This window comes from Cervus canadensis, chromosome 5, assembly GCF_019320065.1.
Source record: "Cervus canadensis isolate Bull #8, Minnesota chromosome 5, ASM1932006v1, whole genome shotgun sequence".
Lineage (NCBI taxonomy): Eukaryota > Metazoa > Chordata > Mammalia > Artiodactyla > Cervidae > Cervus > Cervus canadensis.
The window spans coordinates 98,844,470-98,982,395 of record NC_057390.1 but is presented as its reverse complement, the minus strand read 5'-3'; the positions used below and the strand labels follow the sequence as shown (position 1 = coordinate 98,982,395).

At 62.1% G+C, this 137,926-nt stretch overlaps 1 protein-coding gene and 3 long non-coding RNA genes across 4 annotated transcripts; 3 read left to right on the top strand and 1 right to left on the bottom strand.

Moving 5' to 3' along the window:
• Positions 1–41,143: 41,143 nt before the first annotated feature.
• On the top strand, positions 41,144–42,797 carry LOC122442363. Its single transcript, XR_006269640.1, has 2 exons — positions 41,144–41,380; positions 42,671–42,797. It is a non-coding gene; the product is annotated as an uncharacterized LOC122442363 (long non-coding RNA).
• A 19,089-nt stretch (positions 42,798–61,886) lies between these two features.
• Positions 61,887–65,024, top strand: LOC122442366. The gene is made up of 3 exons (XR_006269643.1): positions 61,887–62,473; positions 62,670–62,818; positions 63,788–65,024. It is a non-coding gene; the product is annotated as an uncharacterized LOC122442366 (long non-coding RNA).
• A 3,851-nt stretch (positions 65,025–68,875) lies between these two features.
• On the bottom strand, positions 68,876–76,891 carry LOC122442362. The gene is made up of 3 exons (XR_006269639.1): positions 74,267–76,891; positions 69,406–73,706; positions 68,876–68,930 (listed from the first exon to the last, which is right to left on the bottom strand). It is a non-coding gene; the product is annotated as an uncharacterized LOC122442362 (long non-coding RNA).
• A 13,885-nt stretch (positions 76,892–90,776) lies between these two features.
• NOTCH1 (notch receptor 1) lies at positions 90,777–136,227 on the top strand. Its single transcript, XM_043470041.1, has 34 exons — positions 90,777–91,103; positions 92,852–92,933; positions 109,558–109,820; positions 110,299–110,637; positions 112,680–112,802; positions 113,313–113,546; positions 113,848–114,003; positions 114,164–114,349; positions 114,543–114,656; positions 115,344–115,457; positions 115,731–115,964; positions 116,055–116,165; positions 116,616–116,808; positions 118,243–118,388; positions 118,607–118,720; positions 120,439–120,558; positions 121,239–121,391; positions 122,083–122,311; positions 122,933–123,134; positions 123,677–123,830; positions 123,957–124,141; positions 124,573–124,705; positions 124,941–125,198; positions 125,273–125,385; positions 126,295–126,866; positions 127,085–127,480; positions 128,020–128,168; positions 128,926–129,142; positions 129,333–129,420; positions 129,505–129,670; positions 130,235–130,530; positions 131,562–131,709; positions 131,832–131,929; positions 133,114–136,227. The coding sequence occupies exons 1-34, from the start codon at positions 91,043–91,045 to the stop codon at positions 134,581–134,583; spliced, it is 7,617 nt and encodes a 2,538-aa protein (XP_043325976.1). The 5' UTR covers positions 90,777–91,042; the 3' UTR covers positions 134,584–136,227.
• The last annotated feature ends 1,699 nt before the right edge of the window (positions 136,228–137,926 follow it).

Below are 137,926 nucleotides of genomic sequence, written 5' to 3'. Positions count from 1 at the left end.
TCGCAACCCCCAGGAAGAGGCACACAGGTAAGGATGGATTGTTTTTAGCACAGCCTTGGGTTCACGGCAACGCTGGGAGGAAGGTCCGGAGAATTCTCACAGACCCCCCCACCCTCGAGTGCAGCCACCCCCGCCATCCGCACCCCTCGACAATGTGCTCGTTACAGGGGCGAGCTGACACGGACCTCTGCCCGGAGCCCACCGTGCGGCCCACCAGGAACACACACATCTTGGTGTGGTGTGTTCCCTGGGTTTGCACAGGGGTGTCAAGATGTGTGCCCATCACGTGGACTCACATGGGCAGCCTCACGGCCCTAAGCGCCCTCTGAGATGCACATATTTTATGTGGGCGCGTTCATGATTTTGGTGGCTGTAATCCCCATCGCAACGGGCCAAGCGGCCACCCATCCCTTGACGCACCTCCCCCTCTGTGGTCACTGTGGTCACCATGCCCTCGGCTGGCCCCTGCCACCCTGGAAGCACACAGCAGTGCCCAGAGCTCAGCTCGAGGCTTCAGACATGGCATGAGCTGTGAGTGGGTGCATGGCGTCCCTGCCTGGGGCTGAGTGGACCACAGTCCAGAACAAGTACATTTTTGAAGAAGGAGCCCGTTGTGGCTCAGAAAGTAAGCATAGAATTCCCTCCAGCCATCCCCCTCCGAGGCGTGTACACCAAGAAGCTGAGAACAGGCCATGATCATCATTATCCTTCACGATAACGGAAAGCGGGGAACAACCCGGGTGTCCAGCACTGATGAATGGCGGGTGGGTGACACCCGCCATCCGGCCGCTCGGCGGAACAGTGTTCAGCCAACGAGGGATGAAGCAGATGGCATGACCGCACGGATGGGCCTTGGAAGCATGATGCTGAGCGAAGGCCTAGGATAAGAGCGGTGTGATTCCATTTGTAGGAAATGCCCCGCACGGGCACATCTGTTCAGACGGAAACCCAGCGGTGGGGACAGGGGATGGGGATGGTTGGTTAACAGATGCAGAATTTCAGATTGGGAGGGTGAAAAGTCTCTGGGGACAGACAGGCTACACAAACTGTGAACGTGATTCATGCCACCGCGTTGTACACTTAAAAACGGTGAAGATGGCAGAAGCTCTGTTCTATACACGTTGCTGTCATTGTGCTCAGGGGCTCGGTCGTGGCCGACTCTTGGAGACCCCACGGACTGTAGCCCACCAGGCTCCCCTGTCTATGGGATCTTCCGGGCAAGGATACTGGAGTGGGCTGCCATGCCCTCCTCCAGGGGATCTTCCCAACCCGGGGATCGGACCCTAATCTCCCATGTCTCCTGCCTCGGCAGGCAGATTCACTGAACCACCTGGGAAGCCGTAATAGAATTAATAAAATATATCCAAACTCACTGAATTGTACATGTGGAGTGGGTGTGCTGAGTGGTATGTCAACCATATCTCAAGAAAGCCCTTTTAAGAGAAGCAGAGATGCCCCAGATCTGAGTGTTTCCTGAGCAGGTAGCCGAGTTCTGCCCACCAGGCCCTGCTACCAACCCCGCAAGGCAGGGGGTCGCGTCTTAGGGGGCCGCCGGGGAACGCTGGGGAGGCAGCCCCGAGGGGTCCGACTCTCAGTTCTGGAAACAGACACACGGCCCAGCCTTCCCGGTCACCCACTGCCCCCTTACACCGGGGCGCGTGGTCCTCAGCCAAGGGCAGCTTCTGGGCTCCAGGGGGTGGGAGAGGCCCCTGCAGGGGCCCGTGCAGCCCTCCTCAGCTCAGCTCACCAGCTCTCTGTGGGATGGAGACCCCTGAGCGTGCAGGCCCCTGGGGGTGGGGTGATGGCCCCCTCTCTGCCTGCCGTCGGGTCGCTTCAGGACAGGGCTGGTTTGGAGCCAGGCTGAGCCAGGCCCAGGCTTCCCTGGGGCCTCAGGCACAGGAGGGGGTGGTGCCTGCCCCCCAGGGGGCCTGAGCCCGCCCAGGCCCCCGCAGCCGCCCTGGCTGACCGCTCCCCGCTTCCCCACCGCCCAGAGCTGAGCCAGCAGAGCGCAGGGCCTGGAGGGGACCCGGCAGGAAGGAAGCCTGGTCAGCTCAGTTCAGATTCCCGGCTGGTCCTGGGGCCCCTGCCCCCTGGGGGCCTCAAATTCCCCCAGACCCTGGACCACGGAGCCAGGGACCGAGAGGAGGTGGAGGGGAGGGAGGCCATCACCAGGCGCTCAGGCTTCTCACCCTGGCAGGAAGGGCTGACCGGAGCTGGGGACAAAAGGCGGACGTGCAGACAGCCATGTGCGCCCTTATCAGGGTCCGCACTCGCCGGCCCGGCCTGGGCGGAAACGCTCCTCCGAGCCCGCCTTCCTGCCGTGGCCGGGCCCTCTGCAGGCTCAGGGAGGGGGCGGGGGCGGCGGCCCGGGGGGCCACCTGGCCAGGGGTCTGGCCTGCCACTTGAGTACCGCAGCGGCATTATTCACTTAATGTCAAAGTTAGAGTTCTCCGCCTCTGTCAGACGAGGGACTGAGACCCAGAGCAGCAGTGATGGGGTGGGGGGCCGGGCACCCCAGAGCCCTGCATGGCCACTTGCCACCCGCGGTGAGGAGGGCACCGCACGGGCAGGGTGGGACGGACCCGGCGGAGCACGCCCGTCACAGCCCGCATGGACCCTTAGGAGCCGCTCGTTTTAGCTCCTGTGTCAGAAGTGCGTCTTGACGTACAAACGTGGCGATGGCTGTGGGCAGGGAGTGTGGGGGCTCTGTGGGTTTCCTACCAGGAAAGGAAGGCGTGTGGAGGAGGGCGTCCTCTCCCCTCGCCCAACCCTGGGTGGGGGGGGCACGTGTGCTCTGTTTTATAGAAGTGGTCCCACTGCCTGAGTGCCCTCCGTCCACCCCTGCAGTCCCTGCCCCCAGAGCCCAGGCCCCAGCTGCCCTCTGCTGGGCAAGGCTGGGCTGCAGGGAGTCCCCCCGACAACCTCCCCCCTCCAAGCGCAGACTCGGAGGACCCTGGGCGGGCGGGGGTGGGGGCCCCACACCAGCCATGTGGGCGGCCCTTCATGCCCACCCCCTGCCCATCCGTGTGGCCTGAGATTCCGCCTGGGGGCTGCCCCGCTCTGAGGAGGGGGTGGCCAGGGCTCAGGGTGGGCCCTGTGCCGGTGACCGGGCCGGGCAGCTCTCCCAGCAGGGCTCCGACATTTGTTCCACCGCCGGCAAGCCCACGGGACTGGCTCTCCCAGCCCAGGGAGGACACAGGGCAGCAGGGACTCTGGGGAACACAGCCAGCTCTCTGGGGTGGTCAGCACTGGGGGCAAACTGTCCCCCCATATTAACCCCCAAGTTAGGGTGACTCTTTACCCCAGCTACTGAGCCCAAGGTCGGGGGTGAGGACCGCTCTGCCCCTCCCCCCAGCACACCAGCTGGGGCCTCAGTGACCCCAGGCCCGAGGCTCTGCCCTGCAGACTTTGGTCGGGTCCCTCTGGAGCCACAGGCTTCACCTCTGTAAAACGGGCAGGGGTCTCCCCCGCTTACCCCCTGCTTCCCCGGGCTGAGGCCTATCACGCTCAGGGCCTCCACCTCCGTGAACCGTGGTTGGCTTGATCATTCCCGGGTCTCAGTTGAAGAGAAGGAGGCACAGAGAAGGGAGTAGTTCTCAGCCCTGGTACCCAGGGAACCCTTACAAGTCCCCTGGGGGGGCGCCTGCTGACCCCTAGGTCAGGGCCTGGGCAGCGGGGACTTTGAGAACTCCCCCGGGGGGCCAGGGTGAGGCCGGGGTGGGGGCCCCTGTCTTGGGTGGAACAGGCCCTGGGGATGGGGCACCCCGAGAGACAAACTGCCGGGAACAGCCAGGCGGCAGGGTCCTGGGGGCCACCGTCGCCCCCCCCACTGCACCCCGACATTGGTGGCCAGGCTGTCCTGAGGGCGCTGGGTGTAGGAGAGCACCCGGGGCCCCCAGCAGGGCGCCCTTCCTGCGGAGAGCGGGAGGGCTTGGGGGAGCCCCGGGTGCTTCAGCCGCACCCGCTCTGCATCCCTAGCGGGTGCCCGGGCAGATAAACAAGGACGGGCCACTGGGTGTCCCCAGCTGCGTCTCGGGGGACACGTGGAGCCCAGTTCCGGGGCTGAGGTCCCGAGTCTGCTGCAGGATGTGACCTCCGTGTCCGCGCCTGAGATCAGGTGATGGCCAGGCAGGACACTCAGGGGGTCTGGCTGTGAAAGTCCCTCCTGTGGGTCCCGGCTGGAGCCTGTGGCCCGTGGTATGAGAGGCCGAGGCCGCAGAACTGGGCTCCGTGGTCACGCTGGGCCAGGCTGTGCCTGTCTGCCCCGGCCCCGTGGGCAGTCCCGCTGAGCTGCAGGACGGGACGTGCTCTGGGCCACAGGAGGGCCAGCGCTTGTGTCCAGAGCATGTCCACACTTGGCCCTGGCCCAGCCTGGCCGGAGGCCCCACCTCTGCCGACCAACCAGGACAGAGGGGTCCCCGGGGGCCTGGTGCCTTGCCTTCCTCACTGACCCACCCCCCTGGGCTGCTCCGGGGACACCAGGTGCCCTGGGGGCCCCCAGACCCCAGCCGCCTGTCCCCCCCGAGGCCTGGCCTGAGGCCTTGATCCCTGGGACACGTGGCTCCCGCCTCCATGCTCCTGGGGGCTCCCTGGGGGCAGGGGTCATCTCTTGACCCCACTCCGTAGACACAGGGCCCAGTCCTGGGGGCACCGAGGCCTTCGTGGTGAGAGGTCAGCACAGCTGTTGCCCATCCCTGTCCTTTCCAGGCCTGGGGGAAGGGAGTCGGGGGATGCTGGGGGAGCCTCTCAAGACGGCTGGGCCCAGAGGCCTAGGGTCCTCAGCCCCACCGCCCTCCGTCCGTGCAGCCATCCGGCTTGGAGGTGAGCAGGGCCAGGCCCCGTGCTGCTCACCCACTGGCCACCAGGCGGCGCTGTTGGCCGCATGGACCCCGCCAGTTGTCCTGGAAACCCTGGGCGGGGCTCTGGGCGGATCTGAGCCGGCTCACGTGGGCAGGCACCCTCCCCTGACCGCCTGGCCGCTGTCTAGGGTCCCCCGGCTCCTTGTTTTCTCTCGAAGATGCTACAGGTGCAACGGGGTCAGCAGACCAAGCTGTGATGAAGCCGTTCCTTCCGTCCGCCAGAACCCTTGGGCCCCCAGGTTTCACCCCAGAGGCTTCGCCACGGGTCTGCTGCCAGACCCCTGCCGGCTCTCAGGGTCTCTGCCCAGGGTCTCAGCACCTGCGAGGGCCCAGCGGAGCCAGGATCACGGGGCCAGTCCCCAGCGGGGAGTGTGCGTGGGTTCCCAGGACCGCCACCTGGCGCCCGGGCCCTTTGGCGTGGCCCCTCGGAGCCCCCGGCAGCTGTCCTTCTGGTCCCGTTGTGAGGGCTCAGGGTGGTGAGTCCCGGGACCTACGGCCGGCCTGGCCTCCCGGCATAGGAGGAACAGCAGGGCACAGGATGCGTCTGTTTTCTGGGCTCCCCCTGAGGTGCCCGGCGCCCGTGTGTGCTGAACGCCTGGGTGAGGCAGCTGGTTTCCTGGCTTCCCATCTCTGCTCCTGGAGAGGTGATTCCTCACCAGCAGCAGAGGCATACAGCCTGTGGGCGACGAGGCCTGGCTCCCAAAACCCTGGGACCCACGGGGCATTCCTGTGATGATGGGAGAGAGAGGCACCAGGACCACAGCTGAGCTGCAGGCTTAAGGAGAGGCCGGTGCAGGGGGCCGGGTCACAGAGGGCTCCAGCAGGCGGGCATTCGGCAAAGGGGTGGACCCGGGCAGACCCCGTGTGTACGACCACGTCGACCGCGTCTGTTGGATGCAGGTCGTGAATCTCGTTCAGGCTTCTGGAGGCCGGGCCGTCTCTCGGTGTCTACTGGCAGGCAAGGTCATGGAGGCACTCTTATCTCGGCTGCCAGCTTCAGATGGGTCAACGGGCGCCGTGACTCTGGTGGCAGACTTCCGGGTCCCCGGTGTGCGGCTGCGGCTCTGGGTGACGTTCCTCCCTGCGCAGAGCTGAGCTGCTCGGATCCGTGTTTGTCGTAAAATATAGAGGACGTGAGATTTGCCATCCTACCCTTGTTTAAGCGCACAGCTCCGTGGCATTAAGCACATTTACGTTGTGCTTCATGTACACTTCCCTTCAGTTGGTGAAGAATCTGCCTGCAATGCAGGAGACCCAGGTTCGATCCCTGGGTCGGGGAGATCCCCTGGAGAAGGGAATGGCAAGGCTCTCCAGTACTTTCTCCTGGAGAATCCCATGGACACAGGAGTCTAACAGGCTACAGTCCACGGGGTCATGAAGAGTTGGACACAACTGAATGACCAAACAACAGTCCATTAGAATGGCTACGATTCACTCTACACACGCCTTCTCCCCTCTCTCAGCCCTCCACCCACTGTCTGCCTCTGTGGATTTGACTTCTCTAAGGCCCTCGTTGTATGAGTCAGGGTTTTCCAGACAAACAGAATCAATGGGGTGTGTCTTTGTATTTTCGAAGAGGTTTATTATGAGGAATTGACTCACGTGTTTATGGAAGCTGTAAGTCCCAAGGTCGGCAGGATGAGTGAGACTCAGGGGAACCAAGGTTTCATCTGGACTCTGAAGGTAAGAAAAGATCAATATCCTGGTTTGAAGGCGCTCAGGCAGGAAGAATTCCCTCTTATTCTGGGTTGGTCAGTCACTCAGTTGTGTCTGACTCTTTGCGACACAGGAAAGGCAGCACACCAGGCTTCCCGGTCCTTCACCATCCCCCGGAGTTTGCTCAAACCCATGTCCAGAGGGTCAGCCTTTTGTTCTATTCAGACCATCCACTATTGGAAGACGCCTGTCTACATTAGGGAGGGCAATCTGCATTACTCAGTCTACTGATTTAAAGGCTAATCTCAGACAAAGGAAAAAGAACTCTTCACGGGAAAACCCGGAATAACCTTTGACCAAATATCAGGCATGCGTGCCGGTCAAGCAGACACATAAAATTAACCATCACACTCATATCAGTGGAATCCTACAGGTTCTGTCCTTTCACCTGGCATATCTCACTTAGCATGACGTCCTAAGGTTCACCCTTGCAGCCTGTGTTGTCATCTCCTTCCTTTTTGAGGTTGCATGGCGCTGTGTGGTTTGGACACAGCACGTCTTGTTTGCCCTTCCTCCGTCAGTGGACACTTGGGTTGCTTCCACCTTTGGCTACTGTAAATAATGCAACGGTGAACACGAGTGTGCAGACCTCTCTTTGTGTCCCTATGTCCAGTTTTCTGGAGTGTACACTCAGATGAAAGTGCTGCACTCAATATGCCAGCAAATTTGGAAAACTCAGCAGTGACCACAGGTCTGGAAAAGGTCAGTTTTCATTCCAATTCCAAAGAAAGACAATGCCAAAGAATGTTCAAGTGAAAGTGAAAGTCTCTCAATCGTGTCCGACTCTTTGCGACCCCATGGACTATACAGTCCATGGAATTCTCCAGGCCAGAATACTGGAGTGGGTGGCCTTTCCCTTCCCCAGGGGATCTTCCCAACCCAGGGATTGAACCCAGATCTCCTGCATTGCAGGTGGATTCTTTACCAGCTGAGCTACCAGGGAAGCCCCTTCAAACTACCGCACAATTGCACTCATTTCACATGCTAGCAAAGTAATGTTCAAAATTCTCCAAGTTAGGCTTCAACAGTATGTGAACCGAGAACTTCCAGATGTTCAAGCTGGGTTTAGAAAAGGCAGAGGAACCAGAGATCAAATTGCAAACATCTGTTGGATCATAAAAAAAGCAAGAGAATTCCAGAAAAACACCTACTTCTGCTTTATTGACTACGCTAAAGTCTTTGACTGTGTGGATCCCAACTGGGGAAAATACTGAAAAAGATGGGAATACCAGAACAACTTACCTGTCTGCTGAGAAACCTGTATGCAGGTCAAAAAGCAACAGTTAGAACCGGACATGGAACAACAGACTGGCTCCAAGTTGGGAAAGGAATATGTCAAGGCTGTATTTTGTCACCCTGTTTATTTAACTTAAATGCAGAGTACATCAAGCGAAATGCTGGACTAGATGAAGCACAAGCTGGAATCAAGATTGCCGGGAGAAATATCAATAACCTCAGACATGCAGAGACACCACCCTTATGGCAGAAAGCGAAAAGGAGCTAAAGTTCCTCTTGATAAAAGTGAAAGAGGAAAGTGAAAAAGCTGACTTAAAACTCAACATTCAAAAAACAAAGGCCATGGCATCCAGTGCCATCATATCATGGCAAATAGATGGGGAAACAATGGAAACCGTGACAGACTTTATTTTCTTGGGCTTGGCGATCACTGCAGATGGTGACTGCAGCCATGAAATTAAAAGATGCTTGCTCCTTGAAAGAATAGCCATGACCAACCTAAACAGCACATTAAAAAGCAGAGACATTACTTTGCCAACAAAAGTGTGTATAGTCAAAGCTGTGGTTTTTCCGGTAGTAGTATTTAGATGTGAGAGTTGGACCATAAAGAAGGCTGAGCACCGAAAAATTGATGCTTTTGAACTGTGGTGTTGGAAAAGACTCTTGAGAGCCCCTTGGGCTGCAAGGAGATCCAGCCAGTCCATCCTGAAGGAGATCAGTCCTGAATAGTCATTGGAAGGACTGATGCTGAAACCAAAGCTCCAATACTTTGACTGCCTGATGCGAAGAGCTGACTCATTAGAAAAGACCCTGATGCTGCGAAAGATTTAAGGCGGGAGGAGAAGGGGACGACAGAGAATGAGATGGTTGGATGGCATCACCGACTCAATGGACATGAGTTTGAGCAAACTCCAGGAGACGGTGAAGGACAGGGAAGCCTGGCGAGCTGCAGTTCGTGGGGTCGCAAAGTCAGACACACCTGAGCGACTGAACAACCACAGTCAGGTGAGGACCTGCTGGATCAAGTGAATTCAGTGAGTTTTGTCCATTGGATACGCCCACGCGGCCATCATGAAAAACCAGATTTAGGGCATTTCCATTAGGAAAAACTTTCCCTTCCGGCTGTGATGGAGGATTTACCGTCCCACTTGAACAACCAAAAAAACAATGAACAACCAGACAATGAATGAAAGGCTGGCTCTGAAGGCACTGGCCACCAGGTAACGTGGGACAAAGATCCCTGAGAGAAGGGGCAGGTGGGGTGGGCCCCACACCAGCTGCAGCTCACGGTCTTGAGGGAGTTTCCAGGTTGTGGCATGAGAAGAGGGACGCGGTGGTCCTGGTGGATCCTCGGGGTGAGAGTCTGGGGAGGTCAGGTGGCTAGCTGCCGGGATACAGTGTCAGAGAGGGGAGAGCTGCCCAGAGAACACTGACCAGCTGAGATGGTCCCCTGGAGCAGCCGGTGGGAGACTGGCCCGTGCCCGCCTTGGAAGGGGCGTGTGAAGAGCCGTCTGGAAAGGTGAGATGCTACGGTTGACCATCGCACTGCGGGCTCCCATCAGCCAGACCTGTGGACAAGCTCGCCTCTGTGACAGAGAACAGTGAGCCCCAGACTGAGCTGCATGGCAGCACTGACTCGATGGACAAACTCCAGGAGATGGTGAAGGACAAGGAAGCCTGGTGTGCTGCAGTCCACAGGGTCGCAGAGAGTCAGACACGGGTGAGCAACCAGCAACAAAACTTGAGTCCTGCTCTGGAGCCACTTAACAAGTCAAAAAAGCGAAGTTCAAAAGGATCACACTGTTCCCAAGTGATGTCACTGTGTCCTAGAACAAAGCTCTGGAAGATCTGCAGGAACACAAAACATCCAGTACTCGATGAGGCAAAGCTTACAATGACAGGCACGCAAGCAGAAATGACCAGACACGCCAGGAAGCAGGGAACTCGACCCATGAGGAGAGTAACCAGTCCTCCAGGCCTCCCCAGGGTTCACAGAGATGTTATCATGAACCAGCAGAGAAGGACATTAAGAGAGTTATTATAACTGTGTTCTGTATGTGCAAAAGTTAAGTAAAACCACAATGAGATACCAGTATCAGAAAAACAGAAAATAAGTGTCAGTGAAGATGTGCAGAAGGTGGAACCCTTGTGCATTGTTCGTGGGAGTGCAAGATGGTGAAGCCACTGTGGAAAAGGGCTTCCAGGTGGATCAGTGGGAAAGAATCTGCCTGCCAAATGCAGGAGACACAGGCTCGATCCCTGGCTTGGGATGATCCCTTGGAGAAGGAAACGGCAACTCTTCTTGCTGGGAAAATCCAATGGACAGAGGAGCCTGGCGGGTTACAGTCCATGGGGTCATGAAAGAGTCAGACATGACTTAGCGACTAAACAACGACCAACAACTGTGGAAAATAATATGAAGTTTCCTCAAACAAAAATAGAGTTACTCCATGATCCAGCAGTCTCACTGTTAGGTATGTACCCCAAAGGACTGGAAGCAGGGTCTAGAGGAGAGATTTGCACCTCCACATTTATTGCAACATCTTTCAGAGATGCCAAGATGTAGAAGCAACTCAGATATCCACCGAAGGATGAATGGATAAAGAAAATGTTGTTTATCTACACAGTGGAATATTATACATCCTCAAAGAGGAAGGAAATCCTAACAGCTGCCCTCATGAGGGTCGCTGAGCGCACTGTGCCGAGTGAAATAAGCCAGTCACAAAAGGACAGACATTGATTGATTCCATTTACACAGGGGCCCGGAGTAGTCAAACCCCCAGAAACAGGAAAGGGGAGTCAGGGTTTCGCGGGTGCAGAGTTTTCTCCTTGCAGATGAGAAGTTCTGGGTGTGGATGATGCCGATGGCTGCCCAGCAACGGGAAGGCACGTCAGGCCCCTGAAATTTACTCTTAAAAGTGGTTCAGGTGGCGAGTGTGATGTCGCGTGGATTTTTTTTTTTTTTGCTTCAATTGAAAAAAAGAGAGCGAGGAAAAGACAAAGACAAACAGTCCGTAGAGACAGAAAGCAGGACAGTGGAGGCCAGGGGCTGGGGGTGGGCTGGGAGCTCATGTTTAAGGGGAGAGAGCGTGAGTCTGGGGAGAGGAGAAAGTTCCGGAAAGAACAACGGTGACGGTTGTACAACGTTGCGAATGTACTTTTGCCACAGAGCGGTGCACTTAGAAATGGTTAGGGCTGTAAACGTTTTATGTGGATTTTACCACAGTTTTTTTAAAAAATTGTTTTTTAAAGCAGAGGCGAGAAAGGCATTACCTCAGAAAGTTCCCTGGGCCCCCCCTCTCCCCAGCCCGGCCCCAAGACCACTTCCGGATTCCTGTCCCCACGGAGCGCTGTGACGGCGCGTGGACGCCCTGTAGACGGAGTCCGACGGCCCGCTCTCGTCCGCGTCGGCGGCTTCTGGGGCTCCGCAGCCTCTTTTAACATTGTGGATCACACGTTGAATTTTACTATCACAGCCCGTTTAATATAGCTGGAAGTCTGGAATTCTCTCAGGGGTTCCATTACAAATTCTGAAGAAGGGTTGTTGTCTTTTTTAAATTCTTTTTTTAAAATTTAGTTTATCTTAATTGGAGGCTAATTACGATATTGTAGTGGCCTGCACCATACACTGACATGAGTCAGCCACGGGTGTACACGCGTCCGCCATCCTGAACCCCCGCCCGCCTCCCTCCCCTTCCCATCCCTCTGGGTCGTCCCAGTGCCCTGGCCCTGGGTGCCCTGTCTCAGGCATCGAACCTGGACTGGCCATCTGTTTCACATGTGACAATATAGATGTTTCAATGCTGTTCTCTCAAATCATCCCACCCTCGCCTTCTCCCACAGAGTCCAAAAGTCTGTTTTTATCTCTGTGTCTCTTGCTGTCTCGCATATAGGGTCATTGTTACCATCTTTCTGAATTCCATATATATGCGTTAGTATCCTGTATTGTGTTTTTCTTTCTGACTTACTTCACTCTGCAAAATAGGATCCAGGGTCATCCCAAATTCTGAAGAAGGGGTGTTGTACAATTAAGAGGCCGTTACACTTGCTGAAGTTTTCCCTGGTGGCTCAGCTGGTAAAGAACGCGGCTGCCAATGCAGGAGAAGCAGGGGATGTGGCTTCCATCCCTGGGTCGGGAAGATCCCCTGGAGCAGGATGGCAACCCACTCCAGCATTCTTGCCTGGAGCATCCCATGGACAGGGGATACAGTCCACGGGGTCACAAAGAGTCAGACCCAACTGCGTGCACGCACGCCTGCACACAAACTCGGTAAAGAAGAAGCTGATAAACAGATGAATTAGTGGAGGGAAGGAAAGTCCCAGGACAGAGCGTCCCAGGACAGATGGCAGGGCGGGTTCGAGGGAGGAGGTAGATGACCTCGTTCACCCGCTCAACAGCTCCTCGGGCCCCAGCAGGGATCAAAGGGACGAGGACGGTTTCTAAAACTGGATGGGAATCCTGTCCTGAGCGTTTTTAGAAAGTGAGACCACGCCTTGGCACCCACAGTGTTTCCTTTCGATGTTTCCATCTGTAGCATATGCTTTGAGTTATAAGCATGGAGTTTGGATTTTACCAGCCTGCCACGTGCCTGCAGCCCACATTTTAAGCTAAACTTTTAAAGTAAACTTTTGATGTTAGGACAGATTCAGACTTACACAAAACATCAAAGATAGTTCAGAGGGCTGTCATACGCGCCGCACCTATTTCCCTTCTACGAACATCTTACATCCTTAGAGTCACAACATCGACGCAATATTTATCATCAACTAAAAGTCCGAACCTAATTCACATTTCCTTAGCTTTTTCCCTAAGTCCCTTTCCTGTCCCAGGACCACCCCCCACCCCCGCTCCCCGCCCCAAGATGTACCAGACAGTGAGTTGCCACGCCTCCTCGGCTCCTCTGGGCTGTGAGTTTCTCAGACATCCCTGGGTTTTGATCACCTTTGATGGTTTCGAGGAGGACTGGCCAGATTTCACAGAATGTCCCTCTGTGGGGATTTGTCTGATGTCTTCCTCAGGACTAGAGTGATAAGTTTCGGGGAAAGTACTCAGAGGCAGGGTGCCCTTCTCATCACGTTGCATCAGAGGTGTTTGCTGTCAGCATGACGGAAGGCTGAGGATGCAGACCTTGACCACCTGGCTGACGTGTGTCTCCAGGCGTCCTCATTAAAGCTACGTTGCCCACCGTCCCTGCTGTCCCCTGGAAGGAGGTCCGTGTGCTCCTCTAGGGAGATGGGACAGTGCCTCCCCAACACCGGGAGTACCTACACTCCGAGGCTTCCTTGGTGACTCAGCGGTAAAGAATCTGTCTGCCGATGCAAGGGATGCAGCTTCGATGTCTGGTCCGGGAAGATCCTGAATGCCACCAAGCCCATGTGCCACAACTCTTGAGCCTGTGCTCTAGAGCCCAAGGGCCACAACGAGCTGAGCCCACGTGCTGCAACTGCTGAAGCCCGAGCCCCGCAGCAAGAGAAGCCCCCGCAAGGAGAAGCCCACGAACCGCAGCTAGAGCGTGGCCCCCTCTGCCGCAGCTAGAGAAAAGCCCTTGCAGCAGTGAAGACCCAGAGCAGCCGAAAGTAAAATAAATGAATACGATAATTTTTAAAAATTAAAAAAAAAAGAAATTATGCTGTTTCTCAGATTTTCCCAGCAGGGGCTCTTTGGGGTGGCGTCTGTGTATACTGATATGCGTGCCCCCACTGTGGGTTCGTTTTTTTCCGTGGTGTGGGGGGTGGCTGAGCACTTCCTTACTTTCTGGCACCAAAAGCTGCTCCGGACTCATCACCTGTATCTCCCGCCACAGCCCCGGGATCAGCCATTTCTCTAAGATGCTCTGGTTCCTCCAATGGAAGGTGTTAGAAATCAAGGTCTGGGTGCTGCGGTGCTCATGGCTGTTGGCGTGTCATAGCTGCGAGGCGCATCCACAGAGCAAGGAACATAAGTGCATATCGGAACCCAAGTATGTACACCATCGGTAAATATTTCTCTGTGTTACATCTATTTCTGTGTGAAGCTAATCACAAGTTCCTACTGATGACTCCCACTCTAACCCCTCACAAGGACGGTTCTAGCACCTCCCTGAGAGGCCCACTCCAACAGTGACCCCCGGCTCCTTCTGCTTAACTGTGTCATTCCAAAAGGCACATACTGTGGTTCAGAACTGCTGCCCCACGTTCCTGGGAGAACCGCCCTTACCGGTGTGACGTTTTGTTGCCATCCACGTCTGTGTGCCTGCGGTTCCTTTTCAGGGCTGAGTGTGTCCACTCAGCCACAGCCTTAGCGGCTGGGCCCCTCAGCTGCTCATAGACATCTGATTGGCTTCTGCCCTTCGGCTCTTATGAATGGGGCTTGCTGGAACATTCCCGTACCAAGGATGGAACGTTCCCGTTCCAAGGCTGGAACATTCAGCCTTGGTGACTGAGGCACGCAGATTCTAAGACTGGCCCCTGATGAACACACCCCTTCATTTTGAGCAGGTGGGACCTGTGATATGACCCACTGTTACTCCTTAATCAAATCATGTTGTGTGGCTACAGGTGACCATGCGGGGAGAGGGGCTCAGTCACATGGCCCCTTAAAGCAGAGTCTCCCCCAGTGGAGGTGGGGAGAGGGTTGGAGGAGAACGCTGCACTGTTGTCGTACAGAGGGAGGGAGCCTGTGCCAAGGCATGGGGGTGGGCTGCAGGGGCGGAAGGAGAGCCAGCAGGAAACGGGGACTGGATCCGACAACGCCAGGAACTGGATTTGGCCCTGAGCCTCCAGATAAGCCCAGTCAGGCCGACCTGTGATCTCAGCATCACCAGACACGCGCCACAAGAGATCTCTGATCTATATCCCCGTGGCTAATCGGTGGGTGTTCTCTTAAGCCACCAAGTTTGTGGGGATTTGTTATGCGGCCATGGGTAACTGATACAGTGAGGTGTTTTCATTTCTCTCAGGGACAAATACCTGGGAGTCGGATTGCTGGAGTTTAGAAAGAAAGAAAAGAAAGTGAAGCCCCTGAGTTGTATCCGACTCTTTGCAATCCCGTGGACTGTAACCCACCAGGCTCCTCCATCCATGGAATTTTCCAGGCAAGAGTACTGGAGTGGGTTGCCATTTCCTTCTCCAGGAGATCTTCCCGACCCAGGGATTGAGCCCGGGTCTCCCGCATTGCGGGCAGACGCTTTACCGTCTGAGCCACCAGGGAAGAGAAGGCCCTGTAGTTTAGAGCAGAGGGATATTTAACTTAATAAGAAACTCTCCAAGAGTTCCCTGAATGGGCATATAGCTTTATGTCCCTGCTGGCAAAATAAGAGTGTTTCGGTCCTTTGATGTCCTTAATAACGCCCTATGTCATTGGTCTTTGCACCGTTCTTCTTGTTTATTTATTTATTTGCCGTACCGCACTGCATGTGGGAACTTGGTTTCTCAACCAGGGACTGAACCAACGCTCCCTGTGTTGGAAGCATGGAGTCTCAACCACTGGGCCTCCAGGGACGTCCCTGTCATCGGCCTTTGAACAGTAGCCATTCTAATGGGTGGTTGCTGGTTAGTTGCTAAGTGGTGTCTGACTCTTTGTGACCCCATGGACTGTAGCCTGCCAGGCTCCTCTGTCCATGGGATTTTTCCAGGCAAGAATACTGGAGTGGGTTGCCGTTTCCTCATCCAGGGGACCTTCCCAACCCAGGGATTGAACCCACACTTCCTGCATTACAGGAAGATCCTTTACTGCTGAGTCACTGGGGAAGCCTTATCGACTCTAATGGGTGTGTATGGATATCTCCTTGTGATTTTCACCTGCATTTCCCTGATGTCTGCTGATACTGGGCACCTCTCCAGGGTTACCGGTCATTTGTCGGTCTCCTTTAGTGAAATGCCTACCCAACTATTTTGCCTGTTCTAAAAACTTGGTTGTAAAAAGTAAAAATAATAAAAACTTGGTTGTATTTTTATTGTTGGTTGGTTGGTGCTCTTTACATATTTTGAACACAAATCCTTCATCAGAAATTGTAATTGTGAATTTCTTTCCTCCAGCGTGTGAATTATCTATGCATTTTCTTATTGGTGACTTAAAAAAAAATTGAAGTATAGCTGATTTACAGTATCATGTTAGCTTCAGTTGTATAGCAAAGTGATTCAGTTATGTTAACAGTGTCTTTTGATGAGAAGGAAATTTTGATTCTGATGAAAACCAGTTTATCAGTTTTTTTCCTGTATGTTTGGTGTTTTCGTGGCTTGAAAGAAATCTTCTCCTACCCTGAGGTCAGGAAGGTTTTCTCCTATATTTTCTTCCAGAAGGTTCTGGGGTTTATGTTTATGTCCCTGCCCCATCCAGGTTTTATTTTTGTGAAGAACTAAACGTTGAGGTTCAATTTTTTTTCTATGTCATATCCAGTTGTCCCAGGGCCATCTTTTAAAAATATTTCTCTCCCTGTTGAATTGACGTGGCATCTTAGTTGAAAAACCAGTTAGCCATATGTTTGGGAGTCCGTTCCTGGATTCCCGGCTGTTTCCCATTAACCCGTTTGTCTGCCTGTGTTAGCACCTCGCTGTCTTAATTACGACCCTTTCACAGTAAGCCCTTAGAGTGGAAGCCTGCGGCTGCGTCCGTTTCTTCAGATTTCTCTTGGCTCTTCTAGATCCTTTGCAATTCCATTTCAAAGTAGAATCACCTTTTTTCTTTTTCGGCCTTGCTGTGTGGTGTGTGGGACCTCGGCTCCCTGACAGGGGTCAAACCCGTGCCCTCTGCCGCGGAAGCAGAGTCCCACCACTGCACCACCAGGGAGCTCCTTCAGATGAGAGCATCTTGTCAAAAGCTCAAAAAGTCTCTTGAAATTTCGATAGAATTTTCAGTGATTCCACGTTATTTTGGAGAGAACGAGTACCTTAGAAGTGCTGAATTTCCTAGTCTACAAGCACAGTATCTCTCTCCCATGGTTTAGGCCTTCCCTAGTCTCTCTCAGCAAAATTTTTGAGTCTTCTTTCTGAAAAATCTTCTGTGTTTTTAATTATTTTGATTCCTTACCACTTGACTCATTCGTTGATTATTTGATGTTTTTAATGATATTTTTAAAAAATTTATTTCCCAGGAATTCTCTGGCAGTCCAGTGGTCAGAACTCTGCATGGCCTGGGTTCAGTCCCTAACTGGGGAACTAAGACCCTCTAGCCATGCAGAGCGGCCAAAAAAAAAAAAAATTTTTTTTTTCCTCAATGCTTCAGTACTAGCATATAGAAATATGGTTGATTTTTCTGAATTGACCCTTTATCCCTCAACTCTGCTGAATTTACTTAGTAGTTCTAGAAGCTACTTTTGACATTTAAAAGGATTTTCTACCTCTAGGCTCATGGTGTCCTTTTACCCCTATATGCCTTTTATTTGTTTTTCTTGACTTCCTGCTGTGGCTAGGACCTCCAGGACAAGGTTAAATGGAGACAGTAACAGTGGGCATTCTGACTTTATTCCTGCCCTTGGGGGCAGAGTTCAGCTTTTCACCGTTATTCATGACTTTAGCTATCGGTTTTATATAGACATTCACATCAATTTGCTTAAGTTCCATTCCATTCCCACTTTGCAGAGCGTTCCTTTTTATTATCAGCTCAGTCGGTAAAGAATCTGCCTGCAATGCAGGAGACCCAGGTTTGATCCCTGGGTTGGGAAGACCCCCTGGAGAAGGAAATGGCAACCCACTCCAGTATCCTTGCCTGGAAAATCTCATGGACACAGGATCCTGGTGGGCTGCAGTCCATGGGGTCGCAAAGAGTTGGGCATGACTGAGTGACTAACACTTACTCATTAATATTTTGAGAAAGATCTTTATTCGCTTTACACAACAGTAAAAATTATATATTATACATTGCGTGCATGTATGCTCAGTTGCTCAGTCATATCCAGCTCTTTGTGACCTCATGGATTGTAGCCTGCCAGGCTCCTCTGTCCATGGAATTTTCCAGGCAAGAATACTGAAGTGGGTTGCCACTTCCTCCTCCAGGGTTGCTGAGAATCCTTACCATGAATGGCGCTGATTTTGTCAAGTGCTTTGGCTGCATCTATTGAGGTGATCACGTGGATTTCCTTGGTTACTCTGCTAAAACAGTGCATTATGCTGATTGATTTTAGGGTGTTGAGCCAGCCTTGCCTTCCCGGGATAAACTCCCCATGGTTACCGTGTGTTCTCCTCTTTACATTTTGCTTGATTGGATTTACTAATATTTTGTTAAAAGATTTTCATGTTCTTATGAGGGATATTGGTCCATGATTTTTTTTCTTGTGATATTTTGTCTGATTTTGATTTCATAAAGTCAATTTTATGAGGTGGCCTAATAAAATCTTGGAGAAGGAAATGGCAACCCACTCCAGTATTCTTGCCTGGAAGATCTCATGGAGGAAGGAGCCTCGTAGGCTACAGTCCATGGGGTCGCAAAGAGTCGGACACAACTGAGCGACTTCACTTCACTTCACTCATAAAATCTTATTTTCTGGAACAGTCTGTGTAGAAAAATGTTTTCCCCAAATGCTTGGTTGCATTTGCCAATGAAACCATGTGGGCCAGGAACTTTCTTTGTGGCAAAATTTAAATTACAAATGGAATTTCTTGAGTAGATACAGGGCTGTTGTGATGCAGTCACTAAATCATGTCCGACTCTGGGACCCCATGGACTGCAGGACACCAGGCTCTTCTGTCCTCCACTGTCTTCCGGAATTTGTTCAGACTCATGTCCACTGAGTTGGTGATGCTGTCTAAGCATTTCATCCTCTGCCACCCCCTTCTCCTTTGGCCTTCAGTCTTTCCTATTATCAGGGTCTTTTCTAGTGAGTCGACTCTTCAAATCAAGTGGCCCAAGGCTTGGAGTTTCGGCTTCAGCATCAGTCATTTCAATGAATATTCAGGGTTGATTTCCTTTAGGATTGACTGGTTTGATCTGCAGTCCAAGAGACTCTTAAGCGTCTTCTCCAGCACCACAATTCAAAAGCATCAATTCTTCAGTGCTCAGCCTTCTTTATGGTCCAACTCTCACATCCGTACATGACTACTGGAAAAACCAAAACTTTGACTACACAGACCTTTGTCTGCAAAGTGACGTCTCTGCTTTTTAACACGCTGTCTAGGTTTGCCGTAGCTTTCCTTTCAAGGAGCAAGCATCTTTTAATTTCATGACTGCAGTCACCAGTGATTTTGGAGCCCAAGAAAATAAAATCTCTCACTGCTTCCACTTTTTCCCATCTATTTGCCATGAAGTGATGGGACCGGATGCCATGATCTTAGTTTTTTGAATGTTGAGTTTTAAGCCAGCTTTTTCACTCTCTTCTTTCACCCTTATCAAGAGGCTATTTAGTTCTTCTTCACTTTCTGTCATTAGAGTGATATCATCTGCATATCTGAGGTTGTTAATATTCCTCCTGACAATCTTGATTCCAGCTTGTGTTTCATCCAAGGCTATTCTGATTATATATTTCTTGTGCCTGTTTTGATCACTTGTGTCTTTCAAGGAACTTTACCATTTCATCTAAATTGTTTGGTTTTTGATCATCAATTGATAATGTTGAAATATTATTCTTGCAATGTCTTAAAGGTATGACGTGATACCTCCTCTTTCACTCCTGATATTGTTGCCGAAAGTTATGTGTGGGGGGTCTGGCTGCTCGCCACTCAAAAACCAATAAGCGGTCCAGGTTGGTGGAAAGGAAAGTTTGTTTTATTTCAGATGCTGGCAACTGGGGGAGTAGGGTGGCCGACATCTGTTCAAAGGCTGACCCCTGCCCCTGACAAGCAGCGGGTGAGAGCTTTTACAGACAGATTTTTGGTGGGGGGAGGTTACATGCAGAAACAGCACAACCATCTCTAACAGTGATCTTCAGAGTGGTCATCACTGGTCTGGCTAGCATCATCTTGGTTGTTTCAGGTACAGTTAATCTTCAATTCTGGGGTGCACTTGTTCCCATTTCTTTGTGGTCAATTCTCAGAATTGTGGCAGCTCTTATCGTGGGTAGAGTCTGGTCATTATGTAGTTAACTTCTGCACCTGGGATTTTGGTATCTATAAGACAGCTCACAGGATATGGCTCAGAATATTATCTATAGCCCTTGAGAGAGAACTAAAGGTCCTTGACTATGCCTAATGACTACATTATTTATTATTTCGTCTCTTTTAACTGTTTTCCTTTGTTTTAGCATTTCTCACTTATCTGGTCAAACTTATTCTTGGACTAAAGTTTTCCATAGGCCAAAGGCGGGCAGGGGACATGCTGGGTGGTGGGGGCAAGGACCACACGGTCCTGCTCCGTTTCAATACGTGTCATTTGTCTCTTCCTTTCCTTCCCTTTTGTTTTTGTTTTGCTTGCCCCACGAGGCATTCAGGATCTTAGTTCCCTGTGTTCCCTGTAGTGGAAGCATGGAGTCTTAATCCCTGGACCACCAGGGAAGTCCCCCCTTTATTTTTCTTGATCGGATCAACTAGAAATTTATCCACTTTATTGATCTTTTCAAATAACCAGTTTTGGGTTTCACTGATTTTCTCCCTTGTTTGTACGTTTTCTATTTCATCCACGTCTGCTCTTATCTTTATTATTTCTCCCATTTCTTTGGTTAATTTCCTCTTCCAGGGCCTGGCAAGTCTGCCCAGATGCCAGGAAGGGCAGGTCTGTGCTGGGACACGTGTCCTGACTTTGCACCTGGCTTTCTTGGGAGAAAAAGGACTTCCCTGGTGGCTCAGCTGGTAAAGAATCCGCCCGCAATGGGGAGGCCTGGGCTTGATCCCTGGGTTGGGAAGCTCCCCTGGAGAAGGGAAAGGCTACCCACTCCAGTATTCTGGGGTGGAGAATTCCATGTTCTGTGTAGTCCATGGGGTCGCAAAGAGTCGGACACGACTGAGCGACTTTCGCTTCACTCACTTCTCAGGAGAGGGCTCTTGGAGGCCCTTCCTGCTGCACTTGGGAGGGGCCGGGGGACCGTCAGGCCTGCAAGCCCAGGGCTCCGAGTACCAGACCCAGACTACCCCTGGGGATTTGGGGGCAGAGCAAGGGTTCCGTGGGTCGCCAGGTCCTGCCCTCACCCAGGCCGCATGGTCCCCGTCCCCTTCAGCGGCCGAGCGTCCTGCCGGACTCAGAGTCGGTGAATGAACGGGCTTCACGCGGTGCCTCCCGCTGCCACAAGAGGGCGGTGTGCCCTCAGGAACGGCCAGTGTGCGTGCGTGAGTGTGCGTGCGTGTGTGTGTGAGTGTGCGTGCGTGAGTGTGAGTGAGCGTGTGTGAGTGTGTGTGTGCTGGGGGGGGGGGCGGCGGCGCGCCAGCACGAACCCGAGGTCTCACGGGACTTCCCCGAGCCCCCGCATCTAAGCCCGCTCCCCTCCCGAGTCCCCTCCGTCGGTGGCCCGCCAGCCTCCGCGTGGGCCGGCAGGTGGCGCCAGGAGCTTGAGGACCAGCCCCGGGGCAGGAGCGCGGTGGGAGGTGGGGAGGAGGCGCCTCTGCTGGGGGAGCCTGGAGACTGGCCGGCAGGGCTGGAGAGGCTGCCTGCGCGAGCCCCGGGCGACCGCCCGCAGTGCAGGGGGGCGCTTCCAAGCCTCACTGAGGCGGGGGTCCTAGGGGAGGTCGGGGTGGGGCAGGGCCCGGAGCCGGGGGTGACGGGGTGAGCTCGTAAGCTGTGGTGGTTCTGCAGGTTTGGGCAGAGGACCTGGCCTTCCCTGGGGTCCCGGTGGGCAGAGGGCAGCGGTGGGAATCCCTGCCCAGCAGGGGGCAGTGGGGGAGGGCAGCTGGGAGGGGTCTGGGGGCTCCCGCTCAGGAGAGACGCGATCCCCACTCAGCCGGCCAGCCCCTTTGGGCCGCAGGATGGGCTGGAGCTTTGGCCCTGCAGGAGGGCCTGGGGTGGGGGCTGCGCCTGAGGCAGCTGACCCTTCTCCTCCTCTGCTGGGCTGGACCCTCGGAGTGGAATCCCCTCAGGCCTCTGGTCTGTCTCAGCAACGCACACCCCCGCCCGTCCTCTCCCCAGCTGTGGCCTTTCTGCAGTGCCGAGGTGGGCGGGGTGGGGTGTGCCAGGGTGAGACTGGTTCCCCCCCGCCCGCACAAATCAAAGCGGCGGCATATGGTCAGCAGGGCCTCTGTTTGCCGAGAGAGGGCTGGGAGGCTGTGGAGGTCCCATCCCAGGGCCTGTCCTGGCCCAGCCCAGTCTCCAGGGTCCCCCCCGCAGGACACGGGCAATCCCAAAACAGACAGGCTTGAACCAGGCACAGCCCCCACGCCTCCCAGGTCTCTTGAGCACATCCGGGTGGGCACAGAGCCAGCCCCCATCCGTCCGTCTCTACCCACGGCGTGGACCACAGGGGAGGGTCGTAGACACGCGCCCACTGAGAGATGGGGTGGTAGGTCCCCGCTCCCCTCCCCGCCTGTGCCTCCTCCCCCCTCAGGTGCCAGGCTAGGGGGAGGCTGCCCTGGTTTCTCGCCTGCGGATGGTGAGAGGGCGGGGCAGGGCCTCTGTCCCCTGGCAGCCATGCTGGTCAGGGGCTCTCCTGGGGCTCACAGGTCAAGGGGCTGCAGCCTCTAGGCCCGGGCTGTCCTGTCTCAGGGTCCTAGAGGGGCCGCTGGGTGCTGGGCCCCCCGAGCCCCCAGGAGGGTGGCCGGCACTGTCCGGGCCAGCGAAGGGAGGAGGGAAGAGAGAGCAGTAGGTCTCGTGGCCGACTGACCACGAGGGGTGGGGAGAGGGCGGGGAGGCGCTGGCGGGCGGGGGGGACCCCGGGCAGGTGGTCCCAGGCCCTGGAGCTGGGAGGCCGCCGTGGAGAGGGGCAGAGGGAGACCCCACCCCACTCTATTCCCTCCTGGAGGGCGAAGCCCCTCCATCAGGATGACACCCCTTCCCCACAGGTCCTTCGCATGGCCTTCAGGAACCTCCCTGGAGACCATCTGATCTGGGTGGAAGGCTCCAGGTCTCTCCCTCACCAGCAGCCAGCCAGCCCTTTACCAGTGGGGACCCCTGCCTCACCCCCACACCGGCAGCAACATCTCCCCCCTTTCGAGACTGCAGCTTCAGCCCCCCCCATGCCCCCCCCTCACCCCAGCCCACCAGTCCAGCAGCCCCCCACCCCCCCCCTCACCCCAGCCCACCAGTCCAGCAGCCCCCCACCCCCACCCTCACCCCAGCCCACCAGTCCAGCAGCCCCCCACCCCCACCCTCACCCCAGCCCACCAGTCCAGCAGCCCCCCACCCCCACCCTCACCCCAGCCCACCAGTCCAGCAGCCTCTGAAATACAGACTGAATCTTGCCCACACCTGCTTAAACCTCCTGGAGTCCCTCCTGGCGCCCTGAACCAGCCCCAGCCCCACTGAGGTGGGGGCCTCCCCAGAGGCACTGCCTCCCTGGCCTCCGGCTTGGAGGCTGCTGGGCCCCACCCTGGCTCCATCCACCTCCGGGAGCCTGGGCTCTTTCCGCCTCTTCCCCCATCCCCTCCGCTCCGGGCTGGTACCTCCTGTGCCCAGTTCTGGGCTCTGGTGTCACATCTGAGCCGCGTGCCTGACCCCCACAGCCCAGGTCACGTCCCTCCTCTGGGCTCCTGAATTCAGAGGCAGACTCCTCCTTCAGGCCCAGACACCAGGACCCAGGACGCCTTTGGGGGCTCAGGGAAGTATTTTAATGTCTTTTAAAATCAGGAGAAAAACCCTGAATTTTTAAGAAAATGCTTTCATGTATCAATATATCTGTCTCTGCGTGCATGCATGCTAAGTGTTCAGTTGTGTCTGACTCTTTGTGACCCCATGGACTGGAGCCCGCCAGGTTCCTCTGTCCATGGGATTCTCCAGGCAAGGGTACTGGAGTGGGTTGCCATGCCCCCCTCCAGGGTTTGGAAGCCACCGGAGGCCCCGTAAACTGGGTGATGAGGATGACTAAACCCCAATAAACCAGAAAGGAAAAGGGCCCTCCCTGGAAGCAGCCAGGGAGGGAAGGGGTGCCAGCCTGCTGAGCCCGCCGGCCAGCCAGCAGCCCCTTAGGCCTGGGTGGGGGGGTGCCAGCCTTTGGGTGAGGTGGGGTGATGGCCCGACGGGGCCCAGTCTGGAGACTGGGTGTGGGACCCACGAGCACCGCGTTTAGTAGCTGGAAACTGGGGCTCCCAGGGCGCCCACCGCCCAGGCGCATGGAACTTTCGCATTTCTTCACCACCAGGCTGCACCACCTGCTTCGGGCAGAGCCTGGGCACCCCGGGGGGTCCCCGACTTGGGGCTGTGCTGCTCCCAGTCCCACTCCAAGAGGACTTTCCCCCGTCCCAGGTGTGGGCTGGGACAGCGTGGGGGGCGGCCGAGTCCCTCGGTGCGGGGAGGTGGGGGTTGGGGGTTGCCCAGCTGCTTCTCGGGCTTTCCTATGAGAAAAGTCCCCTCCGGCCACACCCTCGTGTGTCGCTATCGTAAGCCAAACTCAGAGCCGGGGAATGTCAACACCGCAGGCACAGCACCTGGCTTGTGGTGCCCGCGGGAGACCCCTCCGCGCTGGGAAGCTCTGTGCTATTTATAACCCCCGGCAGAAGCAGGGCAAATACTGCAGTCCCTCCCCACGGCCCTGCGACCTCCAGCCCGTGTTTGAACTCTCGATGGGCAAACAGGTGGCGATAAGGCGCTGAGATTGGAGCTCGGAATACCCACAGCTTCCTTCCCTCCAAGCTCAGAGTCCCAGCCTCGGACCCTGGGAAGCTCAGGGAACGAGTCGGTGGCTGCAGGGGCCCGAGAGCCCAGGCCCTCCTCCCCTGCCCCCGGGGGCCCAGATCAGGCTCTGACTCCCCAGCTCCGAGGCCCCAGTCTCTCCTCCCACACCACCTCCCACCCCAAAGCTGCCCCACCCCCTCGAAGGCACCCCCAGCCCACAGGAGGGAGTTGTTGTCGGAGTCAGGCTGAGGTCAGGCTCCAGCAAGTGGCCGGACTGAGCTTTGGGTCAGACTGACTCGGATCCCGCGTTTGGGAATCGCTGACCCTGTGTTGCCGGGTTCCTCGTTCACAAAGCGGGGTGGGCGTGTTCCTCCTTCCAGGTGGTGGAGGTGACCTCTGGTAAACACGCTGGAGGTGACATGGGTCCCACCAGGCTGACCAGGCCTCCCGCCTCCACACCAGCCCGCCTTTGCCCCCCGGGTGCCCCCAGGCCGGCACTCAGCTCTCCCTCCCGCCTCCGCTCTCGCTGCTGTCCATTCCTTTGGAGGCAGGACAGGAGGGGACACGATATTCAGCAGAATGGACCGTCCCCTTCCTCATCCTGGTGGCTGGCCTCTGCTAATGCAACCCAGGGAGGTCCCGGTGTGAAGCTGAGGATGCAAAGGGGTGGGCAGAGCTGGGATTTGAGATCAGCAGACGTGAGACTGGTCTGTCTGGAGCAGGTCAGCCCACACCTGCATCAGAAGCCCGTCTGCCTGGGATCAGGGGTCAGTCTGCGCCTGGGTCAGGGCTCCAGTCTATACCCAGCAGTAGAGGTCAGTCTATGACCTGGGTCAGGACTGAGTTTGGTTTGGGGTCAGGGCAAGGTCCGAGGGATGAGACCTGTTACTGGGATCAGAAGCTGGTCTGTGGCTGCCGTCGGGGGGACGTCTGTGGCTGGGTTCGGGGCTCGGGGTGTGACTGCGCCCGGGGCTCAGCCGGCCGGGGCCACGGCTCCATCTCCACGGCCGCGTCTGCCCCCAGGGGCTCGTCTGCTCCCCAGCAGCTGAGCTCTGCTTCCTCTTTGGATCAGACCGGCCTTGGCCGGCACCCAGCCGCTGATTCCCGGGGGAAGAGGCCCTGTTCCCGCCAGTCACATTCCCACGCCTGCCTGGGGGGTTGCCAGAGAGCGGCCGGGTGTCGAGGGGCTGCCTCCCGGGGGACCGGCCTATCACCCTCCCCAGCCTCCGATAGCAGCCCGTGATCACAGGAGGAGCTTGTCCACTGGGGGCCCCTTCCTGAGAGCTAGGTGCCCCATGCCCTCCTTCCTGCCCAGCCAGAGGCCTGCAGGCTAAGGCCAGGCAGGCCCAGTGCCTCCCAGGGCCCAGCATGGCTCGTGAACCAGGGGCCTGCACCCGCCCTGGCTTTGGGTTCACTACTTGACAACAGAACAGAGGAGGGGTCTGTCCAGGTCGCCCCCTCCAGCCTGTCCTATGTCCCACTCTGCTCCCCATCCCCATCCTGCTATGGAGGATCTGAAAGCCCAGGGACGCGTGCAGTCCTGGGTGCCACCCTCCTTGGGGCCCCTGCTAGCCCGCACAGCAGGTGCCCAGAGAAGCCTGTTGTCTTTCAAGCCACAGGCCCATTCTGGGACCTCGTGGGTTGAGGAGACCCGGGGGCCAGCCCGAGCTCAAGTGAGATGGATTTGCTCGGGGGGCAGGGCTTGGCACCTAAGGATTAGCTCCTGAGGGACTGGAGGGAAACCCTCCTCCCTGCTCTCAGCCAGAGAGTGAGCCCCTCCACTTCTGGCCAGAGAGACCCGAGATCTTGTCCTGGGGTTGAGCGAGGTCTGGGAATCGGGGCCACTGGCCTCTGTCCCCCAGCCCACTGGCCTCAGGGGCCCTTAGGAACTTCTGACCTGCTGCCTTGAAGGCACAGCCTCAGCTCTGCAGGGCCCGAAATCCCACAGTGTGGACTTCCTGTTGGAGCCTCCCGGGGGCCCTGGGGTAGCTGTGCCGTCACCCCACTCTGCAGAGGGGGAAAAGTGAGGTCACATGTTGACCTCACCCCGGGCTCCGACAAGGTGCTGAGCGCCATGCGTGCACGCAGGTGTCCTGGCTCACTTTTTTGGATGAGCTGGATACCCCACCTCAAAGTGGGGGAAACGGGACCAGAGAGGGGCAGGGCCTTGGCCCCCGGCCCTGGGTCCCACTCAAAGAAGGGTGGGAACCTGCTTCCCCCTACCCACCCATGCTCTCCGCCCTCCCCGGCGGGGGGTGGGTGCCAAGGTGGGCAGACGGGCTGGGACACGTGCCAGGCGTGGGCTGGGCCTCCTGCAGCTGCTCAGCCGGTGTTGCAACCCGGCGTCCCCCGCTCCAGGCCGTGTCTTGACTTGCAGCGGCCCCTGCCTCCAGGCCCCGAGGAAGGCCTCGCCCACCTTCCTGGGATCGGGGTGACAAGTCCCAGCACGGCAGGGTCTGCTGTGCCAGCTCCGAGCGTGAGAAAACGCTGAGCCGAGGAGGAAGGTGTGGCAGGTGGGGGTGTGGGTGCCAGCTGGTGTCCACCCTGCTGGCGCCCGAGAGGAGGCCAGGCCAGGCCAGCCGGGGCTGCTTCCCTGGCCCTTCCTGGACTGGCCTGGAGGCCACACCCAGCTCCGGCCCCTCCAGCGCGGACCCCCTGCCGCAGCTCCCTCCACCATCGACTCCGCCCCCCCAAGCAGGGCGCAGCTGCACGCAGCTGGAGGCCACGGTTGTCTCCTGCAGGAGGTTCAGCGGCTCAGTCGGGCCATGTGGCCGGCGGGGGTCTGCAGAGGCGGGCTGTCAGAGCGCGTCCCTCCCAGCGGGGTTGCTGAAACCCGAGCTGTGCTGGCCTTTGGGGACAGCTGTGGAGGCCTGAGAGGCTGCTGCTCCCCAGCGTGGAGGAAGACCGGGGAGCCCCCAACCCCAGAGGGCCCTTGAGCCCTCTGGCTTATGGAAGTCTGGTTTCTGGGTCCCTGCTTCACCGGAAAGAAGCAGGGAGGAAGACAGTGGGGGCCCAGAGCCAGGAGGGTGTGGGCGGGTGCCTCCCTGAACCCTGACTCCCAAGGGGGCATGAGCCAGCAGGGGGGCAGCGCTGCTGTCCTCGGAGCCGCCAGCTGCAGTGGGCCTTGCCCGGGCATGTGCCACCCTCGGCTCCCGGAGCTGCCTTGGTGGGAATGGGCTGGAGGAGAATGGACTGCCCAGCGCCGTCAGTGGGCCTGGGACCCCCAGTGAGCCTCCAGAGTCTCCTGGGTTTCAGATGTCCCAAGGGCCCAGCCAGGCCCCACAAAGGCCCATCACGACCCCCTCAAGGCTGGGGGAGATACAGGCTCTTCTCAGGAGCCCTGGGGGTGGCCCTTGAATGCCAGTGCTACTCGGAGTGGGCGGTGGGCGGTGGGCAGCCACAGGAGCAGACATGCAGGAGGGAGGGACACTGAGCTCGCTGGCCCTGGCCCTGGACTGTGCCCCTGACCAGAGGCTCCCCGGGCCCTCTGCTCCCTATCTCCCAGCTCCCCTCTCAGCCCCAGGCCTTGGTCCCCTCCCCAGCAAAACCTGATGCCCAGGCCCCTCCCGCCCTGCTGCCTCCTCCAAACGTCTGTGGGATGCACAGTGACAGAGCCCGCAGACCAGGAGGCCAGGACACGGGGAGGGAAGGATGTCTCAGGGACCAGGAGGTGGCGGCACGGGGTGCCCGACGAGGTGCCGACAGGGACAGCGGAGGCAGCAGGAGCTCGGAGCTCAGGGCAGAGCCGAGACTCAGGCTGAGAGCCACAGGGGGCGGGGAGGGGGCAGAGAAGTCAAGCTTCATCCCTTGGGGTGGGGAGTGGGGAGCGCGTTGCTCCAGGTTTAAGCCAGCTCTTGAGAAGGTTTAGAAAGATGCCTGGTGTAGGCAGGGCCACTGCCCTGATGGCTTCCGGTCGCTTGCACAGTGCCCAACCTGCACACCCATGCAGGGAGACCCTGCCAGCTTCCATGTGGAGAGCAGCTGGAGGGGCCTGAGCCTCATGCAGAGAGGGGATTGCCGCCTCCAGGAGGCTTCTGGTTGCCGGGCCAACCCCCCTCGTCCACTGAACCCACTGTGAGGACCCCGCTCCAGCAGCGCCACCATGGTGAGGAGGCCCACGGCTTGTTTATCCCTTGTCACCGCGGCGCCTTCGCCATCTGCTGCGGAGGAAGGAAGGCCCCTGTCACCAGCCCCACCTGTGGGGGCCACTGCTGGGAACAGGAAGCCAGGGTATCAGGTCACCTGCCCACCTGCCCTGGCCGGCCCCACCCCCAGCACCCAAGAGGAGCAGGGGGGTGGGGGGATGGAGGCTGGGCTTGAGGTTGGAGGGTCCTGGGGTGTCCGGTGCCCCCTCACCAGTCAGACCTGCTGCTTCTCCGCAGCTCTGATCGCTCAGGTCCTGGAGAAGCTCCCCGAGACCGGACATGCCCGCCCAGCACCCAGCACCTCCCCAAGGCGTTCAGTGTCCCTTTCCCACAGGCCGCAAGGAACCCCTTCTCCCAGGAGACAGAGGGGGGCTTCCTGGGACAGCCCTGGCCTAGGGGAGGGGCTCCCCGCCCCTCTCGCAGGGGAGCAGCAAGCATGGCCCAGCCCCAGGATCTGACAAGGGTCCCAGGCAGAGGCCCATGCCCAGGTGGGCACGCTGAGGGGCTGGCTCTGGGTGGACTCGCCCCAGGCTGCCAGAGGGTCAGGGGCTGGCTTCGTCCGCCATCCTGGCCGGCTGGCGGGATGGAGGCCTTTGTGGAGGTCCCGTCTCAGAGCCCCTTTGGCTGGGAGGCAGTGCCCACCGCTGCCCCTTGGAGAACCTGCGGGCAGGACCATAGCTTCTCCACGGGGCCTCAGACTGGCTGCCCGCCACGGAGAGGAGCTGAACGACACAGGCGGCGGGGGCACGTCGGGGCCTGAGCCTGGGATTGGGTTTCTGTGCAGCCCTCACCGCGTGTCGCAAGAGTGGGCAGGAAGACGGGCCCCGGGCGCCGGGTGGGTCCGGGCTGGGGGCCCTGGAAGGACCTTCGCGTGGGAAGAGGGGCTTTGTGTATCCCGTTCTTCCAGGCACTCTCCGCTCTCACGAGCCCCTGGCGCCCCGGGAGGGCGGGGCAGGTGTCTCCTTCCCCTGCCCGGGCCAGGAGTCACGCGCTGGGCCTGGCACGGGGGAGGCCCTGCCTGGGGTGCTGGGCTCCAGCCAACAGGTCCCTGGCAGAGCTGGGCTGCTCTGGGAGCCCCGGGTTGGGGCAGGCACACCCCTTCCATCCTGAAGCCCCCTCCCCAGGGGAGAGCACCCAGCCATGCCCGCAGACGGTGTGGCCTGTCCCGAGAAGAGGGTCCTTGGGGCAGGAAGCTGGGAACATGAGCCCCAGTCTGGGTTCTTGCTCAACATACCTGGGCCCTGGGCCTTCTCTGTAGCGGGACACTCAACTCATCCCCCCGCAGTGAGCGCTGGGCTGAGCTACTCCACCGAGGCCGGGCCGCCTTCCCAAGGGCCCACCTCCCTTTGCTGTGGCCTGGCCTGGCCTGGCGGATCTTCCCTCCCCAGCTGGGAGCTGGCCCCCTGGCCTTATTCCCAGCGTCTATCTCTGCTCTGGGCAATTATCTTGGGCTGGGCGAGGCTGTCCCAGATAGCGGGTACTGGGCGGGCTGGAAACGCTTCAGGCACCCCGCCCCCGTGCCTAGCCTGGGTCTGGTGAGGTCAGGATCTCCGTGGCCCCTGATAACCTGCCTGGCCGGGGGCTCTGGGCTCTGTATCTAGCGTCCTGTTGGGGGAGCCGAGATAACCAGGGTCCAGCAGGCCCCTCCCAAGCCCAGATCTGACCTGCCCTGGGTCTAGGAATCCTGGGGGAGGGACTGCAGGCCCCGTCCCCCTACACTCTAGGGCTGTCCTCTGGGGGGCTGTCGCTGCTGGGGGGCGCCGGGGACATCATAACCCCCGCCTCCTCCTCCCAGCCCTGTGCTGGGCAAAGTTGGGGGGAAGTCCCGCCAGCCAGGAGCTGTGGGAGGAGCCGGCATGAGGTCACCACATTGTCGCTCCTGTGCCCTGCTGGGCCAGCTTCCTGGCACACGCTGGGCCGGGCCAGGCCTGGGCCCGTCTCCTGCCGCCCTGGCCTGGGCCCCCGTGGCTTGCAGGGACCTCTCTCGGCTTCTCCCCTGCACGGTTCCCCCAGAGCCTCCCGGCCCACCTCAGGCTCTCGTCTCAGCAAGGAGCCCTGAGGGCCCTCCCAGACTGAGGGCTCTGGCCTCCTCTCGGGGCTCCCAGCCAGCAAGTAGACCCCACCATAACCCCCGAGTGGACCCCTCATGGCCCCTGTCATCACCCCTGAGTGATGACCTCTTAATGACCTCTTCATGACTCGCTAGTGGACCCCTTCATGGCCCCCATCATGACCTCTGAGTGGACCCCACCATGACCCCCGAGTGGACCCCTTCATGGCCCCGTCATGACCCCTGAGTGGACCCCACCATGACCCCCGAGTGGACCCCTTCATGGCCCCGTCATGACCCTGAGTCATGACCCCCTGAGACCCTTCATGGCCCCGTCATGACCCCCCACCATGACCCCCGAGTGGACCCCTTCATGGGCCCGTCATGACCCCTGAGTGGACCCCACCATGACCCCCGAGTGGACCCCTTCATGGCCCCGTCATGACCCCTGAGTGGACCCCACCATGACCCCCGAGTGGACACCTTCATGGCCCTGTCATGACCCCTGTGCACAGAAAGGGGTTTGCCGCAGGGTGCGCTCGGAGGAGGGTCGGCCAGGATTCAAACCCAGGTCTGTTTTTAAGAGCAGAGCCCGGCTCTGACCGAGGGCCAGGCCTCCTGCTCTGTCCTGGGGGATCGAGGGCCGGAAGGGCAGCACGACAGGGACTAGGCTGGGACGGGTCCCCTGGGACGGAGGACAGTGGCCACTTAAGCCTGGGGGGAGGACGGCCTGTACCCTGGGGACCCCCGGGGAGGAGGCCCTGGAGCCGGGGGGTGGCAAGCCTGGGCCTCCGCGGCCGGAACGGAGGCTGGGATCCTGTGGGCCGGCTCAGGTGGGGTGACCTGTCGTCGTGGCTCGCCCGGGGCCACCAGGACCAGCGGGCTGCCTCCTGCGTGACCCTTGGCCTGCCCATTGCGTGCGGCCACAGGCGGCCGGCTTTCCGGACCCCAGCTTCATTGCACAAGCTCCTGAGGTCGTCGGCACCGAGGACCCGGTTGCACCACCGAGTTCCCAGCCCAGCTTCCTCTTTGCTCTGTTGACGACCTCATGAGTGGCTCTCTGGGCTGGGAGGGTGTGGACCTCTGAGCCCTTGACAAGTCCCAGAAGCTGCCTCCTGGGCTCCTGAAATGGGTGGGGAGTGTGCTGAGCCGGGACCGGCCTTGGTTCTCCCAGGGCTCAGCCTGCAGGTCTCCGGGGCTCGCCGGGGAATCCTGGGACGTGAAGCCTCTTGGATCCACTGTGCAAACGGGAAACAGACCCATATGGAGGGAGCAGAAGCCCTAGAAACTTCTTGTCCATGAGCTCCTCTGCCCTTTTCTAAAAATCGAAGCAAAATGAACCCGATCAGCCAATAGCACAAGCGTCTTCTCCCCTCCTCATAGGGGGAAAACTGGGGTCAAGAGAAGTGTCTAGCCTCCAAGCGCCCCTGAAATTCCTCTTCCTCTTCCAAAAAGTCCTCCCAGGCTACACTGCCTCGACGGGCCCTCAGCCTCCTTAGGCGACGGGGCGTCCTGCCTACCTGCTGCTACGCCCCCCACACTCAGCCGCCCCACGCCCTCCCCGTCCAGCAGGGGCCCTTTCTGGGCTGCTCGGGGACACCGCGTCCTCTTTCTCCGCGGCACTGATGCAGTGTCTCTGAATGTTCGCTGGTCGCCTCCTTTACTTCACCTGCAGGAAGAGTGACGGCTTCCCTCGAGGGGTGAGGATGGGGAGATGGCTCATTTGTGAGCCGTGAGCGCCTCCAGCTCAGGGGGACCCAGGCACCGTGGTCCCCAAACCCTGGGCTCCGAGCCCTCGGGGTGGGCAGGCTGGCCTGCGGCTGAGGCAGAGCAGGTATCACGTGTGGGGATGGGCCTGACCTCAGCCAAAGGGCTCTCGTTGACAAAACAGGCTGTGCGGCTCGGCACAGACAAACCGGCATATGCAGGGGAGGGAAGAAAGGAAAAAACACCGGCGGGCGGGCGGCCTGGAGCCCTGTGCTGGCGGCTGCCCAGTCCCCCGGCTCTGCCTCCCCCCGGTGTGGATCTCACAGAGGCAGAGCCGCCCTGCCTGGACGCTTCACAGCCTGTGGCCTCTCCCCGTCTTACGGCGGGTCCAACACATTCTGTGCTTTCATTGCGTGTCAGTCACTCAGTCGTGTCCGACTCTGCAACCCCATGGACATTAGTCCACCAGGCTCCTCTGCCCATGGGTTCTCTAGGCAAGAACACTGGAGCGGGTAACCATTCCCTTCTCCGGGAGATCTTCCCAATCCAGGGATCGAACCTGAGTCTCCTGCATTGCAGGCAGATTCTTTACCGTCTGAGCCACCAGGAAGCCCCTCTATACGTACTGTTGTTCAGTCACTGAGTTATATGTCCAATTCTTTGCAACCCCATGAACTGCAGCTTGCCAGGTTTCCCTGTCCATCACCATCTCCCAGAGTTTGCTCAGAATTATGTCCGCTGAGTTGGCCTACGTGTAGTGCCGGACAGTAAAGCTGAGTTCACGTTACCTTGTCCTTTAAAAGACTGAAGCCTCGTTCAGGCCGGGCCCTGCTCTGGGCTTCTGCAGAGTAATTAGCCAGGCGGCCGCCAGGGGCCCAGCCGACCCCCGCCCCGCCCCCAGCTTCTCCCCAGCCGCCGTGGGCTCCAGGGACAGGCGGGCTGCCCCACAAGAGCCTCCCTTTGGGCCCGAGCAGGCCCGGGCCTTGTAGCTCCTTTCTCTCATCCCTTTCTCTTGGTTTCGGCTGGTGGGGAGTTTATTGCCCTGAAACACAGGTTCCAGCCCAGGCCTGCCCCTCCCTGCACCTGTCCAGGAGGCCTCCTGCTCACCCTCCCCACCCAGGGCACCCCCGGAGCGGCTGACTGCCGGCGCCCAGGCTCCCGATCGCCCCCAATCCAGCAGCTCCCTCGCAGCTGCTCCAAAACGCGCCTCTTCTCATCCACAGTCTCCTTCACCCTGCAGCAGCTCCACGCTCTGTTCCCAGCCCACGGGCAAGACTCTCAGAGCCAGAGAGGCAGCGATTCACCTGAGGTCCCCTCACTGGGTGGGGCTGCCTCCTCTCGGGGCCCTTCCCCACTCCCTGCCTCCGCAGTGAGGCTCCCAGCAAAGCCTGACAGTCTGTCCCGGCCTCCCCAAAAATCACCTTGACCACCGGCCAGGATCATGACCATGGGCTCGCCCCTGCGGCTGGGTTGTCGGGTACGGGGCCTTCACGCAGCAGACCTGCAGCAGGGCCTGATCCTGTGGGCTGGGAACCCAGCGGGCCCGGCTGCCTCTCCTAGCCATCCCACCTGGAACGCCCCTGTCCCCTCCCTGGGCTCTGGCTTGGCGACCCCCAATCCTGGCACCTTGGGCTCACCATTCCTCGCCCCAAACCTGCCCCTCCCAGCCCAGACAAGCCCTCTGGCCCCAGCATCTGTTGAGGGTCCTTCTGTACCAACTGCCCTTGAGGAGGACTCCATCCCGAAGACCCCTCACCAGTTCCAACCCACAGCCGTGGACCGACGTGTCCACTCTCCACCTCAGGGCCCATCCTTAGCTCAGAGCCACACCCGCACCATTTCTGGCCTGCCCACTCAGGCCTTCATATCTCCTGACCTGTCTGGGCCCCCCCACCCTCCAGGCCCATTGGACCCTAAGGCCGAGATGCACCCCAAGCCCCCACACCCTCCTCCTGCACCCCTGATGTCTCTCAGCACCCCCACCCCCCCACAGCCCCAAGGGTGTCCCCAGACCACACTCTATGGCTGCCTCTTAAAGGGCAATGATGGTGACGAATCCCTGACACCACAGGGCTGGCGGAGGGGGTTGGCAAGCAGGATGGAGTCGAAGCTACTGCAGCAGAGAGGGGTCCCGGAGCCCCCTGGCCTGCGAGCTGGGCCAGGCAGGCCCCACCCCCGCCCAGGTCACCCCACAGGCACAGCGTGTTTTGACAGCTGGGAGGGCCTGGGCCGGCCCCTGACCTGGCCCCGGTTCATTTTTAATTAGTCTTTCTGGAGGCGAACATGGGGAGGAGGCCGAGCAGAGGAAATCACCTCCATCAGGGAGGATAACTCAGCTGGAGGTGGGGGAGCACCCCCCCCACCCCCACCCCCGGGGGGCCATGACCGGGCGGAGGGGGTGGGAGCGGGGAGGAGGGGCTCCGGAGAAGGCTCTGGAATCTGCTGTCCAGCCGGCTGGGATCCAGAACTCCCTCCTCCAAGCTTCCCGAAGATGGGGGGAGGTGGAGCTTCTGTGACCCAAGAAAGAACATGTCACCACCCCCCCACATCCTCCCCACCACCGTCCCCGCTGGCGGGAGAGCGGGGCAGACACATGTGAACAGCTGTGACCCAGCATTTCCTGCTCCTGGCCTGGGGGGCTGGGGGGATGGGGGGCTCCTGGGCTGCACCTCTCCAGCCTCGCTCCCCGGGGCTGGGGCTCTGGAAAGCGGAGGGGGTGGAGTGCTCAGGGGCAGACGCACACAGCCCTCCCCTGGCCCCACCATCGGCCAGGGTGCAGGACACATCCGTGCCTGGGCTGGTAAGGTGGGGGGGATGGGCCTAGAGTCTAGAAGGTGGCTACGCTGGGACAAGTGCTTGGGAACACAAGGCTCCCTGCGGGCTGGGGGCCTCTGTGGGGCGTCGGGGGCTCCCCTTGCTGCAGCTGGGCCAGGTCCCCGGGGAGGGGAGACGTGAGCGCTGTGACCTCTGGCTCCCTGATCTGGGGACGAGGCCGCCAGACCCTCACTCGCGTATGACGTGGAGCCACGCGTGGACTTCTGCCGCCTGCCCTGACTGTGGGGGCAGGACCTGAAGCCGGGTACACATCACCCGCTCCGGACGGAGCCGGCTGGCCCTGCCGTGTCCCCAGGGCCCGAGCCCCAGGCCTCTACCCTTTTCAGGGACCAGCAGGGCGGGTGCAGAGCCTGGGCCCTGCTCACAGCCTGGGGCCAGCCCCCAGAAGGCGAGGAGGCTCATTTTTTGAGGACCCAGAAGGGATCTGTCCTGAAAAGACCCCTCAAATGCCCTCTTCTGCTCCCTGCAGATTCTAGCACCCTGGCAGGAGAGGGGCCTGGAAGCGCGTGGAACAGGGTTCAGGGTCACAGGGCCCGGTCCTAGAGGGCTGCGTGACCTCAAGTCACCGGCTCTTCCTCTCTGGTTCTTTCTGCACTTGGGTCCAAGGCTGTAGTCTGGGCCAGGCGGGTCGGTCGGGGGATTTAAGCTGCCTCCTCTTGGTCTCCGGGGATACACCCTTGGCAGCAGGGACCCCCTGCTCTCCACCTCTGAGGCCCTGGCCCGTCCCCTCCCAATAGATCCCCCCGCCACCCCCGCTTTGTCCGCTGGGACCTCCGTGCCCCCCACGAGCCACTCCCTCTGGGAAGGCCCTTCCTCCCACACATGTTCCAGGCCCACCGACCCTGTCCTCCCCAGAGCGCCTGTCACCCCTCCAGTTCAGTGGGGGTGCTGGCTGCCGACGGGGATCCTGCCCCCTTGAGCCTGGAGCCCCTCAGGTCAGGATGCAGAAGGCACTCGGTCGACACTGAGGTCTTGCGGGAATGGCTTGCTCTGTGGTCCAAACCGAGGCCCAGTGGTCAGCTGGAGGGCTGGACCGGAGGCAGCCACTTCCTGGGCTGGCTGGTGACTCACGGTCCCGTTTCTGGAAAGACTCCCACCCCCTTCCACCCTGACCAGATCCCAGGGCATGGCCCGGCTGCATGGGGGCCAGCTGTGGGGAATGTGGTTGTGATTAGCGGCCGGGGTCTGGGGGGAGGGAAGTGGGGGCCCCCGAGATGCCTGCTGAGACGCCTCCCCCTCCTCAGCCACTGGGCTGGGCTCCCCGAGCTGCCAGGCTGAGGCTGAGCTGCCTGGGCCTCCCCAGCTGTTTTTATCCTGAGGATTACTCACACTGGGGGTTGGGGGACCCCAGGCCCTGCCCTCAGCCTTTCCGATGCCCAGGACCGCCTGTGGGGCCAGCCCTCCCCGGTCCTGTGTCTCAGAGAGGCTGTAACACAGCTGGGCAGGCTCTGGTCAGGCCTGGACCATCCGGAGGAAACAGGCGGCTGCTAAACAGGGTGGGGCGAGAGGCTGGTCCCCACCAGGCTTCCAGGCCACGGTCTAAATGCCATTTGCTCAGCAGGTCCCTGGAAAAACATTCTTCTGGGAGGGCTCGAGAGGGGCCGGCAGAAGCAGGGTGTGGGGGGCAGGCAAGGAGGGCTCTGGGCAGGCCAGGAGCAGGGCCCAGACCTCCTGAACAAACAGCTCTCGTGACCCACGGCAACTGGAGCAGGGCCTGGGCCCCCCTCCCAAGCCCATTTGGCTCCAGCGGCCACCCACCCTTGTCCGCGGCAGGGGACGCAGCCGTGCGCCTTTGTGTGGAGCCGGGCGCCTCGCCTGGCTGGGGACCCTGCGCATGTCTGTCTCAGCAGCGTGATTGGTGTGGAATTCACGTGGCATCCAGTCTGCGCGTTTCAAGTGCAGCATTCAGGGTCTTCAGCGTATTCACAAACACGGACAGCCATCACCCCGGTCAAGTTTAGGACTTCTTCATCTCCTCCAGGAGAAACCCCTCATCAAGTCGGGGTCCCCCACCCGCCACGTGGCCCTCCACCTTAAGGAGCCACTCGGCCTCTTTCTGCCCTCCATGGACTCCTCTGTTCTGGACGTTTCCCGTAAGGGGAAATCATAAGCGATGTGGTCTCTGGGGCTGGCCTCTCGCTGGGCGTGACCTCCCAGGTTCACACAGATTGAGCCGCATCTGTCCTCGGTCCTCTTCATGGCTGAGAGATGGTCCACGGACCGGACGGACCACATGTAGCTTATCCTTCACCTGTTGATGGACACTCGGCTCTTGGCTGCCGTGAGCCTGTGTGTCCAGGCATCGTGTGGACATGCAGTCCTTGCTCCCGGGTACATGTCCCCTAGGAGTGGCTTGGCCAGGCCATCTGGCAACTCTGCGTTTAATCCCTCGAGGAGCTGCCGCCTGATTTCCGAGCAGCTGCCCCATTTCACGTTCCCAGCGTCTAAGGTTCTGATTTCTCCGCCCGCTCGCCAGCCTTCCCCGGATCATCTGGGCTCCTCTCCGGATGTGGACAGCTGAGCTGGCGTCAGGTGTGAGTGTGAGGAGGGCCCAAGATGCAGGCGCACCGGTGTTCACTCAGCGCCCGGGGGCTGGTCCAAGGGGGACTCAGCCCTGGAGGCAGGAAGGCTGAGTCCCCGTTTTCAAGAGCGTGGCTGGGAGAGGCAGCCCGCCTCAAGTAGGGGCCCTCCTGTGGGGGCACAGGCCGCCTGGCCCACCCCCTCCCTGGGCGGTGTCCTCCAGGCTTCTGGCCGAGGCGGGAATGCAGGGAGCACAGGTCTGCTCTCTGTCCCCCAGCCCCACGCTTCTTCTGCCCAGGACCTGGAGCTGGCCGATGGGTCTGCAGCCAGAGAGCCTGGAACAAATAACATCCAGGCATGAGATCCCGGAGGCCCCTGCTGGCCCCCAGAGCTCCCTGGGCACCGTGGCCAGAACATGAGCGGTGCCCAGCCTGGCCCACCACCCCAGCTCACCTCTTCCCGCCCAGGCACCTGTGGACACACACGGGCTGCGGGCCCCGCTCCCCTGCCATCTTCCCCCGCCCTGTGGGAGACCCCTTCCTGCCCCAGCCCCTGGTGGTCCATGGCTTGCCCACTTGCTGCCCCTGGGTGATGCCGGCGGGTGTCGGGAGCACCGGGATGATGGTGCCCAGGCCCCACACGGGGTTCACACGGAGCGGCCCTGCCTGGCTTGACTCGGCTGCGGCCCCGCCCCCATAGGAAATGCCTGTGACCATTTGGGCAGCGCTGTCTGCCCACTTGCTTCCTAGAAACCACTGTCCCTTCCCCGGGGATCCCCAGAGAGGTGGCAAACAGCCAGACGGACACGCCAGGCACCCTGACCTACTGGGTCCCCAGAAGGCACCCGAGGTTGTGTGGAGTCACCCAGCACCAGCCGAGCCTTCTGGCAGGCTCGGGGTGGAATGTCACCCTGGCCCTCAGCTGCCCCTCAGGTTAGGTTTCAACAGCTCCTCGGGCAAGGCTTTGGGAGGAGGCATCTGGCGTGGGGGTACACCTCGGGGTGGGTGGCGCGGGGGAGTTGCAAACCCCAAATGCCATCAGTTCCTCCCAAGGCGAGACTAGAGCCCCCGGGCTCCTGTGTGAGGAGACAGCAGACCCCTGGGGGCGCAGACCGCTGCTCGCCCCTGCCCGGCCCCCCTGTGCTTCCAGGCTTGTCGGCGAGGCCAAAATCACCCCAACTCGGAGCTCTGTGGGGACAGGATGCCCGGGCCACTCGGCTCCCCTGAACCTCACGCAACGCCCGACAGAGCGGACGTGCAGAAGAGCATTGCCGCGTGAAGGGCCGAGACGTCCAGTGTCCAGGGCTAGGCCCCCACCCCACTGTGTCCCCAAGGTAGCTTCCCTGCAGCGGAGCTGGGTGGTCCCTGCGCCGTCACCTCCAAGCCCCGGGGCCAGCACGTGGCTCAGGGGCCCCTGGGTGTTTGCTGGCAGGAGTCCCTGCAGAGAAAGCCCCATAGAGGGGAGAAGGGCCCAAGAACGGGTGGGCGCGGGTGTTTGGGGCCACTGCCTGCAGAGGGCGGAGAACTGGGGGGTGGGGGCTGGGACCAGGCCAGTCTGCAGGGGGAGAGGGTGGCCCTGCCCCCCCAGGACTTGGGGCTCCACAGTAGTGCCGGGGTTGGGATCCGTGCAGGCAAGGAGACCCTGCCCCTCCTCAGGACCCCTCTTCAGGGTGTGGGCACCGTCAGGCCTGCCCAGCACCAGACCTGACTCCGTCTCTGTGCCCACTGCCCACCACTGCCCAAGGGGAGGCCGGTCCACGAATCTTTATGGCCCCCCCAGGAGGAGCCTGTGGGGGGCTGGGAGCCCCAGGGGGGTGGGCGGAGAGACCTGACCACACACACCATTTGCTGAGGCTGCTGCCCAGCTGCGAGGCCTCACCCCCCTGCCCACCCCCCGGGAACTGCCTCGGCCCATTTGGCATTTGTCCCCCTGACCAAGGAGACCGGTGGCTTGTTTTCCCAGGGAGCGGAGACAGAGAACTAGAGAGGGGATGGGGAGAGACTGGGGCGGGCCAGGAGGGGGCCAGCGGGCTGCACCCCCAGCCCCCAGGAGGCTGGCCAGCCGCGGGGAGGGGCAGGGCCAGGCCACACCTGCTCCCTGGCTCAGCTGCCCGGCCCGGGGGAGGGAGGGACAGGTGAGTCAGGAGCAGCCAGGCCCACATGCCAGCAGGCACGGCACAAAGACCCCTTTGAAATCGAGATCAAATGGTCTGGGAAGAGGCAGTGAGTTTCGGGGCCTCTCATGGTATAATGGGGTGGGGCAGGTGAGGTGGGAGGCGCGCTTCAGAGGCCTGAGGGGTCCTGGGAGCTTCCTCCATCCCCCTTTCTTCCTTCCCCATTTCCTCCCTTCCCTCCCCCTTCCTCCCTTCCCTCCTACCTTCCATCCCTCCTTCCTCCCTTCCCTCCCTCCTTTCTCCTTTCCTCCCTCCTCCCTCCTCCCTTCCCTCCTCCCTTCCATCCCTCCCTCCTCCCTTCCATCCCTCCTCCCTCCCTCCTTCCTCCTCCCTCCCTCCCTCCTCCTCCCTCCCTCCTTCCTCCTCCCTCCCTCCTCCCTTCCCTCCTCCCTTCCATCCCTCCCTCCTCCTCCCTCCCTCCTCCCCATCCCTCCCCCTCCTCCTCCTCTCCTCCCTCCCTCCCTCCTCCCTCCCTCCTCCTTCCATCCTCCTCCCTCCTCCTCCTCCCTCCTCCCTTCCCTCCCTCCTCCTCCCTCCGTCCCTCCTCCTCCCTCCCTCCTCCTCCCTCCCTCCCTCCTTCCTTCCTCTTCCCTGCTCCCCTCTGTTTCCCTCCTTCCTGCATAGGAGTCCTCAAGGGAGGAGTATTTCATCTTAACTGAGCCCCCGCTGACTGACCACCTCTGTTGGCACCCCGACCCTGGCCCTGGGGGCCACTAGGCTGGAGGCAGCTGGCACCTCCACACACAGGGCCAGGCCAGCAGGCAGCTCTAGGATGGGCAATGTTGGGAGCAACGGGACTTGGAAACTGCAGGTCGGGTGATGGCTCAGGGCTTGGGGAGGGCTCCTGGGACAGCCTGGGAGTTCGGCCTGGGAGACCTGATCAGTGCAGAGCAGAGAGGAAATCACCTCCCTCATTCTGAACACTCAGCCTCTATCAATACCACCGAGTGGGCCTTCACCCGCTGGTACTCCCCCCACCCCGGCGTGCCACCCCAGGCCCAGCACTGACATCTACTCCCTTGCAGCCCTGTGGGAACCATCCAGCTGCATGGCTGGTGGGGGCCTGGCCCGCGCCCCACCCCCGGGGTAGGGTCTTTAAAGTCCCGGCCTTGCCCACAGGGCCTCCCCAGGTACACACGGCCTCCCTGTCTCATCAGCCGCCCGTTCCAGCTGCTTTGATCCCCAGCCTGGGAACCCGGGCTCTGCCTCCCCCACACCTCCAGGCATCTCTGGGCACCGTGCCCTGAGCCTGGGCCAGGCCTGCCCCTGCCCCTTGACCCCTGCCTCCCTCTCTGGTGCGGCTCTGGCCTGGGGCAGCACTCCCCAGCGCCACCAGCTCAAGGTGGCCACGCGGTCTTAGAGGTGCCATCCTGTGTGTCTCTGGGAAGAGGGTCTGGATGCAGAGCCTGGGGAAGGGGCAGCCCAGGGCAGCGAACTTGGGATGAGCCAGGGCTCAGAAGAGCCCCAGCGGTGGGGGGCCCGCTGCCTGGGACTGGGGCCAGACTCCAGAGAGCAGAGCTTCCAGAGGGTGTGTAGCAGGTGCGGTTGCTTGCCAGTGGGCACGGAGGGCCAGAGAGGGGCTGGAGCTGGAGAAGCACTGGGCGCGGGTGTGGGGAGCAGGCCAGGCTCCCACCCCCACCTCTCTGGGCCGCAGCGTCCCACCCAGCTAGGGCCAGAGGAGATGGGGATGCGGCTGGGCTGGGGTCCTGGGCTGAGTGCCTACCCATTTGCACAGGCTGGCAGTCTGGTGAGCTAGGTTACGGCCCGGAGCCCCCAGGGCTCACGGAAGGATGAGGCGCCCTGGGCTGCACCCCCTCCCCCAGCCGGGACGGATGCTCCCAAGGGACCCCACCCCCAGGAGGAGGGAAGACATGAGGACACCCAGAAACTTTCCCTCCCTGCCCAGAGGCCAACGGCCTTTGAAGTGGGAAGGTTTGGCAGCAGGAGGAGAAGGGCCAGGGTATAATTAGAGACGGAGGTTTCACTCTCTCACACTCGCGGGAAAAGCAGCCGCTGATTCCCAGGACGGAGCCTTGCTCCTCAGACAGGACCCTGGGCAGGGTGTCCGGGCCCCACGGCCGCCCTGGCTTCCATTGTGGAGAGGGCAGGTGGTGGGACCTGCTCCCTGAGGACCACCTACCTGTCTCATGATGGAGAAGGGGACCGGGCAGAGGGGGGAGGGGCTCCTGGCAGCGCTCCCCTCCCTGCTGCTGGGGTCCGCTGAGGGGGTGCTGCCTCCATCTCTCAGCGTCTTACCACCTGGGGCCCAGATCCTGTTTCTAGAACAAAGTGACGGGAACCCCTGGGACTTCAGGCAGGAATCATGGTCAAACCCTGCTGAGTGTCATCCCCAGAAAGCAGGACACTTGGAGGAGACCGGGGCACCAGGGGTGTGCCGGCCCCCTCATCCTGGCCAGGGCACAGCTGCCACCTCCTGCCCTGGGCTGCACCTGGAGCGGTGAGGGCCTGGCCCCCAGCCTCCCCTCCAGACCCTGGTGTGGGGCCAGGGCCGCCTCATGGAGCCCAAGCCCCGCTGTGCCGTGCTCTCTCCGTAGTCTCTCTGCTGGTACTCCCTCCGTACCCTCACCCCATTCTCCCTCCTGGTACTCTCTCCCCATCCTCTCTGCTGCTGTGGCTGGGCCTGTGCCAGGAGGAGGACCCAGACCCTGCCCTCGGGCGTCCTGGGTTGACAAGGAGAAGGGGGCAAAAGGTTGGACTGTTGGCCCATGCATCTGGCCACTCCTGCCTCACCTTCTCCACCTAAACTCTGGCCTTTGGCCACGCTGTGCCCCGACTGGAACATGACTTTGCCTCTTATCTGTCTTTCAGGTCTCAACCTGGATCTCCAATCAGGCCTCCCTGAATCCCCCTGAAGCGAAGGTCCCTTCTTCGCTTGCGTGATCCATACATCCTTATCTCAGTGCTGACTACACTGAGCATAAATCCTAATGTCTAACTCCCTCTCCTACTGGTGTGTGTAATCCGAGGACACAACAGAGCCTGGTGTGAATTTATTTGTCCTCCCATTCTTCCTTCCTTCCATCTATCTATCCATCCAGCCACCCACCCACCTATCCATCCACCCACCCACCATCCATCTATCCACTTATCCATCCACCCATCCACTTATCCATCCACCCATCCACTTATCCATCCATCTATCCACTATCCATCCATCTATCCACTTATCCATCCACCCACCCATCCACTTATCCACCCATCCATCCACTTATCCATCCATCCATCCACTTATCCACCCATCCACTTATCCAGCCATTCACTTATCCATCCATCCATCCACCCACCATCCATCCACCCTCCCATCCATGCATCATCTATCCACTCCTCCCCTCTTCCACTCACTCAGCGCAGGTTCACGGGGCATCTACTCTAGGCCGGGTTGGGCTCTGGGGAGAGGATACAGAGGAGAGAACAGAGACAGCACTGTGGGCGGGACTTTCTCAGGGGCCGTGCGGCAGCCGTTCCCAAAAAGGCCATCTGAGCTGGGTCTCTGCAGGGGCTGGAGAAAGGGCAGGGGAGAGGTTCCCGCCTGTCCCTGCAGCCCGCTCTGGAATGCCGGTCCCGGGCCATTGTTCCAGGGACCCCAGTGCCTGCCAGCAGAGTGTGAGGTCACCTGCAGTACATCATTTCAGGGAATGACCCAACTATGGGCGTGGGAGGGGAAGCACGCCTACACACCCACACGCACACGCATGCACGCACACACACCCCTAATTTCTTGTTCCTCCTCCTTCCCAGACTCAAGAACTGAGTGTCCAGAGCTTCGGGGAGGAGTCCAACCATGCGGCTGGTGACAGTGGCCTTTGGGTCAGGGTGGGGGCAGGGTGAGGGCCGGGGTTGGGCGTCCCGTGCCCTTGAGGGCCCTACGGCTGTGGGTCCCCTTCCTCTGACAGCACCCTCCTTCCTGGCCCTTCAGAAGAGCTGCCAAGAAGAGCGGGCACTACCCCCCAGTGCAAGGGCATGTCGGGCATCCAGAAACACGAGGCCCGCAGTCCATCCAGCCTCAGGCCCCCGGGGGCAGGTGGGGGGCGAGGGGCCCAGCCAGCACGGGTACAGCTCCTGCGGCCCCGCACTAGGGCATCGTCCTGGGGGCGGGCTGCTTCCACCCCTCCTCACTTCCTCGGCCGCCCTGGAATCAGACTGCTGCTTCTCACAGGACGGGGTGGAGGCCTCGCTGGACTGCAGTGATGACCTCCAGGCTCAGGGTCCAGCCTGGACCAGGAGAGAAGGGCCGGACAGAGGGGTGCACAGCACGGGGCACGGCCTCCCTGGGAAGAGGGTGGAGAACGTGTCTGGAAGGCCTTGGTGGGGCCTGTCCTGGCTAAGGTCTAAAGAGGGACAGAAATTTGTCAGGGGAGCCAGGCGGGGTGAAGGGAGGAGGCGGACGCGCAGCTCAGCGGGAGGACCCATCCCGGGTTGGGGGGACGGAGGTCCCGTACGGGCAGCTGGGAGAACCGTGTCCCTGGAGGTCGGAGCAGCACACGGACCCCACGCTGACCCCTGAAGTACCTGCGTCAGCCACCCATGCAGCTGCCCACCAAGGCCCCTCTGTGCCTCTGGACAGCCGTCAGCAGACAGTTGTCCTGCCAGGGGTCCGGCCCTGGGTTCCAAGGACAGATGTGCAGGTGAGGGGTGTGGAACATGACCCCCTTCTCTGACCTCAGCTTCCCCACTGGCCCGATCCCATTACTGCGGCCACACTGTCTCTGGGCAGACACTCCCACCCCCCGACTCCAATCCCCGAGATCCCTCCTGCCTGGGGCACCCCAAGGAGGGGCCGATGCTGGCAGCGGCCAGCACCTGCAAACAGTGGAGCTTAATAAATACTCATTAAATGAATGAATGCAGCCAAATGAACTCAAAGCCAGGCCCACAGTCACCGTTAACTGAGATGCGTCCTGGGGGGTCTCAGCGCAGCCTGGAGGCAGGGCGTCCTGAGCCCACTTCACCCTGGGGGCCCAGCACCTTGCCTGTGGGTGCTCCAGCCAGCCCTCCACCCCATGCCTTGGGTCAGCAGGAGCAGCAAAGCACCGTGTGTCCCTGGGACTCATGGGCCCTGCCCAGACCTCCAGCCTGAGGCATGTAATTCATGCGGGGAGCTGTGCCTGAAGGGACAGGTCCCTGGAACTGGGGAGCCCCCAGCAGGCAGCAGACAGGGGAAGGAGCTGGTAAGTGTGGCCCGGGGTCAGGGCAGCCAGAACCCAGAGATGGAGCCTGGCGGGGGAGCCCAGGAAGGGCAGGGCAGGCCAGGCTTCCCAACAGTGCTGGACCCCCTGTTCCTTCCAGCTCCGGGGGCCTCTCTCAGCCTGTCTGGGGCAGCAGAGCAGCCCAGGCTCAGTCCAGGAGCTCAGCCTGGGGTCTGACTTGCTGGGAAACCCTCAGAACCCTACCCTGGGAAGAAGGGCCTGGCCATGCCCACTGGTGGAAGGTCTTTCCCCGCCGCCTTCTTGCAGGAGGAGATGTTTCCCTGGCCCTTTAGGATGCTAGAGGACATGGTCCTAGGTGTGCAGCTGGGGGAGATGCTGACTTTGGGACAAGGGTGCCTGAATCTCATGAGCCAGGGGCAGCTCTGGGGGGCTCCTGAGCTGGGGAGGGCCTGGGGTGTGAGGCTGGTCGGGTCCTGTGGGCACGGCTTGCACTCTCCCTTCCCAGGACCCACCCAGCTGCTGGTCTGGGGCTCAGGAGAGTCCTGAGTGGTGGGATCAGGGACACACACTTCCTGTCCAGGAGCCACCCTGTCCAGGGCCCCAGCCAGCCACCGGCTCTGACACACACTCCCTCAGGAAATCCTGGCTCCGGGGCGGCCCCCAGCTCAGGGAGGCCGGAGCCCTGGGGGGTGAGCCTGTGGGGAAACGTCCAGTGGTCCGTTGTCCAGCAGGCCCCAGCGCCCCTGCATGGCCCCCCTCCCCGCATGCCCCCATCTGCCCACGGCCCTCCTGATCCTGCCTTCCTGCTTCAGGCCCCTGTTATCTGCAGCATGGGCCCCCCTTCCCGCCCTGGAGTGACCCCCGCCCTGAGCACCCTTCCACAGGACCCCCCAAGCCACACCCTCTGCCTGCACTTCTGAGCCAAGTCTGGGTAACTACAGCCTTGCCCTCCCCCACTGCCCCTTCACATTAAGGGCTCCAGACACCCCACAATCTGATCCTCACCTCCCCAGAGAGCATGAACCTTAGCACAGAACGGCACACCCAGTTTTCAGAGTCAGAGGACGAGACCCCAGGAGACTCGAGCTCAGACCGGGGAGTCCGTGGGTCTCAGGCTGAGTCCTCATCAGGGGAGGAGGTGTCCCCCCCAGCTGACAGGTGGGGAAACTGAGCCCGGGGTGAGAGTCTGGAGATTCGACGGACGTCTGGGTGTGCAGAGCTGGTCTGGCCGGGCCGCGGCTGGCAGCCGGGGAGCCCTCAGCAGGGACTAGAAGCACATAGGTTCCCCGCAGATGGCCCCCACTCCAGCCATGGGGGTCCCCAGGCTGCTGAGAGCCTGAACTCACACAACCATTCCCTGGGCCCTAAGACACCTAACCAGAGGGTTGCCTCCAGCCAGCGGGCCTGCCAGAGCCCACCCAGCCAGGGCTCCGTCCTTCCCACCCACCCACTGCCCTCCAGGGTGGCCAGCCTGGGCAAGAGCCTGGCTCCCGGACTCAAACTCCAGCTCGACCCCCAGTGGTCAGGGGAGACTGGGGTCATGCACGGTGTCCGGCCTCAGCTTCCCCCAACGACTGGCGGAGCCTGGTCCAGACGCCTGTGGGGACAGTGCATGACAGCCCCAGGCAGGAACGGGGGAGCCCTGCAGGCCCGCCATGCAGGCCCCACACCCCGCCTCTCACCAGGTGCTGCCCGAAGGAACCGGGGGGACCACCCAAGCCTCAGTGTCCCCATCTGTAAAGTGGGCGCAGTGCAGGCCTTTCTAGATCGCGAGGGCTGCAGGGACTGCGCCTCCCACCAGAGTCCCTTTCCCATGCTCTCTGTGGCCTGTGCCCTCAGCCCGGGGCCCAAGGGCTTGCTGGGTGTGGGGTCACCAGTGGGAAGGGGCCACAGATTCGTGATGTAGGCCCTCTGACTGCCAGGAACTGGGCGGAGGGGGGCAGTGGAGGTGTACCAGGCCCCTGGTGGGTGGACGCAGGCAGAGAGGCTTTGCTGCAGTGGGGGTGCAGGCGGCAGGCACAGCCTTGGGGGGCTGGGCCCCCTCTCTGTGGTCCTCCAGGCTCTGTGGCCACCACCCTTTCCCCAGGACAGATTCGGGTCGGGGCCCGGGGCTCAGCAGAGCCCGCCGCAGACTGGAGCTTGAATAGCAGCGGTGCTCGCTCGAGGGGAGGGTCAGCACCAGCTCGGGAGCCCACCTGAGGGACCCCGGCCCGCCCCAGGCCGGCTGCCCCACCCCCGCCTCCCCCTGTGGGACCAGGCCGTCCACCAGCGCCGGAGGCCAGCTCGGTTCCCACGTTCCCAGGCTGCAGCGGCAGGTGTCCCTGTCCACCTGGCCCGCCCCTCCCCACCTGCCTCCCCCACACGCTAGGGCCCTAGGGACCTCTCTCCTCCCGCATCCCACCCACAGCCCCAAAATCACCGCCTGGAGACCCCAGACATGGCAGGCCCCGGCGCTGGCGCTCTGCACCCCCGACCCCCACCCCGCCCCCTGCCAGCACGCAGAGTGGACAGAGGAAGTGAGGGCCGTGCAGGGCGCCTGGCCCGGGTCACCTGGCCCCTGCGTCCACCTGGGAGGGCTGACGGGAGCTCCCGGGGCCTCCCCTGCAAGAGAACTGCTTCCGGGAGGAGCTATGTCCCCGCTGCCCTGGTGCCCACCCTAGAGGCAAGCCCAAGATGCTGCAGGATGCCCTGAAGCCCCCGCCTGGCGTGGAGTCCAGGACATCTGGCAAGAGTGGCCTCTCCTGCCACGTCTCCTGGTCCCCTGCTTGGGGGGCTTCCTGGGATTCTCAACAAAGCCTGGGAGCAGGGAGCATGGACGCCCCCCACAACACTGGGCCAAGCGATCAGAGAGTTCCCTACTGACTGGGGCACCCCAAGGCGCTCGAGGCCCAGGCTGGGAGAGGAGGGAATCTGCCCGGGCAGCACTCGACCCGGCGCGGTGATGCCGGGACGGGAGGAGCGCGCGGTGGACGGGGCGGGGCCCGGGGACAGAAGCGCCTCCACACGGAGCCTGCGGCACATTCCCGACACGCACACACTCCCCCGGACACACACAGAGTCCCTGCCCGCCACCCTCAGGCGCCTCCGGCATGGGCGCTCGCGGGGAGGGGCAGCGGGGGCTGGACCCCGGGCCCCACCTCTTACTCGTTCACGGCCAGTCCCCGGGTGCAGACACTGACGGGGGTCGGGGGGTAGAGCTGAGCGCAGCAGGCCGGGCGGGACGGGGCCGCAGGTGAGGGCCCGCAGGGAGGGCACGGAGCTGCCCTCTGGCTTCTCTGCCCCGTTTCCACTCGGCCTGGAGGGCGCAGCGCTCAGGGCGTGTGGGTGGCGGCCCCCAAGCTGAGACGCCAGGGCTCGGGCTGCCCCCAGAGACTTCGCAGAGGCCCTCGGGGCGGGCTCCCCACCCCCCCACACACATAGCCCTGGGGCCTCACAGGGAGCCGGGGTCATGAAGGCTCGGGCATAGCCTTCGGTGGTGAGTAGGGAGACTCAGCTGCCCCAGTGCTCAGCCCTGAGCAGGGTGTGGGGACCCCTGAGTGACGGCACAGCAGGGACACCGGCAGACCCCGGAGGCCGGTGGGCCGCGGAGATCCCCTGAGGCCGAGCTGGGCTCCAGCCCACCAGTTTGCAGCCACGGCAGGGCCCCCAAGCTCTGTGAATCCAGCTGTAAAACAAGGCCCACTGCAGGGTCAGGGCCAAGCTGAGCGCCTTGCATCCCCAGGATGTGACTCACAACACGGCTGGGCGTCTGGGGGACCCACCCCGCCTATGTGCCCTGTCCCTCCCACACGCCCACCCCCGCCGTGCACGTGGACACCTCACATCACAGGCTGTGTCTCCTCTGAGCACTCGGGACTCTGGAGGGGTCCATCCATGTTGGGATGTGAGCAGCGGCTGTGGGTACCCAGGGGCCCTGTCCTGGGCTCTCAGGGCCACAGACAGAGCTGCATAGCCGGGACCCAAGCTGAGCAAGAGCTCAGCAAGGCTGCAAAATCACCTGGAGACAGGCCCCGTCCGAGTTACGAGTTATGAACAGGAAGACGTTGGGCAGCTTGGGGCTGCTCCTTCCCTCGCTGGCCACCATGGCCGCACTGGGGGCCAGCCGTGGGAAGCCGTGGTCAACAGAGGCCCCCCGCCACCCGCTGCCCACCTCACTTGGCCAGCTCCCCTCTGGGCCTTGGCTTCCCGTCCATCATGAGGCAGTGGGGGCCCAGCAGCCAGGCTGCTTCCCCCCACCCCCGAGAGTCTGCTTGGAAGTTTCTGGGCCTAGAAGTGAGGCAGGAGAGGCAGGGAGGGCAGGAGGAGACGATGACTCAGGAAGGCCCAGGTGGGCAGCCCCAGGCCCGGAGGGGGGCTCACACTCTCCCTCTAGCCCACCCTTCCTCTCTGAGCCCACCCCCACAACCGGGAGCCTTGATGACCCCCAATCTCCTGCCAGCTGAACCTCCTCCCCCGTCCCTTCCGAGGGCAAGAGGGACAGTGAGGAGAGCCTGCTGGGGGGCGCAGGGCGGGAGCAGGACCACCCTCCCAACTCAGGGCCTCCCTGCCCCCACAGAGACCCACAGACGCCCCGGGTTCCAGCCTGTTCCAAGACCCCTCTGGCAGAGAGGGTCCTCCACACTTTGACCTGCTCCTCGCTTTCACTGGTGCCGCTGGAGACAGGCTGGAGGTGGTCCCTCTCCGCAGATGCCCCCTGCCCCCTGGCACCCAGTCTGGACTGAGGGCTTTGGGCTGAGGGTGGTCCCGGCCCGTCCAGACTCATCTCCATTCCTGAAAGCACACGTGTTCCCCGGAGCCCTGCAAACCCAGGAGCCCAGCCTCCGGCAGCCCCTGTCCTGGGAGCTTTCTCAGGAGGGGCTTTCTCAGGAGTGCTGGGGGGGTGGGGGGCGGGCAGGCTGACGCTGGGTGGGGCGCAGTCTTGGACGCAGTGGAGACTGAAACTGGGAGTTTCAGGTGCGAGGCTGGGCGAAGGCCAGGCAGGCAGGTGAGCCAGGCGGGCAGGTGAGCTCCGCAGACTGGTCTCCTAATTCCCCCTGGAGGCTCAGCCCCTGATGCCCGCCTGGGTGGCCCAAGCCCCCTTGCTCTGACATCATCCCTTTCCCAGGGCAGGGAGGGCTGGCCAGGGACCCTGGGAGACCCTGGGAGAGCCTGCTGCCGCGGGGGTGGGGCAGCGGCGGGTTCCCTATCTGTAACTAGGGGCAACAGCTGTCTCATCCTGCTGCGGGGTCTCCCAGCCCCTGCTCCCAGCTGTGCCGTCAGCTCCTGGGAACGCCGCTGCTGCCTCCTCCTAGAGGCCCACCAGGACCTGGGGCTGAAGAGGAGTCCACCCCCCACCCCACCCCCCACTCCCAGCCACAAGGAAACACGCCAGCCTGGCTGGGACGCCCGCTTAATCTTTTGCTGAAAAGATAATTTCTTTCTGTACCATTGTCGGGCACTGGTGGGGGGAACAAAGGGGCTTTTGTGACAGCCCCCCTTGGCACGACCCGGCAAGGCCCGGCATTTTCCCTCCAAATGTAAAGCCCTGTAACGGGAAGTTTTTCTCATAACCCTCTCCTTTTCTCAAGTACAGAATCACTTTTGTTGCCGAGGGCCAGCGCATGGCAGCGGGGAGGGCCTGGTTTTTCCTTCTCATCTCTTGCAAAATGCCCTGTGCAAGGGGCCTGGAAGCCGGGGAGCAGAGTGGGGAGCTGCAGCGTGCCCTTTCCCTTCCCCGGGGTGGGGAGGGGGTGAAATGAACACATTCCTCAGGGCTTGAAGCCCATGGGCCTCCAGCACCCACTGCCCAGTCCGTGGGGTTAGGACCATTCCTCCTTACGATCCATCCATCCATCCATCCATCCATCCTGCCTGGCAGAAGAGCCAGAGGGCACAGAGCTGCGACTCCCACCCCCCACCCCCACCCTGCACAACCACCCATCAGCTCTGACCTTTTCTCCCACACATTCACTGCAGCTCTTTGGGAATGCAAAAAATAAGGGGAGGATCACACACAAAAAGGAGATAAAAATCAGCAGTAATTCCTCCTGGCAGGGGCAGTTTCTTAGTATCTGGGGCATGCCCTAGATTGGCTCTGCACACTCATAATAACGCATCTTGCCTCACAAAGTTGGAGGCACCGTTCACTCATTCATCCGTTCATTCATTCATTCCATGAGTGACCCTCAAGCAGCTCAGGGCTCAGAGCTGCCCCCAGACCAGAGGGGCTGTTGCAAACAAGCCGCCCTGGGGCCCGGGCTTCGCCTCCAGAGGGTGAGACAGCCACGGGGTAAACTCACCGGTTTGTCATCCAATCACGCTCTCATCTGACGCTGGATGGTGAGCGCTCACCCGGACCATTGGACATGTTTCTGCAGTGCCCTTGCTAGTCGTGGCACTGGTCTCACGGAAGGCGCTGTTCCCCGGTTTATCAAACGTGCTTTCAGGGCAGCTTGGTTGTAAAGCTGCTGCTTGTGTGCCAGGCGCTTGCTGAGCATGATTTCGGAGGTGCTATTACAAATGCTGCTGAGCAGATGAAGAGACCGAGGGTCAGAGAGGTGCCCGGCCGAGCCCAGCAGGGACAGCACGGGGGCTGTCTGACCTGGCAGCTGATATCCCCTCCCGGCCTCCCGTGGGGCACTCCTCTGACCCTCATCAGAGTCAGCCTTGTCTGGGACACCTCTTTCCCGCCAGGCTCTGAGGGCCTAGCCAGGGGCTGTGGCAGTGGGACTCTGGTACCAGGCATCGTCTCAGGAGCCTCCCACCCCCATGACAGCTCGCCAAGCCATCAACCATCAGACAGAGGAGGAAAGCCCAGCCCAGGAGGGCCGGGCTGGGTCGGGGGGGGTCCTGGCTCCCCTAAAAGAAGCACTGGGATGAACTGGCCCCTCCTGTTTCCACAGCCCGGATCTCCCCACAGATAAAGTGAAGCCGTCTTTGGACTGTTTCCGTGAACGTGACCACTTGGGACCCCACCGAGCTAGAGTCGTAGAGTATAATCGTTCCTCTGTGGCTGGCCGATTTCACTCAGCATGATGTCCTTGTGGTTCATCCACGCTGCCAGCTGCATCAAGATTCAGTTCCTTTTCGGGGCTGAATCGTATTCCAAGGCTAGTGCTGCCCACACTCACTTCCGCTGTTCACCCATCAGGGCAAACTCAGGTTGCTTCCACATTTCAGCTGTTGTGAATAATGCCGCTCTGAACATGGGTGAGCAAATTCCTACTCAAGTCTCTGTTTTCAGTTCTTTTGGGTAAACATCCAGAAGTGGGATTGCTGAATCGTCTGGTAATCCTTTTTTTACATTTTAATTAATTAATTTATTTATTTCTGGTCGTGTTGCGGAGGCTTGCAGGATCTCAATTCCTCAGCTTGAGATCAAACCCGGCCCCGGTAATGAAAGCATGGAGGCCTAGCCACTGGACCACCTGGGACATCCCTCTGTGGTGTTAATAATTCTATGTTTAATGTTTTGAGGAACCATCACACTGTTTTCAAAGCAGCTGCACTATTTTACATCCCACCAGCAGTGCACACAGTTTCCAATTTCCCCACATCCTCATCAAAACTTGTTTTCTGGTGGTTCTGTTTTATATTTATAGTATCATGATAAAATGGACATGAGATGGTACCTCACTGTGGTAACGATCATTTTCCCTGATGATCAGTGGTGTTTAGCATCTTTTCACGTGCTTGCTGGTAAAATGTATATTTCCTTTGGAGAAATGTCTATTTGTGTTCTTGCCCATTTGGAGTCGGACTGTTTGTTTTTGTCGTTTTTGAGTGGTAGGAGTTCTTTTTTTAAAAAGAAAAGCATTCTTTTAATTTATTTGACTGCACTGGGTCTTCGTTGCGGCACGCGGGATCTTCGATTTTCATTGCAGCAGTGGGATCTTTACTCGCAGCACGTGGGATTTAGTCCCCTTAGCAGGGATCAAACCCGGACCCCCTGCGTTGGGATTGAAGAGTCTTAGCCACTGGACCGCCAGGGAAGTCCCTGTAGGAATTTTTAGTGAATCCTGGATATTACTCCTTCTCATGTATATGATTCTGGGCTGCCTCTCCACCGCCTTGATAGCGTCGTTCAAAGCACAGACATTTCATTCTGAGGCATCCAAGTCTCCTGTGCAGCTTCTTTACCCATCGGCGACTGGAAACAGCACTCCCCGGGGAGATCCCGGGGTGAGTGGTCCTTCCCTGAGGTTCTCCTTGGGGCATACCTGGGACCACGTAGCCGGGAAAGCTGCTCTGAGCTCCCCCAGGAGACAGTGCTGGTCACTGGGGAGAGGTGATGAGTGGCCGCCGGGGGTGCACCGTGAATCCAGCCCCCACCCTAGGACAGGGGCGTCACCCGCCCTGGAGGCAGGCGAGGCACCGGACAACGCAGGTCCTTCTGACAGGTGCCTACTCTCGGGGGCCCGGGCACACGCTTCCTCCCAAGACCTCTCATTACAGACGTGGATCCGATGCAGGAGGGAGGCTGGCTTCCAGTCAGTCACTGGCCAAGGGCTGCCCCAGGGCCACTGATAACCTGGCACATTGCTGCTCAAACTTGGGGCTTGGGGGCCAGGATGGGCAGCCCTGGTCACGTCACTCCTTGTCCTGTTCTCAGCACTGTTTGATTCTCCTGGAGCCGCCATTATAAAGGGTCACAGGCCAGGGGCTGCCAACAACAGAAATAGATTCTCCGCATTCTAGCATCTGGTTCCATCACTTTATGCAAATGGAAGGGGCAAATGTGGAAACAGTGACAGTCTTTGTACTCTTGGGCTGCAAAATCACGGCAGACAGTGACTGCAGCCATAAAATTAAAAGATGCCTACTCCTTGGAAGAAAAGCTATGACAAACCTAGACAGTGTATTAAAAAGCAGAGACATCACTTTGGTGACAAAGGTCCATGTAGGCAAAGCTATGGTTTTTCCAGTGGTCATGTATGGATGTGAAATCTGGACCGTAAAGAAGGCTGAGCGCCGAAGAATTGATGCTTTCTGAGGTTCAGGAGAAGACTCTTGAGAGTCCCTTGGACAGCAAGGAGATCAAACCAGTCCATCCTAAAGGAAATCAAGTCTGAATATTCAATGGAAAGATTGATGCTGAAGCTGAAGCTCCAATGCTTTGGCCACTTATGGGAAGAGCTGACTCATTGGAAAAGACCCTGATGCTGGGAAAAAGTGAAGGCGGGAGGAGAGGCGGACGACAGAGGATGAGATGGTTGGATGGCATCACTGACTCAATGGACATGAGTTTGAGTAAACTCCTGGAGTTGGTGACGGACAGGGAGGCCTGGCATGCTGCAGTTGATGGGGTCGCAGAGAGTTGGATGTGACTGGGCAGCAACAGTTCTGGAGGGCGCAGGCCTGCAATCAAGGTGTCCCAGTGCCACGCTGCCTCCGAAGTTTCCAGGGGAGGGTCCTTCCTGCCTCACCTAGCTGCTGGGGGCTCCGGGGTCCCTTGGCTTGTGGTCGTGTCTCTCCAGTCTCTGCTCTGTCTTCACCGGGCTTCTCGTTTGTGACTGGGTCTGTTCCCTCTTCTCTTTGAAGGGCACCTGTCAGTGGGTTCAGCGCCCTCCTCAACCCAGGGTGGTCTCATCTCAAGACCCTTAACTAATTACACCTATTTGGACCATGTGTCCAAATAGGATCCCTTTCTGAAGCTCCTGATCCACATGAACTGGGGCCCCTGCCCAGCCCCCCGCAGGCCCTTGGTACCGCCCGCCCGGCACATTGGGCTTAGCTTCTCCCCCAGCAGTGAGGCCCAGCGATCAGATCTGTGGCCGGAGCCCTCTGGCTGGGCTTGTGGTTGCTTCATCGCTCAGTCGTGTCTGACGTTTTCGCAACCCCACGGACCACAGCCCGCCAGGCTCCTCTGTCCATGGGATTCTCCAGGCAAGAATACTGGAGTGGATAGCCATTTCCTTCTCCAGGGGATCTTCCCCACCCAGGGATCGAAACCATGTCTCCTGCATTGGCAGGCGGGTTCTTTCCCCTGGCTGGGCTTACCCAGTTCTTTTATATACGATGACTCTGGCTTCCTGGAGTCTCCTGGTCCTGGACCGATGGGGTACGGCGGCCTTACAGCTCCAATTTGCTGCGGATGCTCCCTTGCTCTGGGTCCCACTCAAAACTGACTGTGTTCTGAGCCGCCCAACAAATGGGGTGGAGCAGTGCCCAGGGGGGTCTCTGGAGCTGCCTGTTGGACGACCGAGGCAGCCGGGGCAGGTGCAAAGGCGCCATTGTACCACTACCCTCGGAGACCAGCAGTCTTGGAGGGCGGCATCGGTCTCTGCAATCGGTACCACCCACTGGGGGAGAAGCCCCTGAGTCTCTGCCCGGCTTATCAACCACGTGGCACCTCCTGGGACCAGTCAGATTCTCTCAATATCGTCAACACAGCGAGCTTGTAGGATGCTCCGCAGAGAGGCACCACTCCTGACCTCACCTCCACGTTCCGCTGGATGGTCCGGCCACGGGTCACAGTGGTCTCCCGGTGAGCTCCCTCGGGTGCACAGCTGCTCTGGGAAACAGCCAGGCCCTTCCAGGAGGCACTGGCAGAACTGCCTCTGCAAACCTTGCTTTGTCATCACAGGGTCCTTCCTTAAGGGAACCAGCTCCGATTCAAGTGCTGGGCTCCGGGTCTGAAAGCTGGCTCGGGCCCCGGACCTGGGTGAAAATGCTTCTCCCGCAGCAGCTGGCGCCATTCCGGCTCACCTGTCCCCACACCGTGGGACAATCCCCGGGCCAGCTGCCCCCCACGTTCCCATCGGCCTCGCCCCACGGCTGACAGAGACCAGCGCGCCCTGCAACCGTTGCCGCGGGTCCCTGGGGGCTAGACACGCCGGCCGCTGTCCTGGCTCAGCTGCCCTGGGGCAATTCTGCACCCCTGGCCTCTGCCCTCTGACACTCCCCACCACGGAGGCTTCGGGAGCTGGGAGGCGGTTCCTGGAAGCACCCTCTCCCGTCCAGCCGGCCTCCACGGCTCGGCCACCACGGAGCCTCCGCTGCCCTGTGCTTCCTCCTGCGTAGGCCGGGCTGGCCTCTGGGCCCTCTGGGAAGGCAGAGGTGGGCAGAGGGTTCTCTGCGTCCTTCCGATGCTCACACATGCTGCCCCCACCCCTCGGCTAATGTGGGCTGAACCCCAAAACCAGCTCCAGGGTCAAATCCTGACCCACAGCCCAGAACCACCATCAGGACTCTCCCCATGCTGCATGGCCACGGCCCCCGCCCTGACCTGCATCCTTCAGACCCCCAGGGTCCTGTGGGCCCTTCCTCACTAGTCCCCCTGCCCCTGCCCCGCTGGTCACAGCAGCCTGGCCTTGGGAGGGGCCCGGGAGGGAGGGGGAAGGGGAAGGTCCCATGGGGCATCTGCGAGGCGCCCGGGACAGAGGGCTGCAGACCCCTAGAGGAAGGAGTGGCCACTTCTGGGGGTGTCCTCTCCTTGGCCTCCCTCACCCAGGGCCCAGAGTGCCCTCCCACCAGGTCAGAGCCCTGACCCCTCCCGGGGGGCGTGCCTGCCTCCGCTGCAGTCCTGTGGGTCCACCGAGGTCCTGGTGCCCAGCGTCGCCCGCCCCAGCTCTGGCCGCAGGGTAAAGCCAGGGGTCTGGGTGAGCCTCTGCTCCCGTGGGCAGAGGGGAGCTCAGGCTGAAAAACCAGGCCAGACCCAGCCGTGACGTGATCGTCCCCCAGCCCCTGGGGTCTGGGAGGACTGCGGCCGGCCTCCCCTCCCATATCGCCCTGGCAGGAAGGGTACACACCTGTGGCACTAGGCCGGGGCTCTTCAGCCGCCTGGCCGGACAGCACTTGGGTTCCAGAACCCCACCCTGAGCATCCCCTCCGTGGAGCCACCCTGGGGCCAGTGGACCTGCTGCAGCTTTCTCAGGAGCAGACCTGAAGTCCAGGCCGGCTCAATCCTTGGAGGAGCCGGGGAACCACACGAAACACACCCCAGGACTCCCTGGGAGCGGGGGCCGTGTATTGACATCTCCAGCCCCCAAATGCTGTCACTCCTGGGCAAAGTGGATAAGAATATAGGAGCCAGCCGCTGGAAGAGAGGCGACGGAGGCAGAGCACCAGCGGATTGGGGTGGGAGGAGGGAGCATCAGGCGGAGCGAACAGTCAGCGTGGGGGACTGGTGGGGATTCGGGGCAGTGAGGCAATCTAGGAGGACTTTCAGGTGGTGGTGTGGCCAACCCAAGCTTCACCCGGGAGGCTCCTCTATTAAAGACAACATGGGCCTTTGAGGCCCAGCTCCCACTAAATGAGCCTGTTCTTACCTCTTTCAAGGGCACAACCCCATGGGGCCCTACTCTCTGGGCGTGGAAATCTAGCCAGGGTGGCAATGGGACGCCACAGGGGCCACGAACAGCTTCCTCCTTCCCCTCCTCCAACTTCCTCGCATCCTCAGGGGCCCCTCCCCCGGAGGCCTGGCCACAGGGCCCAGTGCTCAGACCGAAGCCTCCTCCAGCTTTGAGCTCCCGGGGAGGCCATGCCGGGTCTCCAGTTTGGAAGGACAGCTGCACCCCAAATCCCAGAGCTACACTTCCACCTGCTCCCTCCCCGCCTTCCTGCCGGGGAGAAGGCAGGCCCCTCACCCTGGACCCCCACATCTGCCGCTTCCCAGCGGTGGTGCCACAGAATCTGCAGGCTCTGCCGGGGCCTCTTCTGCCCCAAGTCCCCCTCCACCGCCGTGAGCTTCTAAGGAGGGATCATGAAACAGCGTCCGAGGCTTAACCCCTGCAGGGCTCCCCTCTGCAGCGGGATCAGAGCTCCCTGGGGCCTGGGTGGTGGGTGGTGTGTCGGGGGAGGCTGTCACTCTCCTGATGCCTTTCTCTCTCGGCTCCCTGGGCCTCACCCCCTCCTCCCTGTTTCTTGGAGGCGCCAAGTACTGGCCCACCACAGGGCCTTTGCACAATCTGCTACCTGGCCAGCTGCTGCGCCCGCACTGACTGTCTGGGCATCCGGGTGGGTGCACGCAGCCGCTCTCCGGTCTGTGTGGTGAGCTCCTGGGAGCAGAGCTGTGCCCACACACAGTAGATCCTCAGGGAGCGAGTGAGCAAGGCAGGGGGGAGGGGCACGATCCACCGTCTCCCACTTGGGGAGGCGCTGGCTCACCTGCCAAGACTCAGAGAGGGCCTTCCATCCACCCAGGGGTCCCAGGACACCCCCGCCAGCTGCAGGGCCTGAGGGTGATGGGGTGGCAGGGGCCCAGTGAGGGGTTGCCCATCCTAGGACCCCTCTTCTTGCCCTGCCCCCTGGGGTGCAGAGGGGCCTTGGGGGGCAGGCCAGACCAGCCAGAGAGGAAATCCTTGTATTTTTGAGGACAAATGGAAACAAACCGCTTCTTGTTTATTTCCTGGTGAATTGTGCCCAGACCAGCAGGCTGGGGGGAGCCGAACCGGAGTTAACTCTTTCTCCTCTGGATTTAATTGTCCCTCCTTCCGGCTGGCGCTCCTCTGAGGCTCCCAGAGCCTGGGGAACCGCTTTCCTGTACTCCAAGGGGGAGGGGAAGGACTGAAACACACACACAAATCAAAGCCTCAGTGATAAATAAGCCCCCCAGCCTGCGGAGTCTGAGAACCCGGAAACGCCCCCGCGTCGGCCCCCGGCTCCGGGGGTGTGGGGCCCGGGGACCTGGGGCATCTGACCGGGAGGAGCCTCGCTAAGCCTGCGGGTAGCTTCAGGGATCCTGGGGTGGGGGGCTCGTCTGCGGCAACTTTTTCCCATTACCTCACCCGGAAGGGCTGAGCCGGAGCAGGCTGAACCGCCCCCCTGGAGCCACTATCAGCCCAGAGCTCCGGACCGGTGTCCTTGCGTCCTCTATCGCCAGGGCTGCGGTGAGCCCAGGGTAGATGCAGACCCAGTGTGCCAAGGGGCCCTGACCCTACTGCCCTGGCACCCCCCTTCCAGGCAGCAGGCTGGCCTGGGGGGCAGACCCTGCAGGGGCTCAGACCCGCATCCTGGCTCAGCTCTGAGCAGTGCGCCCTGCAGGCTCGGATGCAGAAACTCATCAAGGCCAAAGGGCGGACCCAGAGCTGGCGGGCAGGGTTCATGCAGCAGGAGGCAGGTGGCCCCACCGCGAGGAAGGTCACTCTGGGCCCGGCAGGGGCTCTGACCTCCCAGGCCTCCCTACAGCCTGGAGGCTGCACCCAACCAAAGAGGACTCTGATGCTGCTGTGGGAAGGGCCGGGGTGGGGGCAGCCCGCTGGGGAAGGCCTGGGGTGGATGAGCCCCTCACCTCCCACGGTCTGGAGGCGGGGCTTCTGCAGCCCAGGACCCCTCCTTGGCAGAGCCCGGAGAGGTGGTCTCCCGCCCACCTGCCTCTGGCCCCTGGGGCCCAATGGCCCGCCTGCTCCGGTCCCCTACCCCCAACTAGCCAGGCTAGACCCCGCCCCCAGCACGCTGGTTCTCACAGTCCCAGGGCCACTCCCACGCTGCTCCGCAGTTGCCTCCCCTGGCTCCCAGCCCCCGCCCCGCGGCTCACTGGAAATGCCGACCAGATGTTGGGACAGCGGCCTGTGGGGGGTGGTGGGAGGAAGTGGCTGGGGAGGGTCCACCTGGAGAGTAAGCAGGGCCTGGCGGGGCTTGGGCACGTCCAAGAGAAAGGGCCCACGCCACCCCCATTGATCAGACAGGGAGACGAGGACCGGGAGGCCCACGGCTGACCCGCCCAGGCCAGGGGACACAGGCCTCCGTTGGGGTCTCTGCCTCGCTGTGCCTCAGCAGCCCTGGGCCTCCCTGGGGGGGCACTGTGGGGGCTCGTGGGTGCCCGCCTCTGCCCTGGGCCAGCCCCAGCCCAGTGCCACCCTGGCGCCCACCTCCCCAGCGCCTTCAGAGGCCCCGCCCACCGGCGTGCTTCCTGGGCCACGGAGCCAGGTGATAGCCCCACTCTGGCCCCCACACACTGTGCAATGTGTACACACTCTCGTCCACACACGTGTGCACACACTCGACACACACGTGTGTGCACATGTTCACACACTGCAATGTGTGCACGTGCTCAGCAACATGTGTGTGCATGCATGCGCGTCCTCACACGTGTGCACATGGTCATCCACATGCATGTGCACACACTTGTCCTCACACATGAGTGCACATGTACACTCGCAGGCATCCACCCAGCACACACACCTGAGGACAAGCACATGCTCACACGCACACACAAACGTGCACACACAGGAGCACCCACGCAGCCCGTGCTCATGTTCTTGTGCATGTGGTGACACCCTCACACACGGACGGAGCCCTAACACGTGCACACAGGCGTGGGGTACAGCCGGCTCCTCTCTCAGCCACCAGGCCTCACCCAAACCCGTCTGCAAGGCCCTGGGCCCCAGGCAAGGAGCTGGCAGGGTCGCGGCTAGAGGGAACCTGCAGCTGTGTGATGCCCTGTGGGGAGGCAAGGAGATGCCTCCAGGAGGACGGGGCACCTGCCCAGAGGGTCCCTGCGTGGGCAGAGCCAGGATGGCTCCCTGCACGGGGCGGCCAGACCCCCTGTCCCGGGACCTCCCGCTCTTGGCCCACCCCGGGCTCTTGACTCAGCCCATGTGTCACCGGATAAACATTTATTGGATATTTCCTGCCCAGCCCCAGTCCTGAGTGCCTGTCTCCACCATCAGCGCGGGGGCTGAGGGAGGGGGTGAGTGTGCAGGCCGGGTGTGTGGGAAAGTGTGGCGACGCGAACGTGCACCTGTGCGGGGAGCCGGCCCCTCGGCCCTGGAGGGAGCGCTGCCCTGTGCTGGCCCCCTTCCCGTCCGCGGGGCGGGGGGGCTGGGTTGGAGGCTGGCCCTGGCTGCCCCCTAGGCCGTGGGGTCTGGCCCTGTGGTCCTCCCAGCGTCTGGCTCCGCTGCTCCGGGGTCTGCGCCTTTCCGCAGTGCCCAGGCCTTGCCTCTGGGTCTATGCCCGAGTCGACCCCTGGAGCACTGCCTGCTGTCTCGGTTTATGGGACCCCCCCCTCGCTCACCCTGCTGGCCTCAGCCCCCGCCTCAGGCGTCTCTGCAGAGCCCTCACAGGGCTGCCCCTCCTGAGGGCGGGTTCCCAGGGGCCCACGGGCCCGACTCGCAGTGAGCGCTCTGCAGACACGTGGAGGGTGAATGAATGAATGAACGCATGAGCCTCTGCTTGGCTGGGACGAGCAAGAGGAAGCATGAAGGCTGCTAGGGGCCCAGGAGGAGCCCCACCCAGCCCTCCTCCTTCTCACCACCCTGTCCCGGGGTCCCATCCTGCAGGTGCCAAGACCGAGGCTCGGAGAACTAGAGGTAGTCATCCCTCGTTGCTGAGGTCCAAACCTTCGACTCCTGGGGTGGGGGCAGCATCCCTGTTGGCTGGTTCCAGAAGGGACTGCGGGCAGAGGGGCAGGGGCCGGGTGACAGGGAAGTGAGTCAGGCCCCCGCGTCCAGGCTGACCCTCGCTGGCTGTGTGCCCTTCAGCGTGTTGCTGGCCCTCAGTGTCCCCTCCCGTAACCACCTGAGGGGCAGCCCCCAGACTGGGAGCAGGGTGAGGAGCCCTGGCTCCCCGGCCACACTTGCTCGTGACCCCGTGACCCGAGGCGTGCAGGCTGGGCCCGGGTGAGCAGCTGGCCTGCCCGCCTGCCCGTGGGAAGCAGAGGGTGAGGGGGAAGGAAGGCTGGCTCCAGCCAGCCTGGGGGAGGGTGGCTGCAGGGACGCCCCGGGGCTGCTCATTGTGACCAGGGCTGCAGGGGAAGGAGGGAGGAAGCTGGGGGGGCTGCAGACCCCAAGCAGGGGGGCAGAGGGATGGGCGGGAACTGCCAGGCCGAGGTTGGGCTCCCCGGCCACCCAGGCCGCCCCTGGAGACCAGCACCGCCTGGCCGCTTCCCTGGGGACGGGGCGGTTGCTGAGTGCTTGCTGCGTGCCTGGAGGGAGGCAGACACCGCGGTCAGCTAGAAAGGGACACACCCGCCGCGCTCCAGGAGACGCCCTGCTGGGAACCCTGCAAACCTGGGAGGCGGGGCGCCCTGGGATGCGGGGGTCCAGAAGGCTCCAGGTGGCCCTGCAGGGGGGTGGGGGCATCTGCGATGCTATTAGTGTCTGGGACAGCCGTCACAGAGGACCACAAGCCGGGAAGCTTAGAGCAACAGAAGGGAACTGCCTCCCAGCTCTGGAGGCCAGTCTGCCTGCAGGCCGCCATCCTTCGGAGGCTCTGAGGGACAGTCTGCTCCCTGCCCTTCCCAGCCCCTGGCGGCTGGCCGGCAACCCTCGTGGCTCCCGGGCTGACAGCCGCATCGCTGTTATCCCAGCCTGCCTTCACACGGCCTTCTGCTCTGCATGTCTGTGGGGCTGTGGACACCTGTCATTGCATGTGGGGCCACCCTAACTTGGGAGGGTGTCATCTCCAGATCCTGCCTGAATTACATCTGCACCGACCCTGAGTCCAGAGAAATCCTCCTTCGGAAGGTCCACGTGGACCTACCCTTGGGGGGCCGCGATCCGTGGACCCTCGGCCCAGCTCCGGACATCCGGGGGACCCTGCCCAGGTGCTGTCTTCAGTCTCTGCACCCTTGAGTCAGAGTTAGCTGGTGGGGGGCGGGAACGACCCTTGCAGAGGGAACAAAGGCCAGGAGGCTGGACTAGGGCACTAGGGCCCAGGCCCAGGCGGGGGGTCTCCCTGCTCTCTGTGGATGGCCAGCTGCCTTGGCTTCCTGGCAGTGAACCCGGCCCCCCTGCCCGCAGGTGGCTGCTATCCTGGCCCTGGAGGTGGAGGCTGTGGGCCCCGTAGCTGGGAGCTGAGCAGCGGACAGCCTGGGCCATGGGCAGGCTGGGCCGGGGAGCAGAAAGGAGACACCTGCTGTGGGCCCGAGGGCCTGGGAAGCCTGCGACAGGTATGTCCCCAGCCACCAGGGCCGGGCCTGGGCTGGGCTAAGGTTTCCTGAGCCGGTGCCGAGGCTGGGCTGGGGCATCCCCAGCCCGGGGCCCGGCTCCCAGGGCGCCGCAGAAATGTCCCTTTGTTGGCCGAACAAAGCAGCTTTGAGCCGGGGCCTTATCTCAGGTGCAGTGAGATGGGACTCCGTCGAGCCAGGCGGGAGCCAGCCGGCCAGCCTGGACAGGGCCCCCCCCACCCCCGCCAAGGAGGGGCAGGGCAGGGTGGTCAGAAGAGGCTGAGGGGTAGGGGGTGGGCTGCCTCCTGCTCTTCGGGGCCCGTGTGGGCTCACAAGGGACGGAGCAGGCCCATCAGATAAGGCCCAAGTAGAGAGGTGGGCACAGCAGGCAGACACACCCAGGTGTCACGGGTGGGCACAGACACACCCAGCGTCACGGGCAGACACACAAGTGGGCACAGGCTGGCCTGGGATGAGGGTGGGGCGCCCCCTCCATGGCAGGGGCCCAGTGGTCTGGGGCTGCCCCCTGGCCCATGCCTGGGTCCCTCTGAAGACAAAGCCCCCGACTCTGGGCACCTCAAGGGCAGGGCCAGGAAGTGTGTCCTTCAGGGGTCCCTGCACCTGGCCGAACCAGCGCCCCCCAGGGTCCCAGGGAGCTCAGAGTCCCACCCAGGCGGTGAGGGCAGGGCGGGACGCCAGCCAGAGTGTGGCAGGGACGGGTCAGGTCAGGACAGCTCGGTGGGCCTCAGGCGTGTGGCCAGCTGGGGCCCCGCTGTTGCCCTGGCCTCCGTTTCCCCACCTGTGCAAGGACCCCTGGGGCTCCAGGGAGACTCAGCCGCCCTGGGCACCCACCTCAGGCCGCCTTGATGGGTGGGGCCCCCAGGAGAGACGGCGGTGGAGGACAGAGATGGGAAACGGGTGGGGTCGGTCAGCGGCACAGCCCGCTGCCCACCTACCCCCCACCCCCGACAGGCGTCTCGGCGACCTGGCGCCCACGCGGCCTGCAGGGCGCTGGACGCAGACGTGGGCATTCGGCCCCCTCTCTTCTCGCCCCTGTGTGTACTGAACAAACGGAATGTGTGAACGAGTGGATGAGAGTCAGAAAATAGGAGGAAACAGGCAGGCCCAGCAGCCCAGGAACGCCGGGTGTCTCCAGCAGGAAGTTCTCTCATCAGGCCCAGAAGATGCAAGGCTTTTCGGGAAGACCGAGGGGTGAGGGCGCTGGGGCTGGGTGCCCGCCCTCCCCTCCAAGGGCTGCAGGATGGCGGGGGGTGGGGGGGAGAGGGATCCCGGCAGGAAGACTTCCTTTCTGACGGCAGGTTGGAGGTGGAAGTGGGGGTGGGTGGGGGCGTGGAGGTGCGCAAGACTGAGGGGACGGGGGTAACGGGGTAGGGGATTGGCGGGGGCTGGGGGGTAGGGGGTAATTTTCTGGCTCAGTGAAGGCGGGTCTGGGCAGACACCCTGCCCACACCCTCCCTGACCCCTTGGGAGCTGCCTGGCCACCAAAAATTGTCGTGGTGGCTGAGAAGGACTGGGAACGGGCAAGACCACCAGCAGGCCCTGTCTAAACAGGCTTATCTCCGTGGGCTCTGTGGGGAGCAGGGGCCGCCCCCTCCCAGCTATAATTAGGCCCGCGTTGGAGCTGGGCCCTGGGAGGACCAGGGCTTTGCCGTACAGAGCCCCCCTGCAGCCCCCGGCCCAAGCCCCTGGAGCTTGGCCAGGCCGAGTGAAGTCCAGCCCCATCCCCTCCTTCCCCGCTCCCCCCACCACCACCCCGGGTCCTTCCCCTCCCACGTCCCTCCCCAGCCCAGGGTCAGAAGGCAGTCACTGAAGTGGACGGTCCCCTTCCCGCCTGCGAGCTGGGTCTCTCTGTTTCCTTTCCTCCCACTCCCCTTGACTTTCCCACAAACATCTCTGCGCATAAAAATAACTTCGTTGGGAAAGACAGTCCCTGGCCGCCTCCTTCTGAGCCCCCATGCTGAGGGGGTCTCTCGCACACAAGCCCGGCCCAGGACGGGGCTGCGGGGGGGGCCCTCTGAACACTGGGCCATCCGCAGCTGTTTTTAGAGAATTTCACCAACAGAAACACCCAGACTGGGTTTGTTTATGAGTAAGCGGTGTTCAGGGGTGTAAACGTGGGGCTGACACCGGGAGTCTCTGGGCCGGGGGTGGGGGCAGCCTGTGACATTGTATACCTGGACGCTGTCGGTTTTTTACCAGGGAACATGACTTCTGTCGTTAAGACCATTTGCCAAGTCATTTAAAATCTTTATTTTATTGGTTGGGAAAACGGTCTTTGTACAAAACCTAGCCACTCCCCACACCCCCCACCCCCCACCCCGGGAAATAACGGTTCCCACAGGGCGGGGCCTTTGCAGCTGGGGGAGCGCGGGCTCAGCCCCCCGGGGGCGGTGGGCTTGGGGGTGCTTGTGGTTTTTCGGAGAACATCCTCACCACATCACTAAGGACAGAGCCTGCCGGCCTGGGGGTGGGGCTGCCCAAGGGCCGGGAGCCTGACGCAGCGCCCTGTGGCCCCCCGGGCTGCCCCCTGAGGCTCAGTGGCCCTGGGTCAGCGGGGGGCCCAGCGGAAGCCTGGCGTCCAGCTTGGCACCGGGGTCTGCGGTACTAACCACACACCTACACGGTCACTCGGAGGGAAGAAGAACCCCCCCGCAGTCACCGGGTCCCCTCTGCCCACGCCGCATCACGACCTTGCGACTCCCTCAGCCCCTCGCGGAGGCCATCGGTTCCTACGCGGGTTCCCCTTGGGGTCTGGGACCATTTCTCTAGGTGCGTGCTGACGGGGCCCAGCTGTCTCTGAAGGCCGGGGACAGTTTTATGGGTCTTGGAGCCTCACGGCCCCATCGCCAGTGCCGCCAGAGTCCCCGGCTTCCCACAGTCTCGTGGCCCCGGGATCAGTGGGCCTCCGCTGGGGTGGGCTCACCCGGCTTCTCTGCTTTAGTCTCGCCCTTCTGCATGTCCGTCTCCCGCAAACATCCGTGAAGTGCCTCTGGGAGCAGGGGGTCGCCGCATGGACTTTTCCCTGGTCGCGGTGGGCAGGGGCTACTCTTTGCTGCGCTGCGGGGCTTCTCACTGCGGGGGCTTCTCACTGCGGGGGCTTCTCTCGTTGTGAGCACGGGCTCCAGGCACGTGGGTCTCCGTAGTCGTGACACGTGCGCTCAGTACTTGTGGCTCCCGGGCTCCAGAGCACAGACTCAGTACTTGTAGCACACAGGCCTGGCTGCTCTGGAGCCTGTGGGATCTTCCTGGATCAGGGGTCGAACCCGCGTCTCCTGCATTGGCAGGCAGGATTCTTTACCACTGAGCCGCCAGGGAAGCCAGAGGTGCGAGATTTTGTGCAAGATACTGAGGTGTAGCAGCCTAATCTTGACATCCTCCTGCAAAGCATGTTTGTTACCCAGGTTTTTCTGAAAGGGTGAAGGCGGAAACACCCCAAATAAAGAGCGAGATGTGGGGACCAATGCCGAGGGATCCTCAGTGTCCACATTGCTCAACTATATGCAAATGGATTTTAAAATCTGGGATGAAAAGGGCAATTTTAACCAAAACTTGCACTAGAAAATATCGAAAATGTAAACATACCAGTGATCAGAGAAGAAAAGCAATCGTATGACCCACCCACTTCCCACCAAAGCACAGGTCGCCAGCGGGATTCTGCCAAAGTGTCAGGAAGGAGATTGCTCTAGTGTGGTTTCAACTGCTTCAGCCCATAAAGGAAGGGGAAAAAAAGAAGGAAAAGAAAAGCTTCCAATTTTATTTTATGGGAACAGTATAATATGAATATCAAATGCAACTGTAAAATTGCACTTCAGTTCAGTTCAGTTCAGTCGCTCAGTCGTGTCCGACTCTTTGCAACACCATGAATCGCAGCACGCAAGGCCTCCCTGTGCATCACCAACCCCAGAGCTTACTCAAACTCACGCCCATCGAATCGGTGATGCCATCCAACCATCTCATCCTCTGTCGTCCCCTTCTCCTCCTGCCCCCAATCCCTCCCAGCTAAATACATTAAAACTGTAGACAAATTTCACTTTTGAAAATCAGTGCAAAATTCCTAGGCAAGCATCAACTGGCAGAACCTAGCAGTCCTAAAAAGATGAAGCCCCCTTCTCCACCCCTAACTGGACCCTGGGAGCCAGGATTCCGGCCCGCACCTCTGCCCCCTCGTCTTCACCCTCCACGGACTTGCCCTCTGAGGCTGCAGGTGAGGCTGGGCAGGGACGGGGGTGGGAGGCGTCTCCACCTCGCTGCCTCCCCTTTTGCCCGGCCTCATCCCTCAGCTGAGCATCTCTCTCCACGTCCCTGTGCTCACCCGTCCCAGCCCTAAGGACTGGAGCGCACATGGCCCTCGGGCTGTGGGACCCCTTGCTATTTCCCCAATCCCTGCCCCCACCTCTATAAATAGTCCTTTTACAAAGTCTCTTCAAATCACCTCATCTGAGCACACCATCTGTGTACTTTTTGCGCTCTGAATTATATGATTACACCTCACCTTTTAATAGCTTGAAAGAAAAGATATTCATCTCCACTGAAATCCAAAAAGGCATTTGATGAAATGCAACAATATTCTGGATTTTAAAAAATCATAATAAAATAAGCTTCCCTGGTGGCTCAGATGGTAAAGAATCCACCTGCAATGCAGGAGACCCAGGTTTGATCCCTGGGTCAGGAAGATCCCCTGGAGAAGGGAATGGCAGCCCACTCTGGTGTTCTTGCCTGGAGAATTCCATGGACAGAGGAGCCTGGTGGGTTACAGCCCATGGGGTCGCAGAGGGTTGGATGCAACTAAGCAACTAACACTTTCACTTTCAATAAAATAGGACTGGGTAAATATTTTCTTAACTTGATAAAATATCTGTCTTCACCCCAAAACAATACCTTGCTTAATGTGAAAACTTTAAAAACACATGTATAAAAAGTCAAAATTGGACAAAGGGATCCACCATTATTTAACATTGTTCTAGAGGTACTGGCTAGTGAAATTAAACAAGAGAAAGAAATAAAGTTATGACTATAGGAAAAAGAGATAAATGGATCACCACTTGCAGACAACTTTATTGAGTATCTGAAAAACTGAACTCTTCCAAACAGTTAAAGAATTCGTTATGGAGTCTGGGAGCAAAATAAATACAGGAATCTCAATATCCTTCATGCACAAATATTAACCCATTGGGTGATATATGAAAGACTATCAGTTCAATTCAGTCACTCAGGCGTGTCCGACTCTGCGACCCCATGAATCGCAGCACACCAGGTCTCCCTGTCCATCACCAACTCTCAGAGCTCACTCAAACTCACGTCCATCGAGTCGGTGATGCCATCCAACCATCTCATCCTCTGTCGTCCCCTTCTCCTCCTGCCTTCAATCTTTCCCAGCATCAGGGTCTTTTCAAATGAGTCAACTCTTCGCATGAGGTGGCCAAAGTACTGGAGTTCCAGCTTCAACATCAGTCCTTCTAATGAACACCCAGGACTGATCTCCTTTAGGATGAACTGGTTGGATCTCCTTGCAGTCCAAGGGACTCTCAAGAGTCTTCTCCAACACCACAGTTCAAAAGCATCAATTCTTCGGTGCTCAGCTTTCTTTATAGTCCAATTCTCACATCCCTACATGACCACTGGGAAAACCATAGCCTTGGCGAGGTGGACCTTTGCTGGCAAAGCAATGTCTCTGCTTTTTAATATGCTGTCTAGGTTGGTCATAACTTTCCTTCCAAGGAGTAAGCGTCTTTTAATTTCATGGCTGCAAGCACCATCTGCAGTGATTCTGGAGCCCCCAAAAATAAAGTCAGAAAAAAAAAATAAATAAATAAAGTCAGCCACTGTTTCCACTGTTTTCCCATCTATTTGCCATGAAGTGATGGGACCAGATGCCATGATCTTAGTTTTCTGAATGTTGAGCTTTAAGCCAACTTTTTCACTCTCCTCTTTCACTTTCATCAAGAGGCTCTTTAGTTCTTCTTCACTTTCTGCCATAAGGGTGGTGTCATCTGCATATCTGAGGTTATTGATATTTCTCCCGGCAATCTTGATTCCAGCTTGCGCTTTATCCAGCCCAGCGTTTCTCATGATGTACTCTGCATGTATAGGATTGCTGTAAAATTATAAAATATTTGGAGATCAATATGATATTCCAAATTCACATTAAGAAAGATTTAAAATGCTACTGAAGGACATAAAGCAACATTTAAACATATGGAAAGACCTAACTTAAAATATAAAGATAATACCATAAAGAAATCAGTTCTTCTTAACAAATCCATAAATATATTGATGTTTCACTTTCTGAAAAGCTAAATAAGACACGTTTTTCAATTAAACAACCTTATTCTAAGCTTCATGTAGAAAACTAAACAAGCAAAAACAGCCAAGAAAATTCTGAAGAAGCAGCTTATTTCAATAAGAATTAGGTTTGGTTGCTATAACAGAAACCCATACTCAGAGGCTTATTCTGATGAGTGTATATTTCTCTCTACTATGAAAGGAGCCGCTAGTGAGGCAGGCAGCAGAGGGCTGCCTAGCTGTGGTGGCTCCATGGTTCAAGACACAGGATCCTTCCATCTCTCTACCTCACTCTTCTGTTGTGTGATTTCCTTTCCAAGTGTGTCTAGTGGTGCGAGATGGCTGCTGGATTCCGGTCATCACGTCATATTCCAGGCATCTGGGAAGAGGAAGGAAGGAGAAGATTTCCTTTCCAGAGAAATTCCTTGGAAGCACCAAACCTCACTTCTACTTCCCCCTCTAGAACCCCCGTCGGCCCCGTGTCTAGAACCGAGTCCTGTAGCCACAGTTCTCTGCGTTGCAGCTGGGAGATGCAGGTTCTCAGCGCTTTGCTGCCTCAAATAAAACCAGGTCACAAAGCAGGAAAGGTGAAGGTTACGGCTCCTGCATTCTCTGCCGGTGTAAGACGAGGAAACTAGCCCCCACAAGCATCAAAACCGCTAAAAGCGAGAAGAGTTAAAACAGTGGGATGCTAGTGCAAGAATAAACAGGTAGATTAAAAGGACACAATAGAACCTCAAACGGTTCCAAACATGTAAGAGAATCCAGCATGTGACAAACACAGAATTTCAAATCAGTGAGAAAAGATAGCTCATTCAAGACCCACCCATACCTGGGAAGCCATCTGGAAAGAATAAAGAGAGTAAGGTTGGAGGTATATCTCACACCTCATACTAAAATAAATTCCAAATGGGTCAGAGATTTCAAAGGTGAAAACTGAAATCACAAAGTCTTAAAGAGAAATAGTAGAAATTTCTTTATAAACTTGAGATGAGAACTTTCTAAGCAGGATACAAAATACAAAAACACCCAAATACACACAAAGAAGTATTTTGATCATTTCAAACACATGAAATAAAATTTCTGCGTAGCAAAAGCCACACAAAGCAACTTGGGGAAAATATTTGCAAATTGTATCAAACAAAGAGCTCGTTTCTAGCATATGTAAAGAACTCCAGCAAATCAATAACAGGGTCACAATACAGTAGGGGAAAAAAATGAAAAAGCAAAGGGTATGAACAGGAGTCTCAATACCCTTCCTTTTTCATGAAAGGAAAAAGCAAATGGCTCCTGAAGAGATGAAAGACACTCAGCCTCACTCCTGGTGAGAGAAATGCAGATGACGGCTGCACTGATGGTGTATACACCTATCGGACTGGCAGAGACTCCGATTACACACTGTTGGCATTGCTGAGAGAATACAGGGACTCACACATATTACTGTAAATTATTAGAAATGGTTACAGACTCACCTGGCAGGTGTTTGGCAAAATGCCTCAGAATTACAAACTCACATCCTGCGACGCAGTGGTCCCACCTCTAGGAAGGCATCCTGCCCATAGTCGCCTGGGTACCAGGTCACGGCAGCACGGCTCTGAGGCAGCCAGAAAACACCTTCAATGCCCACTGCTGCTGCTGCTGCTGCCAAGTCACTTCAGTCGTGTCCGACTCTGTGCGACCCCATAGCCGGCAGCCCACCAGGCTCCCCCGTCCCTGGGATTCTCCAGGCAAGAACACTGGAGTGGGTTGCCATTTCCTTCTCCATCAATGCCCATTAGTGGGATGTATTATATAGGCCACATGGGAAGGCAAAGAGTAGGCAAGAAGGCCTTCCAGTTTTAACACAGGGCCGTGTCTGCAGGCCGCATGAGATAGAAAGGAGCCCAGCGGGCTGTGGGATGGGTTTCTGATTGTGTCGGGGAACAGGGGGGCTGGCGGAGACGTGTGCACTAGGCGTGCCTGCGGAGCTGGTCTGGGAAGGACCCACAGGACCCGGCACCCACCGGCTCTCAGGACAGGCCGCGTGAGAGCCGGGGCGTGTGCGGAAAGCCTTCCTTGGCACACTCTTCGGGTCCTTGCTGGTTTCAGGACCGGGCGAATGCGAGTGAAGGAGTGGCTGGGGTGCTGCCAGAGGATCTGGGTCGGGACTCTGCGGGTGTGGGGCGAGGTGTGGGAGGCTGGAGAGGTCACTTATTCATTCATCAAACAGGCTGCTGTGTGCAGAACTCAGTCCTGACCAGGCAGGCTCTTCCCTCTGGACTCAGACCTCCACAGCGGTGACGCAGCGCCATTGCGGCGGGGAGCGGGGAGCGGGGGCACCGACAATCCCTCGGGGCCAGAGTCACGCTGTGGACAGTCAGGCCCTGAGGAGGGGCACCTACCAGGCTGGGATTCCAAACAGAGGAAAGAGAATGCGTAAGGCCCAGGCGGGAGGCCCAGTGAGCTGCCCTCTCCACCCAAGAAAGTCTCTGTGGAGGGGCTGGAGGCTCGGCCCACAGAAGGGGGAGGGCCGGGGTGGGGGACCCCCTCCCTGCGGGCTGCTGAGGGGGCAGCTCCCAGGACTGCTTTCTGGGGAGGCCCGGTCCAGGTTCATCAGCATCTCATTTGCATGGCCATTCATCCTCTGGGGCATTTCCAGCCACCCCAGAAGCCCCTTCCTGCCCTGGAGAAAGGGACCAGGCCTGGGTCCCCCCCCAGGGCCCCCCACACTGCCCCTCTCCAGAGGGCAGGACAATGGGGTGGAGAGGAGGTGGAGGCGGGGTCTGGCTGGGCAGCCAGGCTGGCGGGAACCATTGTGTGTGGGGCCCTGAGTGTTTGCATAGCAAGTGCCTTGGCTGCTGAATGGGGCACAGGCATCCCAGGAATGCTGCTTGAGCGCCGAGAGCCCACAGTCTCCAGCTCTTGGCCAGCCAGCCACATCCTCGCCCAGCTTCTGAGTCCTTCTGTCACTCACACGTGGCAGGCACAGGGTGGACAAGGATGAGACTGGCCAGGTATGGGCACCAGGTGGGAGTGACCACGGGCTTACCAAGCACAGTGGTTCAGGTTGTGCACTGCACATCACCAGGGAACCCCATTCACCTGGGCGGCCACAACCGCCAGCAACCCTGCAGTCTCCCTGTTAACCTCAGTGATCTCAGCAGTAAAAGGGGACAGGACATCCCTGCCCTGAGAGGGCATCTGCTCTCAGCCCAAGGTGGGAAGGAGAGATGTGGCAGAAGCGGGGGCGGGCGGAAGAAAGGAAATCTGCTAAGTCTGTGAGACGGGCGAGGCCCCTGTCCGACAGGCTGTGGGCCACGCAGGAGCGTGAGGGGCTGCTGTGAGCCGTGTGGGGTCATGGATGCCTTGGTGGGGTCCCCCCTGCAGATCTGGAGTGACAGCCGGAAGTTCGGAAGCGGCCCCTGCCCACTGTCTGTGAAGTAGGGGAGGTGGTTAGGGATGGGGCCTGCCTCCCAGGGAGCGGGAGGTGAGTGGGTTGCTACATCAGCGAGGACACCGGAGTCAGCACCCCAGAACGTGCGGCCAGTCTGATTGGCACTGTTCCCAGAGACAGGTCCGGGGGTGTGCTTTCTGGGGGGTGTACCTGGGGGAGAGAGCAGAGGGCAGAGGTTAAGAGGTGGGAACAGGCCTGGGGTGTGGCCAGGCGCAGGGAGGGCTGTCCGTGACATTGGGGATTGGGGAGGTTGGCACGGAGCAGGTGGGTCACTGGGGATGGGGGCAAATGAGGCCAAGGGGCAGCCAGGAGGTGTAGGGTGCGGTGGTCTGTCCCCTGTCTGCCCCGGCCCAGGGACGTGCCATCCTGGGAGCAGGTGGTCAGTGGAAGCCATGGACAGCCTAGGGGTGGCAGGGCCCTGACCAGCCCTGAGCTGGCATCCACAGCCCGGCAAGGGGACACTGACAGACAGAAGGCCAGCTGGGGCCAGGCTCCCTGGGAGGCCCGAGCTTGCAGGTGGGTGGCCCCCTCCGTCCCCTGCTGCCCCCTGGAGCCCCTGGGAACTAGACAGCGTGGGTCAGACACTCTCACCTGCTCCGAGGGGACTCGACCCTACTCTGCTCCATGTCAGCTGTGTGGTTTATGGCCAGTGGCTCCCTGTTCCTAGCCTCAGCAGCCCATCCGTCAAATGGGGATGGCCACTGACGTCACCAGCCAGGGCTGAGTGAGAATTCCGACTGGCTCCACGGAGCTGGCCGAGGGGATTCTTGTCGGCATTGGGACAGGCCAGGAGAGCTCCCTGGTGGAGGCAGCACTGGGAGTGGGAACGTGACCAGAGGCAGGTGGGCTGAGGTCCCCAGTGCTGGGAGGGCCAAATTCCCAATGTGAAGATGAAGAACAGGCTCTGGGAGTGGCAGGGGCTTGCCAGGGACACAGAGGTGGGTGGAGAGGGAGCGCTGGGCAGGGTGGGCTCAGGAGCCTCTAGGGGAGGACAGCAGACAGAGAAGAGGGGCACCACGAAGCCAGGAATGGAGACGGGGGCCCCGACCGCCAGGCCAGGTCTGGGCATTCTCAGGACATCTCGTGGTGTGGGTCAAACCTGGGGGTCGGGGCCGGAAGGCTGGGCTGACGGCTGGAAACAAGGATCTTGTCCACCTGCAAACCAGAGAAGCGGCATCGGAAGAGCCTCAAGGCGTTGCGAGGAGCTGAGCTGGCTCCCAGCCTCAGGTCTTCCGGGGTCTCCAGTGAGGGACGGGGGCGCCCGGCTTCAGGGCAGAGAGAGGGCATCTCACCCCCCCCACCCTGGGAAGTGGTGCTGGGGGCTTGTCCCCGCATCTCAGGGTCCAAGTGCCAGACGGGCCTGCCAGCCAGCGGGTCCAGCTCAGCTCTGGTCCCTGGCGCAGGGCCCTGGCTCTGGCTGAAGGGGAGGCCTGGCTTGGGGTGAGGGGGGAAGGGCTGGGAAGGACAGGGCCTTCCTCACCTGGGGGCACAGTGCCAGCCCTTACCCCTGGGACTGGCGTCATGCCAGTAGGAGTCAGCTACCTGGAGGGAGCACCCCTACCTGTCCACACTTCAGGCTTCTGCAGTGGAGCTGAAACTCACATAACATAACAGAAGTGTGTGTCTTAGTCACTCAGTCCTGTCCCCCTCCTTGTGACCCCATTGACTATAGCCCACCAGCTCCTCTGTCCATGGGATTCTCCAGGCAAGAATACCGGAGTGGGTAGCCATTCGCTTCTCCAGGGCATCTTCCTGACCCAAGGATAGAACCTGGGTCTTCCGCATTGCAGGCAGATTCTTTACCGTCTGAGCCACAGGGAGGTTCCCAACATACAAGGAGCCACTTTAAACTGAACCATTCAGTGGCATTTCACGCATTCTCTGCGGTGAGCAAGCGACACCAGGATCTAGTCCCAGAACCTCCTTGTCGCCCCTGGAGGAGACCCCGCCCCATGGGCATCACTCGTACCCTGCGCCCGCCCCGTCCGGGCCGAGTCGGCCTACCTGCAGGATTTACTGCCTGCAGGCTCTTTGTATCAACAGGAGCCTGTGGCACCTGCCTTCCTGTCTCCCCTTCTTCACTGAGCACAGGGCCCTGAGCACGTGTCAGGACTCCAGTCCCTTCCTTCCCTCTTTCCTTCGTTCATTCGTGCCAAGGGCAGCACTCAGCCTGTCCCCGCGAGGTCCCCAGGAGGCCACGTGGCAGCCACCCCTGTCACCTTGAAGCCTGTGAAGAAGACAGCGCTGCCCCGATTTCCCGGTGAGAAGATGAGGCCTGGGGGAGGTTAGGCGGGCTGGCATCCCTCCCAAAGACCAGGCCCTGGGCTGTGCTTTTAGGGAGGGGCACGAAGTCGGGGTGGGGGGGCTCGGCAGGAGGGCTGAGGGCAAAGGCCAGGAGGGGTTGGGTGGAGGGTCTGAAGTCAGACCGGGGCTTCCCCACTCAGCCCTGGGCTGGCTCCCCATCTGGGGCGTGGAGGGGAGGAAGGAGCAGCAGGCACCCACGGGAAGCCAGCCTGGGCCCGGCCCGGCCCCGGCTCCTGGCAGAGAAGAGCAGCGCTCCCACTCAGCCTGGAAGTGATCGGCATCTCGTGTGAGCCTTGAGATGCTTGACGGTGAGAAGGCTGCCGTGCGGGGCAGCGGGGCGCCGCTCACTGTCCGCGCGTGGCCTCTTCCAGCCCGCTCACCTCCCTGTTGGGCTCCTGGGTCACCTCTGAAATTAGGTCTTAAGCAGAAAGAGTAGGGAGTGCTCTGGGGTAATGTGCGTGGCCCAGTGCCAGCCCGATGGCAGCAGATGGTGGGAGGCTTCCCCCTACCTCTCTGTGTGGCCCCTGGGGTCCTGGGGAGCCTGGTGAAGGCTCAGGCCCTCTCCCCAGGAAAACCGAAAGCTCAAAATCCTGCATCAGACTCCAGGGTGTTCTGGGAACCGCTGCCGGGGTCATCAGATCCCATCCTGCCTTGCCTCTCTCCCCCCACATGACTCAGGTTCCCCACTTTTGCACGGCCTTCCTCACCGGATGGTCAGATAACCCATTAGAGAAAGAAACAGTGGTGTCCACTGGGATGAACGCGGGCTACTGCCGTCCATGGGCTCCCTGGCCAGAGTCCCAACCTAACCCTGGTTGCCCCAGGCCCTGCCGCGGAGACTACTACGGCCGCAGAAACCTGGACAGCAGGTTAGGAGGAGAGCGGCCGCAGGTGGGCGCAGGGGGCTGCTCTCTCGGGCCTGCTGCCTGGCATGTGGGCCAGAGGTTCCTCTGCTCCCTGGGGCCCACTAGCCCTCAAGGGTCAGGTCCTTGTTTTCCCCGCCCTCCTTTAAGGAGGCCTGCGTCTCACCCCAGGGTCAGCGTGTGGCCTGGGTGGGATGGCACCCTTCCCCGGTCGGACACCTGACCACTCACCCACCTCCTCCATTCGTTTGCACACTCTGTGCCCTGGGTCAGAGTGTCTGGACCAACACCCGGGTCTGGAGCTCACGCTCTCCCAGACATCTGAGGGGCCCAGGCCCTTCCCCACACCCCGATCCCAGGCCCTTCGCGGGGCAGGGACACCGACCGCAGTCCACGTTCTCTTTAAGACCCCAGCAGGCTCCAGGAGCGGGGGTAGGGGCGGCTGGTAGAGGGTTCGACGGTGTCGACCCCCAGCCAGTCTCCCTGGGAGAGGACCCCTCACTCCACGCATCCTCGTGGCCTAGGTGTCAGAGACCGCCCCCACCTCCAGTGTTCAGGGCCAGGTCCCAGCTGTGAGAACAGGCCTCACCCCAGCCGACAGCATGGGCGCCCTTCCTCCGGACTCCCCTCCAGAGAGCCTCCCACCCCTGCAGCTGCTGAGCTGGAGACAGAGCCTGGAGTCCCAGCCCCTGGGGGCCCCGGGGTGGGGGGGGTCTCCAAGTCCGGGGTTTTGTGAGAAGGTCCCCGCCGCCCCCTGCACGACCCACAAAGCAGAGCAGAACATGGCAGGAGCCCAAACCACTGTTTCCTACCACCTGGAACCAGGGCGGATGCCGGGGCACCCGAAACGCCGGGCGCTCAAGGCTTCGTCCCCGCAGCCCGGAGACGCCGTCTGCCGCCGCCTCCTCCTCCCATCGCATAGGAACGTTCCCACGTTGTTGGAACTTTCCACAGGCCTGACTTCTAACAACTGCACATCATTCAATTAGACAGACGTGGAGGGTTTCTCAGCCGACCTCCACGCACATCTGGGTGGCTTCCGGGTTCTCCCGCTTATAAATAACACAGCCAGCGGAGTCTCCGGGCGGCCGGTTTTCTGGGTTTCACATTATTCTTCAGGTTAAATTCCCAGAAGCAGAATCACTGGGTCAAAAATATGAACACTTTATTCCTGTTGCTACACACAGACGTCAGAATAAATCTGGGACTCTGTCTGGCAAGGAGACGGGACCCCGTGCTGAGCTGACCCCTGGGGCCAGGCTGCCCAGGAACCGGCCACTCCCCAGCATGTCCCCAGGGGCCGAGAGGGGGGCCTGGGCTTCATCTGGGGCGTCGGGCAGGCACCAACCTCGGCCCACGCTGTGGGCTCCCTGTAATTCCCACGAGGGACCCTGGTGGCCTCCAAGCTGACTCGGCAGCTGGAGACGGGGACGGGGGTGTAGACACCAAGAAGTCATCACTTCCTGCCCATTTCAAACATTCTGTGAAGCCCTATGACCCAGCCCTTTCCCTTCCCGCTGGGCCTCCAGCCCCCTGGATTTTCCTGTTTACTGCACCCCAGAGGCTGGCCTTGACCTGGCTCCTCTCCTCTGGGGCTGCTTCCCGAAAGGACCGTCCAATTCCATTTTCGGCCCAGGCCGGCAGGTCCGGGGCAGATGGACTGGCCCGAGGGTTGACACCCCACAGCTGGGACGGACGCCAGGCCGTGCTGTCCCCAGCCCGTGCAGCTGAGCAGGGCCCTGCTGTGGGCTTGGGGCCCCGGAGCTGGGGCGGGCTGTCTGGCTACCCATGGCCTCAGAGGCTATGACCCTGGGAAGCCAAAACCAAGCTCTGGGGTCACTCAGCGCTCAACTCGGTGCACACAGGGAGGGTTAGGGTAGCCCAGCCCAGTGTGACTCCAACCTAGGAGCTCAGAGGCTCAGCGCGGTGACCCCCCATCTTTCTACTCCAGGAAGAGCCCAGCCTGAGGGATAATGCTGGGGGGCAGTGGTCTTGCAGAGACCACTGTGCCGTGGGGAAGCGTTCCGTGCCAGAGCGCAGACACACCATGACGTGTCAGGCTTCCTTCGTGTGGGTCACATGCCAGCAGGCCTGTGGGCTGAGCCTCCCAAGGCGCACCCTGCAGCGCTGGGCAGGCAGGGGGCATTTTTCACCCTGTGTCAGCTTTCTAATCCTTGGCCCATCCCACGGGGTGAATAGCGTAGGAAGAAATAGTCCCGTTTTCCAGAGGAGAGAGGTGAGGCGACTCACTGGGGTCACAAAGCTGGTGAGAACAGCCAGGATGAGGCCTTGAAGCCAGGCCTTCTCTTCTCAGGCTGGGGAGGGGATGGACCCTGGAGTGCGGCCAGGCCAGGGTCCAAAAGAGCCCCTGTGGACAGCGGGTGGAAGATCCCAGTGCCAGGCACCCTCCCTGAGGACAGTGGGCTGAAGACCCCAGTGCCTAGCACCCTCCCTCTGGACAGCAGGCTGAAGACCCAGGTGCCAGACGAGGCTCCTGCCCCGGAGCCGGGCTCCCTCCCAGGCCAGGCCCAGAGGGGGCCCCACCTGCATGGTCTGGCATCAGCCGTGTTACCTCCTACTGTGACCTGCGTCTGCTCTGCTTTAGCATCATGCCTGACCTCTGGCCACCCCTTGCCCCTGTCCCCCGCATGTCTCACTGCACCTCTCTCTGGGGCGGGTTGTCGGCCCTGCTTTACAGACGGGAAGGTCGATGCAGGAGAGCTGGACCCGCCTGAGGAAGAACGAGGACCCGCGGAGCCTGGGGGCAGCCCAGCTCCGGGGCTCCCACCCGGACACCAGGCCCTCACAGTCTCAGGACGGCATGAGACTCGCCCAGTGAGGGCCAGGCCGGCCTGGCTGGTTTCTGGGGGGACACACCGAAGCCCAGCACCTGCCGCGGTGACGGGAACGTCTCCTAAGAGTCAGCACAAACTGGGGCCTCGCTGTGGGGCCTCCGGTGGCCTCCGATTCCCGCTGTGAGGCTCCCCTGAGCGCCTAGGTGCGGAAACACCTGCTCGCCCCGGGATGGAGGCAGCGGGCATGGCTCCGCGTGCGGGAAAACGCAGGGCTCAGGCGCTTCCTGAGTGGAGCCGGCATCCCCATCTCGCCCAGCCGTCCGGCCTGGGCGGAGGAAGGAAGTGGGCATAGGGGCGGCTGGAGGAAGGGTGCCCACCCCGGGCCCGGGAGGGAGGGGGCTCCGACGGGTGGTCGTGGTGCAGCCCCAGTCGGGCCGGGCGACCTGGGAAGGAAGTGGGTGGATTCAGGGTCTGCTGCGGACAGGCAGCGCGCCAGGAGGTCTGCGCCAAGCCCTGAGGTCACTGGCCACAGGGGCTTCTCAGGCTGGCTTGGCAAACACATGGAGACCGAGGCCTGGGGTGGAGCGGGGTGGGGGGGCAGGCCTCGGAGGGCTTCTGGCTGCTGTTTGGCAGCCAGGCTTCCCTGGCTCTGGCCGGGCACCGGGGCAGCTCAGGAAGCCCTGAGTGGTCATTCTCACGCCAGCCCAACAGGCAGGCACAGCTCGCCCAGCCACGGGGCTTCTAGGACACAGGCCTGGACTCTCATCTGGGCTCCGCTCTGCTACCTTTGCCTCTGAGACCTCAGTGACCCAGTGGTCCTGCAGTCAGGATAGCCTGGCCCAGCCTTCAGCAGGGCTGCTATCCGTAAAAGGGAAAGATGAATATTTAGTTGCTTTGTAAGTAGTAAAGCCCTGGAAGGATGAATGGTTTTATTCAGTACAGCTTCAGGTGTGGCTGAATCCAGGGACTCCAGCGAGGCCATCCGTTTAAGTTTTGTCTCTGTCTGATTCTGGGCCCCTCGGGCTCCACTCCCCACAGTGAGGCAAAGATGGCTCATGTCCCCATCATTCAGCAACTCCTGTGGAAGATGGACTCTGCACAAAGCCTGGACCCCTGCCACGGGCAACTCTGGCCACATGCTCATCAATGGACCCAGAAGTCCAAACACCCGGGTAGATGATTACGGGAGCCGCAGCTGGTTTCCAGCCCACAGCTGTCCACTCAGAGGGCTGACTGCGAGCCAGACCCAGAGCCCTGAGCATCCACTCAGCCCATTCAATCCCCTCACAAGTCCCAGAGGCGAGTCCATTCTGCAGATGAGGAGCCTGAGGCTCAGAGCAGGAAAGCCACCTGCTTAAGGCCACCCAGCTTGCTAGACTGTGGCCAAGAAATGTGGATCAGGGTGTCCTGACCCCAGAGTCTATGATGCAACCCCCAAGCCCTCCCTGGGGCGTTAGGAACGGTTCTGGAAGCCCTCGGCAGCACAGAAGTCCGTCGTCTGATTTCTGTGTTGTCACCCCCTATCACGGCCTGTCTGCTCGGGGCACCTTTTATTTGGGGTTGACACTTGAGGTGAAGCCTCTCAAACTGGGTACCTGTTGGGCCCAAGAAGAGCTGAAATCCATGGGACAAAACACAGCCTGTTTATTCTGAGCTGGGTCTTACTCAGGGGCAGGTGGTGGATGTTAGGAATGGTGTGGATCCAGCTCCAGACCTTTCCATAAAGCAAACATCACAGTAACGTCACAGCGAGCGAGTCACACAGATGTGTTGGTCCCAGGGTCTCTAAAAGTCATGTTTACACAATTATAGAGTCGATTGATTGTGCAATAGCGCTATACTACATTACCATGTGTGTGTGAGAGTGTTATTGCCCCCAGGAGGTACAGTGGTAAAGAATCTGCCTGTCAACACAGGAGGTGCAGGAGACATGGGTTTAATCCTTGGGTCGAGAAGATTCCCCTGGAGCAGGAAATGGCAACCCACTACCGTATTCTTCCCTGGAGAATTCTATGGACAGAGGAGCCTGGCAGGCTGTCCATGAGGTCACAAAGAGTTGGACACAACTGAGCGTTTTAAGTTAACCAGTTAATAATGTTATGCCTGAAAAAAAAAAAAGTACAGAACTTAATTTAAAAATACTTCATTGCTAAAAAATGCAAGAGCTGTAGTAGGAACACGAAAGATCACTGACCACAGTCACCATAGCAAGTGTAGTAACGATGAAAACGTTCTGAACACTGAGAGGATTACCAAAATGTGACAGACAGACAGGCATTGAGCAAATGCTGCTGCAAAAACGGCTCCGACTGACCTGCTTGACGCAGGGTCACCGCAAACCTGCGATTTGCAAAGATCGCAGTGCCCAAGAAGTGCAATAAAATGAGATGCACCTGAATTCTAAAACAAATGCAAACTCATGTTTAAATGTGAACATGTGCATTCATGCAAGCGGACAGCCATAGTGGGCTCCTAGTCAGGACAGACCCCAGAGCTTTCCTGACCTTGAGAGGCAGACCTGAGCTGCAGAGACCCTGGGCTGTGGGGTGACCCCAGGCGAGGTACCGGAGAGCAGGCACGGGATGGGAGACGGGAGGCTGCCGTGAGCCGGCTCAGAAAGTCCCCAGTTTGTACTTTCTCATCCGTCCCCCGGGTTGAGCGTCTATACTGCGAGCCTCAGGCTCTGCTGATCTCAGGCAAACTGTCCCACACAAGTCCTGTCCTCAACGGAGGGAGTCCTGACCCGATGAGTGAAAACTCAAGAAAGTCACATGACATGTAACCACAAAGACGGCCCAGAGGTTGGGGTGCGGGGCTGGGGAGGCTCCCAGGAGGGGACCCCAAGAGAGAAGGAGCCTCCACCCCTGAGACTGTCCACCCTGTGGATTCTAACAAAGGCGGGAAGAAGCACCCAGATGCATTTTAAACACGGCTTCCAACGCTGTAAGTCAACTCTACTCCCATAAAAATTAAACAAACAAAACCCATGACCTTGGCTGGGGTTGGCCACGGTGTAACTCCCTTCTCTACGCTTGTTGGTTTTGTCTGAATTTTTGTAACGGGGGTGGGTGGGAGTGTTTTCATTCGTGTGAAAAAAGTGGAACCGGTAAACACAAACATGTTTCTTTTTCCTCAATTGGCCTTGAAGTGAAAAAACAAAAAAGTTGCTTCCCACGGAGGGAGAGAGGCCCAGGCCTCCGGGGATCACCCAAAGTGTGGTCCCAGGCCGAGCCTCTCTGCCTTGGTCTCCCCTCTCGGGAAGCTCAGAGCCTGTAAGGTCAGCTGCAGTCAGGAGGCCTGACCCTTCTAGGGACCCTCCCCACCTTCACGTCCTCTCTTGGTCCCTGGGTCCCTGGCCCCAGCCGCTGTGACTCCCAGGGCCCAGCTTGGGACTGAGCATCATATGCGTGTGGGGGGGGGGGGGTATAAATCAGTGGTGTGGGGGCTGACAGGGCCTCTGGGAGATGGCACTGGTCCCTGCATGCCAGACGTACCCCACAATGGACGTACCCGGGGGCGCAAACACAGCGCGTTTTGCCAGCTGGAGTCTGCATTTAGCAGACAGGGCAACTTCAAGTTTCAGCATTGTCGTCACCTTTTAGCAGAGTGTCCTTGCCCTGTGGAGCGGCGGGTTGTCTCCTGGCCAAGGAGGGAAGGGTCCAGCACTGAGGACCAGCGGACACAGAGTCCTTCAGCCGCCAAGCATGGAAACCAGGGCAGGCTTTCTCCCTGCGGACTGTGATGAGCCAAGTCCCACTTTACAAGTGGACAGTCACCAGGGCATCTCGTGACGTCGTCTCATCTTTAGATGAGGCCCTGTTATTACTACGTGCCAGCCGGCAGGCATGGAGGCAGGTGTAGGCAAACCTCTGCTGCTCCTCCCTGGGTGAGCTGGACCCCGAGAGACCACCACCTACCCTCGTCCCGCCCCCTTGCCAATACCCACAGCCTTGTGCAAAGCTTGTGAAACTCGAAAACCAGCTTTCTCTGCCTTAAAACCCCTTGCATTGGTCTCCCGGCCAGAAGTCTGAGATCAAGGTGTCGGAGGCTCTGAAGAGGGACTCCTCACTCACCCTGCCTCCGCGACTCCCACCGGTGGTGGGCAGTTCTCGGGGGGTGTTCCCGGCTTGCAGCCACATGCCCCCGATCTCTGGGTCTGTCGTCATGGGGCTGGCTCCCAGGTCCCAAATCCCCTCGTCTCAGGACACCGGTCATGGAATGGGAGCCCACGTCCTCCAGTCTGGCCTCACTTTAACTTGATCACATATGCAAAAACCCTATTTCCAAAGAAGGCCACATTCACGGGTTCCAGGAGGAAACCATCCGCTACATCTCCGGGGACACGATTCAGCTCGTAATACCCAGGAGTGGTGGCAAGTGATAAACCAGGACCTGCTCTTGGCCAGCAGGGCCCGGCACAGTGAGGGACACGGGGCCCCCAAATACTGTTGAATGTGCCCGATTTCATTCAACGCGGTGGGCCGCCAGGCTTGAGGCTCAGGAGAGCCCTTGGCACCCGGGGCTGGTTCCCCTGGGAGCAGAGTGGGTGCGCTGGGGCCAGTCTGTCTGCACAATATCTCCCTTCACTTCCTGGGGTCTCTGCCCCCCGACATCTCCCCAGAGAAGCCTCCCGGGCTGACCTCGCCCAACAGTCCTGCCTCCCGCCCGCCCTAGCAAGCAGCATAGAAGGAGCGATGTCCTCTGAGTCCACTAAAGGCTCTCTCACCAGCCCCAGACAGGACCCTCGTCCTGCTCAAAGCGAAGCCTGAGGTCTCCAACTCCTACTCAACCTTACTGTTGCCTTACCACTGCCTCCCTGCGCTCTGAGCACCGGTCCATTTCTCAGCTGGGGGTCTGGTGGGCTCAGAGCAGACTCAGCTGATGGAAGAGCTTGGGGCTCAGGTGGCCTCCTAACACAGAGGCTGGGTAGGTCACTGCTGCCCGGGGGCTGCGGCCCCGGCCTGGCAAGGGGCGCAGGCACACAGACAGATGGATGGATGGATGGATGGATCGCAGGCCACTGCAGCTGGTTGCTGAGCATACTGCCTCACGTCCTCTGGGACTAGCCGGGCCCCCTGCGGCAGCCAGAGCGGGGTGGTGCAAGGCTGTCCCCGCCCCCAGATTTGCAGGGCCATGGTAGGCAGAGGTCTCCACACAGAGGTGGCATCTGCTTTGCTTCACGGCTCTTCCCTCGTGTTAACAGCCGAGCCCTGCTGTTCTAAGTGAGGAGCAGACGTTAGTAGAAGCACGCTCAGGACCCCCAGCTTTGGGGAAGTGTGGGTGGATTCCCACCCCCAGGAGTAAGGGCCCCCAGGAGGGGTGAGGGGCCCCTGTCACATTCACCACCACAGCCCACCTCCCCCAGCACCATGCCCAGGGGGCACTTGACCCTGGCACCAGCAGAGCCCTGGGCTGGCGGCCCCTTCCCGGTCCTGCCCACAGGCGCGGGAACCAGCATTCCTTCCGTGAGACAAGAAGGAACCAGGGGCAGAAAACACAATGAGGCCCATCCCCCCCAGCTTCATGGGTGCCCAGGTGGGGCACTCAGGGCTCAGTGGTCACCCTGGCCTTTCCTGCATGCGGCAAAGACCAGGAGGGGCCACTGTCCGGGGTCCCAGATCCGCTGCCCGCACACTGCCCCACGGCCGCGCCCCTGGGAACAGGCGCGCTAATCCCATCACGGCCTGCTGGCTCCCACAGCGCTCAAGTATTTTTATCCTCCCTTTGCCCGGGTGATAGCCAGTCTGATTTATGTTGTGCAAAGACCCTCGGTGGCTGCAGGCCCCTCTGGCGGGCTGGACGGTGCTGAGCGGTCCCCTTTCCAGCGGGGACCACGCAGTCACCGCCACATGAAACACGGCTTTCCTTGCTGGTTTTTGAGAATTGTTGCGCCAAATGTTTGCCTAAGAGATGCTGATTGTGATGATAAGAAGAAGGCTGGAGAAGCCAAGGAAAAAGGGACGAGAGAGCGGGAGGTTGCAGAACCCCCTTCAGATCGCAGGAGCTCCCATCGCAGGCACAGACCCCTGGCATTTGCCACCAAAGAGCCTGTTTTTATTTAAATGGCCCAGAGCAAGTCTCTGACTAAACTAACATTCCCACGCCAACACTCAGCAGCGCCTCTGGTTTTTGGCAAATTTTTTCCTTAGCTGTCAAGGCAGAAATATAGAAGAATTCTGGTCTTACTTAAGGATTGTTGGTTTTTTGTTTTTTTTTTTCCCTGCCCCTGGAGACATGAAAATAACTCACAGATGTGCAGTACCTGCTAATGTCTGCACTCGGTTTAGTCCGGGAAGAGAATTCCCTGGGCTCCGTGTAACCCAAACCCCGATGTCCAGGCCCATTTTCTTTTTAACAGGGGGCCTTGGCGGTGGTGGGTGGGGGGGTGAGTGCGGGGGAGGGCGGAAGTCCTAGACATGTTTCAACGTGTCTGGAGCAAATGGGAAGAAACCCAGGCAGCCCTGAGAAAGCAGCGGAGGGGCTGAGATTCCCCGTGAAGGCCCACCTGGGGGTCGGACGGGGCGGGGGCGGTGGGCGTGGGGGGGGGGGTAGGTTCGCAGGGTGGGTTGGGGGTAAAATGTCTGCAGAGGCTCCTCTTCAGCAAATCCCTCTGGGGCAGAAAGATTTTGTTGTGGGAAGCCTATGTCTTCCCTGTGAAAATAAAGATGGACTTTTTTAAGAAGGCAATTTCCAGCTATTTTTAACTTCAGAAAGGAAGAAAGGGAAGGAAGGCGGGACGGAGGGAGGAAGGAAGGGAAGAGAGAAGGAAGGGGAGAGGTTGGGGCTGGGGGAGGAGAGGCCCAGCCGGTTGTTCGTTCCCTCATGAGTGACTCAGGCCTGCCTGCCTGCCGAGGCTCCTACCAAAGCTGGGGGTGGGGCCAGGCAGTTTCATCCCCCAGGGCCCTTTTTTCCTTTTTCTTTTTTTTTTTTTTTGGAGAAAGTTCTGAGCTGCAGCCAGCAGGGCCAGGCTGGGTGGAAGCTCCCGAGAGCCAGCCTGCCCCCACCTCCCAGCAGGCTCTGCAGGGGTCCCAGGACCCACGGGTGGGGGCTGGGATGGGGAGACCCAGGCTGGGTTCCATGACCTCCTCAGAGCCTCGGTGTCCTGTCCACAAGGTGGGCAACCCTCCCTTCAGCCAGCCCTGCAGGGAGGTGTCACCTCTAAGGACCCCCGACCTCCCGCCCCAACTGCCCCCCTCCCCCCCCCGCCCCGGCCCTGTGTCCCTCTTCCCTGATTTTAGCAGGCCCAGCCTGCTTCACTCCATGCCCCCAGGACTAGGCAGGCCCTTCCCCCTCTGAGGCTGGCTGTCTCCAGGGACACCCAGAGATGGGCCACTGAGCCCTGGGTGACCCAACCCCAGGTCTAGCTCTGCCCCAGGCCTCTGGGCAGCTGAGGGGTCAGGGGCCTGGAGAGGTCCAGGCCAGGCCGTCTTCTCAGAGCTCAGGAGATCAGGCCCAGAGTCCTCTCCTGCTGGGTCAAGCTCTGAGCATTTGGGGGGGGTCCTGCAGAGAGCAGGTGGTCTGTTAGGGCCCGTGCGTGCCGCACAGCCCAGACCCACACGACAAGCACCAGGGCCAGTCCCGCGGCCTCGAAGCCCACACCAGCCAGGCCTCGTTGGCTCCCCTGCTCCTGGCGGCAGCTACCTGTCAGGGGATTTGCCCGGGCAACACTCCCTAGGCTCTGTGCCTGCCTCTGAGATGCTGACCCTCCTTCCCGGGTTCCTGGGCAGCAGCCGGGCGGGCCGGGGGGCTCACAGTCACCCCCGTTTCCTGGCCCTGAGCTGTCTGGAGGCCTTGGACCCTCAGGCTGTGCCCGCTGTGTGTGACAGGTGGACAGGCCCCTCAGAAGGGCAGGGTCTGGGGCAGGCTCCGGCCGCATGGCACCGTTTGGTAGCCACTGGTCAGTATGCATCTGTTGTGGGGGGCAGGACCCACAGTGACCGGTCCCTGCATCCACCCCACTCCCTGAGGAACACCGTATGGAGGTGCCAGAGTTGGGAGGCCCAAGGGTTCTGGGACAGCTTCTTTTTAAAAATCATTTTATTTATTTATTTTTGGCCATGGTGGGTCTTTGTTGCTGCTCGGGCTTTTCTCCAGTTGCGACTGAGTGGGGTGTGCTCTCCAGCTGCGGGGCACGGGCTTCTCTTCATGGGGGCTCCTCTCGGGGCACACAGGCTCTAGGGCACCCGGGCGTCAGTGGTTGCCGCACACAGGTTCGGTAGTTGCAGCTCATGGGCTCAGTAGTTGTGGCGTATGGGCCTTCGGGATGGCTCAGTGGTACAGAATCCGCCTGCCAGAGCAGGAGGTACAGGAGACACAGCTTCTATCCCTGGGTGGGGAAGATCCCCTGGAGAAGGAAATGGCAGCCCACTCCAGTACTCTCGCCTGGAGAACCCCATGGACAGAGGAGCCTGGTGGGCTACGGTCCAGAGGGTTGCAAAGAATCGGACACGACTGAAGTGACTCAGCACGCATGCATGGACTTGGTTGCCCTGCGACATGTAGGATCTTCCCAAACCAGGGATCAAACCCATGTCTCCTACAGGGTCAAGTGGGTTCTTTACCACTGAGCCACCGGGGAAGTCCTGGGACAGCTTCTTGGAGCGGGTGAGGCCAGTGAGGGAGGGGTCATTTCAGCAGAGCAGGGAACTGACCCACTGCAGACGGCCTGGGACGCAGGGCACGAGGGGGCGTCCCCGGGGGTCCCCGGCCAGCCCACTCCCAGCACAGACAGGCCTGGGTGACCATGGATCCCTGCGGGGAGTGAGCGCAGGCAGACAAGCCAACTGGAGACCCAGCCTACCCCTTCCCTTCTGGGCGCTGGCCGGAGTCCCACTTGGGGAAGAGTAGAGGGGAGCAGGCGGAGCCCCGGGCGCACACACACGGGACTGCCGGCCTGGATGCAGCCCGTCCTGGTGGAGGCATGCCACGTCGCCACCGAAACCATGTCCAGAGAAACGCTCGAACCTCTGGAAATGTTTTGGGTTGGTTTCAAGAGGAAAAGGTGGACAGGACTCCAGGAATCTGTTGGTAGAGGTGACCAAGCCCAGGGCGGCAGGCACGGGCCCTCGGTGGGCCTGCTGATCAAGGCCTGGCTGTGGTGGGGCAGGAGGCTGGGCACGTCTCAGGCACCCAGGCCCTCTCTTCCCAAGCGGGTCAGACACATTTTACGATTAAGTTCAAAAGCTGGACGAGCGCTGCCCCTGGGGTTCTGGAAGCGACCCCCCGGCTGCCCTGGCGGGCATGGCCCCTGCCCCCGACTCTCACCCCTCCTCCCCACATCCCGTCCCCTCCGCCGCAGGGCCACCGTCACCCACACCAAGCTGCCCAGCTGCCCCCACACTGTGAGCAACTCACGAGGCCAGGGCGGGCAGCAGCCCCGTTGTGGTCACAGATAGCCCACCCCAGGCTTCCGGAACCCATCTGCCTGCTGAGGAGCAAGGCGGGGACCTGGCCGACCCAGAACCAGTCTTCTCAGGACGTCCAGGAAAATCAGGAGCGCCCCACGCCCTCTGGGCGCATCCGAAGCGCCAAGACCAACCTCTGCAGGAGGGAGAGGGGCTGGGGCCCCAGGACCAGCAGTCTTGGTCTGGCGGTACCTTAGAATCGGGGCGGGGGGGAGCTTTAAACAGGCCCCACCCAGCAAGCCAAATCATGCCGGACTCCCTGGAGGAGGAGGCTGGGGTGAGTTTCTTTGGGGGGCAGGAATGGGCTCCCCAGCAGACCTCCCCAGCCCATCCTGGCGATGGTACCCCTGCATCTCTGAGGGCAGAAGAGGGGGAACAGACCAGCTCAGCCTGGGGTGCGGGTGCCCGCTGAGGGCCTTCTCCCCTTTGGGCCCAGTAAGCTGGACCTCGGAGAAGAAAGTGGTCACAAGACACTGACTCGTCTGTGAGGCGGGCCTGCGGCCTCACCCCCACCGGTCCCAGGTTTCCCAGGTGGCCTGGGGGCCTGTGCAGGGACCGCCCAGCGAACCTGGCCACAGTGCCCACCATAAGCAGGCAGGAAGCCCCAGATGATGTTCCATTGCTGTACCCCACCGGATTCAGTGCTGGCCACCCCAGGCCCCACTCTCCCACTGGGCTTTGGACAGGGCCTGCACCCCGAATTCCCTACCTCTCCCCAACACCCCCAACCAGGGCTGCCCCTAGACTGCTTATCCCGTAAGAGGAGGTCTCCAGGGTCTGGGCCGTCAGGACCCCCAGTCCTGGCCGCCTCAAACCCCTTGGCCTGGGAAGGTTGTTAAAGAGAGATAAGAAGGGGCCTAATTTGTGATTGGAAAAGCTTGGTACCCACTTGCCAAGGCTTGGCCGAGCCCCTTCCCAGGCCTGGAGGGAAGGGAGGCCCGGCCCAGCCCCTGACCTTGGCCTCACACAAGCCCCTCCCCAGTCCCAGGCACTTCTGGTTTTGCCAGGGTCTCCTGGGGGACCCCAGTCGCCCACAAGATACCCCACGAAGCCGGTGGCTAGCATGGAGGTTAGAAACTTGGGAGGCCCCTTTATCTGTACCACTGGCTAATGAGAGTACCTGGCCCCTGGGCAGAGGCCCAGTGTAGGCCTGGCACGGCCAGCAGACTCAGGTGAGACTCCCCGGTCCCTAGTCCCTCCTCCAAGACTGCTTCCTCGGTGGAAGGCTGAGAACTTGCTCCCAAGCCAGGGCTGGATGGGCCTTTTCTTTTGGTCCGGGGCCTGTGGGCAGAGACGCTGGCCCCGATGGGAGGGCACACGGGCAGTGGCCCCAGAGGAGCGCCCGCCCTGAAGCCCTCCTCCGTCCATCCCTGGGAGAGGAGGGGCTGTTGTGTGCAGAGCCCTGAGACTGTGAGCTGGTTGGGGGGGCAGGGGAGGGACTTCGCAGCTCCCCTCTTTCCTGCTACGGAAAATCTGCCCCTCCAGGCCGCCTGGCTGCTGCCATATAAACATCTCTGCTGCCTCCAGGCGACTCCTCTCCCGGGCACTGACCCCGAGAGAAGTTACCCCAGGCTCTGAGAAGTGCCATGCCGCCAGCTTCCTGGAGGAGGCAGGCCAGGGAGGCTCCAGCAGCAGCTGGACAAGCTGTCCCTCCTGGTGCTCACAACTGCTTCCCAGCTGCCCCCAGGTCCCTGCAACAGGTGCACCAAGGAGGGCGGGGTGGTGCAACCTGCCCAGCAGCAGGCAAACCCCACTCTGCCCACCTCTCTCAGCCTCCCTGGCAAGGGCGGCTTCTCGGCCAGCCTCCGGGATTTCTGCAGTCCTGAGGGTTCTCCTGCCAAGGCACCGCAGGCCGGCTCACTACCCTGTGTTGAGGGGGGTGCTGTTCTGTACCCAGTGCGAGGCGGTAAACCGGCTTAGTAAGGACTACGGCAGGCATTTTGGACGCCCAGCACTTAACCCGGGCTGGCACAGGATGCCCAAATCTGGCGTTGTAGTGCAGAAATAAGTCACCCGGAAGGAGCACGGGGGAGGGGTCCAGGGCTGCCCAACCCACAGCGTGCTTCGCGGGCCACCTTAGGCTGGAGGTGCGGGAGAAGGGGTAGGACGCTGACCAAGGCGCGTCTGGAGGCGGTCCCTCCTGGGGGAACTGGAGCGCAATCTTTCTGGCCAGGCGCTGGCCCCAGGCTATTTCCTTGGGGGTACCCAGGGTCCCTTTGGCAGAAGCTGCAGCCGCGGTACCACCATCCCTCAGGGTCAAATGCCCCAGTCTTCACAGCCACGGAGGTGGGGGAGGGTCTGGGCTGGATCTTTCAGAAGTTTTAAGTTGCGACCACGGGGGCTCCTAGGATTGGAGCCCCGGGCCAGGGGTACACGCAGGGCTGCCGATTGCGCGACTTCTCCCACAGCCTGTGTCCCAGAGACCCCCACACTCGCGTGGCCGGCCCAGCTCCTCTCGGGGACAGGCCTGTCCCAGGCGCCCCTTTCCTCGCTCGGCCTGCGCCTCCTCCGCTATTGAGATGCAAATCGTTGCCAATTGTCGCAGAGCGCAGCGGGAGCCCACAGCCGGATCCTTCCGCAACCCCGGAGCAAACTTTGGGTCTCCGAAAACTTTCGAACGAGAAGTAGTTCCTTAGGGCATGGGCCCCGACCCCGCTCCGCACGGCCGCGGCCCTCATTCCCGAAGGACCCGGGCTCGGGACCCCGCGCCCCATCCCGAGGAGGCGCAGGGCTGGTCGAGGAGAGCGGAGGGGCGCGGCCAGCGAGGGGGCGCGGGGTGCGGAGGGATCGGCGGGGGCGGGCCCTGGGGGCGGGGGCGGGGCCGGCGGGGCGGGGGCGGAGCGCGCGGCGGCCGGGCGCCTCACTAGTGCCTCGGCCGCGGGAGGGAGCGCAAGGGCGCGGGGATCGGGGCGCGGGCTGCGGGCACAGCGTAGGAACGATCGCGGGCGCGGAACCGGGCCGGAGAGGCCGCGAGAGCCCAGGGACGCCCTCCAGCCGGAAGGAGAGGGCAGTAGCGGGCTGTCACCGCCCTTGGGACAGTCCCCCTGCGAGCGGGTGTGCCCGAGCCCCCGCCGGCCGGGCGCAGGAGGCCGCCCCCGGGCGCAGCGGGCAGCCGGTGGGCAGGCATGCCGCCGCTCCTGGCGCCCCTGCTCTGCCTGGCGCTGCTGCCCGCGCTCGCCGCACGAGGTAGGCGACTGCCCGCCGCGAGCCCGCAACTTTCCGCGCCTTCGGAAACTTTTGGCGGCGCCCTAGGCGCGCGTACCCGAGTGCCTGGGAGCGGGGGGCCGGGGTGGGGAGGGGGACCGGGCGACCCGGGGCGGGGTAGGAGCCAGAGTCCCGGGCTCGGGGAGAAGGACTGACCCTCCCCCGCTCCGCCTGCCCGATCGGGACGGACTTGGCGCCGCTCGCGCCTGGAACCGAGTTTGGCGCCGGGTTTGAAGTCTGGTTTGAAGCCGGGCGTGGGCATCTGGGGGCATGGAAGACCTAGCTCTGGACTCGCCCTTCACCAGCCGCGCGTGGGGCTCGCTCCTGGGGCGGGCGGACGAGCTGCCTACTACTTTTCGATTTGAATCGAGTCGGTTTTGGTTTCCTGTTGCTTTGGGGCCATTTATCTTTTTTCTTCGCCTCTTGCCCGCCCCGGGGGCGGATGTTGGGGCGCGGAGCTTGGGGTCCAGGGCGCCGCGATCCTCTTTACAGAACCGCACTGCGGGACCTGGCTGCCCAGCGTGGTGGGCAGAGGGGAGCGGGGTGGGCCAGGCGGCCAGGCCTCCTTTCGGAGTAGGAGAGTTCGTACAGGACCCGGGCGAGGGTCCCAGACCCAGGTGTCCCCGGGCTCCTAGCCTCCCCGCCTGCGGTGTCCCCTCCCCACACCGGGTTGCTACCCCCATCCTGGCTCACAATTTGGGGTGGGGTGGGGGTGGTAAGTGCGGAAGAATCAGCTGCTACTGATGGACTTTCACTTTGTGGAGTTCAAGTTTGGAGACCTTGCAGGGGTTGGGGGGGCGGTCATTCCTCTCCCACACAGAGGAGCTCCGAGGAATCGGATTGTGATTAATGCTTCTCTTCCCCTAAAAATGAGAGGGAGAACTAGTTTCCTGCTTCCTGAAGATGGGGTTCCATGTCACACCCCATCCCCACCCCGAGAGGGGGCTTAATTTACACAGCCCTGGTAAGAAGGGGGGGGGGTGTGGATTAATTGGTCCCTTCCTGGGAATGAGGTCAAATTCCTTCCAAATGGAGCATCTTCATTCCCCCCAGCCCCTGGCTGTGTGTGGGGGGGAGGCTGCCACTGAAGATGCCCACCCTGGGGAGCCGGTGTTGGGTGTCGGTGGAGGCGTGGCCAGGTCCCTGGGGTGCAGTCCTGGTGCCCCAGGAGGCGGCCCTGGCGCGACAATGGGCTGCTCTGATTCCTCCGCCCGGCGCTTTGTTGGCGGGCGGGGCAGCGGCCCTTGCAGCTGTCGCATTTTCCCACGAGCGGGGGAGCTGAGTGTGGCCAGCACCGCCCCCCCCCCCCAGCGCCACCCCCTGGAAGAACTTGTTTGAACAGCAAGACAGTCCTGGTGGTTGGATAGGGGCCCCAGCCCAGCCAAGGTCCCGAGTGAAGCTGGGGTGAGGGGTGAGAAGTTTGGGAGACTGGCCCAGGGTCATCCCAGCATTTCTTCCCTGCTGTCTACACTGCATTTCAGGCCATTTCTTCCCACCACCTGCCCCTACACACTTTGAGCGTGACCTGTCCACCTGCCACCCAACCAGTCTATCCCTCCCCGCCTCCTCTCTGACCCCAGAACTCTGGGCAGAATGTTGACTTCCCTTAGGGTTCATGCAGGGCTTCCTGGGGGCCCCCTGCACCCAGTAACCCCATGACAGGAGGTGAGGGGTGGGCAGTGCCCCTGGGGGTGCTGGCCGGGCTGACCTCTCCTCTTGCCCCTCCCCAGGCCTGCGCTGCTCCCAGCCTGGTGAGACCTGCTTGAACGACGGGAAGTGTGAAGTGTTCCCCAACGGCACCGAGGCCTGCATGTGAGTATGGGCCCGCGCGCCCCTGCGGGGACCTGTTGCTTTGTCGGGAGCGGAGCCCCTGCCTTCTGCAGCGGGCCAGTGGGGACAGAACACTAGGCCATTGTCTTCTGGAGATGGCCCAGAAGGCTGGGCGCGGTCACGTGCTAGTTTTATTGGACAAAGTCTGGCAATTACTTAATCACCAGCAATTATGCTGCGTGTGGAGCCGGCCTGGCCGCTGGGGGTTCGAGCGCTCCTTTGAGGACCACCTCGGGCTCCTGGGGTGCTAGGTGGGCATCCCTGCTACCCCATTTCTTCCCAAAGACCCTGAGACCTGCAGGGAGGCTCCAGAGCATCTGGAGGGAGGCCCGGCCCTCCCCACCCCACCAGCCGGGGGGAGTGCCTCTGCTGGGGGCAGGTGAGCGCCTCCCGGGCAGGCGGTGCCTCTCAGCGAGAAACTGACTAGTTCAAAGGCAAACCCACCCTTTGCCGCCCTCTGCCTTCCCTGGCCTCGGGCGAGGTTGGGGAAAGGAGGTTGGAACTCTTCGTGGTGGCCGTGCCAGTCTCCATGGGGGTGTGGGTGGGAGTTCCTGCCAGGAGCTCTGTCTCTATCCCCAGCTCTGACCTCCTGACCCGGTGGCCCTTCGCCTTCCCAGCCCTGGGTCCTCAGCTGTGAACCAGGGCGGGGGCGTCCGCAGTCCGGGAACCTGGTTAGGATCTTATTGTCTGCCTGCCCGCCTGCGAGTACCAGTCAGCCTCTTGGAGTTTTTCTGCTGTGGCGGATGCCCTTCAACTTGAGTTCGTCCCTGATGGGAATACCGAGCAGGTTCCTGGCGGCTGGAGGAACGCCCCCTCCCCAGGCTGCAGAAGTGGGTCCCCAGCCGGGCTGGCGCGCCCTCATTCCAACTGCTGGGGGCCCATTCCCTTGACAACCCCTAGCCCGGGCTCACTGCCGGCCCCGCCAGTGGGCACACAGCCCCCTCCCCGCCACCCTGCCCCAGACTGAAGCCAATTAAGCAGGTCTGTGAGCAGTTTCATGGACAAAGCGCATTGTGTCTTTCTCAGACGCTAATGAATGCGCACTACTTTTTTTTTTTTTTTGCTTTTTTGGGGCCTTTTTCTCCTCCTGCAGAAGCCTCACCGACGCTTGATGCCCTAAATCTTGTTTCCTTTCATTGAGAGACCGACAGCTGGGATTCAGTGGAAGTGCAGGGGCTATTGTTGGGGAGGCGGATTAATGCTGGGTGATTAAGTATGCGTGGCTTCCCAGAATGCCCACTCCCTTCCCTGCCTCTCCGCTCACTGGGCTGTGTGTGCGTGTAGGGCTGGGGGCAGTCTCCGAATTTCTGCAGAGGAGCCTGGGGAGGGCAGGGGCAGTGCTGGGCTGGGGAAAGTAGGGGCCATCTCTTCTTGTGCCATCACCGGGGAATTGGGACGGGGCAGCCTGGGGCCCCCTGGGCCAGCGCTCCAGCCACACGCTGCCCTGGCCGCTGCAGCTCTCGCCCACTGGCCTCTGGGTGAGGCGCTTCGAAGGCACGGGGTTGGGGGAGGCTCTCCCACCCCCAAACCTGGGCAACTTTGGGAGTTCCTGCCTCCCCAAGCCAGGCCCCAGCTCAGGGCCAGGGTGCCGGCCTTCTTCCTCCCTTTGGCCTGGTGATCCCCCCCACCACCACCTTGGCGGGAAGCCTGCCTGTCTGGCCTGGCACCCCGCCTAGCTTGGCCCACAGAGACCCCATTGTGCGCACCCTGCAGATCCACTGGGAAGTTGAACGGAAGCGCCGTCCTTGCAGGCCCCACCTCTGGGCGCCTTGGGTTGGAGATGAGGGATCAGCCATGACGGCTGGCCAGGTCCAGCCGTGGGGAGGCCCCAGTCCAGGCTCGCGGGGCAGGGTGGGAGCTCTGCGACCACCCCCAGTCTCGCTGTCACCCACCACCCGCTGGTCTGCAGAGGTTCCGCTGGTGGGGGCAGCCCGGCTCTCTGGGCTGAAGGGGAGAGCCGCTTTCTTCCCGCCAAGGTGTCTGGGTCTCAGGCCGACCTGGCTGTGAACTTGGGCTCTGCAGCCTCCAGCCCGGACCCGCAGAAAGTTCTGTGACTTTTCTGCTGCTTCCCCTGTGGCCAGGGCGTGGGAATCAGTGCCGTCATGTGCCAGGCGCATTCATGCCAGGTGACTCATCTGTTTCCACCCAGAGAGAGAGAACCTTCCCCAGAAGCCACCCGTCAGGTGTCTGCGGGGCTCGGGGTCGGAAAAAAAGGTTCGTGTTGTTGCGAAGGCCCTTCAGGAAGTCCCAGAGATCCGGGCCGGGCCGCCCAGTGGCCGTGTGTCTCTGGGGGCGGAGTGCTCTGCCCCGAGGAGGGCAGCTGTGTGTGGTGGCCCTGGGGGCTGCCTGGGGAGGCTGGTGACCCAGGGGGGGGCTCAGGCTGGTCTTTGCGACCCTCTGCCGCCTCGGCGCCCAGAGTACGCCAGAGGGAAGTTGGGCAGGTGGTGGACCTCAGCTTCGGACGATCCTGTGTTTGAGGCCTGGCTCTCCCGTGCCCAGGGTCCTCGTGACCTCAGGTCATCGGGACGCCTGAACCCAGATTTCCCCAGTCTGTAATTCGGGCTTGATCTGTGATTGATCTCTTGGTGGCGCGTAAAGGTTACGTGAGAGGCACGCAGCCGGCGCGGGGCGAGTGTCCGTTCCCTTGCTGCCTTCTCCTTTTGAGCTGACAGCGCTGGTTTCGGGATCCTCATTCGAGAGGGTTTAGTTATCTAATGAGTGAGTTCAGAGCACCCGAAAGGTACGGCCTGGTGGGCCCGAGCCGGGGCACCGCCTGGGAGGGGCCGGCCAGCGACTCCGAGGACTTCTCAACCGCGGTGGCACCCGTGAACGCCCTCCTTGCTTCCTTCCCAATTCTGAGCACCTGTTGCATGCTGGGCTCTGCTCTGGTCGTGGGCATGTGGGCCCAGGTCCGACGCAGCCCCTTCCCCCATGGTCTCTCCGCTTTCCAGTGTGGGGGTTAGGAGAGGCAGCCTGAACATGTGACATGTCAGAGGGAGGGGAGTGCAGTGGGCAGGGTGGCCCGGCCCCACGTGGCTGGCAGGAACCCCAGAACCGCGGGCATCGGGCGTGTAGCAGGGCCCAGAGACGTCGGCGCTGGGCCCAGAGTCACACAGCCCGGCGTAGCGCCCAGCCCCGCCTCGCTCTGTCCGGGGACGTGTGTTCCTAACCGCGGCCGCATCCTGCCTGCACTGCCCCCCGGGGCCCTGGCCGGCCGTCCTGTGAGGAAGCGGGGCGGGGACAACGACTTCCCTTTAGAAGAAGCGGGTCAGGGGCCGAGTGGAAGTGACTCGGCCACCCGGCTGCAGACGCACGGAACGTCTGTGTCCGTGTCACCTGGCCCGTCTGTTTCCACTGAGTCACCTGCGTGTCTCGGGCGAGGCTGGGGGAGGAACAGGTTAATTCTCATCCTCACCCCCGCCCCCCCACCCCAGGCTGAGAACGAACCAGGTCTGTACAGGACTTCCTCTGTTCGTCAGCGCCTGGGCGCCAAGGACGCAGGGTTAGAAAAACACAGCGAATGCGCAGCATCAGCCCCAAACCCTCACCTGCTGCCTCTGACCACGGGGAGCGGACGTCAGGGGCCCCACAGGAAGGTGCCCTCCTCGGGCCTGGCCCTGCCTCTACGGCGGCCAGTGTTTTTTCCACTGGAAAAAAAAAAATAATAGGGATTTTTTTTAAAAAGAGAGGAAAAAAAAAGAAGAAAGCTGTGCCCTTAGCTGGAAGAGGGTGGGGCTGGGCAGACAGCTGAGAGAGGAGAATGCTTTTCGTCAGGACAGCTGAGCTGGGTCAGGGCAGCCGGGGCCACGAGTGAGAGGGCGGGTGGCGGGGACCCCCCACCCCCCGAGGTGGGGGGGTGGGGGCAGGTCCAGGGGGTGGCACGGCTCCACTCCCCCGGGGCTGGGAGGCAGCCTAGAGGTCCCGCGGAAGCCGGCACTGGCTCTGTCCCTCGCTGACCGTGACGCTGATGGGTGGCTGTGGCCGTGGTGGGCAGATGGGGCCCCTGCCGGGCTGGGCTCAAGGAGGGCACCTTTCCTGTTTCATGTCTCGCCTATAAATAGTGAAAGGATGCGGCTTTGCCGGGCCGATTGAGCACCCTGACTGCTTTCCTCAATAAAGCGCCGATGATGACTCCACACACAGACGGCCCCTTTCATCTGGCCTCGTGAAAGCGTGGCAGACGTTTTCTTCGGCGGCCTCACACCCCCTCGGGGTGGCGGCCGGCCCTGCATCTCATCCTCAGTCCCCACTTTACAGGTGGGAACGGCTGGGGCTGAGAGATGAAGAGGCTGGGAACGGGAGTAGGGGACCTGGGGCCAGCTTGCCTCGGCTTCTGCCTTCGTGTCCGGGCACATCTGGAGCCTCGCAGACTCTTCCCAGAGGCGTTAACGAGCGGCTGGCCTCGGGGCATCGTGACTTGTGGGTCAGGATGTGTTTGATGGGTCCTGAAGTTCCCGGCCGGGCTGTCTTTGGCAGCCCCACCCCGTAGTCCTGTGGGCCGTAGCAGGTACAGAGCAACTGGCTCCTCCTCTGTGCCTGAGAGTGCAGGGTTAGGTGGCTCCCGGAGCTACCTTCCCGCGGCATCCTGGCAGGACCCTGGGATGGGCCTGCAGACGCCCGGGTGGCAGGAGTGGACTGTGGCGTGGTTGGGGGAGGAGGGCCCAGGAGTCAGGCCTGGCCGTGCAGCAGGGCAGCTTCCGCCCGTCTGGGGCCAGCTCTGGGCTTCGGTGTCCTCATCCCCACCAGCTCTGGGCTTCGGTGTCCTCATCCCCACCAGCTCTGGGCTTCGGTGTCCTCATCCCCACCAGCTCTGGGCTTCGGTGTCCTCATCCCCACCCCCGGCCTGCTGGTGGGCTGTGGGCACACCCGCCAGGGTGGGGGCTGTGATTGACAGGTGCTGCTGCGGAGGAAGGGCTCGCGGGCAGAGAAGAGCCTTTTGCCAAAGTGGCCTCTGTTGGCTTCTTTCCGGGCATCTCCTTCCTCAAGGCCCCTCCCACCTCGCTCTGCTGAGGTCACAGGTTGCTGATGACTAGATGCGGGGCGGGGGGAAGGGAGAATTGATATTTGCATTTTGGTGATCAGTTGCATGTATCATAAGCTTTATGATGTTAGACATTTAAAATGTACGTTTCGGGAGACTTGGCTGGTGGCCCAGCGGTTAGGACTCAGGTTCCGTTGCAGAAGGGACAGGTTCCATCCCTGGTCGGGGAACTTAGTCGCTTCAGTCATGTCTGACTCTGTGCGACCCCGTGGACTGTAGCCCTCCAGGCTCCTCTGTCCATGGGATTCTCCAGGCAAGAATACTGGAGTGGGTTGCCATGTCCTCCTCCAGGGGATCTTCCCGACACAGGGGTCAAACTTGCATCTCAGGTCTCCTGCATTGGCAGGCGGGTTCTTTACCATTAGCGCCACCTGGGAACTGTGCAACACGGCAAAATAAATAAATGAATAAAGTATGCATTTCAGTGGCGTTCAGTACACTCACAAGACTGTGGAACCAGCATGTCTGTCTAGTTCCAGGTTCTCACCACCCCGGACAGAACCCCCGTAGGCATTAAACAGGCCCCCCCTCCCCCCCCCAGCCCCGCGTGCTCTCATCTGCTCTCTGTCTACACGCGCGGACTCGCGCCGCTCGCCTCGCCCGCCTGGCTTCTTTCGCTCGGGGTGCGTGTCCGTGCGTCCCTCCTCTGGGCGCTCGCTGGACTCGACCTGCCTGAGAATGTCAGGGAGTGGTTGCTGGCGGCACCAGCATCGTCATCCCGGTACGGCCTTGGATGGAAGCCCAGAGGAGGTGGGTGTCAGGGGTGGGGGATGTCCGGAAGGCTCCCTGGAAGAGGCGGCGCTCACTCCTGGGTCTGCGTGGCCAGCCATGGGGCCCCCTTGAGTGGGACCTGGCGCGTCCAGGGATACTTGTTAAGGCAGGGTGGCGTAACTTCAGGTTCAGGGGACGAGCGCACGGAGCTCCACGCCCGGCACCCCACCTGCCTGCTCGGGGCGTCAGGAACGCGAGGCATTTACTGAGCGCTCAGTAGGTGCTGGGGCGGGGCGGGCAGGGCAGACGCACGCCTGGCTCCTTGTTTGAGAACCAGACTCGAGGGCAGACGCCTTCGCCTGCTGCAGCGCGAGGCTGGCGCTGTGGGAATACCCCGCCCGGGTGCCCCAGGGCCCGCCACGGCCTCCTGGAGGGAGTCCACTGTGGATACTCGGGCAGATGGGCTGGGGACAGGTCAGCAGGAAGAGGGGCAGCTGGGGGGCAAGTCTGAGACCTGAGCCCCTACCCCCGCCGTCTGCCTGCTTCCCGGCCTTTCCCTGGCCTGGGACCACATCTCTCCTGAACCCTCGGGGCTCATCTCGGAGTTGGCGGGGGTACCCTTGGTGGGAGGCACCCCGCCTGGTGTGAGAGGGCGGGAGGTCGGGGGCCTGGCCCCTCGCTCTTAGCCACAAGCCGCTCCCCTCCAGGTGGCCCCCGGGGCTCAGGGCGGCTCCGTGTCTCCTGCAGGGTACCAGGGCTCCTGCAGTGCTAGCGTCTGGACGCCTGCTCGGCCCTTGTGGGGCGGCACGAGAGGGTCCCCCCATCACAGGTGGGGGGCAGCTCTGCGCATCCCCGAGACACGTGGGACTCTGGGAACAGAACGCCCTCCCCCGGATTTCACCGCTGAGTGGTCCCTTCTGGCTGGGACTCTCCTCCCCACCTGCACCCCCGCTGCCCCTGGGATGGAAGCATTCTGGGAAAGGGGGCCTTGACCTCGCCGTCCACTCCCCCCCGAGGCTGGGGGCAGGGGTCATCATCATCCCGGCATCCACATGTTCAAGTGAATTAGGTTAATCGTTGCCTGTTCCCTTTCTGACACCGGGCTGCTGCTCTGCGTGGGCGCCCGTCGGGTGGCGTGTGGCCGCCTCCAAGGGCCCGGCCTCCCCTTCCACGCAGCGCCCGCCCCCTCTGTGGCTCAGGCCCCCCCAGGACGCCCAGCGCCTTGCTGCGCTGTCTCGGGCTCTCCTGGGTGGGGGCTGGGGACGGCCTCTGGAGGGCTGACTTGAGCCTTCTGCACCTGAGCTGCTCCGTTTCCTGGAAGGTGCGTCTGGGGTCCTGGTTCCCAGCAAGCCTTGGTGGGGGCGGGGGGTGCCCTGGGGAGGCCGCGCTTCCAACGCCCACGTGGCAGTTCCCAAACGCGAGAGGCACTCCGCCAGCCTGCCAGGCCCTGCCAGCCTCGACCTGAGCCCTCCTGGGACAAGTGGGTCACCGGGCTTGGGTGTCCTTCGTGTGTCTCTGAAGTGCTTGAATCGGTTGCTCTTCTCCGCTGGGTAAACGGTCCCTCGTCCCTCTGTGGACACTGCTGATGTGCTGAGCAAACTCTTTGCCCTGCAGGCGGCACGAAAGGCCAGCCTCACCCAGCCCGGCCGAGGCCTGGGGCAGGCAGGCCCCACGTCGTCATGTCGGCCTTAGGGTCAGGGCAGCGGGCCGGGAGAGGGGCTGGGGTCTGAGCCACACCGCACAAGGGACAGGCTGCTGGAGGCTGGGCAGGCACTCGGGGTGAGACGTGGGCACCACGCTGGCCCTCCTCCAGGGACCCTGCCGGCCTCCTGCTTCCTTCGCCCTTGGTTGTGGGTCAGCCGAGCCGCCGGCCTACTCCCCGAGCCCAGGAGGCCTGCTGGACGGGCAGCTGGGTCTCGGCAGCTCACCGCGGGTCCACCGGGGGATGTGTGTGAGAGGAGGTGGGCGGCTGCCCCTGGAATGCTCTGTCGGTGCCCCTCCCGCAGGGACCCGGGGTTCGGGGACCTGCCTCCCACCGTTTCCTCTCGGTTTCGGTTGTTGGTAAGCGGAAACTACACGGTTACTGGAAATGACAGGTCTGGGGGAGAAGCCAGAGTTTTGAGTGTATGTGTTTTTCCCTGAAAGCCCTTCAGTACGAGAGATGCTGAGCTAAGGCCGGGCTGAGGCGGGGCCGGGGGTGGGGGCTGCTGGCCATACTTCCGCCCCCGGGGCCTCCGCCTCCCCTCCAACCACGGGAGGGAGGGGAGGTGACTACCTCTGGGCCTTCCGGGTCAGCCTGAGGGTCTCCACTGCGCTCGCCAGGCTGGTTCCGGCTCCCAGGGGTGGCCCCACAGGGTGGGGCTCCCCTCACTTCCCCCTTTGGGGCTCAGGATGAGGGTGGCCTCGGGCCTGATTGAGAACCAGACGGGGGAGGCCAGGCAGGGCTGTGTGTCCCGGTGTCCGCGGCGGCAGGGGCCTCAGGCTGTGACAACTTCCACCCCGGGCGTCCAGGGCCCAGGCCCGGCGCAGCTCGGCGCTCTGGCAGGAATCTGGCACCTAGCCTGGGTAGGGGCTGGGCCCAGCGGAGCCCATCCAGGTTTCTGGAAGGCCTGGCCTCCAGGTCACAGGCAGGCACGGTCCACGTCGGCTGCCCGGCCCTGTTCCGGCCCGCTGCCCCTGCCAGGCTGGGAGAGCGCTGTCCTGCACGGCACAGGCCGTGGTGGGCTGTGTGACTGCGGCTGCTCGTCCACCCCTCTGAGCTCCCCCGTAAACACTAACACACGTGGGTCCCGATGGGACATAGCGTGGCTTCACTCCGCACGCGGGCCTGTTCGCAGTGCTCCCAGGCCTCGTCCAGAAGGCTCTCCAGAGACCAGCCCAGCCCAGGATTTGGGTGACATCATGGAAGGGCGCTGGTGGCTCAGACGGTAAAGCATCTGCCTACAGTGCGGGAGACCCGGGTTCGATCCCTGGGCTGGGAAGATCCCCTGGAGAAGGAAATGGCAACCCACTCCAGTGCTCTTGCCTGAAAAATCCCATGGACGGAGGAGCGTGGTAAGCTACAGTCCATGGGGTCGAAAAGTGGGGGACACGACTGAGCGACTTCACTTTCACTTTCATGGAAGGGCGCAAAGTCGTGGCCAGCCCAAGAACCCGCTTTCCCCGCGGGGAAGAGTCTCCCCCCAGCCCAGACGGGCCTAGGCTCACACCAGCGGGCCTGGTCTGCCCGGGTGTCCCCAGGCTGTGACAGCGTGGGTCTGTCTCAGCAGGTCCACGCCGGCCTGGGTGTGGCTGCCAGGATTGTGTCTCCTGGTGTCTGCCATGGTCCCGTGCCTCGGTGACTGTGCTGGGCCCAGCGTGGGGGCCAGGGCGGCTACGGGCTTGTGGGCAAGCCTGGGGACACGGGGCCCGGTGGTCCGCCTCGGGCAGGGGTTGGAACTGGGCAGGTGGTGAGCCGAGCTGGGAGAGGCGTCCAGGGAGGGGGTCTCACAGGAGCCTCACCAGGGCCCGGCTCTCCGCTGGTCCACCCAGCGGCCGGCGGCTGTGGGCTCCGTCCTTCCTCTCTGTCCCTAGGGCCAGACAGACAGGAAGGAAGGCCACGTGAGCCCTTGTGGCTGAGGGTGGTGACAGGTGTCCGGCGCTGGTTGGGACCCCTCCTGCCACACAGAAGGGGTGCTAGGAAGCCGGGGCCCAGGGCAGCCCCACCCCGCTGGCTGGGAGCGCCCCGATTCCCAGGCTTCTCACCCAGACACTGTCCCCACCTCCAGCCCAGGGTTTTGAGTTTCAGCTGATCTTGTGGCATTGTAAGAACGCATTGTCTGCTCCAGCCCTCCCGGTCTAGGAGATCAGGCGGTCAGGCGAGAAACCCAGGCCGCCGGGGTGGGGGAGGGGGGAGAAGGAACGGGGTGCGGAGGGCCCACACCCCCTCCTCCACCCAGGGAGCTCCCTCTGGCCCGCCAGCTGCCTCCAGGGGGCCACTGTGCTCTGAGTGCCCCCCACCCCTGACCCCGAGTGCCTGGCGTCTGGCCACCACTGGGGACAGCAGAGGTTAAGAGCTGCATTCAAACTCAGGGGCACAGCCTGCCAGAGCCCTGGTTTTCTCATCTGTACGATGGGCCAGTGTCCCTGCCGGGCCGTTTTGAGAAAGAGATGTGATAAAGCTGGCGGGGCCTGAGTACAGGTCTGGGAGCGGGGCGGGGCGTCCTCGGTGTCTTCCTTCTGGGGCCTGTGTCGGGGGGCGGGGGTCCTCAGTGTCCTCCCGTGCTGCATTCTCAGCCGGAGAATGGGAACAAGCGGGGCTGCCCCGAGCGTCCACTCCAGTCGGCAGGAGAGGACGGAGTGCCCCCGGGCAGGCCTCCCTCTCCCCACACCACCGCATGGCCGAGCAGAGGCGGGCACTTGCAGGATCGTTTCTGGCTTTGGCTCGGATCTCAGTCTGCGGTTGCTGACTTAATTAATCGAGTTTTGGATTAAGCGGGCCTCCCCCCCATGGCGCGGGCCGCACGCGCATCGATCCCTTCATTGTCTCTAGTGTCTGGGGGCACGGGTCCGGCTCTGTCTTGTGGGGAACAGAGCCCCCCGGCAGCTGTGGGGGGGGCTCCCTGGCTGCAGGCTCGACCACGTGGGTCTCGGGGCTGTTGGGGTGAGCCCTGGGTAAGGACACCCGTTCCCACCTTTGTCCACCGCCTGGCTCCATCTCTGGGGGTGATGGTTGGGGAATTAAGCCAGCAGAGCAGGGCCGCGGGAGTGGGGGGCGGCAGGCTTTTTTCCCCCGGGCTCTCGGGACAGCGCGTTGGCTGTGCCTCTTGCAGTGTCCTGAGGGGCCGGCCAAGCAGCATTGTGCCCTCCCGTGGGTGGGCCTAGGTCATTCTCTGCCCACTGCAGCTGGGCCATCTCCGGGAAGCCGCTTGACCTCTGCCTTTCCGTCCCTTCAGACGGGCAGCCACTTCCCACGTCGAGGGTGGGGCAGCTCTGAGCACCGCGGGGACGGGGGGGAGGTGGCGAGCCGAAAGCATTGTTTTCCCCACAGTGGGAAAGGTGGCTTCCCGGAGGACCACTTCCGTCCACATACAACACAAAGGGCTTCCCCGCGCTCCTGCACTTCCTCTTTCCAGCCTATTCTAAACCATCCAGAGGTGCAACTTGGGGGAAAAAAGGCAGACAAAGAGCCCGGAACGTGGGGAGCAGCTGCTGGGCCCAGCGGCTCCACAGCCCGCCCCGCCTGGACCCCCTTCCTCCTCTGCGGCCGCTGCCTGTTCTCCACTGAGGGTCAGCTGCTGTTGGGGGTTAGGGTCTGTCTGCCTCAGACCTGGATGGTCCTTTTCTGGGGTCCCCCGCCCCTCTGCAGCCCTGGCTGCCGCTCGCCTCCGCCCTGAAATCTTGGGAGCCAGGGCAGCATGCTCCCCATGCAGCTCTGAGCCGCCCCAGCCCAGCGGCCGTGCGGGCTGGAAGCAGACCGCAGCTCAGCCAGGCCCCAGGCGCCGGCCGGGTCCCTGCAGTCACTCCCTGGGGCAGTTGGGGCTGCAGGTGATGGGGTGCTGTCTCACACTGTGGCCTCCAAACCTGTGCAGGGCTGGCCAGGCTCCGGGCTGCCCTGGGCACACCCTGCCTGAAGCAGAAAGGGGCCGAGACAGGAGAGAGGGCAGAGGGTCGTCGTCCAGGTGCCCTTGGGCACGGCAGAATCACGGCTCAGGCAGCGGTCTGGACCAAGGATGCTGAGGGTTTGAGAGAAACCTGGAGCCCCTGCCCACCGCAGCTCTTCACCCTGGGAGCCGCAGGAGTCCCCAGGCACCCCTGGCTTTTGCGTCTCCCAGGGGCTCTGTTCCTCACAGCTGAGCTGTCTTGGTGGTGCCCAGTGAGGAAGGGCCCCAGGATGGATGGGCATGGTGGGGGGGGCACGGTGGGGGGCGCAGCAGAGGCCACTGAGCACCACCCCAGTCACTGCGCACCCCACACCTGTGTGAACACAGCATCCTGGCAGGTGTGATTCCCCACTGGGATTTGGGGCCCTTGGACCAGCCTCTGCCCAGAGGGGCTCAGGACCCCTGCCAAGCCTTGTCCGGGAGCACAGGTGGAGTCCTTGAACCCGCCCCTCTGAGGGCGGAGCTGGGGGCTCAGAGTCTGTCCGGTGCACCCCCCTCCTGGCCTCATCTTCCTGTTCCATAAGGGGGCAGGAGCCTCCTCCGCCCATTCTGCAGGTGGCCCCAGTCGCTTGGGCTGGGCTGGGGGTCTGAGAACCTCCCGGTCAAACTGCCCCGAGGTGGACGGGCCTGCCTGCCTGGCGCTGGGCCTTAGTGATCTTTGTTTAGCATCCTGGACCACCTCTGGGGAGGAGGGGGGTACCCTGACGAGCCATCCGTTTTCCCTGGCCCCCCTCTTCGCAGCTCCAGTGACACTGTGTTTGTTGGAGGGTCCTGGGCAGAAAGCCTATGAGCGGAGGCAGTGCTGGTATGGGGAGGGTCTTCTAGCAGGCACCCTGCTGCAGGCAGAGCTGGGGCCGGCCGTGTGGGGTGGGAGGGGCCTTCGGCTGTGGCGGGTAGGACCCCAGGCCCTGACTCAGCCCCCCTGGCGGTACGGGCTGCAGAGCCGTCCCTGTCTGCATTGGATGGCATGGTCCCTGCCCACTTTTGGGGCACAGGCCCCAGGCCTGCAGACGTGGCCTCCAGCCACAGGTTACCGGCTCTTGCGCTGCTATCCCAGGCCCCAGGCAGCAGGGTCAGGTGGGGCCCTCGGGCCGGGGAGCCCTGCGCCCCCCACGGTTTTCCTTAAGAAGGTGCATGGGCCCTGGTGGCGCCACCGTGTCCCTGGGGACGCATCGGTGAACTGCGTGCGGATCAAACCCAGCAGTGCCGCCTAGAGTGAGAGCCCACTGCGCCCCAGAGGACCAGGCCGTGTCTGCACCAGGCCTCCTGTGCCCTGATCTCCCGACGCGCGTGAAACGCAGGCCTGGCAGGCAGTGCCTGTCTGCGCTGCAGAGCCCCCAGTTCTTCTGACGGACCGTCTCGCCCATCCGTCAGTGGTGCCCCCAGCACGCCTCTCCCCTGGGGCGCTTCTGTCCGGCCTGCAGAAGGAGGGAAGCGGCACACCCCCCGACGACCCCCGTCCACACCCCCACCCAGCCAGGGCCCTGCGCTCACCCAGCTCTGCCCCGCTCAGCCGCAGACGCCTTGAGGGCAGAACCGAGTGAGTCCTTCCTCCGCGCTGAGTCCCGCCTTGGAGCTGCGGGGAGGAGGGAGCTGTCATCTCTCCCCTGGGGGTGGCAGATGGCCCACTTAACTCAGAAAGGAAAACAGCACCATTTAGCATTAGTCCCGGGTGAAGGGGGTGAAAGGTCGAGGCAGCATCTGCCTCCGGACGCTTCTGGGGCTGCATTTCTATGGAGCGGCGCTGGGGGGTGGGGGGAGGAGCCGCACGGAGGAAACACCGAGGGAGGCCCCGACGAGCTCCGAGCCTGGCGGGTGGGCGGGCTGCAGGCCCAGCAGCTGTTTGGCGCTGCTGCCCCCTACCCCAGGTGCCACCTCTCTGCTGCTCTGATTCTGGAGCCCCCAGCCCCACCTGACCCTCAGCTGGTGCTGGCCGTGGTGGGCGAGGACAGGTCACCCCGCCAGGCTATGTGTGGGCCGGAGGGAAGGCGAGTGGAGGAGGAGACACCGGGGGACTGCCTTCCAGAGGGGAGCAAGGAAGGGGAAGCCGCCACGGGCCCCCGGGTGCCGGGAGCTGAGTGGCATGGTGCACGGGGTGGTTCTCGTCCAGCCTCAGGGCCCCCGACGGCCCCTGGCCTGGAATCCCGAGGCAGGTGTCGGTTGCGACTTTCCCCTCCAAGCACGGGCCCCTGTCCCCGCCAGGCACTTAGGCCGACCTGCCAGGACAGGTGTCCAGGACCGAATGGCTACCAGCCCCACAGGCCCTCCACCTTCTCAGGGAAGTGCGGGTGCCATGGGCACCTCCCCAGGAAACCCCAGCACTGCAGCCAGGGTGGGGTGCAGGTGGGGACATGTCTAGGCGAGGGGGGCATGGCCGGAGGCCGCCCAGAGCAGGGACAGGCCTCTGTGACGGGCTGTAAGGCTCCTCCACCCTGCCTCCCTGACCCCCCAAGCCGAGACCCTGCTGGCCTGGCCCGGGGCGTCCTCCGCGGAGCTGAGCCAGGCCCTGGCTGTACCGAGCACCACCCCCCACCCCCGGAGCACCTGCCTCAGCGGCACCCTCCCCCCACCGGAGGCTGCCCCTCCCCCGGCTGGGGTGCTCATGGTGGACTGCGGCCAGGCCCGGCCCTGGAGCCGGCCCGCATGGGCAGCGTGCCTTCACAGCAGCGTCCGCCAGGCCTGGGCGGGAGCAGGGAGGACAATGGGCCCCCTCAGCCGCTGCTTCCCCCCACGGAGGAGCCTCCCTGGCTCCTGCCCCGCCTCCCGCCCGCTGGGGCTGGCAGCCGCCGCTGCGCCGGCCAGGAGCAGCTGCCGCCCGCGTCCCTGGCCATAGGCGCACCTGCTCCCCCGCCGCCCTTTGTCCCTGCTGCCTGATTTACTGGGCGTGCTTTCCCTCTCGCTGGCCCAGCGTAATTCATGCAGCCTCCCTGGCCGGGATGCTTTCGGTCCAGGTGGATTCCCCCACAGTCCTCTGCGTTAGGCTCCCCATTCAGGACGGGCTTGGGGGGTGGGGGTTCAGGGACACACTGCCCCATGGCTGGAGGGTGTAGCCTTGTGTACCCCGGTGTGCCCTTTCTGGTCCACTTGGGAACGCTGCTGAACCGGACCAGTGATGGAGGCGGAGCCCACACGGAGGACGCGCTGGGCAGCCTTGCGTGCATCTCCCCCAGGCCATGGGGCAGGCCTGCCTGGTCTCACCCACCTGGGTGGGCTTCCCACGCCTTGGAGCTGGGCATGGACAGGGCGGGCGGGCTCCCACCCCCCACCCCGCTTTGATGACCAAGCGTCCTCTGTCCAGCTCCCACTTTCTGCCTGCTCTTCAGTAGCTGGGAAAGAAAAAGAGCCTTTTCTCCAACAGGGAGCGGTGGCCAGCTCCTGCCTGACAATGGAAGGCATTGAGAGGTGGGGGAGGTGCTACCTCCCGGGTCTCCCCTCCCCTCCAGGGCTCTGGGTTCCCAGTGCCACTCGGGCCAGGACAGGCGGCCTGTAACTGGATCCACGCTCAGTGGGGGCCACACCACGTTCCCCGCGCTCCAGGGTATGGCCCTGCCAGAGCCCAAGATGCCAGAGTGCCAGGCGCACAGTGGGGGTGTCCTGGGGTCTGTGCCCCCAGAGAGGAGCCAGCCACACCCGTCCTCCTCCCCTTCCCTGAGTGGGCTGGGCAGGAGCCGCGGCCCAGGCCTGAGTTACCTCCCCTGCACCCCTCCCAGAAAGGCAGCTGGTTTTCTTTAAGCCAGTTGGTTTGGGACTTTTGGCTTCAGGCGACAGATGGTGGTCCGGAGTGGCCATTTTGCGTCCTCCCCGCCCGCCCTGCCCAAGCCACAGCCTCAGATGAAAGCCCCGGCTTCTCACGGACGCCCCCCGCCAACCCCAGAGTGGAGGCTGCCCCCGCCCCCCTCTCCCCGTGCAGCTTTGGGCAGGCGGGGAGGGAGGGGGCCCCGGCGGGCTGGCATTTGTCAGGGCAAGGGGTCCCAGAGTGAAGGCCTGAACCCCACGCAGCAGCCCCTCCTGGGAGGTCTTGGGAAGGTGGGGTGGTCGGAGCCCAGGAGGGCCCTGTCTTCCCCCAAGGTCCCCAAGGCTTCTGGCTGTCCAGCAGGGGGAGGAGGCCCCGCCCACCGGGGCCAGGGGAGGGGGGGAGTGGCTGCGGGCCCAGCTTCAGGGCCGCCTTCCCAGGCTGCTGCCTGCCGCGTTCCACCCCAGAGGCTCTGCTGCTGGGAAGAGGGAGGCCTGGCTGGTCCCAGAGCCTCTCCTGGGCTTTCCCTCGAGTGCAAGGCCATGAGGTGATCCTGGGGGCAGGGTACCTCCCCGCCTCGAGAAGCTGAGGCAACAGGTGGCCACGGGCGGCCCCAGGGCAGGGGCAGCAGGTGCTGATCCCTTCCCGGCGGCGGGCAGCGCCCAGGACCGGGCCTGGGGGCGGGGGAGGCAGGGCGCCCCCCACTCCTGACTCACCTGCCGCCATCTCAGCCCGGGGCAGGGCCTGCCGGAGCGGCGGTCCTTCTGGCCCCTGCTTTCTCCAGCTGTGCAGTGGGCTGGGCTTCTTTTGTGAAGCCTTCACCCCCAAAAGGGAGACTCCATGTCCGGGCACCGTGTGTGGGTGAGGGTGGAGCGCTGAGCAGCGCAGTCTTGTTGCATCAGACTCCCGACAAAGAAATCCACATCGGAGGCAACACGGGGAGCCCGGCCACGTGGCGTCTGCACTCCTTTCCCTGTTTGCTGTCGTATTCATACTGAAAGAAGAAGAATCTGTGAACTCTTTTATTACCCAAATAACGCACACTCGTTACAGAAAAGCTGGCGAGAAAGAGTAGGCAGGTACCCGAAACGAAAGGTTTCACAGAACACCATTCCCTTCCACGGAGAACGGCTGGGTCTGGCCCATGTGGCCCCTTCTCGGTGGCTCGTGGGTGCAGACAGACGCCTCCATGGCTTCTGAAGCTGATGCTGGGGCCCGCCAAACTTTCTGCTCCAATTAACATAATCACTGTTTTTATGGACATGAAATCCCCTTGATGTAAAAGTAACCACTTTAAAGCGGAGAGCTCAGAGGCACTTGGCACCCTGGTGATATTGGGCAACGACTCTCGCTCTGGTCCCAGAACCTCCCTGAGCCCTTTGAGAGGGCCACTGCCCAGGAGGGGACCCCCCATCGATGGCAGGGCTGGTGGCGGGCTGTCTGGGGAGCGGGCGCTCACCACCCTGGTGTCTGCCACAGCTGCAGCGGGGCCTTCGCGGGCCAGCAATGCCAGGCCCCCAACCCCTGCCTCAGCGCCCCCTGCAAGAACGGCGGGACATGCCACACGGTGGAACGAGACGGCCTGGTGGACTACACCTGCAGCTGCCGCCTGGGCTTCTCGGGGCCGCTCTGCCTGACGCCCCGAGACCACGCCTGCCTCGCCAGCCCCTGCCTCAACGGCGGCACCTGTGACCTGCTCACGCTGGCCGAGTACAAGTGCCTCTGCCCCCCAGGCTGGTCAGGTGAGGACCCCGGCGAGGGGCGGGTATGGGGTGACTGGTGCCGGGCCCCTTTCCGCATGGCGTGGAGGCTCCTGGACTGGGCTCGGCTGTGGGGGTCAGCGATCCAGAAACTGCCCAGAGTCCCCACCCAGGGATCCCCATGCCGCTTTCCAGCTCTGGAGGTGTCAGTTTCCGGCTCGAGGGCACCCCCCTCCGCAGCCTCTGTGAGAAAAGGGGAGGCTCCCCCGGCCCCCGCAGGAGCCGTGGTGTCACTGCTGGCTCAGGAGGGACGCAGTCTGGGTCAGCTCCCGAGGGGCCCCGGCCTTCTGTGCCTGCCGCGATGGTCACTCAGCCCCTAAGCGGTCGGGGTCCCCTGGCGGTGAGGAGCTGATGCCACTGGGCCCATGCCCGGCTCACCCCTTGTCTGGGTGTGGACACTGCCCCCGGCTCGCAGGAACCAGGGAAGCCGGCTGACCACCACCCCCGCCTCCCCCACCAGGGAAGACATGCCAGCAGGCTGACCCCTGCGCCTCAAACCCGTGTGCCAATGGAGGCCAGTGCCTGCCCTTCGAGGCGTCGTATATCTGCCACTGCCCAGCCGGCTTCCACGGCCCCACGTGCAGGCAGGACGTCAACGAGTGCAGCCAGAGCCCCGGGCTCTGCCACCACGGCGGCACCTGCCTCAACGAGGTCGGCTCCTACCGCTGCGTCTGCCGCCCCACCCACACCGGCCCCCACTGCGAGCTGCCCTATGTGCCCTGCAGCCCCTCCCCCTGCCAGAACGGGGGCACCTGCCGCCCCACGGGGGACACCACCCACGAGTGCGCCTGCCTGCCAGGTACTGCCCGCCGGAAGTGTGCAGGGGGCGGGGAGCCGGGCAGGCTAGGTCTGGGGGCGTGCCCTGAGCCCGGGTGGTTGGAGTGCAGCCCTGGGGGTGGTGCAGGGCTGGCTCTGGGATGGGGGCACCCACCCACCAAGTGCCGGCCCGGGACGGGTCTGCTGTGACCCCCGAGTGCTCCTCCCCTGTGCTGGGGACCCTGCCGCCCCCAGGGAGGGCCTGAGCATTCCGTCCACTCCGAGGTCACTCTGCTCTCCTCGCCCCCTGCTCTGAGTGTCCCGGGCCGTGGACGCTGGCCTCCTTCAGGCCTCTCGGGAGGCCCCTTATCCCGAGGTCCCCGGGACCACGTGCACGCTGCTGAACTCTCCCCCGCTGCAGGGAGCACCCCTGCTGGTGCCGCCTGCGGGGCTTCCCCTGGTTCCTGGAGGTGGGGCCGGGGCGGGGCCGGGCCTCACGCATGCCCCTTCCCCCAGTGGTGGCCCTTTCTCCTGGCCTCTTCCGTCGCCCACTGCCGGGGCAGGAGTGACAGGTGGGCCCCGCCCTCCCCATCCCCCCAGCAGCTCCACCGTTCCTGTTGCGTGTCCCAGACTTTCCACTGTAGTCTTCATCTGAGTCGGTTTTGCTGCTGCTGATCTAAAAATACTAATAATGACGAAGAGGTTCGAAAACCTCCAGTCTGTCACTTGCACAGGGCGGAGTTAGGCAGGAACTGGGAAGGGGAGGGTGTTCTGGGGTGGGGCACTGAGGAGGTAGGGTTGGTGGGGTTTGGGTGCTGGGGAGGGGAGGGCCCAGGGTCCGGCTGACCCAGGACTGACCCAAAGGTCGCCCCGGCCCCCACACGGCCCTTGGCCCAGCCCGGCCCTCGCAAAGAGGAAGTGCTCTTCCCGCCCGCGAGCCCCGGGCCTGTCGCCTCTGCGTGCAGACGCCAGGCCTGTGCATTTCCGGTCCCTGGTGCTCCCCTCGCCACCTGCCCGCCCCGGCACTACCCGCTGCCCGGCTGGGCTGCGTGGCTGTTTCGGAGTCTGGGTTCAGATGCCTTCCGGGGGGGAGCCACTGTGGGGCCCCTAGCCTGCGACCTTGCATCTGGCCCCGTGGGCCAGGAGGGGCTGTGGTGTGGGCTGGGGGGGCGGTGGGCAGCGCGGGGGCCTGGCAGAGGGGGCCGCAGACGTGGAGCAGGTGGGCTGAGGCCGGGGAGAGGCGGCGCTTTAGGCCCGCCGCACACAGGAGGGACTGGAGTGTGGGCACCAGGCTCCAGTGGGGGGGGCCTCCAAGGGAGGGGCAGGAGGGGGTCCAAAGACACCCTGGGAGGGGCATTAATTAGTAACCGGCTGCAGATTTGGCTATTGCCAGACGCACCTTTCTGGGTTGATTATTGAACCAGCGGGAGTCGAACGGATTAATAGCTAACTGGATGTGGAGGTGGTACCGCGGAGGTTGGCCTGGCTGGGAGGGGCTGGGGGGCCCCCACCCTGCCCGCACCTCTGCTGCTGGGAAGTGGGGGGGTGCCGCACCCACACACACCCCCACACCCCCGACTGCCTGCCAGGGTCCTGCTGTCTCCCTGCTCCAGTTCCCTGCGTGGGAACTGGCCCAGCGCTGCCCTTGTCAGATGGGGCACCCACGGCCACACGTGGGGGTGTGCAGAGAATGCCGAGCACAGGGCTGGGCCCGCAGGCGTTGCCCAGGCACAGAGGCCACGGCACATACGTCTTCTCCGACAGAACCCCGGGGAGCCTATGATCGTGGGTCTCCATCTGTTCAGCTGGCCTTTTACAAAATGATTGCTTAGGAATGTGCTGACCGTGGGCTCTGGAGTGTGGAACCCAGTCGCAGGAGTAAGGAGAGCAGGGTGTGGGGCAGGGACCCCGAGGGCTCCAAGGCGGTGGGCATCACAGGGCAGGCCGTGGAGAGCAGCTCTCCGCCCAGAGCAGGGTGTCCTGGGTTGAGCCAGGAAGGTGCCGGCGCCCAGTGCAAGCGTGACCGGACGGGTGAGGGCCCAGCCCTGCAAGGAGGCCTGACTGGGCTGCTGGCCCCTGCTGCAGGCTTCACTGGCCAGAACTGCGAGGAAAACATTGACGACTGCCCGGGGAACAATTGCAAGAACGGAGGCGCCTGTGTGGACGGCGTGAACACCTACAACTGCCGCTGCCCCCCGGAGTGGACAGGTGCATACACCGGGCAGCCCGGGTGGGCACCTCTGCCGCTGGAGTCTGCCCCCGTGGGGGGCAGGCAGGAGGGAACTGAGATCTGAGACGGGAAGGATGCTTGACCTGTGGCTGACCTGCCCCCCGCCAGGGTCTGAGGCCCCCCCCCAACCCCCTGGAGCAGCACAGACGCGGGTGGCACCAGTAGGTCTGTGTGGGCCATTTGGAGCCTGGCCCCGGGCTGCCCTGCCACAATCAGGTCCCCAGTGTGAGCCCAGCTTGCTGGCCAGGACACAGGGGTGCTGGCCAGTAGGATACGGGCTCTGCCCACAGGTGAGCATGGACCCCGGCACACCTGTGCCCGCAAAGTAGCCAGGCAAGAGCCCCCTGGCGCCAGGGGCACAGGGGAGAGGCTGACTCTGGCTGGCGGGGGTGGAGGAAGTCAGGAAGACTTCTGGTGGAGGTGAGGGCCTAGGCTTGGCGGAGGGGGCTGGAGGCACTGCCCGGCCCGACCGTCCCGGCCCGCCGCAGGTCAGTACTGCACGGAGGACGTGGACGAGTGCCAGCTCATGCCCAATGCCTGCCAGAATGGCGGGACCTGCCACAACACCCACGGTGACTACAACTGCGTGTGCGTCAACGGCTGGACGGGTGAGGACTGCAGCGAGAACATCGACGACTGCGCCAGCGCCTCCTGCTTCCAGGGCGCCACCTGCCACGACCGTGTGGCCTCCTTCTACTGCGAGTGTCCCCACGGCCGCACGGGTGAGCGCCCAGCCCGCCGCCAGGCGGAGGGCCCTTGGGGGCCAGGCCTGGGGGGGGGCCTCGCACCACAGCTTTGTAAGGGGGAGCCCCAGAAGGGGCCTCCTGGAGTGAAGCGGGCAGTCGTGAGCCTCCTGGAGTAGCTCCGGCATCGTAGGGCCCTCCTCAGGGTCCCTGGCTGTGTCATGGTGGGGGGGCGGGCCTGGGGAGCCAGGCGGGGGCGGACACCAGCTGTGGGCAGTCCGCGTTCCCAGCCGGGGGGGAGTGGGGACAGTGCCTCCGCTGACCCCACGGCCGTGCCCAGGTCTGCTGTGCCACCTGAATGACGCCTGCATCAGCAACCCCTGCAACGAGGGCTCCAACTGCGACACCAACCCCGTCAACGGCAAGGCCATCTGCACCTGCCCCTCGGGGTACACGGGGCCGGCCTGCAGCCAGGATGTGGACGAGTGCTCGCTGGGTACGGGCAGCCAGGGTGCTGGGGGACCTGCTGGAAATAGTCCGACGCGGGGAGGCGGGTCTGATGGGGGAGGCGGGCACACCCCCGACTGTTCCAGAAGCCAGCGTTCCCAGAGCAGCCCCTTACCCGTGCCACGTCTACCCCCACCCCCCACCGCCAGGCGCCAACCCCTGTGAGCACGCGGGCAAGTGCATCAACACGCTGGGCTCGTTCGAGTGCCAGTGTCTGCAGGGCTACACCGGCCCGCGCTGCGAGATCGACGTCAACGAGTGTGTGTCGAACCCGTGTCAGAACGATGCCACCTGCCTGGACCAGATCGGGGAGTTCCAGTGTATCTGCATGCCCGGTAGGCAGCCAGCCGCCCGCCCAACCCTGGGGGTGGGGAAGCCGCGTCGCCCGCCCAGGCCGCAGCCCCCCAACAGTTATCTGGGGAGATTTGAGCTAGGTCTCTGGGGCGCGGCGGAGAGCAGGCCAGCGCTGGGCAGCTGGGAGCACGTGTGGAGGGGACAGGGCATTGCCGACCACCCCGCTCCCGCCAGGCTACGAGGGCGTGCACTGCGAGGTGAACACGGATGAGTGCGCCAGCAGCCCCTGCCTGCAGAATGGCCGCTGCCTGGACAAGATCAATGAGTTCGTGTGCGAGTGCCCCACGGGTGAGACTGGGCCCCGCTCCTGCGTCGAGGCCGGGTCAGGCCCCCCCGGGGGGGGCGAAGGAGGCGTGAGAGCCTCACCTCCCGAGTGTGGGGAGGCGGGGTGGGTTGGTTTTCAGCCCCCAGTGGACAAAGCTGGGCTGGGCAGGGTCCTGGCCCCCACCTCGCTGAGGAGCCCGGGGCCTGGAGACCCTCCTTCCTGCTGTTGTATCCCGGCAGGAGGAGGGCCAGCCTGCCGTGCCCTCCTGCCTCTGCCAGCGGCAGTGGATGTGATGGCCGGGAGGGCCTCTGGAGCCTGTGGGGGCCCCGAGTCTATTGCAGGGAAGGGCTGGGGGACACCAGGCCAGGGGAGGTGTTGGGGGTCAGAGCCCTGGACCTCCTGAGATGCAAATCAACTGTCCCAGATGCCGAGCCGGGAACCGCATTCTCAGCCTAGCCCGGCTGTAGCCATGGCAACCGTCCATCTTGGGCTGAGCCCCCTCTGAGGGGGCAGGGCACGAGGGCTAGGACCTCAGGGGTGGGCGCTGAAAGAGGGCGAGGAAAGGATACGGGCGTTTGCCCAGCCCTGGCCGAAGCACTCTTGGGGGGCCCTCCCAGGTGGCCCCCGCCCCCCGACCTTGGCCAGCCCGGGCTTGGCTGTGGTGCTGTTGTGCCTCTGGCGTCTGACCGCCGTCCCCTCCCCGGCCGCAGGCTTCACCGGGCACTTATGCCAGTATGATGTGGACGAGTGTGCGAGCACGCCCTGCAAGAACGGCGCTAAGTGCCTGGACGGGCCCAACACCTACACCTGCGTGTGCACGGAAGGTGCGGGGCCGCGAGCCCAGGCAGAGCGGAGGGGCAGAAGCGGGCGGGTGGGGTCCAGGGAAGCGGGGGTGGTCGGAGACTGAGGCTGGGAAGGTGACCCCTCAGTGTGGAGCGAGGGGGCCAAGAGCAGGGTGAGTCTCGGACCCCAGGCAGTTGGGTGGGGGCTGCTCCAGACATCCACAGGCTTCCCCGGTGGGAACAAGAGGACCCTGGGTCTGGTTGGTGGCGTCCTGGACAGCTGGAAACCCAGGGAGTGGCCCCTCATTCCTGCAGGCTACACGGGGCCCCACTGCGAGGTGGACATCGACGAGTGTGACCCCGACCCTTGCCACTACGGGTCCTGCAAGGACGGCGTGGCCACCTTCACCTGCCTGTGCCAGCCGGGCTACACGGGCCACCACTGCGAGACCAACATCAACGAGTGCCACAGCCAGCCCTGCCGCCACGGGGGCACCTGCCAGGACCGCGACAACTCCTACCTCTGCTTCTGCCTCAAGGGGACCACAGGTGCCTGGCGCCCCTGATGTGGTGGGGGGGCGGTGGAGCTGCAGATGAGGGAGCAGGAGCGCGTGAACGCCTCTGGTCTCCCACCCCCAGGACCCAACTGCGAGATCAACCTGGACGACTGCGCGAGCAACCCCTGCGACTCCGGCACGTGTCTGGACAAGATTGACGGCTACGAGTGTGCGTGTGAGCCGGGCTACACAGGTGAGCTGCCCAGGATGCGGGGCCCGCAGGGCTCTGCCCTCCTGCCCTCGTCAGGGCCTTGATTCAGGGGCTGAAGCTGCGCTCGCAGGTCAGCTTCTCGGGACTGTGAGGGCCCAGCTATCGGGCCAGCAGCCTTGGCCGCTGGCGGCAGAAGCTCTGGAAGGGCTGGGGAGGGGGGTGTCTGGCTGATGCTGCGATGGGTGTCCTTGAGCCTGGCGTGCCAGGCTGGAGCCAGGCTCCCACTGCACGTGCTGCCCTCTGCCCTGAGCGTGTTCAGCTTGGGCCCTGGGCTGGGTCCTGGGAGCAGAGCTCATGTTGGTGAGAGTCTGCACCTCGGGAGGGCCTGGGATGGAGCGGGGCGGGGCTCACGGAGAGGGAGACTGAGGCTCGAGGGCTGGGACCCCGACCCCTCTCCCACTCCTGGTGTCTGAGCTGCCGGGCCGCCCGCAGGGAGCATGTGTAACATCAACATTGATGAGTGCGCAGACAGCCCCTGCCACAACGGGGGCACCTGCGAGGACGGCATCAATGGCTTCACCTGCCGCTGCCCCGAGGGCTACCACGACCCCACCTGCCTGTCCGAGGTCAACGAGTGCAGCAGCAATCCCTGCATCCACGGGGCCTGCCGCGACAGCCTCAATGGGTGCGTCCTCGGAGCCCCGGGTTGGGGCGGGGCGAGGGGGGAGCCAGCGGGTCCTGGGCAGAGCGGGTGGGTGCGCCCCCAGGACGGGTCTGCCGTGGGGGCCCTGAAGGGTGCCGTGCGCGGGTGCTTGCTCGGCTCCTGGTCTGAGCCCAGTGCTGCCCTCGGCTCCGAGTGCGCCTGGGGAACGCGTCTGCGCCGAGGCAGCAGATCAGAGGTGAAATCTCTGAGATCTGTGAGAGTGGAAGGGCAGTCTCGGGTCGTGTCCGAGCCCCTTTGGGCCACAGCTCAGTCGGTAAAGAATCTGCCTGCAATGCAGGAGACCCAGGTTTGATTCCTGGGTCAGGAAGATCCCCTGGAGAAGGAAATGGCAATCCACTCCAGGATTCTTGCCTGGGAAATCCCACGGACAGAGGAGCCTGGCGGACCACAGTCCATGGGGCTGCGAGAGTCGGACACGACTTAGCGACTGAACCACCACTGAGCTTCCGTAAGGAGGCTGCTAAGGTCATCCGAGGCTGAGGCTGGGGGCCGGGGCCTTCAGTCCCACCCTGACCGCCGAGGCCGGGAGAGGGGCTGCAGGGCAAGTTAATCACCAACGGCCAGTGATTTATTCAGTCACGCCTGTGTGAGGAAACCTCCATAAAAAGGCCAAGTGCAGGAGTTCAGAGAGCTTCCGGGTTGGAGAACAGGTGCTGGGATGGGGCGGGGACCAGCTCTGAACCTTTCCCATCCCTGGCCCCGTACGTCTCTTCCATCAGGCTGTTCAAAGTTTCCCTGCTTATAGTAAACCATTTATCTAGTAAGTCAAACAATTTTTCTGAGCTTCTTGAGCCGTTTCTGCAAATTTCAAAGGAAGAGGTCTGGTTCCTGGCTGTTTGGTCAGAAGTAGAGGTGACAACTTGGGGCTTGGGGTTAGTGTCTGACCTGGGGCCAGTCTAACCCAGTCTGCGCTGACTCCAGACAGTGCCAGGACTGGGTTGCAGGACACCCCACTGGTGTGGGAACCCCGCCCATATATGGGGTGCCAGAATATTAGAATGTAGAGAGGCTGACTTTTAGTTTCTGACACCCACTACGTACCTGGCATTGGCTCTGTCTAAATGGAGTGATGGACATGGATGGGGTGATGGACATGGCAGGGACCACATGCCCTCATTTTGCAGAGAGAGTGTAAGCAGCCTGTTGAGGGTCATGCAGCGAGTGAACAGTGGATGGTCTCCTGACCACTGCTCTGAACTGGGCACTGTCCCAAACCCTTACCACTGTCTTAGTCAAGGCGGGCTATTTAAAGTCGTTTAAAGGACTCCAAGGGTCAGAGTGGACCAGTGTCTCCATCTAATCAGGTCGTAGGACAGTGGCAGAGTCTGGGGTGCTCCCAGCCTAGGCCCCGCCCTCTCTGGCCACACCTGAGCTGCCGTGTGGTCGCCTCTGCAGGTACAAGTGTGACTGTGACCCCGGGTGGAGCGGGGCCAACTGTGACGTCAACAACGACGAGTGTGAGTCGAACCCGTGCGTCAACGGGGGCACCTGCAAGGACATGACCAGTGGCTACGTGTGCGCCTGCCGGGAGGGCTTCAGTGGTGAGTGGGACGGGGGGCTCCTGGTCCCAGAGCAGGCCCTGGGCGCAGCGCGGAGCCCAAGCACAGGTCAGCGGTTGAGACTGCCGGTGGCTCCTGGACCCGCTGGTGTGGGCTCCAAGGCCCCAGGCTCAGAGCAGGGCTTTTCCTCCACACCAGTCAGAACTTGGCCCCAGCACCCGGGGTGACGGCCACACTGACCGCGTTTCCTCTCTCTCCAGGCCCCAACTGCCAGACCAACATCAACGAGTGCGCATCCAACCCGTGTCTCAACCAGGGCACGTGTATCGATGACGTGGCAGGGTACAAATGCAACTGCCTCTTGCCCTACACAGGTATGGGCGGGGCCTGGGTGTGGGCGGGGCCTGGAGGGCAGGGGCGGGGCCTGGAGGGCAGGGGCGGGGCCTGAGGGCAGGGGCGGGGCCTCAGCAGGTGGCGCAGGTGGCTGAGGAGCGAGGCGGCCTTCCTGGGCTGGCCTTGTCTGCATCCCTCTGCAGGCATCCCAGAGGCCCTGCTCTGTACTCCGAGCCTTAGGCCTGGCAGTGTTAGGGCCTCGCCCTGCAGGTGTCTTTGCTCACAAAGTAACCAGGTGCCTGGGAGAAAGTTTGAGCACAACTAAGTCCCTACTTGGGGGACCTGCCCAGGAGGTGGCCCCCTTGGCGGCGGAGCTGGGCCTGGGCTGTCAGCCTCCCCGCCTGCCGTTCAGACTGCCCTCCCCATCGCTGGCCAGGCCTGAGGGAGTCCTTTGATGGCGGGCCCTCTTTGTGTGGGTAAACAAGGAACCCTGTGTTCCCGCTGAGAGTGGCGGGAGACTGGTCCCCGGAGTCTCAGCTGCCGCCATTGGCCCGGCCGCGGGAGGCGGGATGTGGGTCCCCTCCTAAGGAGAGATTTGCCAAGTGTTAAAAAATGGAAGTCACGACCGCTCAGGCCACCAGGCCCCCCGGGGATGGGGCAGGGGGTGCTGCCATTAGGGACGGTCCTGAGAGGCCCCCATCGGCAGGGGCGGGGCCCCTGACTGTGGTTCTCACGACATCGGCGGCCTGTGGCCTGAGCAGTGTTTTCTTTGACCGAAGCTGGGGACCTGGACTTTCTCTCCTCCACCGGTTAGGAAACGCCCCCAGCCCCGGTGGCCGCCCAGGGCGCACCCGGGTCCCTTTCGAACACGCTGCCACCGGGGCTGGCGGCTGGCGGGGAGGAGCCGGCCTGTGCTGACCCGCTTCCCGTCCGCCTGCTTCCTGCTTCCCGCTGCACAATTGTCGGAAACCCTGGCGAATTTCCTGCCGGCTGGGGTCACTGTGGAAACCGATAGAATGAAAGGCCCTGGACGGTCACCCCCGCGGGCTGGGGAGATAATGGGCGGCCGGGAAGATAACGCTTCCTCGCGGGCTCGGAACACGGCCCCGTGGGCCGTAAACAGGAAACCCCGCGTTGGGCTCTCAGGGAGGAGAAGTCACCCGGTGTGCCGGGGTCCAGGCAGACTCCCGCTCCCACCCGGGGTCCTGACGCCATGTCTGGTGCTCCCCTGATAAGCAGCCATGCTGAGGGCTGAGGCTGGCACGTGCCCTGCAGTCACAGCCTTTGTTCAGGGGCCTCCCAAGATGGCACTCGCCACCCGAGGCACTGAACCCCTGGAATCAGCTCCCAGGTGCTGGCTCAGTGCAGGGCCCTTTGCCACCAGCAGGGCATGAGGCTGGGAGCGGGTCCAGGGCCCCTGTGCCGTTGTGTGGGTGGTGGGGTGTCAGGCCCAGCCCAGCCCTTGCTCCTGGCACTATTGGGGGGTGAGACCCAGGCCGTTCCCCCAGCCTGTGGGGGCCCAAGGGTTCCCCTGGTTCACGTTCGGATGCTGACTCAGCCAGGCGTTCACAAAGCCAAGGTCTCAGTGCCGTGCAGTATGTACCCCCCCCCCCCGCCCCCCACGCAGGGCAACCAATGTGCTTTAACGTTAGATCCACCCATTGACGGTGGCCGCCGTGGTCTCTGTCAGGACGTGCCCGGGGCGTTGACCTCCGGCCGGGGCTCCCGCGGCGTTCACCGTCCTGCCTCTCCCTCCCAGGGGCCACGTGTGAGGTGGTGCTGGCCCCGTGTGCCCCCGGGCCCTGCAGAAACGGCGGCGAGTGTCGGGAGTCAGAGGATTACGAGAGCTTCTCCTGTGCCTGCCCCGCAGGCTGGCAGGGTGAGTCCAGGGGGCAGGAGGACGGGGGTGGGGGTAGGCTCGGAGAGGCTCGGGGGCCACGGGCTGGCAGGGTGAGTCCAGGGGGCAGGGGCATGGGGGCGGGGGGAGGCTTGGAGAAGCTCGGGGGCCACGGGCTGGCAGGGTGAGCCCAGGGGGATGGGGTGGGGAGGCTCAGGGGCCATGGGCTGGCAGGGTGAGCCCAGGGGTGGGGGGACATGGGGAGGCTCGGAGAGGCTCGGGGGCCACGGGCTGGCAGGGTGAGCCCAGGGGTGGGGGGACATGCGGAGGCTCGGAGAGGCTCGGGGGCCACGGGCTGGCAGGGTGAGCCCAGGGGGTGGGGGGACGTGGGGAGGCTCGGAGAGGCTTGGGGGCCACGGGCTGGCAGGGTGACTCCGGGGGGGGGGACGGGGGGGGGAGGCTTGGGGACTTCAGGCATCTCTTGCTAGTGAGGCCTCGTCTTTGGGGGATGAGCCAGTGGGCTGCAAGGCCCTCCCAGGCTTGAAGGTCTGTCTCCCGCTTGGCCCCAAGGTCGGGGGGGGCAGCCCTTTGGAGAGCCCCTTCTTCCCCGGACGCCCCCAGAGGGTCATCCTGTGGCGGCGGAGGGCCTGCTCTGGGGGGGCGGGCAGGAGGGGCCCCGTGGGCACTGGCTAAGCCAGCGGCTCCCCCCTCCCCGCCACCAGGGCAGACCTGTGAGATTGACATCAACGAGTGCGTGAAGAGCCCGTGCCGCGCGGGCGCCTCCTGCCAGAACACCAACGGCGGCTACCGCTGCCACTGCCAGGCGGGCTACACGGGGCGCAACTGCGAGACAGACATCGACGACTGCCGGCCCAGTGAGTGGCTGGCCGGCCCTGCCCGCCTCTGAGACGTCCAGACCCGTGTCCCCAGGCGGGCGCGGGGCAGGGAGCGTGCCAGGGTCACGTGGGAGGGTGGGCAGGGCAGTACCTGGGTGCAGGCTTGGCGCTGGCAGCCCTCTCGATCCAGCTGGACCTTTCAGAAGGGCACCTGGTTGGGGGCTGGAGGAAGTGCTGGAGCGGGGCTGGGTGGCTGTTGTCAACCAGCAAGGTGGTCGCAGGCGGTTCCAGGGCCTCTGGTGCCAGGCTGATGGGCCCCCAACTCGTCCATCCTAGCATCTCCCAGCCAGACTCCCGGGCTTCGCTCCCTGGGGCCGCAGCTGCCCCGTCCAGTGTAGCTCTTAACCTAGTTCTTGTCCTGACCCCTGAGGAATGGAGCTCACACAGCCTGGGGTCCAAGAGAGGCCGGGCACCCCATCTGGCATTGCCAGCAGGCAGGGAAGGCTGTGGCCACAGCCCGTGCGGGTCTCACTGTTAAGCCTGCCCGCGCTTATGGCCTGGGGACCGGGAGCTCGTGGGGCACTGTAGACCCCAAGCTCCTGATGCGGCCTGCTGGATTGGGGGCTCCCTGCGGAACACCCCGGGGGCAGTGCCAGGAGCCCCCAGCTGTGGTCGCCCTGGCAGAGGGGTGGTGCCCAGCTCTCAGGCCTGCCCTCCGGTCCCCTTGCAGACCCGTGCCACAACGGGGGCTCCTGCACAGACGGCATCAACACGGCCTTCTGCGACTGCCTGCCCGGCTTCCAGGGCGCCTTCTGCGAGGAGGACATCAACGAGTGTGCCAGCAACCCCTGCCGCAACGGCGCCAACTGCACCGACTGCGTGGACAGCTACACCTGCACCTGCCCCACGGGCTTCAGCGGCATCCACTGCGAGAACAACACGCCCGACTGCACGGAGAGGTGCGAGGGGGCCGCCGGTGCGGGGCGGCAGGCCAGCTCCAGGGCCACGCATGGCGCCAGCAGACCTGTGTCCCCGGCAGGGGTCCACCTGGGGTGGGCACTCGAGGCCAGTGTGAGACACCGTTCCTCCTGAAAGGGCCGTTGTCCGTCCACCCTCATGGCTTAGAAGCAGGAACCCTGTGGTTTATCCTGAGGAACTGCTGTTCCTCCTTCTATCAGCCGGGGACCTCGTCACTGGCTTGTGTCTTTATTTGCCATGGCTGCCAGGAAGCTCAGCATGGAATGTCACACTTGTCCCTGGTTTCTAGCACGTATCTCCCATGCGGTCTGGTTTCTGCTCATTTTTGTCTGGATCGCGACAGACCTGTGTGCGATATGAAACTCCTCTCAGCACGAGTTCTAAAGAAGGCAGAGGAAGGAGTGTGGTGTGGTGTGAGGGTCTGGGGTCCCCTGGGACTCCTACTGGCCTCCCCAAGGTCAGCCAGGCAGTTGCCGGCCCATCCTGGTGCCCAGACCCCTGTGGCCACCCTGATTGGCAGTGAGGGTGCCGGCGTGGACGTACCTGCTTGGGCAGGGTCCTGCCCCCAACTCACCACCCCCTTGCTGCCTGCCCACCTCCAGCTCCTGCTTCAACGGCGGTACCTGCGTGGACGGCATCAACGCCTTCACCTGCCTGTGTCCACCCGGCTTCACGGGCAGCTACTGCCAGCACGACGTCAACGAGTGTGACTCTCGGCCCTGTCTGCACGGCGGCACCTGCCACGATGGCTACGGCACCTACAAGTGCACCTGCCCGCAGGGCTACACGGGCCTCAGCTGCCAGGTGAGGGCGGGCCCTCGCCTGGGCGCCTGCTGGCTCTGCCACCCTGGGGAGCCCAGGAGGGGGCGGCGAAGCAGGCAGGGGCGGTGAGCAGGGCCGTTTCCAGCTCAGGCAGCAGAGGCTTACGGGGCGGGAAGAAGGACCAGCTGATGCAGGGGAAGGCGGCTGAACGCCAATGTTTTCATGAAGCATATGTCAAAGTATCAAAAGGTTTATCTTCTTTAAAGATGTTCACACACAAAACACCAGTTAGAACAGAGCTGTTTCCTTCTTAAGGAAAATCTTCCTTCAAGGAAAGGCAGCCTGTTGTCTGAATTCACCACCAGGGGCCCAGAGCAAGAGAGGGGCCCCCACAGCTCCCGGTTGCTCCCGAGCAGGGGGCGCCCCATGGGCCTCGGTGTCCGTTTCTGTGGATTGGGAGGGTGGGGATCACGGGCCACCTTGGACATGAGGGTCTCTGGCGCCCGTGTGTGTCCCCCGCCGGGTGGGCTGGGCCCGTGGGAGCTGGCGGGCGGGGCGTGAGCAAGGCCGCCCCTCGTCCCCAGACCCTCGTGCGCTGGTGCGACTCCTCCCCCTGCAAGAACGACGGCCGGTGCTGGCAGACCAACGCGATGTACCGCTGCGAGTGCCACAGCGGCTGGACTGGCCTCTACTGCGACGTGCCCAGCGTCTCCTGTGAGGTGGCCGCGCGGCAGCAAGGTAACTGCCTAGGCTTCTCTGTGCCCACCGGGTGTCCGAACTCGGAGGTCAGGGGGTGTGCTGCCCGAGGCAGCCCCTGGGGAAGGGAGACGGGGCCTCACGCTCCGCCCACCGCGTGCCCCGCAGGCATCAACGTGACCCACTTGTGCCGGAACGGGGGCCTCTGCATGAACGCGGGCAACACACACCACTGCCACTGCCAGGCTGGCTACACGGGCAGCTACTGCGAGGAGCAGGTGGACGAGTGCTCGCCCAGCCCCTGCCAGAACGGGGCCACCTGCACTGACTACCCCGGCGGCTACTCCTGCGAGGTGGGCGCCCGTCCCTGGGGCAGCGGGGTGTGTGTCTGGCCTGAGTGCCACCGAGGGCCAGGCCCTGGGCTGGGAGAAGACTAGACCCATAGACACACGATGCGTTCAGTCCCATCAGGGGAGGGCTGGATAATCAGGAAAGACTGCCTGGAGGAGCTGTCTTCTGGGGGCAGCTGGAAGAGGAAGACCCTGAGAAGTAGGGCAGGGTCTCCCCTCCCCCAGATTCACCCACCTCTACACCAACTCCCACCTTGGGCAGCGAACCGTAGCTTACCAGGGCCCTTATCAGGGTCTCCATCTGGGTCCTTCCGGTAGGAGGGCTTTGCGAGGCAAGAGGGCGGCTCACGGGGCCCTGTCGGCCCTCACGGGGTAGAGGGCCACACTCTGGCTGCCCGCTGAGCCTCGGCCCACACCTCGCTGTCCCCCTGCAGTGTGTGGCCGGCTACCATGGGGTGAACTGCTCCGAGGAGGTGAACGAGTGCTTGTCCCAGCCCTGCCGGAACGGTGGCACCTGCATCGACCTCACCAACACCTACAAGTGTTCGTGCCCCCGCGGCACGCAGGGTAGGCTCGGCCACACCTGGGGAGGGGGCCCGGCGGGGCTGGTCGCCAGCGTCCACCTCCTGGGCCTGGCCAGGGCGGGGGCGGGGCAAACCTGGGGAGGGGGCCCGGGGGTACTGGTCACCAGCGTCCACCTCCTGGGCGTCTGACCCCCGGCTGGGGCGGGGGCGGGGCACACCTGCGGGAGGCGTGGGGCTCGAGAGCGGCCACGTGGGGTCTGATGGTGCCCGGCCTGCAGGCGTGCACTGCGAGATCAACGTGGACGACTGCAACCCCCCCATCGACCCCGTGTCCCGGGGTCCCAAGTGCTTTAACAACGGCACCTGCGTGGACCAGGTGGGCGGCTACAGCTGCACCTGCCCGCCCGGCTTCGTGGGTGAGCGCTGCGAGGGCGACGTCAACGAGTGCCTGTCCAACCCCTGCGACGCCCGCGGCACCCAGAACTGCGTGCAGCGCGTCAATGCCTTCCACTGCGAGTGCCGCGCCGGCCACACCGGTGGGTGCCGCCCTGGTGGGGGGTGGGCGGTGCGGGGGCGGAGGGTCAGCGCCTCACGCCACTCTCGTCCCCAGGACGCCGCTGCGAGTCGGTCATCAACGGCTGCAAGGACAGGCCCTGCAAGAACGGGGGCAGCTGTGCGGTGGCCTCCAACACGGCCCGCGGGTTCATCTGCAAATGCCCAGCGGTAGGTGCCATGGGCAGCAGGTGGTGGTGGGGAGGGCTCCTGGTCTGAAGGGGGCAGGAGGACACCCCCGCTCAGCACGCCTAGTGCCCTGGGGTGGCCAGAACCCCCCCGTCTCGCCCCTCCACCCCCAGCCTGCGCGTGAGCTGGAGGGCACAAGGTGGCTTGCGTGTCTGGACCCCACCCTCCTCGTTTCCCTTGAGACAGTGTTTCTTGTGTCTTTCTGTTTAGAGCGGTTTAGTAGAGAATTAGTGCAGGAGGGTTCCTGCGTGCCCCCTCCCCCTGCACACCCAGTTTCCTGTATCAATATCTGGCTCACCTCTAGGCTTCCCTAGTGGCCAGACAGTAAAGAGTCTGCCTATGGTGCGCGAGACCAGGGTTCGGTCCCTGGGTCGGGAAGATCCCCTGGAGAAGGGAATGGCTACCCACTCCAGTACTCTTGCCTGGAAAATCCCATGGACAGGGGAGCCTGGTGGGCTACAGTCCATGGGGGTCGCAAAGAGTCGGACCCGACTGAGCGACTTCATTTTCACTTTCTTTTGCGTGTGGGGAACACTGTTACCATCAACGACCAACATTAGTGTGTTGCTACGTGATCTATACACTGACACGTTAAGTCCAGCCCACTCCATGTCGTGTGTTCCTCGGGTCTGACACACATGCATTGCCATGAGACCCCTGTTGCAGGATCCCAGGGATCGTCCGTTTGCCCTAAAAGTGCCCCAGGCTCCTGCTGCGCCCACCCCTCCCTCCTTCCCTCCCAACTCCTGGGAACCCCCCAACCCCCGAGCGTTTCGTGTTGACTTTGTTTAAAAGGAAAGGCTGCCAGCCCTTGTGGGTGGGTGGGTGGGGGGCGCGGGGGCGCGGCTGGGCGGGTCACCCCCCTCACGCCCGCGCGGCCCCTCCTGGCAGGGCTTCGAGGGCGCCACGTGTGAGAACGACGCCCGCAGCTGCGGGAGCCTGCGGTGCCTGAACGGCGGCACGTGCATCGCGGGCCCGCGCAGCCCCACCTGCCTGTGCCTGGGCCCCTTCACCGGCCCCGAGTGCCAGTTTCCGGCCAGCAGCCCCTGCGTGGGCGGCAACCCCTGCTACAACCAGGGTGTCTGCGAGCCCACCGCTGAGAGCCCCTTCTACCGCTGCCGCTGCCCTGCCAAGTTCAACGGGCTCCTGTGCCACATCCTGGACTACAGCTTCGGGGGCGGCGTGGGCCTCGACATCCCCCCGCCGCAGATCGAGGAGACGTGCGAGCTCCCCGGCTGCCGCGAGGAGGCCGGCAACAAGGTCTGCAGCCTGCAGTGCAACAACCACGCGTGCGGCTGGGACGGCGGCGACTGCTCCCTCAACTTTGACGACCCCTGGCAGAACTGCACGCAGTCCCTGCAGTGCTGGAAGTACTTCAGCAACGGCCGCTGCGACAGCCAGTGCAACTCGGCCGGCTGCCTCTTCGACGGCTTCGACTGCCAGCGCGCGGAAGGCCAGTGCAAGTAAGGCCCTCGGGGACGCCGCTTGGCGTCCGTGACGTCCCGCGGGGCTGGTGGGGGGCGGGCGAGGGGGGCCGTCCGCTCACCAGCAGGAGCGGAGCAGGTGGGAGAAGGACCCCGGGCTTCGCAGGCAGGACAGCGCACAGCCGGGTGCTGGGCGGGCGTGGCCCCAGGGGACCCGGGCACGGAGGGAGCCCCGAGCTGGTGCCGTGTGCCCGCAGCCCCCTGTACGACCAGTACTGCAAGGACCACTTCAGGGACGGGCACTGTGACCAGGGCTGCAACAGCGCGGAGTGCGAGTGGGACGGGCTGGACTGCGCGGAGCACGTGCCCGAGCGGCTGGCGGCCGGCACGCTGGTGCTGGTGGTGCTCATGCCGCCCGAGCAGCTGCGCAACCGCTCCCTGCACTTCCTGCGGGAGCTCAGCCGCCTGCTGCACACCAACGTGGTCTTCAAGCGCGACGCCAGCGGCCAGCAGATGATCTTCCCCTACTACGGCCGCGAGGAGGAGCTGCACAAGCACCCCATCAGGCGCTCCGTGGACGGCGGGGCCCCGCTGCTCCCGGGCGGCGGCGGCGGACGCCGGCGCAGGGAGCTGGACCCCATGGACATCCGCGGGTGAGCGAGCCTCTGCCGGCGGCCTCCACGCCCTGACCCTCAGGGTTGCGCCTCCCAGAGAGGGCAGCGCTGTCCTCCCGAGATGGGGAAAGAGACCTGTGATTTCAGCTCCCGTGACGGGCGAGCGGCAGAGACAGCATTCCTGCTCGGGCTCAGCTCTCAGGGAGGGGAGGGACTGGGCTCTGGACACCTCCGTCCTCCCGAGATGGGGACCAAGGCTACCCGTGGCTCTGCAGGAGCCCCACGGCCTGCGGGGGAGCACTCTGAGGAGTGTCCGTGTGAGCACCACACGTGCCCTGCTGGTGCTGGACATGGCAGGCCCTCAGGGCCACTGTGCACCTCCAGGCTTGTTCCTGTCCGGACCCAGCTCTCTGCCTCCCCAGGCTGGCCCCGGGGTTCTGGGAGCACCCTCTCTCCCCGCCCATCCATCAGGGTGACACCATAGGAGCCAGAGCCGGTCCCTGGGGGCGGGCTGGCCGGGTGGGCGCTGGGAGGGGCTGGGGCCCAAGCCCCCTGACCTAGGCTCGCCCCCACCCCAGGTCCATCGTCTACCTGGAGATTGACAACCGGCAGTGCGTCCAGTCATCATCCCAGTGCTTCCAGAGCGCCACGGACGTGGCCGCCTTCCTGGGTGCGCTGGCCTCGCTGGGCAGCCTCAACATCCCCTACAAGATCGAGGCCGTGCAGAGTGAGTGGCTGGCCCTGCTCCCCAAGCTGCGGCCAAGCTGCGCTCCTGCCAGAGCTCTGGATTGTCCTGGGAGGGGGTGTGCGTGGGAGGCGGTCTACCAGCTCCCGGCCCCCACCCCGGGGATGCTCTTGTTCTTCAAGCCAGTTGCCACCCACGGGGGCGTGTGTCGCGCCATCCAGAGTTTGGGGAGCGCTTTTCTGGGGTTTCCCACCGGGCATGCTCTCCCTCCGGAAGCAACAGCTGTCAGCGACGCTGACCCAGGGGAGTCCGCACATCCGCCAGCAAGGTGGGGGGAGACTTTTCTCGCCCCACCCATTCCTCCCGATTTTTCTTTGTTGGGTATTATTTCAAAATCATTACGGCTTTTTTTTTTTTTTAGAAAAAAAAAAGAGAGAAAGCAAAGAATTGATCGATGTCATGTGAAGTGTTGAAGTTTGTATCTGGAAAATCCCCCTAAATCCTTTGTCTTAACAGCTCGATGCGAGTGCAGCGATTTGAAGTTGCCTAATCCTTCTCCCTTAAAGGAGAAAAAAGTGAAAGCTGTCTCCAGATAGCCGGCTGGTGCAGGAGAGAATTTAGCGATAGTTTGCAATTCTGATTAATCGCGTAGAAAATGACCTTATTTTGGGGGGTGGGATGGAGGCGAGCGGGCGAGGAGGCGCCGGGCCGCGGAGCCAGCACGCTGCCCCCGGCCGCCGGCCTGCCTGGCTGCGCGGCCTGATGTCCGGGCGCCCGCCCGCGGCCGCTGTGCCCGCAGGTGAGACGGTGGAGCCGCCCCCGCCCCCGCCGCTGCACTTCATGTACGTGGCCGTGGTGGCCTTCGTGCTGCTGTTCTTCGTGGGCTGCGGGGTGCTGCTATCGCGGAAGCGCCGGCGGCAGCATGGCCAGCTCTGGTTCCCCGAGGGCTTCAAGGTGTCGGAGGCCAGCAAGAAGAAGCGGCGCGAGCCCCTCGGCGAGGACTCCGTGGGCCTCAAGTCAGTGGACGCGGCTGGCCGTCTGGGTGGGGGTGGCGGGCTTGCGGGAGGCGGGGCTGCCCCCTCCCCTCCTCCGCGGTCCCCGCCCTGGGCCCTGGGCATGCGCGGGACCTGGAAGGGGCGGGGAATCTCCCTGGACCCCCCCCACGCCCCGCTTAGTCCCACCTACCCCCACCTCCGTCACCCCCAGGCCCCTGAAGAACTCCTCGGACGGCGCCCTCATGGACGACAACCAGAACGAGTGGGGCGACGAGGGCCTGGAGGCCAAGAAGTTCCGGGTGAGTCGGGGCTCCAGGCCCCCGCCCCGCCACGCCCCGCCCCGCCCCGCAGGGTGTGACCCTCTGCTCCACCCTCTTTCGTAGTTCGAGGAGCCCGTGGTCCTCCCTGACCTGGACGACCAGACAGACCACAGACAGTGGACTCAGCAGCATCTGGATGCCGCCGACCTGCGCGTGTCTGCCATGGCCCCCACGCCTCCCCAGGGCGAGGCCGATGCTGACTGCCTGGACGTGAACGTCCGCGGGCCGGGTAGGTGCGCCTGGCCAGACGCGGCTGCCCCCCACCCGGGGCTCCACCCCCAGGCAGCTGGTGGTGCAGGGCAGCCTCCCTGACCTCGTGATCCGCCCGCCTCCCTGTCCCAAGCCTCAGGGATGGTACCTGAAAACGCCCGGGCCTCAGAGGGGGTGAGGACCCCCAGGAGTTGCTCGGCCTCCTGGCTGCCTCCCCTCACGGAGAGCCAGCCTCAAAGCGCCCTCTGCCCTCAGAGTTGACTTCTTTCAAAATGCATCTTTTGAGACACCCAGAGTGCCTGTTAGTTTACCTCCTCTGTCTCCTCGACGGGACCATGGGTGAAGGTCTCGGGCAGGTTAGGAAGCGGAGCCCACCTGCTACCTGGCAGCTGGACTTGGTTCTACCCTCAGGGAGCTTGGACAGATTGCGTTGGCGCTGGGCAGTGTGGCCATGTGCACTGGGCCTCCGTGGGCCACGTGTCCACAGGGTCGAGCCCCCGCTGAGGCCTGTTATCCCCCGGAGCAGCTGCCAGGGGCCAGCCTTCCTGACCTGGCCCCGTCCCTGTCCTGCCCCCGCCTGCAGACGGCTTCACGCCCCTCATGATCGCCTCCTGCAGCGGAGGGGGCCTAGAGACAGGCAACAGCGAGGAGGAGGAGGATGCGCCTGCGGTCATCTCGGACTTCATCTACCAGGGCGCCAGCCTGCACAACCAGACGGACCGCACCGGCGAGACTGCCCTGCACCTGGCTGCCCGCTACTCGCGCTCCGACGCGGCCAAGCGCCTGCTGGAGGCCAGTGCGGACGCCAACATACAGGACAACATGGGCCGCACCCCGCTGCACGCGGCCGTGTCTGCCGACGCGCAGGGCGTCTTCCAGGTGGGCAGCCACTCACGTGCCCTTCTGCGCACCCTCGCCTGCCTTCCCTCCTTCCTGGTCTGGCCCCAGAGCCCTGATTCCAAGCCTGGCCAGAGCAGGGGCAGTTGGGATTCCCCCTCCACCCCGAACCTTTGCACCTGGAGGGGGCGTGAGGCCGGGGAAGGTGCCAAATCCCCTGTGTCGTCCCCTCGGGGCAGCCAGGCTGGTGACCATAGCAGGAGAGGCCTGCAGGGGCCGGGCCTCCTCACCCTCACCCAAGACAGGCCCCTCCCCTGCGCCTGCCCCTCCTGGCCCCCACGCCCTCCCCGCTTTGGCTGGAGGCATCGATTGCCTCTGGCGGTGGGGAGAAGGGCTGGAGGCTGCTGCCTGCTGCCTGCAAGCGGCAGTGGAGGGGAGGGGGCCTCTGGCCTTGCTGGGCTTCCAGGATGAGGATGGATTAGGGATGTGGGTGCCTGGGTCTCTGGGGAGCATCCCTGGCAGAAGCAGCTTTTGAAAGCTGCCAGCCCGTCCGCCGGCCACAAACCCCAGGGCCCCAGGCCATGCTGCTCTGCACAGGCAGGCAGGTAAATGGGGCACAGATGGGGGGTGTCACAAAAGTCTAATGATTTCCGACATGTTGTCTTTTATGGAAATGAGAGATTGGGGGCAATTTTAAACAAGCCCCTGGAGGCAGGCCCTGGCCGCGTTTGCCCGGGCGGTCTCTGTGGCACGTAGAGACATTCCCTTGGGCGCTTCTCGGGGTGAGGCCGGTCCGCACACGGCTCTTCCCCAGCTCCTTTCGTCCCCCCTCCCGCCCCCGAAACAGTGACCGTCCTTTTCTCTCATGCTCTGGCCCCACCGCTCCAGCAGCGCCTGGTGGAGTTCTGCCCACTCCCCGGGCTCCCACGCCACGTGTGTCCGGGCTCCCTGGGGCCGTCTGACCCCAGAAGGGCTGCATCCGCGTCAGGGTTTGGGTCCCAAGCACGCGTCCCAGAGCGGGCAGGGGCCTCGCGCTCACACTCGCTGAGCCCGAGACCTTCCCTGTGTTCCAGATCCTGATCCGGAACCGAGCCACTGACCTGGACGCCCGCATGCACGACGGCACGACCCCGCTAATCCTGGCTGCCCGCCTGGCTGTGGAGGGCATGCTGGAGGACCTCATCAACTCCCATGCCGACGTCAATGCTGTGGACGACCTGGGTGAGCCCGGCTGGGCCGGTCCGAGGGAGGGGGCACGCCACGGCTGCCTGCCGACCCCTGACCTGCCTGCCGACCTCTGACCTGCCTGCCAACCCCTGACCCTCCCTCTGCTCCCCTCACAGGCAAGTCTGCCCTGCACTGGGCGGCCGCGGTGAACAACGTGGAGGCCGCTGTCGTGCTGCTGAAGAACGGGGCCAACAAGGACATGCAGAACAACAAGGTGGGCTGGCTGGCGAGACACTTCCCTTCTCCCGCTCCTTTCCGACTGGGGGACCCCCGAGCCATGACTTCAGCTTCTGGGCCTTGGCTCCCTAACCCGTAAAGTCCCAGGAGAAGCCCCGGGGAAACAGAGACGTGGACCCCGTAGTGGGTGCCTGTGTGGTCAGTGCTCCCTACCTCCCTCCGGCCACATTACCAGTCCCCTCCCGGGCCCAGGGCACGGGCAGCTGCAGCTGTCCCCCCCATGTCACTGTGATCTGCGACGTCACCTCTGTTCTTGGCTGTCACTGGCCAGGGCAGGTTGACCCAGATGGTGCACGCTGGGCCAAGAGGCTGGTGGGCGGGGTGGGGGGTTCTGCATTACAAGGCCCCCAGATGGAACAGTGAGTGGCCACCTTCCACATGTGGGCTGCCTCTGGTCTCTCTCAGCCTCACCACGGTCTGTTCCTGCAGTCTAAGTATGCTCATTCCTTCCTGCCCAACCCCAGCCTGGTCCTGCATCTCTTGAGCTTGTCTTTGGGCTCCTGTGTCCCCGGACCTGCCCCTTCCTTCACTGACCCCTGAAGGGATCTCCTGTCCTGGGGGAGGGGTATGGGGGGTGCTGTTGGGCCTGGTCACTCCTGAGGCTGCCATGGGGCAGAGGCATCATCCTGCTGGGGAGACAGGCGGCAGGGACCGCCGTGGCGGGGCGGCAGCTGCGGCCAAGGCCATATGTGTGCCAGGCAGACACCGTCTGGCCTCACCCCACACAGCAGCCTCAGGGGGCATACACTGCATGTCCACTGTACTGATAAGAAAACCACGCCCTGGGGACAGAGCTAAGATGTCAGGGTTTCTTGGGGACCAACTGGTGCCCACAGACACACTTTAGTGACCCTGAAACCCCTGAAATCGCGGCAGGGTCTCCATCTGTGTGGTTTTGAAGGAGGGAGGCACAGTCTGTTAGATATCCTGTGGGGTCTCTGACCCCTTGAAGGTGGAGCCCCGCTGGTTTAGAATATAGAACCCCACAGGTCTTCCGGGTGGGTCTTAGAAGATGCATTTAAGGCATATTTGTCTGTAAGACGTCATAGTGATGGTAGGACCCTAGGGGGAGGGTTGAGATGAGTGGGGCAGAGGCGGGGCTGACCGCTGGTCCCTCTGATGACCGGTGACCCCTGCACCTGCCCCCATCTGCTCCCCCAGGAGGAGACGCCCCTGTTCCTGGCCGCCCGGGAGGGCAGCTACGAGACGGCCAAGGTGCTGCTGGACCATTTTGCCAACCGGGACATCACGGACCACATGGACCGCCTGCCTCGCGACATCGCACAGGAGCGCATGCACCACGACATCGTGCGGCTGCTGGACGAATACAGCCTGGTGCGCAGCCCCCCGCTGCACGGCGCCCCCCTGGGCGGCGCGCCCACCCTGTCGCCCCCGCTCTGCTCGCCCAACGGCTACCTGGGCAACCTCAAGCCCCCCATGCAGGGCAAGAAGGCCCGCAAGCCCAGCACCAAGGGCCTGGCCTGCGGCGGCAAGGAGCCCAAGGACCTCAAGGCTCGGAGGAAGAAGTCCCAAGACGGCAAGGGCTGCCTGCTGGACAGCGGGAGCGTGCTCTCGCCCGTGGACTCCCTCGAGTCCCCCCGCGGCTACCTGTCAGACGTGGCCTCCCCGCCCCTCCTGCCCTCCCCTTTCCAGCCGTCTCCCTCCGTGCCCCTCAACCACCTGCCCGGGATGCCCGAGGCCCACCTGGGCGTCAGCCACCTGAGCGTGGCAGCCAAGCCCGAGATGGCGGCGCTCAGTGGGGGCGGCCGGCTGGCCTTCGAGGCAGGGCCACCACGCCTCTCCCACCTGCCCGTGGCCTCCAGCACCAGCACCATCCTGGGTGCCGGCGGCAGTGGGGGCGGTGGGGCTGTGAATTTCACCGTGGGTGGAGCCGCGGGCTTGAATGGCCAGTGCGAGTGGCTGTCCCGGCTGCAGAACGGCCTAGTGCCCAACCAGTACAACCCGCTGCGAGGGGGTGTGACGCCGGGCACCCTGAGCACGCAGGCTGCCGGCCTGCAGCATGGCACGGTGGGCCCGCTGCACGCCCCCGCCCTGTCCCAGGTGATGAGCTACCAGGCCCTGCCCAGCACGCGGCTGGCCTCCCAGCCTCACCTGGTGCCGACGCAGCAGCTGCAGCCGCAGCAGAACTTACAGATGCAGCCGCCGAGCATGCCACCGCAGCCAAACCTGCAGCCGCCGCCGCCGCAGCCACACCTCGGCGTGGGCTCAGCCGCCAGCGGCCACCTGGGCCGGAGCTTCCTGGGAGGGGAGCTGAGCCAGGCGGACGTGCAGCCGCTGGGGCCCGGCAACCTGGCCGCGCACACCGTCCTGCCTCAGGAAGGCCAGGCCCTGCCCACGTCGCTGCCGTCCACGCTGGCCCCGCCCATGACCACCGCCCAGTTCCTGACGCCCCCCTCCCAGCACAGCTACTCCTCCTCCCCTGTGGACAACACCCCCAGCCACCAGCTGCAGGTGCCCGAGCACCCCTTCCTCACCCCGTCCCCCGAGTCCCCCGACCAGTGGTCCAGCTCCTCGCCACATTCCAACATCTCCGATTGGTCCGAGGGCATCTCCAGCCCGCCCACCAGCGTGCCGTCCCAAATCGCCCACGTCCCAGAGGCGTTCAAGTAAACAGCCGGCTGCCCCCAGGACCCTGTGCTTCCTTTCCCAAGCCCTGCTGGGGCGTGTGCGTGCGCTCCATGGATGCTGGGGCTGACCAAAGGAGCTTTTTTTCAACAAATGTGTTTTTATACAAAATAAGAGGACAAGGATTTTTAATTTTTTTTCTAGTATTTATTTATGTACTTTTATTTTACATGGAAACACTGCCTTTTTATTTATATGTACTGTTTTGTATGGCATCAGGTAGAAACTTTTATCTGCTCCAAGAAAATAAACTAGTTCTCAGTCATGATTTTCCTACTTAGGATAAAGACTCCTAGGTATTTGTAAAATATAAACAAAGATTCATGATGTGCAAATGCCATTTATTTATTGATTTCCTCCTTTTTGAATCCTGAAAGAAATGATGTCAGACAAGGGCGGTTTGAGCCAGCATTGTTTAGAAAGCTCCAGGGGTGCCCGGGGGCCTGCTTTGATTTCCCCAGACATCCCCTCACCCCCACCTCCAAACCTGGACCTCCCTCCTCCCAGGACCGCCTGCATCTTAGGAAAAGATGCGTCTAGAGAAAGAAAAGCAAGCCCTTTACTCCTTTGGCACATGGGTTACTTTGTACCTTAAGTAGGAAAGTAAAGTGTAAAATGATGTGGTTCGTGCATTTCGGTGTACTTTTAAACTTTTTAAAGATATGTCTCTCAAAACGTGTTCTTGGGGTATGCCAAGGGTACATTTCATGGTACCAGTCATGAATCTTTGTTGCAGGTTCAGTATTACGTAGTTGTTCTTTGGTATTGTGAGTTCTTGTTCTTTCTGGAGGCTCCCCTGCCCCTCGCCCCCGCTGATGTTTAAGCATCATGTAAGAAGTTGGAGGTGTGGCCATGTGGTACCCACCTTGGACCCCACGTTGGGGAGGCCTCCCCCTTCCTGGGGAAAGACACTGCTGGGCTGCCCTGTTGGAGGCATCTCAACTTGAACTGCATCTCCCAGGTTCAGCGGAAGATGAACTGGCGCCCCTGGGGCCCAGTGCTGACGGGCCCCGTTTTTATAGGAGACTTGGAAAAACGTGGGTGCGTCCAGCCTCAGTGCTCAGAGACCCTGGTTCCAGGGCCTGGCGCACCCTAGGGTGCTTGGGTCACCAGGAGCCTGCTCGTGGGCCACCCCTTCCAGTTCAGGGGGTGGGTGTGTGCCCCGGGATAGAGCAGATTTTTACATTATCAAGTATAAGCCTGTGGCAGATACATATCTGTAAATACATTTTTAAAGGGTGATTTTGTTTAAGAAATCTGATTGAACAAATCTGTCAGGGTCGTGCTGATAAGGGATGTCAGAACCCAGGCCCCACGACCTGCAGCTGCTGAACAGTAGCTCCTGAGAGCAAAGCCGGGGGGTCCCGCCGCCCACCGCACTGAGTCTGCTGCCCCGGCCTCGCCGGGCGTGCTGTGGGGCCACCCCTAGTGGGCACGATCAGACTCTTCCTAAGACGTGGCTTTTTGTGTTTTATAAGATAGAGTGTAGTTTACATAAAAAGAAAACTTTTTAAAAAAGTTATCTACCTACAAAACTGTAGGTGATGAAAATGATGTATTTTTTTTCATCTTTTTTGTTAACAGATTTGCAATAAAAATGATTCCGATGGTCGTCCAGATTTTGCTAAACTCGACTGTGGTCCTGGCTTGCTTTCTGAGAGGGAGGGAGAGCAATAGAGAGAGAACGCCAGCCCTAACCCTGGGTGCCAGGGTCACTTTGTCGGGTCAGGTATCCAGTGTCCCATCTACCCTGCCAGGCCCTATGAAGCAGGGCAGAGACCCCATAGGGAGCAGGGCACACACAACCCCAAAACCAGGCTCTGGGCTGTCTCTCGACTGTCTGGGTCATGGAGAGCGAGGCCCCACTTACTAGCCTGGGGACCACCACTGCAGGCAGGAGGGGCACAGGGAGGAGTCCAGACCCTGGCGTGGGGCAGAGAGAGCCGCAGGAACATCTGTGCAAGGGCACCTTGGTTGGCGCGGGTGGTGACATAGTGAGTGCGGTAAGTTCTGTGAGCCCCAAACGGTGCAGTCTGGGCAGAACCACTGTCTCAGGAATCCCGAACTGGGCCATCAGGCACAGGGTTCGGACCTCCTTCCTCCCTCCTCCCTAGGCCCCCTTCCCCATGCCTTCTCTACCTGCCCCCGCCCCTTCTCTGCATGACCCCGCCCCTTCTCTGCTTGGCCCCGCCCCTGCCCCAGCTCTATCTGACTCCGCCTGCCCCCGCCCCTACCCCCCGTGTCTATCTGACTCCGCCCCTTCTCCACTGAACCTTACCCCTTCTCTACTTGGCTCCACTTCTCCTCTACCTGGCTCCTCCCTTTCTCTACCTGGTCCCGCCCCCACCCCAGTGGCTTCAAAACAGGTTAACAGTCCACTGACCTTTTGAACTGTGGTGTTGGAGAAGACTCTTGAGAGTCCCTTGGACAACAAGGAGAGCCAACCAGTCCATCCTAAAGGAGATCAGTGCTGGGTGTTCATTGGAAGGACTGATGCTGAAGCTGAAGCTCCAATACTTTGGTCACCTGATGCAAAGAGCTGACTCATTGGAAAAAAACCCTGATGCTGGGAAAGATTGAAGGTGGGCAGAGAAGGGGATGACAGAGGACGAGATAGTTGGATGGCATCACTGACTCGATGGACATGAGTCTGAGTAAACTCCGGGAGTTGGTGATGGACAGGGAGTCCTGGTGTGCTGCGGTTCATGGGGTCACAAAGAGTCGGACATGACTGAGCAACTGAACTGGACTGAACTGACCACCTTCCACTGCAGAGTGCCACCTGTCCCTGGCGTGGCCCATCGGGGCACAAGGGTGAACCCAAGATTTCCTCACTGAGCGCAGATGCTTTGTTTCTGGGACAAGAGGTACTGGGAAATGGAATATGGCAAATGGCTGAACTTTCATCTTGGAGGGGGCATTCAGCCTGAATTCTGCCCAAAGAACTCCCAGCACCCCTAAATTACACTCCTAGGTGTACACCCAAGAGAAGTAAAAACAGGCTCTATATCAGTCCATCTACACGTGTGCTCACAGCAGCCAAGAGGTGGGAACAACCCAAATGCCCATCAGCCGACAACTGGTGATCCAAGTGGGGTAGGTCCACACTGTGATGGCTAATTTTATGTGTCAGCATGGCTGGCGGTGGGGGGGTGGGGGTGGCGCAGATTTGGCCACACATGAGGACGAGATTAGCTTTGCAATCTGGGCTGAGTAAAGCAGATGGCCCCTCCCCTGCCCCCATGCAGGTGGGTCTCACCCAATCAGGCGAAGAAGATATGAATAGAACAGAAAGGCTGAGGAAGAGGGACATCATGCCGCCTGACTA

What these genes read in the sequence shown, in the direction of transcription:
- NOTCH1 (XM_043470041.1), top strand. Translation starts at nt 91,043, where the DNA reads ATGCCGCCGCTCCTGGCGCCCCTGCTCTGCCTGGCGCTGCTGCCCGCG. An exon ending in GGTGGCCGCGCGGCAGCAAG is followed by an intron (nt 123,831 to 123,956) that starts GTAACTGCCTAG and finishes CGTGCCCCGCAG; the next exon opens with GCATCAACGTGACCCACTTG. An exon ending in CCGGCGGCTACTCCTGCGAG is followed by an intron (nt 124,142 to 124,572) that starts GTGGGCGCCCGT and finishes GTCCCCCTGCAG; the next exon opens with TGTGTGGCCGGCTACCATGG.